This window comes from Peromyscus eremicus, chromosome 23 (assembly GCF_949786415.1).
Source record: "Peromyscus eremicus chromosome 23, PerEre_H2_v1, whole genome shotgun sequence".
In the NCBI taxonomy this organism is placed as follows: Eukaryota; Metazoa; Chordata; class Mammalia; order Rodentia; family Cricetidae; genus Peromyscus; species Peromyscus eremicus.
In genome coordinates, this window is record NC_081438.1 from 8,150,593 (window position 1) to 8,282,322 (window position 131,730).

Below are 131,730 nucleotides of genomic sequence, written 5' to 3' on the forward strand. Positions count from 1 at the left end.
GTTCTCATGATGGCACAGGTATTCTTAACCATCTCTCTAGCCCCCCCACCCATGTATACATTTTAAGCTGTTATTATTACTAGTGTGAGTGATGTGTGAGCATGGGTGTGCACATGCTACGGTGCATGTGTGGAGGTTGGAGGACAACTTTTGGGAGTTGTTCTTGCCTCCCACCAGGTTGAGGCAGGGGCTCTCCCAATCTATCTGCTGTGTACTCCAGTCCGGCTGGGCTCACAGGTTTCAAATGTTCCGTCTCTGCCTCCAATTTCACATGAGCTCTGGGATCACAGCTGTGGGCCACCACATTCAGTTTATTATTTTTTGAAGTGTATATGCCCATGTGAGTTTGTACACACGAGTGTGGGTGCTCCAAGCCATAGAGCGCATCAGACAGACCCCTGGAGCTGGAGTTATAGGTAGTTGTGAGCTGCCCGATGTGGGTGTTGGGAACTACACTGTCTTTTCAGCCCCGCACCCAGCTTTACTTTTTTACATGGGTCTGGGGACCGAACTCAAGCCATCAGGCTCTTGCAGCAAATGCCTTGACCTCCCGTGCCATCCTGCTGGCCTGGTACGTGCATTTTGGTTCTGTTGGTTTGGTAAAATCATGCCTGCTGTTACTAGTACAACTATCCTGCTGTTGCCGCCCAGGGGACAGTGACTCATGCCTGAACGAACCCCAGCAGCCTCCTCTCTGCCTGTGGGTGCTTGTCATGGCTGATGGCAGCCTGGTGTCTCCATGGTGATGTGCCAGATTCGCCTGGGTCCTTTCACGCTGCTGTCCCCAAGCAAGCTGTCTGAGGAGGTTCTAAGTGGCGGGCTGGGCTTCTCAACAGGTGATTTCTGTTTAACACACACGAAGGGGGGAAGGTAACTCGGTGACATGTAAGGGAGTCCCAGGCTACTGCTGAGGATGAAGTTCAAATTAGTCTAATTAGTATTTCATGTTTAAAAGCAAAACATGCTGTGTGACCAATTATAGGGGCACGCAGAGACTACACTCAGGGGAATGTGTTGGGACCACCATGGTGTGTGTGTGTGTGTGTATGTCGGGGGGGCTACTTCGGTTACTCCACTGTACCCCAGAGGCAAGTGAGGAGCTGAGGGGCCTGCAGGTGCTCTGAGCAAGTACTTGGCAGGCAGGGCTGAACTGACTGTATTGGGCCTGTGACCGATGCTGGATCACAGTCACCCATTACCACCGGCTCCTCTGGACTGGTGAGGACAGAGGACCGATGGCACTGCCAGGCTGTGCTTCTGAACGCAGGCCTTGGTCTGGCAAAGGCCTGTCAAAACAGCAGGCAGGAACAGATGGAGGGGCTCCCGCCTCCCTGCTCAGAGCCAAGCAGACCCTGTCAGCTTCAGGGGGAACCCTACAGAGGTGCCCCACCCCATCCCCCAAGTCAGGGGCCTCCTGGCTTCCAGGTTGCTAGCTCTAGGGTTCTAGGAAACCAGCAGTTCGGCCTGGGGACCTCACGCATGAAGCATCTGAGACTGGGCTCTCTGGGATCGCCGGCACTCCCTGCCATGGTAAGTAGGCCCGCAGGCTCTGCGGGCAGCCATCACCTTGGCATCTCACGGGCCTGGGTTTCCTGAGACGCTCCCAATTTGTTTCAGTTGTGTCCTTCTCAACAAAGGCAGTTCATGAATGTAGAATGTTTTCATAAATAATGGATCGCCTTCCCTCAGCCCACGCCTGGAGTTCTCGTCGGGAACCGCTGCGCTGATGGATGCGCATCAAACGTGCTTGCTTGCGCTGCCCACTGAGGGCCTGCTAATGTCTTTGAAGCCCTGGGCACGGCTAATCCAAACAGCTAATTAAAATGAGATTGACTCACTGGGAGCACAGTCCTCCAGGCACAGAAGCAAGCTCATTTATTCACAATTGCTAGGAGGGCCAGGCTAGGCTGGGACCCCATCCCCACTGCAGAACTCACCTGGAGTACTACTGCTCGGCTCCCAGCATGCTCTGTGACAGGCAGGATAAAGACTGTGAAGTGGCGCAAACCTGCTCCCAGAGAGTGCAGATTAATTCCTTAGTATCTCATGGGGCTTCTGGCCTTAGAGCAACAAGGGCTGAGGGCCACTGCCCGCTGTGGGCTGTAGGTCAGGGAGGAAGCGAGTGGATTGTTACCTGCAGGACTGCTGGGGTACCTGGCTCCAGTGCAGCCAGGCCTCCCATCCCTGTTGAGGTGCCTCAACCAGCACCATGAAGCAGGGTATATATGCTGAGATTTATTTTGGGACAGGTGAGTGTGTGCAGTCCATCACACACACTGGTTAGCGATCTTCATCAGAAATGGCGGTGACCATCCAGATGGAACCTGAAGCCAGATGTTTGACGGGGCTGATGAGCAGGGGCTGTGAGGTCCAAGGACTGTGGGTGGAGGTCTGGTGCATTCTCTATATTCTTTTTTTTTTTTTTTTTTAAATATTTATTTATTTATTATGTGTACAACATTCTGCCTGCATGTATGCCTGCAGGCCAGAAGAGGGCACCAGATCTCGTTACAGCTCTGGTTCACACGCCTGTGCTGATGGGAGCAGGCAGAGCGGTGGGTCTGACCCTGGATCCTACCCTGGATCCTGGCCCCACCTGCCTGCAGTGGACCAGCTAAGTTCTGCTGTGCTGGAAGTGGCCCAAGTGGGCGGATGGAGAGGCAGAAATGCAGGTCACCTTGAGGGGTTTGGCAAACACCTGCCATAGAGGCTGCCCTTGCATGCCATGACCATGAGGAGCCAGTGCCGGAACCAGGCCGCTCTCCATGGCATCAGCAGCACCTTTGTCTGTCTCTGCCCCGGGCTGCATGAATGCCAACAGGGCTCTGTGCAGGAACACAGCCACAGGAGAGCACGGGACTCTGGCTAGGACAGGGCGTCAACACAGTGACAAGCAGCCAGCAAGGGGCAGGCTCATCTTCACAGGGAAGTGGTGGCTGAGGGGTGTGTGTGCTGGGATGGGCAGCTATGACAGCAAGGCTCAGCTGGGCATGGGCCGGAGTCCTTTCCCTTTCCAGGGTGAAGTTCCCAGGCGCAAAGCAGGAGGCAGCATCAGAGGCCGAGCGCAGGCTGCTGCCCGGGAGGGACTCTGCCGCGGCCACACACAGGCAGCGCTGGCCAAGTCGCCGCAGGCCTGCCACAGCAGCCAGGTAACCATCTGGTCTGGATGTGTGGCCACAATGCCACGGCCCGTGCCATCTGCTGCTTCAAGCGAGAACTTGGGAGGAGCAGGGTCCCTGTCTGAGCCTCTACCTCGGGGCAGTTACCACCTGAAAGCCCCTCACCAGGGGAAGCAGTTCTCAACTCCAAGCAAACGGCTTGTGGTGCTGCCATGTGCCATTTAACAAGTGGACTGGGGGGTGCCACCCCTCATGGAGGGGCTGCGAGCCTAGGGTGGAGACTAAGCGCTTCGTCCTGGGTTGCTGGCTTTCCAGTTCAGGAAGGACGGAAACCACACTGCTGCGGAAGGCTGGTAATTCTGTTGCTCAGCTGAAGGCGACACAGTCCCTCGTTTCATGGGCACTGCTGCCGGGCTCCAGTCGAAGCAAGGCTGCTCACGGCCTGCACAGGCAGCCAGCCCGGTCACAACGGTGAGACAGCAAGCCCGGCCAAAGATGACCGCACGCTCCCAGACCCTGCTCTGAGCTGTCATGCTGCCCACCCCGCCCCTGCCCCCGCGGGTGACAAACCAGGGCTACAAACGGTGGAGGGAGACTTCAAGTGTGCAGGGATCCGCACTGTGCACCTCGCAGGAGCAGCAAACAAGGCCACGAGTGAGTCAGAACTTTTAATAGTAGAGCAGAGGTGGCCGCGTAAGGCAAAAGGCAAGCTGCAGGTGTGCGGCCACCTCCGGTTCCCAGGGGCGTGTCCTGGTGGCTCCTGGCTTTCAGGGCAGCTGAGGGAGACCACCTGTCCCCACCCTGCTAGCAGGTGCAGCGGCAGCAGCCCCAACCGGTAGGGACAGACTCTGGGTAGGTCTGCTGCTCTGGGGGTGGGGTGGGGGGTTCCCAGGAGGCTGAGCTGACAGCAGAGAACACCCACAGAGCTGCTGTGTAAGGAACCGTGTCCCTAAGCACCCCGTCATGAAGCCCGGGGGCGGGGTATGCTGGAAACTACCCTAGCTGCTGGCGGGCATGCTATTTCCACTCCAGTCACCTCTGCATCCGCTCTTCCAGCTCTTGGATGGCCCTTTGTGGTGCGGACCAAGGAGTTTCCTCAGTGGCACTGACACAGGCCTGGCAAAGCCTGAGAGAAGACCTAGCAAGACCAGGCCAGCAGGGGGCGCCAGACCAGCAAGACGGAGGTGAGCTGCCACCTGCCGGCACTTGTGCAGTGTTGTTCAAAGTCCTCCCTGGGAGGGAGGGGCCTACCAGGAGGCCATGCCAAGCTTCAGCTGGCTCTGTGGCCTGTCCAGCTAGACAGTGGGGGGGTCTGAGGTCTCCTGAATGTCTAAGCTGAGAAACCTTCAAGCCACGTATTGGTTGGAGGTGTGTCTTAGTGGCAGAGCACTTGCCTAGCATGCACACGAGGCCCCAAGTTCCACTGGGAAGGTGAGTATTTCCCAGGGCTGCACTCAGTACTACTCTGGCTTACACGTGGGTTAGCCCCACTCCCTTTGAACATGCATGCCCTCTCGCTCCTTTTTTTTTTTTTTTTAAAAAAAAAAAAACCACCTTAGTCTCCAGGGCATGAAGCCTTCCCACTCTGTGCGTTTTCGCCCTCTGCAGAGCCAATGTGGAGCGTCCTGGTACACTTGTTTATTATACTGCTTTTTGAGCTGGTGTTCGCGGGGACAGGGACCCTGCCTGAGTGGGGTGGGTCTCTGTACAGGCGGGTTAGGTGCCTGGTCAACGGGAATTAGAGTCTGCGCACAAATGTTTTCACTGGCGGGGTCTCCTGGCCATGGTGTGGAGATCTGCCTGTGACATTCTGCAGGCAGAGTGGGTGAGCTGTGGTTGTCTAGAGCACTGGGCTACTCTTGGGGTGCTGAGGGAAGAGATACCAGCAGCCAGGCTCAGGAACTGAGCCCCAAACCCATCCCCATGGAGTGCCTTTTCCTCCCCAGGGAAGGATGGCTGTTTCCTCCGCAGCCCGCGGAAGGGAGGCTGACCTCACCCAGGTAAGGGTCTATCTGAACTGTGGGAGAACACGGAGGGGCTGGACCAGGGTAGGGTCAGCACCACACACAGGAGACCCCAGAGTGTGGAACGAGGGAGAGCTGTTGCTCCTGTCACAGGCTGAGGTGCAGGAGCCGCTTCTGGAAAGGCTAGCTCTTGAGTCGTCAGTGTGTGCTACCAAAGCCCTAGGTGGGAGACTCTGTTCAGGTGGCTCCCGAGGCTGTGTGGCCACAGGCCACCCGGGAGAGGTACTGTCCCCAAACTTCCAGTCCGCTGCAGAGCTGCCCTACAGTTCTGATGTTTGGAAACTGGCCCTTCCCCCTTCTCCATGAGGGGACGCCCTAAACAGTGTCGTAGGGGAAAGACAGTGCCAGGTCATAGCTGTACCCAGCCATGGTGTCACAGGGGGAGCGGCAGACGGGAAGAGGGCTCTGAAAGGCCAGCTGGTCCACAGCAAACTCATAGGCATGGATCAGACCACGATGTCTAGAGGAAGCAGAGATAAGCATCAGTCAGCAAGGGGCATGCCATCTAGGCTAGCCCTCCACTGTGACAGTATGTGCTCTGAGCCCACAATGTCAGCTATGCAGACACCATGACAGAGGTGAGCAGGGGGCCCAGCAGACCTTGTTTAGGAAGAAGCACCTGATGGGATCTTTGAGCGCAGAGGGCTTGCCTCACTGTCACACTGACACTGTGGCCCTGCTCTGCCCAGATGTCAGGAGCAGCTGTGGAATGCTCCAGACAGACACTTAGTACGTGCTTCTGTTCTACTGCAACCACTGTGTGCCCAATTTCTACAGAAAACAGGGCCCATGGTTGATGCCCCGAGAGGAGCATGTGACTAAAAATGTGGCGCGTGGGGCAGGCGGCTACTGATGAAACCACGCTAAGCCATTTCTCAGGATGTGCCCAACCCCTCACTGACCTCCTGTGACAGGCAAAGTTGTCCAGGTCGGAGTTCCGCACCACCTTCTCGTAGGGCACGTTGGCAGTGATCAGGCTGTGGCTATTGAAGGAGACGTGGCGCACAGGGTGCCTGGAGCAGAGGGGGGAGCAGTGTGAGGCTGGAGTGCAGCCTGCCCCGGCTGGGAACCGTGGACCCTCTAGGCACACTTCACACTATGGAGGAGGACCTGGGGCCAGCCTCAGCTCCAAAGCAGGCATGAGCAAAGCCTTCTCTAGTTCCATTTGCACACACCCGCATGCACCCTTCACATACTCCAGCCAACTGCTTCAACAAGTTGGTGTGTTCGGGATATAAGGATGTTCAATTTGAGACAAGCCTGCAACATGGCATAGAGATCCAAAAGCCATGTGCGTAAGGCCCCGGTACCACAGTGATGGCTACAACTGGCAGCCATGCTGTGAGCCAGGGGACAAGAGAGTGAGGCTCCTGGAAATGGGAGCTTGCCCTCAGAGGCTCCAAACCGGGAAGGGGAGGCTGCAGGAAGGAGTTCCATGCCACTCCAGCTGGGGCTGACTGAGGTCAGCAGGGAGGAAGCCTGTGGTAGGAACAGGCCTTCTGGCTCGAGGATAACGGGAAAGTGCATAGGGAGGGGGACCTGGTGAGTGAAGGCAGGCTGGGGACAGGTGGTCAGACCAGCCGCCGGACTACAGCTTGGGAAAGGACCAGGACCCTTACAAGAGAAGACCTCACTTCCCTGGGCCTCCCTCAAGTGGTGAAAAGATCTGCTGGGTGTTGGGCAGCCTGCCTGAGCCACTGCAGAAGCCCAGAACGGACGGAGCTGTCCTGGAGGCACAGAGAACCAGCTCTCTACTGGCTTGCCTGAAATTTGGGCAAATGCTGGAGTCTAGTGTGGGAGTTTGAGCTGTCCTTTGGCGCCACCTGGTGGCACCATTGTGCATCACCATCTAAGTTAGGGACAGAGGGCAGTGTGGCACCACTGGGGTTCTGGTCTCATAAAAGCTGTTGGCCAGAGTATTCACCACCCTTGAGGCCAAGGAACAAATTTCACTTTGCTACCTTTGGGGATGTTTACAAAGCCTTCGACCCTGCACTTAAACGAAGGCAGGGCTGTCTTGACTTTGCATCGGGGTGGGAGAGTTGCGTCTGTGATGATTTTACCCTGGCACTTCCACAGCACCACACCCTTTTACAGTGGAGTCAAAGCTCAGCTAGACAGAAATTGGGGCCACGCTCCCCTACTGAAGGCACATGAGCCGGTGGGAGTTCCAGGCTGCTTCTAAATTCAAAACTGAGGCAGGCTCACATGAACAATGTTACCAGTGGGCACCATTCACAGAATCTCTCCTGTTCAAGGCCAGATGAGCTCTCCTTAGCTGGCGTTCACTTAACTTGCACACTATGTGCCCTTTATAGTGAAGGAAGGCTCAAGCCACACACCTGAACACACCTGTGCCAACCCATCCACCTGCACCCTGGAAATGAGTCTCGCCAAGCTGGCTCCCTTGTTTCCTGGTAATTAAGATGAAGGAACCTACAGTGACCAACACAGTTATGAAAAGTTCACTCCACCCTAAGGAACTAGGATGCTCAGTGAGGCTGCATGTTACTCTGGGCAATATTAATGGGGGAAAAGAGAGGAGCTGAAGTCTCAGGATCGGTCTCTCCAAGCCTAGGTCTCCTTCCTGCAAAGCTGCTTTCAGGAAGGTGGCTGCGTGGGCACAGGCGGCCCGGAACCACTTCAGCAACCACGGTCCACACACAGCAGGAGCCAGCTTACCTGGAGTGCACCTCCCACAGCTTCTGGTTCATGCGGTAATCCCACACAGACACCAGCCCCTCCTCGCCCCCACTGACGATCTTCCAGTCATCCATCTGGACTGCGGACACTCCCAGCTGATGGGCGGACAGTGACAGGGCGATTTTATCACTGCGGAGGTCATGGAGTCTCACTCTGGAAGATGCGAGGAGAGGGGTTAGTGAGGAAGCCTGCAGCCCCAGCATGGCTTCAGCTATGTGGTTCCTGCAGCATCCCATGGGACTCAACATCTGCAGTAGGACAGACAAACCCCATGAAAGCCCTGGCAAGGCAAAGGTAAAGCTCGTGCTGTCCCAAACTATCTACAATGTATACACACTCGCTGCTTCCAGGGTCCTGTGCAGTATTTTAACACCACGACCATGCCTCACTCACTCCCCAGGCCTGAAGGCTCAACGGAGCAGCTGCCTGCTCATGTGTGGTCTCAAGTGCACACGGGACAATTACAGATCAAACCTGCTGCACGCACAGAGGACGAAGATGGATATTGCAGTTCTGTGCCAGAGAAGTTGGACTTCAGAGCTAATTTTACTATTTTGTAAACCTGCCCAGGAGAACCAAAGCCACGAGGCCCTAACTTCCTTTTTACAGATGGTGTTTCATGGACTTTAGAATTCTTCTTCTCTGCTCTCTATTACCTCCCCAGCTTTTCTGTTTGAGTCCATTTTTTAAGCTACGGAATTGAAAATTTAGATGAGTGAGTGGCTTTCTAGGAAAGAGGAGAAAAACCAGATCGAAGCCGTGATAGAGAGCAACAGGCAGGGCTGGCCGGGCGAGCGAGGGGCCGCTGCCTACGGGCTCTGAATACAGAAGCCAGGAAGGGATGTTGTTAGCACAGCTGACATCAGGCAGACAACCTCGAGCCCCACAGGAAGCCCCTGGAGACTAGCGGAGCTACCATGTCCTGCACACAGAAGAAAACCCAGTCAGCTCTATGAGGGCTGAACCTCCCCCCTCCCAAACAGGAGGTCTCCGAACAGCCAGGCACGATCACACCGCTTCTGCCTGCCCAGTGTTAGAAACGATAAATGCCATGAAGATCAGGAATGACACAGAGAGACAGCAATTTATCCATGTGAATATGCCCAACTCTATAACTACATTAAACAGTGTTTGTGTGTACCCTGTGTGTAGTGCCTGCAGCTGGCAGAGGAGGCCATCAGATCCTCTGGAGTTACAGCTGCTAGTTACCATGTGGGTGCTGGGAATTGAACCCGGGTCCTCTGGGACAACAGCCTATGCTCTTAACTGTTGAGCCATCTCTCCAGCCCAAACAGCTACATTTTGTATACCACCCACTAATTGTAAGAAACAGTCAAGGGGCTGGAGATATGGCTCCACAGTTAAAAGCATGGCTTGCTCTTGGAGAGTTTGTGGTCCACCAGATGTGGGTGCTAGGAACCAAACAGCTGTAACTCCAGCTCCTGGACCTCAGTGTCCTCTTCTGGACTCTGTGGGCACCATATGCTCTTACACGGATTTCAGTTTTATGATAGCAGTTAATATCAGTATACTGTGTTTTCTCAACTCAGAGCTGAGTTACATATAATACCAGCTACCCGAGAAGCTGAGGCAGGAGGATTGCAAGTTCCAGGCCACCCGGAACAGCTTAGTGATATTCTGTGTTGACTAAAAACGTGGACTGTAGCTTGGTGGCAGAGCTCTTGTCTAACCTGGGGAAATTTCAGGGTTTACTCAGGCAGCTGAGGCAGGGCTCCTGAGTTTGAGTCTGGCCTGGGCTATGTAGCAAGAACTTGTTTCAAATAAAGAAGCGGGGGGGGGGGGGGGGGGGGGGGGGGGGGGGGCGGGCGGCGGCTTCTTAACCACAAAACCCACAAGCCACCCTGAAAAGATTATACAAGTATTTCAGATGATGGATGAGAGTCGACAGCAGGGGCCCCCTCATAACTGGTTCCTCCAAGTTAAACAGTAAAGACCCTCTACTCACAGCACGGAGTGCCTCTTGAGCACACCACATCCAAGTCTACCGGTCGTAAGAAATAAAAACAGATGCTGCTCCTTTATCACGTTCTTTCAGCAGAGACGGAACCTGTAACACTGCTCAGGCCCTGGGCCTGGCGGTGAGACTCAGGACAGGTGCACACACAAACCCCGCTGCAGGGACTGAGCTCGAGTACCGCGGTTTCGGGTAGGCTGGAGTGGCTTAGAAGGCACTCCCGCTGGGGGGTTCGCAGAGAGTGGACACATCCAGGCCACCATGACTCTCCACCTTGATGGACCACACCCTCAAACCCTGAACCCCGATAAACTCTGAGTTCTTTTTGTCACAGAAATGAGAAAGCATGACTAATACAGTCAGGAGAACTCAGGCTGTTGTCACAGTGCTCATCAGCGGCACAGGGACAGGCCAGCCTCTCATCACATACGGTGGTAAAAACAAAACCAATACCCTTTACCTGCTCTGCCAGGCTCAGGGGAGCCGCCTCTCCACTGCCCTGCAGAATCAGAGCAGCTGTGGGAGGGAGGGGTGAGGCTGCTGCCCTCAGTCCACACGGCAGCAGTGAGGAGCCACGGAACACCTTGACTCCTGCTTCACACAGCCATTCATTCTCCAGAATGAAGACACACACCCTCAACATGAACTTCATGAGAAGATCCGACAGGAGCAGAGCATGGCCGGCAGAGACGTGAAGGGCAGGGGCATCACACCTAGAGAAGGTCCTGGGGAAGGACGGGCTGGTAACGCTCTGGGGCTAGTGCTAGTGAGCACTAATCACAATACAAACTATGTACTGGAAACCGTCATTTTAAAATGGGCGCGCACAGTCTTCAGCAGCCTGAGGTAGAAGGAATTACCTGCTAGGAATGATCAATAGACTCACAGGGACATTTGGGGCAACATTAGAGACGCCGTGAATTTGAATGACTGACGCAGTTACTTACACCATCCCCATCCACTCGGCAGCCCCAGCACAAGCCGACAGTGGAGCACTGGGCAGACATTCAGAGCTCTAGCTGCTCACAGAAGCCTGAACTGTGAGCAGGTGACATGTCCACACCGTTTGCAAAGAGGCCAGGGGGCCAGGAACTGCTCAGCTGAGACAGGGGTCACAGGCCAGTCCTCCTCAAGTGTGAGCAGGTGTGTGTACGGGGGGTGCATTGAGGCCCCTAGTGCACTTGCTTTCGGGTGCAGAGCATGCTTCCCACAGCACGGTTCAGAAGTCAAATGCTAATAGCAGCTGCTCGGGAGGAGAGGTGGAGATGCCCCAGACCCTCGAGGGAGGTGTCTGCTTTGTTCCAGACACGACTATATAATATACCATTTAAAACTCAGGCCTCAGAGGGTGTCGGCTACACCCGGTGCATGCACCTGTGCACGTACACACACCTGATTTGTCTCAGAGGGTGACCTGTTCTCAGCTAGTGTTACGCAGGTATAATGTGGAACACCACAAGTTGGGCATTGTGGAACCGTCTGGAATCCCAGCACCAGGGAGGTAAAGGCAGAAGGGACCACGGTCATTGTTGACTACAGGCTACAACAAAGCCAGTTTAAGATCAGCCTGGGGTACAGGAAAACCTGTAAAACCACACCACCACCATCGACAAAACATCAAACCACACACCACACAATCCCAGTCTTGGGATGCAGAATCAAGGCCACACGGCAAGAAGGCAGTGCAGGCCTATGGCTACGAGCACCACTCCCCCCCAGGCTCCAGCAGGGAGGCCTGTCCTCCACGTAGGCACAGCTGCCCGTCTTCAGGCCTCTGTAGACCAGGAGACCCAAGGCTGTTGGGCACTCAGGAGGGAGGGATCCTCAGGCTGGAGCCCAGCTGGGCACTTGAAACAGATGGGGGAGTGCATGCTGGCTGGTTGGGTCTATCCAGAGCCCTCTGTGAGTGTTTACAGTGTAGCTGTAACACGCGGACACGGGCAGACACGTTTGGTCCAGTAGTTCAGTCTGCCGTCTGTTTCTCTACTGTGTGTAGACAGCGGCACCAGAGATACAGCAGCCCAGGCTCACTAAGGAAACAAACCTGCCCGTGGGGAAGAACAGTTTCTGACATCTTAAAGAGACGTCTGGCTTCTCCTCGCAGACAGAACTGCACTACTGCAGGGTCCTGTCCACTCAGGCCATCAATTCAGATGAGGAGGCAGGTACCAGCCCGGAAGAGCTGACAGGGTGCAGCACCCACCCCACAGGCGGCAGCCTGGCAGAGTCTGCAGCCTCAGCACTCAAACTGCACACCCCACGCTGGAAACAGGTAGCCCAGCAATTGGGCACAGACGTGCCAGGGTGACCGATTCCAGGGACAAAAAGGGGCCAATGGTAGAAACTGCGAATCCTCATCTAGTGAGTATCACCAACTTTGCCTGCTGAAAGAAAAATAATTGGTCTGAAAGCTATAATTGTCGTATGTTTAATATTCATGGATGGGCTTGGAGGACAGCCCCAACACCCCCTCTCTGCAGCCTTCACTAATGAAAACCGCACCATAGGAGGCAGCTTTAGCCCGCCAATTAAAACAAAAGACACCAGAACCTTCCAAAGACTCCAGCAGAGGAGCATCCATCTGATGGGCAGGAAAACGCGCTGGAACGGAGAGGGAGGCACGCTCTGGTTGGTCCTGTGTGAAGAGCTCTGAATAACTCATTATAACACTTGCAGATGGAGTGAGCGTAATGTTCGCGCCCTGCACGCGCCCTGGCAGCAGGCACCACACACGAGCGCACCACAACTTTCTATGTGCTGGGCAGGAAGGAAGCGAGAAGACTCTTTAATTGGGGGGTCACACCTCGGGGCGTGCTTCCTATTGGTTTGGACTCCACAGTCCCGTACGGTAACAAGGCAGACTGGGGTGGTAAAGCTGGCGACGTTCAGCTCTGGGTTGGCTGTTCTTCAGGAAGAACGCAATGTTGGCTACAGTTCTATCCAGAAAATAAAGGTAAATGTACGGAAACCATTGACACACAAGCCTTTTTAAACTGTGACTAAATGAATGGGGAAAACTGGTAGTTTTAAAACGTTAGTGCACACCTCCATCTGACCTCACTGTACCTGAGCTGTGGAGGAAGGCCGCACATAAGTGTGTATGCAGAATCCATGCCTCACCCACACAGCACCGAAGCCAGCCTTCTGAGAATGTTCACCTCAATAGCAATTGGAAACACTTATATTTTCAGATGCACAACATATCCAGCTTTGTCCAGTTGGGCTAAGCTTAGCATGCTCTGTGCCAAATGGTATCACCACAGTGGAGGTTTCTACATGAAATACAAGCAGCAATCCCTTTGGGGTGATCCTGAAGCTCTTGGCACCCGATTCCTCAAAGAATCTTCTAAACCCTGAGCTCTGCAGCTCACAAAAAGCCAACCTGGGACAGCATTGATGGCCAAAGCAGTAAAGCTGTTAGTACCAAGGTTTTAGATGACACTTTCCATCTCAAGTCTGAGTGAGAACCAGCACGCTGGCTCAGCAGTGAATACTCACGACAAGCCTGGTGTTTCCTCCTCAGAGCCTTGGATGGAGAGAAGCCGCTCTACAGCTGTCCTCAGACCTCCAAATACACGCACGGCACAGGTACCCCTCATCATGCACACACTCGTTAATAACTTTAAAAACAGTACCAATAGTTCACATGCCTATGTTGCACATTTTATCCCTGTTCTTTTTAAGTTTTTTTTTTCTTTTCTTTTTTTTTTTTTTTTTTTTTCCCCTTGAGACAGGGTTTCTCTGTGTAGCCCTGGCTGTCCTGGAACTCACTCTGTAGACCAGGCTGGCCTTGAACTCAGAGATCCGCCTGCTTCTGCCTCCCGAGTGCTAGGATTAAAGGTGTGCACCACAACCGCCCGGCTCTAAGATTGTATTTTTAATTATATGTATGTGTGTCTGTGTGTATGTATGTGCACATGTGTGTGCAGGAGCCTCCAGAGTCCAGGAGAGGGCATCTGGTCCCCTCAGCTGGAGTTACAGGCAGTTGTGAGGCCCCTGACGTGGCTGCTGAGAATCACACTCAGATCTCTGCATGGGCAGCACATGCTCCTTATAGTTGAGCCATCTTCTGGGCCCATTTTGTTTTTACGGAGCCGCCGTATAAAGTCCAGGCTGTCCTGAGAGTTGGGCCTCCACCTCCCAGGTGGCACAGCACCACACCCGACTCCAACACAGACGTCCTCCCTCCACCTACGGCGACTGTTAGCAAGCCTGACATCTGGGGGGGGGGGGGGGCTTCCTCTGTCTAGTACATCCTAACCAAAAGCTGCAGGGCAGTCCAGTCAGGCACTGGGGAAACAGATCAACAGGGTAGAGCTGGAACTGGGAACACACTCATCTCTGTGATCAATTAATTTTCCAGAATGGAAAGAACAATCTCGACAATGAACGGTGCTGAGACGACTGAGCACAAGCCGCACCCACCTCACACTGTACCCCAGACTACCTCACAGGCCATGCACTGTACCCCAGACTACCTCACAGGCCATGCACTGTACCCCAGACCACCTAACAGGCCATGCACTGTATTCCAGACCACCTAACAGCCATGCACTGTACCCCAGACTACCTCACAGGTCATGCATTTCAAATGTAGACACTAAATTATAAAACTCAAAAAATCAAACTAGTACCCTTGGAGTAGGAATTTTTTTTATGAATAAGTGGTAACACAAGCAGTAAAAACTAGACAAATCACACTCCATCACTATTTAAAGCCCACACTTTGAGGGCCACTGTCAACAAGTGAATATAACCTACACAAGAGGAGGATACTTGACAGATCTGACCAGCGACTTACACCCAGAAAAAATCAAAACCCATCACAACTCCACAATAAAAACCTCAGTTAAAAACAGGATTTGAGTCTGAGTGTGCTAGTTCACGCCTGTAAGCCCAGAACTCAGCAGAAGACACAGGACCGTCCTAACTGTACCCAGCAAATGCTAGGCCAGTGTGCTACAGTGAGACCACGTCTTAACCTGCACCCCACTCAAACAGTCATCTCTCCACGGAAGATGTGCCCATGACACAGGAAATGGGTCCTTAGGCACCAGCATGGTGCACAAGCAGGTGCCTTATAGACTGAGGACATGGAGGAGCTGGGAGATTCCCCAGGGCCAGGGCAGGCAGGATAAGCAGCTGCTTGAGAAGAGTGTGGCAATTACCACTGAACCCAGCAACTCAATTCCTAGGTGTCTACACCCAAGAGAATTGAAGAAACATAAAAAATTACATGGGAATTATGACAATGGTCAAAACTATTAAGAGATTGAATTAATTAAACCACCCAGATGTCCATTGGCTTACCGAGATGGACAGAATGTTGTCCGTCCAATGATGGACATTACTTGGCCATTAAAAAGGAGTGAGTGATGTTCTGGTACAAGTTACCACGTGGGCTTACCTTGAAAACGTCAGACTAGGAATAAGTCATAAAAGGCCACATGTCAACCATTTTCCCGAACATCACAGGTAAATGCATGCCAGAATGGAGGGCTTGGGGGAGACAGCAGTGACTGATCACAGTGCGGGCTTCCATCCGGGGCACCGTCCTGAAATCCACTGTGCGGTTAAGTTGATGGATCACATGACACATGAGCTCTACGTCAAGGAAGCGATTCTGAAAATGACCTTGTGCTGGGGAGATGGCTTTGTGGGTAAAACACTTGGCAGACAAGAATAAGGACCCAAGTTTGGCCCCCAAGACTCAGGTAAAGCCGGACGCAGCAGCACACGCCTGTACTCCAGCTCTCCTATGGTAAGATGAGAGGAGGGTGGCAGAGTCACCAGGAGCTCCTGGGCCAGCTAATCTGAACACACAGCCAACATGCAGGAAGCAAGGGCTGAAGACAGTGTTGTCTCTGATCTTCACACGTGCTGTAGCGTACACACACCCACGATAGACGTAGATACACACATATGGATATAACACACACACACACACACACACACACACACACACACACACACACTCACTCACTAAAAAAAAAGGCTGTACCTGGGGATGGTGACAGAGTTGTTGGTCCAAGGACTGTTGCCTAGCAACCTGACAGTGGCAGTCTCACCCCAGCACTGACTCTGGCCCTGGCTCTCCCTGGCAGAGCCTGAGGATGCTCCACTCTAACCCTGGGTTTCACTGTCGAGGCACACAGGGAGGGACCTCAGCGAGCACAGCCCTCGACCACCAGCCATGAGTCCTCCATGCACTGACAGGAAGGTGGAGGTTCTGGTTCCGGAGCTCTCAGTCCGACACCGGTAAACCACAGATGAATAGAAAAGGCAGGCACCTAGGCACTGCACAAGCCAGTCAGGATGATGGACTGCAGCCGAGCACCCTGGGAAGTGGCTGTGCCTGGAGGCTTCCCTGTCCCTAGTGTTTTCCTGCGGTCCTGCCCTCAACAGGGGTTCCCACCAACAGAACTGTAAGGAGGCAGGATGCTGTGACCACCTTCCTGGAACTGAATGAGCTTAAAACCCTCCGTCTCCCAGGGAGAAAAGAGCAGACTACTGACTTAGGTTTGGGGACAGTGTGTCCATGCAGCCACTCCTAGCCATTGGGCACGGCTGCTCTAGCAAAGTTGTCCATAGGAGCTTTAAATGTTTCAATTCTTCCCTATAGTTTACTTGCCTGGACTCTTAGATGAGGCAGGGAGTCTTGGCTTTTCCTCCGAAGGCTAACTGTAGCCCTCACTACAGACACAAGCTCGGGCCTGTAGCTCGGGTTTATTCTAACACTGAGGAGCCCTGTTCGTGCCCATCATCTAGTGATGGATGCTGTGCTGAGAATCCTGGGACCTCCCTGCTCTATTTTAAAAACTTAACTCTGCTACATTCTAATAAAACGATTTCTCAGAATCAAACTTGGGCTTCATGCTGACCAGAGGGCCTTCTGAACTGGGCATGTGGCTCCTCATCTAGTCACGACACATGATGAGGTGGGTACACTCCAGAGGAAAAGGTCAGCTTTCCTGAGAATTCCCTGCGTGTCCTGGAGGACAGCTAGGGTGAGAGACGGCTAACAGTGGCTGTGATGGTCTGGAGCTGTCTGGGCTAAGGTCTTCCCACATGAGGCTCCTCTGCTCTCTGGGTTCCTGCCAGCACCAAGAAGCTCACACATTGCACACACACACTCTGGGCAGAGTCCCCTGCCCAGGCCTGATATGTGGAGGTCCCCAAGAGCCCCTGACATTTGCTCCACTCAAAGACAGTGGAGACCGTCAGCTGAACTCACAGGAACTGGTTTGTTTCCCTGGCCACACACTGGGGCTACTTGCAAAGCCTAGGCCATGGTTGTTGTTGGGGTGTGTGTGCAAGGGCATGTATGTGTGCAGTGTATGCATGTATGCAACTGTAAGCAAGGGCTTGCATGTGTGCAGTGTATGCATGTATGTACCTGTGTAGTGTATGCATGTATGCACCTGTGAACAAGGGCATGTGGAAGTCAGAGTCAATGCCAGCCATCCTCAATTACCCTCTGCCTTATCTCTTGAGACAGGCTGGACCCAGAGCTCTCTGACTTGCTGGCCATTGAACTCTAAGGACAGTCATGCCTGTGCCCTTCCCCCTAGGGTTACAGACTAGTGTGACTATGCTTTTTTTGGCTGTTGTTGTTAAGACAGGGTCTCAGTATGTAGCTTTTGCTGACTTGGACCTTACTACATGGAGCAGGCTGGCTTGAACTCACAAAGATCCCCCAGCCTCTGCTTCCCAAATGCTGAGATTAAAGCATGCCTTGTTTTTTTTACATGGGTTCTGGGTTCCAAATTCAGGTCATGTTTGCCTAGCAGTCAGTTACTGACTGAACCACCTCTCCAGCCCCCCAAGCCTTAGCACACTGAACTTAGAGCTCCATTTGCAAGCCCCACATTCTGAGTCATCTCAGGAGACCATGAGACAGGGACTGAGTGCCTTCTCCCCACAAAGCATGCTCCGGCTCTCTTTGCTCTAGGTGGGGGTGGAGCAAGTGGGTGAGGTTCAGGATGGAAACACGATGTGATCCAATAGTGATTTCTGTAAGCTGCTACTCTGCTGGGACAGAGCTCTGGGATTTGGCACAAAGAAACACCCAGAGCCGAGCAGCCGCGCACCTGCAGCCCGGGGCTGGGCCCAGGGGAGGGGTGCCAACAGCCTTGGCTTCCGGCCAGTCTACCTCTCTCTGGGGCACTGGATCAGACACAGCAGGTAACTAGCCAAAAAGCAAAGGAGGAGACAAGACAAGGGGGAGGAAACTGAATTTGGACTGGAAGGGTCTTTTCAAACACTTTAATCCTGCAGTGCGAAAGGCTGGCACTGGCCCCTGTACCAGGAAAACCGACTCCCTCAGCCAATGTGTTAAAGAGAAGGCCGCTAATCAGCTAAATAGAAACTGGAATCTGTTCCCATCAAGTCTCTCTTCCGTCACCAGAGGGACACACAGTGCTCTGAAACACACTCTTGGCATCACCTGGCAGGCAGCCCTATTGTGCTGAACACGGCCTGTCCCTTAGGTTATTGTTTTTAATATCAGAAAGCGAGCTTTTCAGTGCCAAACAAATTCTGCAGCAGGGGGACAAAAGATATTCCAAGTGGTCTCGCCGGACCATCCACCAACTGCCTGAGAAGAGAACCAGCCGTCCTGTGTGCCTCAGAAGCGAAGCAGAGGCACAGCAGGTCCAACTATTACCTAATGCGAGACTTCGCTCCAAGTCCAGAGGATGGGGAGGGGCAGGGGCTGCAGGCGAGGCTGAAGCATGGGGCACTCACAGCTCAGGACCACAGATGACGGTCACTTCAGCCCAGACCTACCTCCTGTCCATGTTGCCGCTGACCATGAGGTTGGGAGGACTGTCCCGGAGGTTGACACAGGTGAAGTCACCGAGCGCGTTGCCAAGCTTTGAGAGGCAGCGTTCTGCTTCCAGGCTATAGACCAGGATCTGAGAGGGGAAGAGAGCACAGGGTGTCAGACCCAGAAGTCAGGGCGGCGGGGCCTCATACACTTCCCACTGTGATGCTGTTGAGGACTGTCCCCAGAAGACGCTGGGCTACTCAATGGCTTGGACACTTCCAGGCCACTGAGAGTAGAGGGGCACAGCTACTCAAGTGACAAAAGACCAAGAGAGGGAAACCAAAGAGTTCCTTGGCCAAAGTACAGCAAAAACATGAGACAGAGATGCATGAATGGGGTCAGGCAGCCTGCCTTCCCCACACAGGTGAACTGAACCCTAGCCCAGGTAATTGGTCCTGTTTGTTTGAAAGGAATAAAGGCTACAGGTCACAGGCTTCTGTTTTGTTTTTTTGTTTTTTTGTTTTTCGAGACAGGGTTTCTCTGTGTAGCTTTGTGCCTTTTCCTGGAACTCGCTTGGTAGCCCAGGCTGGCCTCGAACTCACAGAGATCCGCCTGGCTCTGCCTCCCGAGTGCTGGGATTAAAGGCGTGCGCCACCACCGCCCGGCTGTCACAGGCTTCTGATCTTGGGGTTAACTGAAGAGCTTACAGGGGCTGAGGGAAGCTGCACAGACACCACACTGAGCTACAGTCCAACAGTGTCTTCTTCCCCCTTCTGCCCTGCTCTCCCCTCGGCTCCGGTCTCACAGCCGGGGAGAAGATGCCTGTGGGTTCCAGACAGTGCAATCCTCCTGGAAGGTGCCTGTGCTGCTTCTTCAGCAAAGGGGAACAAAGGATGGATCACACAGATGCCCCGAGAGTCAGTTTTGGAATGAAAGAATACTATTAGCTCAATTGGAGGTATTCAGTGAACAGTACAGTCCTGGCCCCAAATTCACAGTGCACAGGCCTCCTCACTACACCTCTGCTGACTTTACTGCGCGTGTGGTGAGCATGCTGAGCTGGGTTTGCAGAGCAACTCCGTAGAATTCCCACAGAGACCATAATCTCTCCTGGTTAATCCACACTTACCACTTCTGAGTGGAGAGTCTTACGTCGGTCCTGAGAAATTCCTAACAAGAAATTCCTAACATCTCCACTGTGGGAACCGTCACTCTCACGACGGTTCACATTTCTAATGCATGAACCTTCGAGAATCTATGGAAGTCTAACTCCACGGTAACAGTCGTTAACTACTGCTAACACAGGAAGGAAAGACAGCGGAAGTCATAAAACTGTCTCAACGACTAATGCACAAGCTAAGATACAGCTAAAATGAAAAGTTCCTAAAAAATGGTCTTGCTATGCAGCGCTGGCTGTCCTGGAACCTAGTATGTAGACCAGGCTGGCCTTGAACTCACAGAGATCCCCCTGCCTCTGCTTCTTGAGTGCTGGGATGAAAGACGTGCGCCATTCCCAGCTCCTGACAGAAAGTTTTAAGCAATTTAAAAACAACTAAAATGGTGCTGTTGCTAATACAGACATGAGCAAATCCATCTTCAGCAAATGAGCTGGACATTATCGTAGATGGCTCCTGAGGGAGGGCAAGTGAAATCCAGCAACCTGCTGGTGTGTCTTGAGAACGTCCTCAGCACTAAGCGGGTCTGTGGTAAGACTCCAGGTGCCCTGCTCTGTGCATGCAGAGATGCCAAAACACCCTTCGACAGGTCCAACACTTTCACAATTTAAAAAGAGCTATTTTTTTTTTTAAAGCAACCATTTTGGACTTAATTGTCATCATAGAGATTGCAGTATTTTGGACTGACCTTTTTGTTTTTAAAGTACCCCAGTGTACAAGCAGGAAGGCGGGCCTACAGGAGCAGCGGAGGTACAGGTACAAGCACCGAGGCTCACACAAGCCAGCGCAGGCTCCACTTTTTCCTAGCTCTTTTTGGACAAGTGGATCAATCATCTCTGAGTGATACAGGGAGATGATCCCCGCCAACAAGACTCTGCAAACTCACCATAAAGACATCCAAGTCAGCAGTCAAGTATTTCTAAAACGTTCAATAATTCAACAGATCAGAACTATCCAAAGAGAACCTTTACTATTGCGTTTAGTTAAAGACCACAGAGATTGGAAAACACATTACCATCTCGAAGGCAGGTCTTCCACGCTACAAGTCCCTTAACGACCTTTACCATGGCTCCCTCCCTCCCACACTCTCTCTCTTTTAATAAGGTTGAGCAAATGGGACTTCATTTTATCTGATTGCCACAGACTAGTGATATCAATTATTCATGCTCACACTCCCTCTTGTTAAGACCATGCATTAGACAATTTTTCTCTTTATTACCCTGGTTGGGCGAGTCTTAACCCACGACCACTTGAGTTGTTCTCAGAGGTGTTCAGAGATGCTGGAGAGAAGGGAAACTCCCCCCGCTGCACTCTGGGAGCAGATGCTCTGCACTAATGTGGCCAGCGAGTCGATCGAGAGGCCAAGCAGCAAATGCAGGTTCAGCAGCATTAGCAGCAAGCCCGGTAGAAGCAGGCGCTGCCGTCCGCTGTGCTCTGGAGTTCTAAAGCTAAGTGACCTGCAGACGGCCGTGTGTCCTGCAGACGGCTGCCAGAGATGCGCTGTGAGACCAAGCCCCTGTGTGTTTCCACTCTGTCTTCTAGGTGGATGGATCTACGTGACCCCAAGTGAAAGAAAGGATCCTCCTCAGAAGGGGCTGGGCAGGAAGTTTTCTATTTCTGTTTATTTCCCCCTCCGAGAGCTAAAGTTTCTGATAAAATACAGCTTTCAAGTCCTGGCTTTCAACTATTCTGACTGATTTCAGTTCTACTTTTAAAGATACACTTTGTTCCAAATATAATGTATCTTATAGTAAGTTATAAGAATACATTACATAACAGAAGAATGTGGTAGTCCATTGCCACCCATCTCCAGGAACCAGCCACCCAGAACTAAGTAGATTTTGAGTGTGAGGGTCTGTCTCTCTTGCTCTGTACACGCCCGTCATTTGTGTGTGAGGCTGGTCTTTCACAGTGCTTCTCCGCTACAAGTAGGTCTGGTTCTTCGGAATGGAGAACTTCTCTGCACACATAATTCACACTGTCTCGATTTGGTTTTTGATAAAGCACTCAAACAAACATTACAGTGACAAACATTGACGAGTCCTCCTCTGTGCAGCAGGACTGGCGTGAACGGGTGTGGCAGCCAACGCGCTGACAGCTGAAAGAGCCGTGTCTGGCCCAGCCCTTCCACTCTCCACACATGGGACCTGCCTCTTCTGGGACCACAGAGCCATCATACTGCTATGTCCCAGCAGCTGGTGTCTCAAGCAGGAGGAGGGCTGCTGTACTGCCATACAGGCAGGAAGGAAACGGCCACAGGTCCAACGTCTGAAAGCATCAGCCTGAGCAGGGAGGCCAGCACTTCCCATGTGACTGAGTCTGTGTCGGGTGTCTAGAGGCTGCGGCTTTCCAGCCAAATCCTGACGGAAGGGCCAGAAGACGGCTACTACCCTCTCAGTGGGGTTAGTTCAAAGCCTGCCACCCCCTCCTCCACCTTTTGAAACCAGGATTCAGCACAGCAAGTTCTTCCTAAACACGGGACTGACATCACCCATCTGTGAGCATGAGCCACCAACAGAGAGATGTCTTCAAAGAGCTTTGGAGTCTTGCCGACAGAGAACTGTGGCCATGTTCTGATGAACAAGGAAAGTAACTTTACCAAAACTGCAGAAGTGGCTGGTTCACCTCCTTAGAACCCTAGCTGCCTTGGCAACATGGTCAGCAGTGGGCAGAGGCCTCTTCCCACAACAACTGTACTTTAAGAACCTTTGGAAACCAAGAGTGTTTGCCCACTTCCCTTTAAACAAGGGGCGTGCTGAATGGGGATGGAGTGAATTCCAAAGACTCAGAGCGAAGGCCTGACCCAAAGTCCTGGAGACTTCAGTCACAGCCGACCCTCTCCTCCCTCCCCGATACCTGGCCTCCCCCATCACTACCACATACACTGCTCTTTGGGAGAAAAGTCATGGTCAGAAGCCAGTTGTGAACAGAGCGAGCCGGCCTCACACTCTCCATCTGCACCCATGCAAGGGTCCTCTGCTTTCTTCACCCCAACTCAGCAGAGCAGGAGGTGCATCACCGTGCTGCATCTGGTGTTTCCAAGTGCCACCCTGAACTGTGCCATCCGCTTGCTGCTCTCAAACACAAGGGGAAACAGCAGTCCTGAAGAGTGTGGTCCTGAAGGTCAGGTGCAGCCTGGTTACCAAGCACTTACACAGGGTGGAGAGTGCATCCTTGACCGGGCTGTAAGCTCCCTGGAGCAGAAATGCTGCCACCCACTGCCTTTCACTCAGACCAGCAGGGGCCAGAGGCCACGGTAGTTATGTGGGCCTGCATCTGGCTAGGTGTGCGCATTTGTGTTTGGAGATAGCTGGCTGGGACTGAGCCAAGCAAACCGAGAAGTCCCTCCAGTTTGGGCCTTTCCTCTACTGCTTAACTCTTTCCTCCACTCCTGGGTGACCTGGAGGCTCCACACGGACATGCTTCATCCTGCCCCAACCCCGGGGGGGGGGGGCTCCCTTGCTGTCTGACAAGTTTGCAGACCAGGGAGCCTGGCAGACAGCTTCTCCAAGTTCAGCTCAAGTCTGTTCCCAAACAGCCCTTTGCCCGTTCCCTTCACTCAAGGGAAGCAGAACAACTCACGCAAGCCCAAAGAGACGGGAGCACTGAGAGCAGAAAGGAGCGAGGGGCCTGGTCAGGGGCTGCTCTGGGGACACCCGACAATGTCAGGTGGGGACCCAGCATCTGAGGTCTCTGTATAAAGCTGAGCCTGTGGGGTGAAGGTGGGGCCCGGTCTGGTGCAGCGCAGCTCAGCTCAGCTCAGCTCAGCTCAGTTCAGGGGAGCACAATGCTCCCATGACCAGAGCCACCAGACCTTTGTGGTGCCTACCCATCAACACCAGCCATGCATCTGCTCAAAATAAGTCCTACAGTTGAGACAGAGAAAAGCAGGGACAGGCTAACAAGGCACTGGTAGTTTCAGGTAAAGGACACAGAGTCAGCATGTGGACAGTCCCCTACCTCATGAGAGGGACAGAGCTGATGTCCAGACAGCTGCCTGCCATGTGAAAGGCACAGCAAACGGAGTGCATTTGAGAAACTGAACCCAGAATTTCTAGAAATCACAGTAGATGGACGGGCTAAGCAAAGACTGAGGTGACGGAGCAGGAAGCGAGCTGTGAACAGGTCCTCAGAACACAGTGCCGAGACGCAGATGGGAGAGACTGGGAATCAGTATGTTGGTCCAACATACATCTAACCTGCGCTCCACCGAGCGAACAGAGAAGCTTTCAACAGGTACAGCCTGAGTGTTTCCTATGGCTGACAGGAAACACTAGAAATCTCCAACAGGAGAAATTAAAGTAAATCCATACGGAGATGCTGGAGTGAGGCCACAAGTGAGGAAGATCTGTGCTGTGGTTCTGTTGTTTCTGAGACAGGGCTGTGCTGGGTTCCCAGGCTGGCTCAGGACAAAGGGAGAGAAGTCCTCAGAGGGGTGAGCAGTCCCATCCACAGCCACCTTCTCACTAGTGTCCAGGATGTCAACCCCAGCAGGTGTCTGCAAGGGACTGAGCAAACGCCTATCCACCTACAACAGTGCAGTCTGGCCACACTGGCCTTGCAGAGGGACGGGGAAATGACATTTTAGGTAGAACACAGCCCTGAGCTTCACCAGAAAAGCCAATAAACAGGATCACTCCAGAAAAAGGTCTGAGAGGTTGGGAGGAAGAGTGACTCAAGGAACTGTGTGGAGACGTAACACACACTGACCACATGACGAAGTGACGGCACTGGTGTGGGCAGTAAACAGCAGAACCAACTCTACTCCATCCAGGCAAATGCCAGAAGTGAGGGGAATGTCCCATAGCCACAGATGCCAGCCGCACAGGCTGTGTTCAGGCCCACTTCTCTGGATTCCGGAGCAGTGTCTGGCCCACTGCAGGCTGAATGTGCACCAGACGAGGGAGATGAAGCGTGTGACCGCACATGCTGTCTGCCCATGGCCAGAATAGCACCGTCTTAGAAAAGACACGCTTCGAGAGTGTGAACACAGCGGCCAGTGTGCTGTCCACCCAGCATGGGCAGCACTGCGGCTCCCTAGGTGCAGCCTGCAAGGACGGGGCCACTGGGGCGCATTCTGTAAATACAGAAGACGGGAAAGGCTACATTATACATCCCGGTAATGACAAGTGAGGTATTTCAACACAAACAAGGTGTGCACACTGCTTCACGCACACAGCAAGGTGTGCACACTGCTTCACACATACAGCAGGTGTGCACACTGCTTCACACACACAGCAAGGTGTGCACACTGCTTCACACACACAGGTGTGCACACTGCTTCACACACACAGCAAGGTGTGCACACTGCTTCACACACACAGCAGGTGTGCACACTGCTTGACACACACAGCAAGCTGTGCACACTGCTTGACACACACAGCAAGCTGTGCACACTGCTTGACACACACAGCAAGGTGTGCACACTGCTTCACACACACAGCAAGGTGTGCACACTGCTTGACACACACAGCAGGTGTGCACACTGCTTCACACACACAGCAAGGTGTGCACACCACTTCACACACACAGCAGGTGTGCACACCGCTTCACACACACAGCAAGGTGTGCACACCACTTCACACACACAGCAAGCTGTGCACACTGCTTCACACACACAGCAGGTATGCACACTGCTTCACACACACAGCTAAGTGGACAACGCGGGGAATTCACAGGTGAGCTAAGATTTTAAAAAAGGATGAGAAAGATGGACACTGGGCAGGGCAAGGAGGCTGGGGAAAAAGTAAATCACACACAAAACAGCCAATAAAAAAATAAAAAAGCAGTTAATATACATGAATAATGGATGCCTGATTTAAAAGCAGTTTACTCTGATATGATGTAATTTTTGACAAGCAGCCAGAGAGACGATTTCAAGTCCTTGCCAGAGATAAGTCATCGCGTGAGGCCTGGCGCGGCCGTGTCTGTGACCATGTGGAGAGTGACTTTCACCACCGCCTCAGAGGTGACTTCACTGTTGGCAAACAGAAACCTGCCTCTCAGGTGCCCTGAGCAGCACCCAGCAAGACGCAGCACTTGGAGAGATGGCTCCCCAACAAGAGCACAGCTCCCTGAAAACAGCCCCCAACAGTTTCCGTGACACGCTCTGGCACTGTCTTGAGCTCACTCACACAAAGGGAAGAAGCCTGGCTGCTTTTGTGTTTAAGTTTTAATTGGAGTGACAAGCCCAAAGGCCAAGATATTGCGGGGATGGGACGGCGTTGCCGAGCGTCGCCAGGCACTGGGTAGGGAAGGCCTGCGCACGCTCCCCACCACGTGCCAATGCACCTGCAACCCTGGCTGTTCCAGGACTGGGCTCTTCCTGGGAAGGCAGTGCCAATCACACAGGCTTGCCAGGCTTGGGGCTTTGTGATGTGGGCAGATGTCTACAAAGGACCAGACCGAGGCCAAACCAACACCTACTGTGACCTAAGGCTGAAAGGAACCAGGGTGAGTGTATCCCTGTGGAGTCCAGGACGCTGGTCCCCATGTCTCTCTCCTGGCACATGCCCAGGGCGGTGCAGGACAACAGGTCTCCTTAGAGTGGTCAGCAGATGCAATCCTGCCTGCTTCAGATGCTTCCTTACATAACCATCACCACAGGGAAGAGGGAAGAAGTGACCACCACGAACACGGTGAGGGCCACACCAAGTGAACAGGGGACCTTGCTGTCACCAGCACAGATGAGAGAGTTACTATGCAAACATGCTGATGACGGACACCTGTGTGGGGTGCCGCATCAGAGCAGCAGTTTCTAAACACTCCACAGGCATTAGGCACACGTGCAGCAGGGGCATGTGAACCGGGGTCAGCATGCGCTTTAGAGGGAGAAACCAAAGCTGCATCCGGGAACATTAATCCTTCAAGTAAAAATGCTACGTCCTCTTACATGGGAAGGTGCAGGGGAAGGGCTGTGGTCAGCTCTCTGTGGCCGACAGACTGATGGCACTGTTAGCAAACTTAGGCGCTTACCTGATTACCCTTTCTTCTGACCAGCCTGACTTCTGTTTCAGCCCCAAGTTAGACCAGACAGAGGCTCAGAGGGGAGACAAGCAGCAGGCCTCTAAACTAGATCATGGAAACAAATGGCCGCTGAGGGGGCTGGATGAGCAGAACAGCCAGAGCCTTTGGTGTGGGTGCACAGTCCACACAGGGTGCCTTTATTGACTATATACATCCCCAAGCCATAGAAACCTCTGCTCACTGCAGGGTCCACGATACTGTCCCTGGGGTGCAGAACAGTGCGGCACCCGCCTCACCCACAAGCCCTTCTGAACACACTGCAGTCTCAACTACCCAGAAGAGACACACTAATCCCTGCACTTAGCCATCAGAAAACTGAGTTGAAAGCCATTTGAAATAGCTTGCCCCACACTGTACAAGGAATAGCTGAGAAGCAGGCAGGAAGAAGCCAGCCAGCCACCACACTGGCGTGCCTCTTCCCGATCCCTGCTCAGAATGGTGTTCCCAGGAGCCAGCACGGCTCTGTGCAGCACTTTGTGTCTGCAGCTGCAGCTGACCCTCACGGTGCTGTAAGGTGGGCCCACTACTCCCCCACTGTTCTATGAAGAAATGGAGCTGACAGAGGGCACATCCCTTGCCCAGCTTGGACATTCTGGAAGTAGGCGTCGAGCCTGGGGACTGGCCTTCAAAGTTCCTGCTCTCTGAAGCTCCACCCAAGGGCACACAAAGTGCAGTCCTAACACAGTGTCCATGGCAGCTCAGAACGCCGCACACTGCAGCCTACCTGTCGAGGACACACTCATCACCAGCTCTGTTCCTGCGGGTGCTGACTCCAAACACATCAGGACCTCTGCATTCCACTTAACTGTATTGTTTCCCATCGTTGAAGAGCTCAGTGTCCCTCAGCTGTGACCATTTGCCTCTGGTCTCCTGGCCACTGGTTTATGGTAGGCTACAGTGCAGCAACACGGTTAAATGTGAGCTTCTGGCTCATGCGTGCTGAGGTCAGGAGAGGAAATGCAGGACCAAAGCTGAGGCCTGTTCTTTTGAAAGGCCACAGGGAGAGGGAAGTGGGGACAACTGCCAATCCTGGACGGGAAGGAACACCACATTCAAGGGGGCGACACCTCTGGGCTGTGTAGAGAGACTCGTCTTGTAGGTGTGGGTGGAGAGCTGGAAGCCAAGGTCTGACTTCTGAGGGTTTTTAAAGGGAGGCTACAGGCAGGCAGCAGGGCCTCACCCACAGTGCTTGGCATGGGCCATTTTTCTGACAAAACTGGAAATACACTTGGTGTATGTGTGTGTACCAGGGAGTGTGTGTGTGTGGGGGGCAGGGGTGTGTGAGTGCATGTGCATGCACACCAAGGAGAACAGGGATGGGTGTGTGCCATGGAATACAGGGGTATATATGTGTGCCAGTGAGTGCAGGAGTATGGGTAAGGGTAGGAGGTACAGGTATGTATGTGTGGTTATGCCAGAGACTGCAGGGGTGTGGGAGTGGGGGTGTCAGGGACTGCAGAGGTACGGGAGTGGGGGTGTCAGGGACTGCAGGGGTGTGGGAGTGGGGTGTCAGGGACTGCAGGGGTGTGGGAGTGGGGGGTGTCAGGGACTGCAGGGGAACGGGAGTGGGGGTGCCAGGGACTGCAGGAGAGTGGGAGTGGGGGTGTCAGGGACTACACAGGAGTGAGGGTGTCAGGGACTGCAGGGGTGTGGGAGTGGGGGTGTCAGGGACTGCAGGGGTGTGGGAGTGGGGGTGTCAGGGACTTCAGGGGTGTGGGAGTGGGGGTGTCAGGGACTGCAGGGGTGTGGGAGTAGGGGTGCAAGGATCTAGCTCTGGAGGCATTTGAATGTGCATTTCACAACCTCCCATGAACAAGGCACATGCATTCCCACCCCAGGGAAACAGGGAGATGGAGCCCCAGCCTACTGTACGAACAGGAGGAGCTCAGGCCAGGGCCCTAGCCTAGACGCTGACAGGGACCTGAAGAAACCTGGATATGGAACTGGGTTTAGGGATGGTAAGTTGACTTCATCAGTGCACTATCCTTGCACCGGAGGGAAGTGTGTCTAGAGGGCAGGTCATGGCAGGACTGCCTCTGTACAGATGGCCTTCAGAGGACCTGAGCCTCATCTTAGCACTGTGCAAACCTCATCACTTTGCCTGAGTCCCTAAATTTGGCCAGTGACTGCTCCAGTATGAGCTGAGCTAGAATTTTCCTCTGCCTAGCTGCAAGAGAATCCATCCTGCAACTAATTGCTGAGGGAATGCTGTGAGGAGTAGCTTGGCATCCATTAGAAGTACTTGTGAACTCAGTACCCGATGTCAGTGCTAACCCCACTCTCTAATGCAGGGCCTTACACAAGACAGAAGTGTAGGCTACGTTAATATAGTCTTCTAGGTGCTGGGTAAAAAGCCCAGGTTCTCTACTATAATTGCTGTGTGTTATCTGAATACAGCAAACATTTGAATAGTTGGTAGGCTGAGCCCACATAGGCCATGTGCTGTGTCCTTGCTTTCCCAGCCAAGTCCATCAGTCTCAACTGTCTGGACTATGCAGGAGCATGCAGCTCACAGTTACTGTTTTCACTCCTGGAAAGAGGCAAACATTTCCACCAGGCCCCCTCAGATCCTGACTAGCTGAAAAACATGCTGATTTTTAACACTAACAAACCTAGCTGCTGTCTGGGCAATATTTACCCCGAGACTCATCTGGCACAAAGAAATCAAAGCCGGATATCCCCATCTGTGCTGGGGAAATCATTGCAACAGTCAACTCCAAGTTCATGGCCTCCCATGTGTGTGGGATGGTGAACCAGGACAGGAATTCTACATACAATCAGGGAAGCCACTGGAAAAATTAGACCCTAAATAAAAATCTAATCTTAATTCAAAAGCCTAATAAGAAGGGGCAGCAGACACCATATACTTCAATATAATGCTTTATAAATTGGCTCAATGCCTTCAGAATACTGATGAATTTCTTTAAAAATCAGGAAATATTACAAATGTCAGTGACATCCAAAACTATGCAAGAGTGTGTACAGACAGAAGCTATCTGAGGTGTGGTCCAGCCCTGCCAGCAAGGCTGCAGAGTGACTCAGCACCCATATCAGCTCATTACATTAGCTCCACATGGCCCTTTCTACTCACAGGCTTCTTTCAAAACCAGTCTCGGGAAAAGAAACTAAGCTGGGCTCCCACACCTCCCAGGGATCACTGGGGCTCCAACCGGCCTGGGCCACCCTTCCACAGGCCTGTTGTCTCGCCCGGCACAACTCCAATTTCACTCCAATGCTAGTGAGTACAGGAGCACCAGTCCTATGCTAAATGTCACCCCAATTTCTCAATCTGAAAATCAAGGCAAGTAACTTGCCTGAAGAGTATCTGATTGTAAAAGCCCTGATCAGCCCCTGGTGAAAGTCACTGTTCCCTGTACAAACCTTCTCCACGTCATTTCACCAGGGATCCTGAACCACACTCAGCTGCCCCCCAAAGTAACAAGAAACGTCTTCCACAGAAACCTTCACGCTGTACGGTATAACAGAGTTCTAAAGCCTCTGAGTTGAGTGAGGCTGACGGTCCACAGCAAGCCTGGGGCTCTGTGGCAATACTTCAAGGTTCTCACTAAAAGTTGGAGAGTCTCTTTATCTTTCATCATTAATAATGCCAACAGATCAGTTATTGGCATTATTTTAATACTAAAACCTGCACAAAGCAACCTTGAGTGTTCATTTCTCATCCATTCATCTTTGAGATTGTCAGCACTCTGGAATTTCCTGAGCTCACCATGTCCACCTCCACCAGGGAAAACCCCTCTGCATTGCTGGTCACTATTAAGGAGCACAGGTTGAGAGCCGAGAGTTAGAAGCAGGCTTGATTCATCTCTTCCCAGGACCCTCAGATCCCGAAGAGCTGGCCCCACGTGGCTGGCTCACTGACGTGACCGTATGTAACAACGCTGGACCTTCTTCCTTCCAGAAAACTGGTCTCCAGGAGTTAGTTAGCCATCAACTCCCCAACAAAGAAGCAAATACGAAAAAAAAAAAAAAATCAGAAAGTTTTGGGTAGAATGTGAAAGCATTTGATAAACTTTGAATTTTTACTTATTTGTCCTGCATGTGAAGTACCAGTCCTGATTCTCAGAAACAGAAACCTCAACAAAGGGAAGCTGGCTCTTCGACTCTGGCAAGACATGGCAGAGTGTGGCCCATCTGCAGCCACACTCTGACCCCTGAGGCTCCAGACAGACAGCTCACCTTGTGGCCAGTGCAGACAACTAATCCCAAGTCTCTCCCTGGCTGCACGTGGGAAGTCATTAGCTCAGGGACTCGAGCAATTATTTTCTAGCATGATATAAGCTGCCGCAGCCCAAGCCAGCCTCCTTGCCCAGCACATTCCAGCCTGCGATGACTTCACCCCTCGCCCTGATTAGAATGCACGCCGTGTGCTGCTTAATACAATCTGCCATCAAATGCCAAGTGCTTCAGAACTAAATTGGGAAATATGTCCAGATACATAGACTGATGCTAAGAGCACTAAGTGGGGCTCCAGCTCCCTTTATGAGGCAGGAGACTCATCGACAGCATCGTGTTCCACCCAGGGCAGCTCCGCCTCTGGCTGTCCACCCTGAGAGCACAATTTAATTGAGGCAGCGAAGGGATTAATAAAGGTAGCGAGCTATTGTAGTCTGTGCTGTGTAAATGGTACAGAAAGGAAAAGCTGCTGCTGAACTCCAAATGCACACACACACCAACAAAACTGACCAGGCTGCCTGAGCATCAAGGGCCATGAGAAGAGCCGCGCTGACTCTGCAGCGGGAGGGGTGTGGTCAAGACACTTCTCTTTTGTCTCTTCTCCTGTCCCCTGGCACTCAGCAGCGGCTACCTCTAGGAAATTGACCACTGGAGTCTGAGAACCCACGAATGGACAGCAAGAACTCAGAATCCATCTCTACTGCAAGTTAAAAGACCTCCGAGCAGCCCCTCTTACTGTGGGAACACCATTCCTGCCCCATCATTCCTGCCAGCAGCAAAGAGCACGGCCCCCAGAGAGAACACACAAGCCCTGGCTACCCAGCACCCCTCACCTAACCCAGGAGTCCCGTGGCCATCCCTCATTGACGAAGAAGAAAACTATTCAACAGAACCGTGGACCCGCAAAGGAGTATCCAACAAGCAGTGTATGTCACCATTCTTTCCACCATGACACTGGCCCAGGAGGGCTGCTAGCCACATGATGCTAGTGAAGCTATGTGGCCCGGTCATTCACGTTCCAAGCAGACAGATGTGAAAATATGAACTCAACAGCCAAGTCAGCTGAAGCTCCACACTTCTCTCCCAGCCACAGAGGAAGGACAGCCAGGTACTCTGGGGTGCAATGCTGGTACCCCTCAAGCGCACCCTCAGTACAGAGCAGTGCTGTCAATGTCATGAAGGAGCACTCTGCTTTGACCCAGCAAGTCCTCAAGGAGGAACTCACCTACAGGCACTGATGCTGGCCACACACTCAAGAGGAGCGGCTGCAGGGGTGAGGCCACCCATCAGCTGCAACGCTACAAAGTTCCAAAGCGACAATACCAGGGAGCTCCATAATGCCTTTCAAAATTACCTCAAACAGGCTTCCCTGCAGGCAAAAACAAGGTGCAAAACAGTAACACAGAGTTCTGCCATTTACACTTGTTTCCTGAGACAGGGTCCTTCTATGGAGCCCTGACTGGACCGACTCCCTGATCAGGCTGGCCCTGAACTCAAGAGTCCTCCTGCCTCTGCATCCAGAGTGCTGGGACTAAAGATGTGCACCAACACGTCATGCTCCATCCACACTTTAAAGAGGGAGGGACCGCACTCTGCTTGGAAACACATGGCCCATCTCAGAAGGATACACAAGAAGCGGGCACCGCCAACTTGGCTCCAAAACCAAATGATGGGCAGGGGTTGAGGATCTGGGGGAATCTCCGGCTGGTGCTCCCCTCATCTGCATGTCTGAGTGAGGAGAATGCTTTACCTAATCAGAATAGGAGCTGGAGCAGTGGCACAGAGGTGCAAAGCTCTGGCTGCTCTTGCCAAGGACCTGGGTTCAGCTCCCAGCACCCACATGGTGGTTCTCAGCCATCTGTAACTCTGGTTCCAGAGATCCAGTGCCCTCTTCTGGCCTCTGCAGGCCCTGCACACTCATAGAGCACAGTATACATGCAGGAAAACACTCACACATATAAAAAGGTTAAAGATCTGACTTCTACAGTAAAAGCTAAAATATACACTAGACATGTTTTCTCTGACTTTATATAGCCAAAGAAAATGCTGGCAAATCCTTTGTGGCCGCTAACCCTGACCTCCAAATCAACCTGGGCATAACTGTCCCATGGGAGTCCGATGTGCAGAGCACTAACTCTCTAAGGCCTTCCACCATGCACCACAGAGGACAGCCCTGCTCCCACGCTCAGGCAGATAATCTTTGTAAATGGCTTATTAACAGAGTTCAGTCACTTGACAGCCCAGTGTGGAGGAATGCCAGAGACACACTGATGTGGTGAGTATCCGTGACGACCACAGGACAGGCTGGCTGGCTGAGTGGACGGAGGATGGACGCTGAAATACTATTACTCAATGCTCATGAGTTGTGGTGCCTCTAAAACACCAGCGTGGTCAGCATATGGTACAAGGACACTGTCCAGTGACCAGCAACAGCATCCCTGGACACACCTACAGGTGATGGAGTGGTACACTCCCTACTAAAATCCATCTCAGCATTTAGACTTTAGTGTGCTCTCATCATGGTTGATAACAGTGAACTGTAGTTAAGGCCCAGTCCTGCATCAGGTACAAACAAAGACAACTCAAACTCTCTGTTCTTACAAGGCCTTTATCTGAGTCCCAGTTATAGAGGCCAGAGGCACAGATGCACCCTCACCCCCCACATATGTGCACAGCTCCAGGCAAGCCTGCTGCTAGGCAGCTCACAGCAACCTAATAGACGCCACAGTGGCTTGCATCGCCAAGCTGAATGCACATGGCCAAATCACAGTGTTCCCAAGCAAACAGTCACTGAACCTCCATGACATGGCTTAACCGGCATATACCAGCAACTGTGATTAACACCCGGTTGTTCCGAGGAAGCAGAAGACACAGTAAAGATGAGGAGATGCTCTGTGAAACTAAAGAACAAGGCCGGCAGGTCATTTGGTCCTCGTCTCCCTCCCCAAGTGGGTGGCATTCATGTTGGAGAAACATCTCCATGCTAAGGTATGGGCATCTGGAGGATTGGTGAGACACTCACAGAACATCTGCATGACTGACTGCTCCTAACAACACTCTTAGCAACACTCTTGTGGTCAACACACCTCCATGCATCACCTTAAAAGAGCAACAAAAACTAATTAATGAGTAATTTGCAGGGCAGGGCATGAAAATACATGATTTTCAAAAATAAAAAAAAATGAATGTCTTTCTCAGCTGATTGTTACAATCAAAGCTTTTCACTGGGTTGAAAATTTGAGAGGCATTAAAAACAAATTCTGTGACTAGAGGGAATCAACACATCATCCGTGTTAGTTAAGGAGCAGGGCCTTCGAGAGTAACCCAGCACAGCAGAGGAGCACAGAGCCGAGGGCACAGCTCAGTGGCAGGGCCCATGCTTATCAGAGAGAGAACCATTAAACCACCAAGACTTCAAACAGACGAGTGTTGATGTGCCGTCCCCGACTTCACCGAGAACGCTAACAACACACGCGGCACAGAACTGAAGGTGAGACACAGAATGCACCTGCGTCCTTCCTCCGGGAACAGAGTCTTCCCAGGGTGGAGGAAGGGAACACCGACCCAGAGACCGGGACCTCCTCCTCGCCCCTTCCCGGGAAGTCACTCTGGCGTCCTCCCCACAGGCTTCCCTGCTAGGAATGAGGGTCTGCTCCAGCATATGGGCTGACCCAGCACAAAGAGCTGCCTTCCAGAGAGGCCTCTGCTGCCACTGACTGGTCTTCCTGATGTGTAAGTAGAAGCCAGGATGCTTCCATTTTTGAGCACTGCCCCAACAGTGACACCCATACATCGGTATTTGACTGCACAGCTCAAATATATTGGGAAAATGAAACGCAGAAACACCTTTGGAGCCCAGGATCCGAGTGTGAACAGCAGAGAGAGGAAATGTACCAGGCTAGCAGAGCAGCACTGATGTGAACCAAATACACTCTTCCATGGAGCCGAGGGCACAGTGCAGCGGTGGAGCCCACGCTTATCAGCAGGTACTGTTGGGCACAGTTTTGCAAAAGAGGAAACAGGCAGGGGCTGGGGAGATGCTTAGCAGCTAGGAGCACTGGCTGCTCTTGCAGAGGACCCAGGTTCAGTTTCCAGCTCCAATGACAGCTCAAACCACCTGTATGTAACTCCAGGTCCAGGGGATCCAGAGCCCACTCTGACCTCTAAGAGCACCTGGCATGCATGTGGTGCATAGAAATACTTGTAGATAAATGACTCACACACATAAAATATAAATTAATCTAAAATTTTTTTAAGAGAGAGAGGCAGAAGGAGGTCTAGGCAACCTGCTTGAGGTCACAGTGGGTCACAAGGGACAGGGCCGGGCAGAGCCTGCCACTCCAATTCACACCACTGCTGGGAGGAAAGGGAACTCCTTCACTGGCTCAGGTGCTCCTTCCCAGGAAGACCCTGACTGCCAGTGGGGTCAAGAGCAGGCCAGCCAGAGGGAACTACAGCCAAATGAAACTTCACCCAACTCTTTGATCCCACCTGAAAGGGGGGGTCTATAAAGCAGCTCTAATACGGAGGCCTTGGCCTACATCAGGACAGGACAATCTGCAGTGATAAACAGTCATCACCCAAGAGTTAACACAGACAGTCTTCCTGTCCGGCTCCACATGGGTGGAGGTCGGAGGATAATTTTGTGGAGTTGGCTCTTCTCCTCTCAGGGATGGGACTGGGGTCAGAACGCTTGTGTGGCCAACGTCTTTCCCTGCTGAGCCCTTAGAGTGTGGTTAGCAGTGGCCACCCCACTGTGATGCACATCCTAAAGACAGACTGCACGAGGATCTCTGCAAGCTGCAGTGTGCGGTGTGCGTTCCCTGAGGCAGCCCAGACAGTGAGGGGGTCTACATACATGCACACCTGTATGCAAACAGAGCCTTTCAGAAGTCCAACTTGAGCAATGCAGCTGTGGAGAGAAAAGAACCCTGGAAGGAGCCAAGGGTACACCACTGCAATAGGCTAACCTCAGGACAACAAACAGTCATATGGAAATCCACAAACCCATGCACTTCAGTAAGCATAAGCACTGGAGCTTTCTGGTCCAAGTCCAACCTGAATGTTTATTTAAAACGTGGAAAAATACTGCATTCCACTGTTGTTAAGTTTCTGTCTACAGGGCAGAGTGAGCTCTGAGCACACGCTGGAACCCTAGGACAGAGAACTGGGACATGAGCTATGAACCACTGCCTGAGGCACGCTGCTGAGTAAATGCTAGGCACAGAACAGGGAGGGCGCATACCAGGACCCCACGTCTGTAAAGACCTGCCCCCTGTCGACAGATGTCTATTTCTACAGACACCAGGAAATCACTAATAATCTACTGTGTGCCGTGGAGGAGAAACTCTTCAGCTCGGGTTCTATCTACTTGCTTGGACTTTTCTGCCATGCTCATACGCTAACGTAGCTGAAAACAAGAACATCGAGAGTGTTAACACCCTGCCAAGTGTGGCGGTGCACACCGCTACTCCAAGAATTCGGAGCAAGATGGGGCAGGGGCCTACACAGTGAGTTCAAGGCCAGCCTGATCCGGATATGAGAGACCCTATTTCAAGTAACTAAACCAAACCAGGACAGGAAGAGCTTAATGTTTCAGCTGCATCTAAAAGAGTTAAGTTCCAGGGCTGGAGAGAAGGCTCAGCGGTTAAGAGCACTGACTGCTCTTCCAGAGGTCCTGAGTTCAATTCCCAGGAACCATGTGGCAGCTCACCGCTGTCTGTGACTCCAGTTCCAGGGGACCCGACACTCATGGCAAAACACCAATGCATATAAAATAAAATAAAAGAATTAGAAAAATACAAGCTTACTTATTTAAAAAAAGAAAAAGAAAAAGAACTCAACCCACGCTTGTTCAAGCCACTGTTTCGGTACCTTGTTTCCTTCGTACACCCATCCCAGACTCTTCACCCCAAAGGCGACCTGGCTGGCTGAGACATCCAGACATGTGGCAGGCTGGCCATAGACATAATGGAGGGTTCTGGCTGAGTCCTCGGCCTTCAGCAGGTACACCAGGTCCCCAGCTGTGGCTATTGCCACGGGGTACCTCCCAGTATTCGGAACTATTTCCAGGTAGTCGACCTGCAAAGAGAGGGCTTGTTTAGTCATCCACAGACATCTAGACTTAGTCAAGAAAGGAACTTTCCCTGTACATCAAGAGGGCAGAGGCCCAGAAACAGTTGGGCACAGGGACCATTTACTGGGGATGAACATGGCTCCTGCCCAGATGAAAAGATGCTTGTAACAGCAGAAACACAATGCACTCCGAGAAGGAAAGCCACAAAGGAAAATCCATGGAGACACCATTTTCCACCTGTCACAGCATGAGGACGAGGAAGTCAGAGGACACAGAGCTGGAGGTGAACAGGGGACATAACCCTGTCCAAGTCTTACTCAGGAAAGACTGGCAGTGCTTACCACCGTGCCAAGCTCGCTCTGACCCAGGAGGTCCCTCTAGCAGCTTCCAGACACCCGCAGAGCAAAGGATTGTGGATGGTGTTCACTGTGGGGCCACACCTGTCACTGTGCAGACATGATACAGCCACACAGCAAATGCCACACAACCTCAGGAGGAAACCTGAAGGCTTCCTTAGGATCCATAGGATCACTGTGGAGATGAACTGGGTCTGGGGGAGCAAGGGAACAGGATTCCCAGGGGGCTACCCCCAAAAGTCCAGCAGATGGGTAGAGTCACAATGCGCTTGTCTCAGGCATGGGTATGTCTTTTAACAATGCCTGTCTTCAAGGGTGGAAACAGGCTGAGAAAGGCAATTTCCGGCTGTTAGTTTTACTGGGTCTTTGAAATCCTGAACATGGCAGTGTTTAGAGCTATCTTTCTTTGTTTTGTTGTTTTACCAGAAAAAGTAAAACTGTCCCAGTTCCAAATGAACAAAACCATTCTGAAATATGTGTATGTACCACCAATGCATCACCAGAAGATCCCAACTGTATTCTCAGCCCTCTCCTACCTGCCTGTCAGGCACTGGTCATCCTGTGCCATGTGGCCGTCTGAGGATAGAGACCAGTACAGATAACACACTTCTGTCAGTGTCTTCTCTGACTGCACAGGGGGACGAATCCCCTTTAGGATGATCCGCTTCTCCCCAGAGCAGTCTGCGTCAGACCCACCTACTTAGTAATCACAGAGCGTGGATGCTGAGGGTGAGTCCACTGTGGAATTATGAAATGCTGTGGTGTAAAGGACAGCATCGCCCTGACAATATGCCAGAGGCACTCAAAAGCCCGAGTTCTGTAGGCTGCCCTGGGGAGCTGAGCACAAGCAAACATCCGGTGCCTCTGCTAATCCTGGGTCCAAACTGTGCCGAGGCAGCCCAACATCTTGGGCTGTAGGTCCGTCACAGAGGCCAGCTGCTCCAAGCTAACACTGCAGACCTGGGAACGTTGCCACTGTTATTCAGGAGGCACAGCTAGGAAACAAAGATGGTCGGGCTCCATGGGCAGGGGTGCCTGATCCAGGGATGCCCAGTGCATATTGTGGCAACTTGGCACCCAGACTGGAGAATAATGCTGGGAGGTGACACATCCTCAGCAGGGCTGCCCACTTCCTCTCTCTGAAGAAAACTCATCTCTTAGTTTCTTAAAACAGACATCTTTCGGTAGCCATTTAACTTCATCTTCCGGTTGGATTTCTAGCACGCCAAGAGGCTCAGACTGGCAGTGGCCGCCATTCGCTGGGAGGTGTAAACGACCTCAAAAGCTTCCAGTCAGCCCCAGGATGGCACCTGACTGCCAAGGCAGGATTTACTTCACGAGGGGTACTCAGCTTGCACAATTGTGGCCGGTGCACATCGTTCGTTAGCCCTGCACTCCGCATCTCTCTCAGGCCTCAGGACGGGCTGACAGCGGCAGGTCACGTTAGAAGAACACTGTGAGAGCCGCAGAGCTGATCCGCGGTAGCAAGCAGCTCAGGGAGGTGAAGCAGTGACGCCAGGTGCTTGCTATTCAAATCTAAGATTCCCACAGGGAAAGGGAGAGAGGAGCTGGTTCCAAGTCGCCATCAATCCTTGATCAAGGCTGGCTCTTCTGCTCCTCTGGCTAATGCCAAAATGAAGTGTGCTCAAATTAAATCCAAACTCAGCACAGACAGTTGAACACTGTCTTTATCACCAAACCCCTCTGCCTGGTGGACAAGATTTGTGTACAACTGAACTTGTCAGAGCCCTGTGCGAAGTTCCCGGAGCTGGCTCAGATTCATGCACATCCCTGAGCCCGGCTCCCGATCCACACTGACTTCCCTCAAAAGCTGTTCTTAGTTCTAGGTGAGATAACAGTGTGGGATGAATGCTTCCTTCCACACAGACTACAATGTACCTACCACTGCTGTTCTCTTAGGCCTTAGGCCAGAAATGAAGCTAGGCCCCCAGGGGGAGCGGGCTGTGCTAGCGGGAAGAAGGCTGGGACCAAGGTCAGAGCAGACTCTGGCCCTGACCAGCTCCATGTTTGCATGTACTGCTGTGTTGTTTGGTTTTGGAAGCAGGGCTGGGGTGGAGAGATGGCTCAGCAGTTGAGAGCATGTATTGCTCCTTGCAAGGGCCTGAATTAGATTCCTAGCTCACAACCCTTTACAAGTCTAGCTCCAGGGGATCCGACACCTCTGACCTCCTCGTGAGCACACACCCACATAGTTAAAGAGGAAGAAGAGGGGCTGGAACCTGGGCCTCATGCACACTAAGTAAATGTTCTACCATTAAGCTATAGCCTCAGCCCCACACTTGGATTTGAGTCACAACTTCTCAGCTCAGAAACCAGGGGCAGGTCAATACGCCACTCTGAGCCATTCCTGACATCTTGGGAATGAAGGAAATTCTATCACCCACTTCAGTGGGAGTTTCACGGACAGAAGGCTCGGGCATCATTGCTATCTGTCTGATTAGACCCAGGGATTCTCAGTTAACGAACAGACTAAGAGCTCACCAGTTTCTGAACTTCAAATTCCGCAGCTACATGCCAGTACCCCTCCTCGTTAGGGTACAACATCACAACGTCAAAAGCAGAAGCTGTGGCAACCGTGGCCTCTTCCCGGCTGAGCGCAAGGGCTTGTATTCTTGCATCGTGCTCAAAGCGATGGATAGGGAACTTCCCAGTCCTCAGGTCCCAGATGTTAAGAATCCCTGGGGGAGCAAGGCAGAGAGCAGCTATAAACCCAGTTCACACAGGCACAGAACAAGCATGCAGTCAGTTTCCAAGTTCACTCCACGAAGACGACATACACGCACATTTGTTTGGATCTGTTCCACTGCTTCCGAGCTGCAGGACTTGGGACATGTCACTCCTCCTCACCAGTCTCTTAACTCTGAAGACAGCAGTACCCACCACACAGGACTACTGGGCAGACCAGGGGAGACCCTCCACAAACAATGCTCAGCCGTAAAGCCAGCCCGAGCTCCCGTCCTCCTACAGGGGCAGTGACACTGTTCACTCTCCATCTCTGTGCAGTCCACTGTCTTCCTTCTTCCTGCACCGTCCCTCATCTCTACACTGAAGGTCCAAGACTTCCAAATGGCCTGCAGCTGGTAGTCACCAAGAGCAACAGGGCTCTCCTCCAGGAGAAGGCTTAAACGTGAAACGCATGCACTTTTCTAAGAACTATGATCAAATGGACAGGCAGGTCATAAAAGGCTCCCTGACATGGTCCCTGGCATATACTTTGGTAAACTCTCTCTTCTGCCGCAGGAGATGTGCTACAGAAAATGCCCATCTTGGGGTCCACTCATTAAATAGGCACTAGCGTCCCCACCCCCAAGGAGGCCTCATCTTAATATGGCCTCTTCCAAACGCAGCTCTGAGTCTGTTCTGAGGCATCACACAGTGAGAACTGCCGTGCAGAGCCTCTGGGCAGTCCACATCACATGCCTCCTCTCACTGTGTGCTCTCCGTTGTGGCAAAAGCAGTTCCCCCATTCCACGGAGCAGAACAGTGGAAGCTCTAAGTGGCTGGACCACTGTGCTGAGCTGTGGGGAGAGAACTGGAGCTGGCTGAGGACGCACACACCACCAAACTCGGCCCACGTTCTGCTGGCTGTTCAACATAGCACACTCGAGTCTATCTACAGACATGGGTTTCATTACTAGGCAAGGGCTGGTTTGGCGGGCATCTTTTTCTCAACAGAACTGGATGCGACAAACATGTAAACACACAGTAAACAGCTCAGCACGGAGCCCAGCTCCAAGCTGCCTCACTCAGGGCTCCTCTATCACGAGGACACTCTCTCTGAGCACCTCCATACTCGCACCATTGACAGCTCCTCCTCTTCAGTTACATCTGTGTGGCCTCCCCGTCAATGGCACCGGTGTCACTGCGCTCCCCTAGCACCAAGTCTGGTGTGCAAGCATTGAGTGCGCTAATGCTTTCTTGAATTAACTGTCCCTTTCTCACAGTAATGTCCCTCTCTGTCCCTGGCTAGAGTCTCTGCTCTGAAGTTCACTCTGCCGCTCACCCCGCACTCTGGCTTTCCCCATCTGTTTCCTTTGCTGTCTGTCTTTATTTTTAAAGTGGGATTGATTCTTGGAGCCAGGCACAGCGACACACACCTGTAGCCTCAGCGGCAGGAAGGATGAGGCAGCAGAATCACAGTCTGAGGTTAGCCTGAGCAACACACCAAGTCCAGGATGAACTTGTCTCTAAAGACATACACAGGTAAGGTGGAGTTCTTATAGATGGTATATATTTGGTCTTGTTTCTTAAATACAAGTTAAGACTACTGACAGTTTTAGATCTATTTTATTTTTAATTATGTAAGTGTAGGTGTGTCTGTGTGTATGCATATCATATGAGTGCAGGTGCCCACGAGACCAGAGGCCTCAGATTCCTTGGAGTTGGAGCTATAGGTGGTTGTGAGCTTCCAATGGGTGTTTGGGAGACTCCGCAAGAGCAGCAAGTGGTCTTAACCACGGAGCCACCTCTCTAGCCCCACTACTTACTTACACCGTTTTTCTTTTCCACGGTCCTAGTTTTTGACTATGTGTTTATTCCATCATGCTTCCTCTGCTGACCTATTGGCTGAAATTCCCCCTGGAGTCATTGAGCAGCTGCTTTAGGACTTAAGACACATGCTTAGCTCACCACAGCCTACCTTCAAGTGACAATACTCATCCACACCAAGTCCAAGGACTTCACAGTCTCACGGCCGTTTTCCCTTCCCAAGCTCTGTATACGGCCCTCACACACTTCGGTTTTGCAGGAGCAGGTGGGCCAGTATCTTTTAGAGTGATGTAAGTAAGAGAGCGAGCTACTTATTTCCCCATGTAATCCTCTCCTCTGTTCACCAACGTCACCTTCACCATTTGAGACCCAGAAGCTTTGCTACAGCACAGGGCAGTCGCTGGGCAGCTGTGACAGACCTGCTCAGTGTGCACAAGGTCCTCTTACTCCCCGCACCACTAGAGGAGGGGAGAGCTTAGGGCAGGGACAGACAGACACCAGACTAACCCAGTTCCATCCCAGTCCTTTTCAACCTGAGAACTGCAGACTTGAAAAGCGAATCCCTCTGCTGTGAGAACGTCCCACAGCACAGCTGGAGGTCAGGAGAAAGGAGGAGGAGCCAACAAGGTCACACAGGGGGCAATGATGGCTGTGTCCTGTGCAGCATCAAGGTGTTAGGACGATGGGAAACAGAAAGCTCCTTCCTGCATGCAGCCCAGTTCTGGTGGCATCTACACAGCCTCTCACTTGTAGGCCTCTGAAGATCTAACTGTCAACCTGATACAGCCTGGAGTCCCCTGAGAAGTGAGTCTCCATCCAGGAACTGCACAGGGCTTGAGAAGGGGGTGGGGGTGGGGCTGTTTTGATTGTTAATTGACAAAGGAAGGCCCAGCCTGCTGTGGGTAGCACCATTCCCTGGCAGGTGGGTCTGGGATACCTATGAGTGAGCTAGCAGCATCCTCCAGTCTCTGCTTCAGCTCCTGCCCCGCCCTTCTTCAGTGATGGCCTGGCACTGGGAAGTGTAACCAAATAAACCTTTCCTCTTCTCTCAGTTGCTTCAGGTCAGTGTTCTATCCCAGCAACAGGAAGAAAGCAATAAACTTTGTTCAGATCACCCCCCAACACACACACACCTGCCCTCACCCTGACAAGCAGCAGCTGACCTTTCTGGACACTGAGTTGAGCTGGTCCATGTTCACCACATGACTGATAAGGGAGATGTTGGCAGTGATGGTCAGACCAAAGCAGTTCAGTTCTCAAACAGGTACAGTATTTAAAACTCTGACCTGGATTCGTCTGAATGACCGTATTATAGGCCTAGCAACAGGGTGAACTTGGCTTCTGGCACTGGATGGCAGATAAAGAGGCAGGCTGTGTGCTGGGCTTCTGCACTCCCCAGGGTGGGTTCAAAGGGAGTGGTGTGCCATTAGCAGAACCTGCCAACGTTCACCTCTGTTTCAACTAGAAATGTTCAGTTGTAAGAAACAGATCCCAGGCTGGGCGGTGGTGGCGCAAGCCTTTAATCCCAGCACTTGGGAGGCAGAGGCAGGTGGATCTCTGTGAGTTCGAGGCCAGCCTGGTCTACAGATTGAGTTCCAGGATAGGCTCCAAAGCTACACAGAGAAACCCTGTCTTGAAAAACCAAAAAACAGACCCCAGTGGAGCTGCACAGGACAGGACAGAACAGGACAGGCTGACAAGGGATCAGAACCAGCGACCCAGACAACACTAGGACCAAGGCCACTTGTACATGCCAGAGATCTCACCTCTAATTTCTACAACTGTTTCCTCCTGTCCGTCTCCACAATCCAGCTTTCTCTAAAAGAGCCAGCTCCATCCCACAAAGGCTTCTACTCCAAGCATGGAACAAAATGTGAACCCTGGTCCATGAACAGGTCCCCAGGCCTGGTCTGATCAGCCTATGCCAAAAGATGACTCAAGTCCTCCACGCCTGCCCACCACCTGCTGGCTTGGAATAGAGTTTAGAGTGCAGAGGCACTGAGCTGTCCTCCACCTCCCTGCACCTCAGGCCAAGGTGAAACAGGACAATTGCTCAGTAAAGGCAAAGGGAGGTCCCCGGCAGCTACCTGGTGACTTATGAACATGCCACCATTTCCTGCAGCAGCCCCAGGCTCTGAGAGCTGGAGTCCAGGCCCCACGGTGTAAACAGAGGCAGGAAGCATCCATCCTGAGCATCTTCCACACCTGCAGAGAAGATTCTGAGCTCCAGGGAGCGCTGGGGCTACAAGAGAGCCCGTTCACTCAGCAGAAATTTGCAAAGGGCGCAGACAAAGGAGGACACTGGACCTTTCACAGCCCATCTGACAGAAGACAGTGAACGAAGGCCAAAGCCCCCCAAGTAGGCAGGGGCGGGACCTGGCAGCGCTCCTGGCTCCCCGCTCAGTACCCTCCACCTTGACGAGCAGCCGGGCTAGAGGCACTCAGCACTTGCCCTAGACCAGGAAGTCATTAGCAGTGACATGAGTGACGAGGGCCAGGCTTTGGAGGAGACATAAAGGCTGCTGAGCAGCTGTGGATGGGCACCCATGCCAGTCTGCAGCACGTCCCTCCACCTCCCAAAGGAGGCCAGGCAGAGTGTGGTAATGAAACTGCACATAGTAGAAATGGGATCTAAATGAGTTTAAGCTGATTTATGTTAGCTTTTGTAAAGATTACTGGGATCGGGAAAGTGCTACCACTGTGCAAGAGCGACGACAGTCCTTAAGAACTCCGCCTAATGGTGCCTGCGCACAATATTTATATTCCTCGGCATGGGAACAAGGACCATAATGGATACCATTTTTGTTTTATTAGGGATGCATATTTAAATTAATCTGCTATTTGCCTAAACAATTAGCTGCTTCTGTTTGTGTGCACAAAGCCAAAACTGCAATTAGACTTCCATCAAAAAAATAAGTCCCAACTAAAACTGTCCCGGTGGGGCCGTAAGAGCTCAGGGCAGAACTTCCCCAATTACTTCTTAGCACAATGGTAATTACGTTAATTGCTTGAAAGGTAAATAACCACTGAACTGGTTTTGGAAACACACAGGCACTCCCCTCCCCTCTGATCTGCTCCACGTACCCACGGTTTAAAAGAGGTTACAGTTTAGACAGCCACACGGCAGACCCTCCAACTACCATGTCTGCTCATGGGCTCTGGAGCCTTCCCTTTGAACAGCCGGCCACGGTGAGCTCAAGCCTGCCTCTTGAGCTCACACGATTAACACCTGCAGCTCAGTCTCAGCCCCATGACAGCTAACCAGACAGGATCAATTAGCTGTGTTCAGAGACACGGAATGAGCCAGCTACTTCTACAGACAGCTGGCATGCTCCATTCCCACTATGGAAATAAGTGCTTTTCTACACTCAGTTAAGAAGGATGCAGAAGGGATTCTCTGACGAGGGAAAAGCAGTTTTAACAGAAATTTAAAATGTACCCACAGCACTCACTAGCCATAAACATGTACCTCTTCATTAACTGCACACATCACACTGAATTCAGGCTGCAGACATGCATCAAGTCTGAGAGCAGCAGTTTGCTCTCTGGCTGGCTGGCTGGCTGGTGCGCGTGCGCTCTCTCTCCTTGTGTGAAGAGGTCTCTCACTGAATTGGAGCTCACTGTTTAGGCTTGTCTGGCTGACCAGTGAGCCCCAGGAGTCCACCTGTGTCCAATTCCCCAGTGCTGGGGTCACGCAGGGCATGAGGGAGCACTACTACACCCGGCTTTTTTGTGAGAGCTACACAGTGAGCAGCTTACGCACTGAATCATCTCCCCAGAACAGGAGGTTAACTCAGTACAAGCAAGGGTCCAGAGGGCTGAGTCAGGTATGCCCTGAAGGAGAAAAGGGCGGAGTGAAGGGACTCCTTCCCAAGGCTGCATGCCGTTGCCTCCGGAGGAAAAGCAATAAAGAGAAAGTATTCTGGAAGGTGCATTTTAGATTGGATTCTGAATGGGCTTGAGGACCAAGGTTAGGGAAAGAGCAGAGGCCAAAAGCTGGGGTGACCAGGGCGGCAGAGGCTCAAGAAGGGAGGCAGGGAGGGTGGGTTCCCAGGAACTCTGAAGTCCACAGCAATCAGGAGCACATCTGAACAAGGCGGAGTGGGCTGAGGGGGAGGTGAACAGCACATTGCTGACAGCCCAGCATCTCCGTGCAACTCAGGGCACAGAGTCCAAGGAAGAAGAGATGGACTGAGAAGCCAGCCAACATCACTGAGACAGTATCACTGTGGCATCACTTTGGAAAAGCCTGACACTAGCCACCACTTTGCTGTCATGTCACCAAGGGAAACAGACTCGGCATCCAGGAGAGCATCAGATGCTAGTTGGGAAGGCTGACTGGGGTGCTGGGGGATGGTCACAGCTTAACAATGACACCGGAAACAACCAGCACTTCCTTGCTGTCGTACACGTTCACAATGCTTGAATTCTTTCCACATGTAATGCTACGTAAAAAGTACATACACAAACCTGTTACACACCTTGATGACGATATGACTAGTGTGAGGTTTTTTTTTTCCAAGCACAATCTGCATCATTTTATAGAGGATATTTAATTCTGGTGGGCAAAATTAAACTACAAACTCAAATTCTAAAAGGTCTGTTGAGGAGTTCAGGTGAATTAAACTCTGACAGAGTCCAAAACTATTGTTGCCACAACCTCCCTGGATCAGCTGGAGCTGGCCATCCCAGCACAGGCCAGGCGCCTCCAGTAAAGGCTGCTGTGCATGCTTGTTCTCCCCTCTTTACAGAGACTGCTCCTCAGCCGGGCGGTGGTGGTGGCGGCGCACACCTTTAATCATAGCACTCTGGAGGCAGAACCAGGCGGATCTCTGTGAGTTCAAAGCCAGCCTGGTCTACAGAGTGAGATCCAGTACAGGCAGGATTACACAGAGAACCCCTGTTTCAAAAAACCAAAAAAAAAGACTGCTAACAGGTTGCTTAGCAGGCAACTCGGCACAGCCGATGGCCACCAGAGAAGGGAGTCTCCAGGCTGGAGAGCTGGTTCAGTGATTCGGAGCATTTGCTGCTCCTGTAGAGGACCCAGTTCAATTCCCAGAACTCACATGGCAATCACAAGTGTCTGCAACTCCAATCTGAGGGCTCCAACTCTCTCTTCTGATCTTCTTGGGCACCAGGCACACATGGTACACATACACACATGCAATCAAAACTCTCATACACATAAGATAAATCTAATAAAAAATCTTTTTTAAAGACAGGAGTCTCAACTGAAGGGCTGCCACACCAGACTGGCCTCTGGGCATGTATGCCTTTGGGGAATTAATGAAAGCCATTGGGGTCCAGCCCCTTGACAGCTTTCTCCCAGATTTCCAGAAGAGACACTACCAGCGGCAAATTAATCTGAGGGACACTCTAATAAATCTATGTAAACATTCACTTATTCTTCTGAGTCAGTTCTCTCTCTACACGGCTTCTATTCTGCTCTCATGCCTAGCTCCTTTCTTGCCTGATTTCTCTCTACATTTATCTGCTGTCCCCTCTAAGTTCTATCTTAATTCTGCCCCATCTAGGTTCTCATCCATCTAGTTCTTTCCCATCTCACCTCCGCTCCCATCTCCTTCTCTCTCATCCTGTTTTTCCTCATCATCTTGTTCTTCCCTACCTGGCTCTTCCTCACCTTCCATCTCATTTTTCTAGTCTCTCTAGTCCTCCAATCTAGTTCCCCAAGTGTCTGAGGTTTACAGTTGTATACCCATGCAGTCAGCAATACTCTGGCCAAGGCAAGGTCACCAGGCTTGAATTCCCTCAGGATCAAAAGGTGGGTGATCAGATCCACACAAAGAGCAGTAACTGTCAGCTGTCATTAGCAACCCCAAAGGGAAGTGACTGATGGGATGAATCAACTGAGGGCTAAATTCGGCTAATACCTAAGAAGAGGGGATGTAGGGGTGGTTGTCTGTGCTTCACCCCTGAAGCATCAGCCTAGTAGACTGCACATAACCGCTAGGTACCTGACTCCGCCCGGGGCGTGGCCCAGACAGATGGGGACCCCTTAAGAACTGAAATTCATACATGTTCACTCTCTTGGCTACCTCATTATCCTGGAAGCTGGACTGCAGACCAAATCGGAGTGCTCCAGAGAGTTGGACTGCGCTTCACCTCTCCTGGATCCTGTAACCGACCCTTTTGCTTGCTGTAAACTGACTCAAAATAAACCCCTTTGACTATCAGATAAACTATGTGGAATTGCCTCATTAATTGTCACTACAAGGGAATTTATATGCTCAAATTATATTCTTGGAAGTGTTTAGTAAAAATGTTAAGAACCTATAAGTCACTAGGTCATGGGTGAAAATAAAATTGCCTTCTTTCTTCCTGTGGCTTCTTATCTGTCCAAGCTATTGCCATTTTCTGGCAGGGCGGGGGAAGTGTGCTTGGTCGCTAGGCAACTTCCATCATAGCTAGATGCACCTGGTACTTGTTAAAAGGAGATCTAAAACTAGAGATAAGATGTGGAAAAGGAGAAAGTTAAGCTTAATTAACACATCCGCCAGGCCTTTTCAAACAGATAGTCTGGGTGCTTAAGTCTATTCTTGGAGAGTCTGTGAAGTATCTCAGATGAGACACTTTCATCCTTCTGGGGATGGTCCTGACTGGATACCGCCAATGACAATAACTATAGAAAGGCCTGAAATTAGGGGTTTTGACTGTGTCTGGTGTAGCGCAGTGGGAGAAAGTTATACAAATACTTTAATTGTATAGGGGGCATTGTGCCCAAAGAATGGTGGAAAAGCTACAACAGCACACGAGAAATTCATGGCAGGAAAGAGCTAATATTCAAAAGCCAATTTCACCAAGACTCCTTGAGCCTTGGGCTCATCCTCTGGAAGAGTGCTTAACTCCTCCAGGTACAGCTTTGTTATAATCAGCTGAATTCCTACTTCATATATGTTTTGCAGCCCGCAGCAGGGAATGGTCTTGATCTTTAGTGTATAGAGGAGGGGCCAGGCCACTGTGGGCGGCACCATTCCCTGGGCAGGTAGTTAGTCCTGGGCTGTATCAGGAAGCTGGCTGGGAAGGGCCTGTGTGTGAGCCAGCAAGCAGCATCCTGAGTTGCCCGGCTGGAGGTAATGCTGTGCGGAACAGCAAGCCGACCTGGCTTCCAGGTGCTTGAGTTCCTGCCCCGATTCCCTCCATAATGGACTGTGACTGGAAGTGTAAGCCCAACCAACACCTTCTTCCCCTTCTGGTCATGACAGAGCAACACAGAACTCAGGACCCCGTGCTTTAGGGCTGTTGCTGGCAGCTGCTGAAGCAGAAGACAGGGGTGGGGCTTTGTGACACCAGTCACTTCAAGTCTGGGTTCAATTTTCTTAAGAGGACTTCACAACTTCATGTGTACGGGTGTTCTGTGTGGTGTGTGTCTATGTACCACTTGCATGCTTAGCGCCTGCAGTATCAGATCCCCTGGGACTGGAGTTACAGGTGGGTGTGAGCTGCCACGTGGGTGCTGGGAACTGAACCCGAGTCCTTTGAAAGAGCAGCCAGTGCTCTTCACCACTGCACCATCTCTCCAGCCCCTCATACAAGGATTTTAAAATAGAACTTTAAGGACTATTTCTAATAAAGTAAAGCTCTAAGCACTATGGAGGCCGAGGTGGGAGTTCGTGGACTGATAGAGCTAAACAGTGAGTATGGAGCCAGTGCAAGCATATTAACCTCTGTGTCTGTTGTTGTCTGAAGACACTGGTCTTGCTTGGTATCCAGACTGGTCTCTAACTCACAGGCACACGCCATCCTCCTGCCTTGGCCTTCCAGGTAGCTGGGACTACAGGCACACACCACTGTATGGACTTTACAAATCTTCCTACAGTCTCTGGCCAGCAAAGCACAAAATGATGATGTGATGGATTATAATCCAGCAGGTCCACCCCAGACCAGCAAGCTCTCTACTTACTGGAGATATTCGTCATTCACTCTGAATGGCTATGGTGTCAGGTGACCTGCGGGTTCAGTTTTTTCACTCCATTTGGCCTTGGGTAACTAAAACACAACTGTGCTTTGCCATAATCTTGCCTTTCTGTATTCCCTCCTGATTCCGTGGGAGTTCTTTGGCCCTTCTGGGGACTTGGAGTTGGACTCTAAGGCTGTGGGTGCCACCCTGGGATTGTCTCTGAGACAATCAGATTCCCACTTCAGCCACTGGGGACACTAATTTAGCTTGACGTCTCTATCTCCAATCTTGTTTACCCAAAGATGTTTCAGACTCACTCTGTGCACAGGTGTCCTAGCCAGTCACTTCCAGTATTAATACTTAAACCCAAAATCTGGGTGGAGGCTCGCTTCAGTATCGTACAAGGATAGCACAATATATATTTTTACCAACCCTCGCCCCGTGTGTGTGTGTGTGTGTGTGTGTGTGTGTGTGTGTGTGTGTTATGTATCAGTACAGTGCCTGAGGAGGCAACAAGAGGGCGCTGGAGCCCTGGAACTAGAGTTACAGGAGGCTGTGAGACACCCAACCCCGGTGCTGGGAACCAAACTTGGGTCTTCTGCCAGTGCAAGCGCTCTGACCCTGAGCCATCTCCACAGCTCAGGTTCTACAACAACACACTCCTGCAACCTTCAGAATGAGAATCAGGACATGACCCTCAGCTGAAAGTGAGTCGCACTCAGAGCTACTGCCTTCACACTGACCAAAACAACTATCACTGCAAGAACGAGATGATGTGGCAAATGTAATTAAAATGGTACTGCTTTTTTTTTTTTTTTAAGAGCTGAGGATCGAACCCAGGGCTTTGCGCCTTCTAGGCAAATGCTCTACCACTGAACTAAATCCCCAACCCAAATTATCAACTTCAAATGTACAATTTGGCCAGAACAGAAAACATACTGGTCCTGTAGCCTTCACTACAACCACCATACAGAACTACCCCAGACCAAAAAGTCCCCTTACACCCTTCAATAGCCAAGTCTCTTCCCATAGTTCCAGCTACTGCTGACCACTCACCTGTTGGTTACTGTCACGGCTCTACCTGTCCTAGGATTCCCTGGCAGTGGAATTTTTATGCAGGACGCACTTTTGACAATCTGGCTGATGTCACGCATGTGAATACTGCAGAGGTCCAGCTCACTGTTGCTATGTGGCTGACACCCCACCTAACTCTACTGATGTGCAGCATTCCACGACATGGATACACAGGCATGGATACACAAGGCACACTCGCCAGCTCATACGCTCTGGGTCGCTTCCAGTGTAGAGCTACAATGGACAAAACCCCAGAAGCAACCAAGTACAAGTCTGTGTGTTCATGTGCAGTCACCCTCCAGGCTAAGATTATCCAGTGGGAATGCTGCATCCTAAGACAGCCCACACTCCATTTGTACAAGTGCTGTTCCCATTGCGAAGGCACAGGAACACGGACTGCTTGGGGCTCACCAGCACTTAGTATGTCTAAGCACTGTAGGTAAGGAACAGTGTGATTCAGTAGCTAATGTAGATCATCTTTTCAAAGCAGGCGGGCCATGCAAGCACCTTGCTGAAGCAACAGGTACAGTGTTGCTGTGCTTAACTGTTTGCTGTTTGTGTCTCTATAAAGTTCTTTCTACATCCAGCTGCATGCAACCGCAGCAGACTGGGATGCTCAATCTTGGCTGTCAACCTGATGGGCTCTGGAATCCACGGAGCCAGCCCTGTCTGCTGAGTCTCTGAGAGCCCTTTCAGGGAGGAGTGCTGTAGGGAGCACACCCTGCCCACAGTGGTCCCTTCTGTCAGGTGGTCCAGATTGAGCAACAAGCAGCCCTGCCTGCCTGCCTCCTCCTCTTCCTCACTTATCTCCCTCTCTGTTGCTGCAACTATCACCACCCTTGGCTGACACCAGACTCCAGCTTCTTGGGCCTTCCAATGGGAATAGAGGGCAGTGGCTCTCCGGGGATCTTCAGGACTTCAGGTGCCAGGCTGGAACTGCTGAGGCCCCAGGTTCTTCTCAGCACTGCTGGACCACCAGGCCCCCCGACTTTTCAGCCAGGCTAGCAAGTCCTTCATAACATGCATGAATGAATGCATGCATGTACACATGCACACTATTAGAACACAGTCCAAGAATGGAGTCATGTGAGAATTCTGAGTGCTTGTGAGAAAACTCCAAGAAAGTGACAAGAGTCTTGTGAGCTCAGTTTCTTCAAAACACAGGGCTGTCCTTGGAATGTGTTTGCATGCTCCTCCCAAGGTAGCAGGCAGGAGCTTACTTCAGCTGTTGTTATTCATATGCCTCTATGGAAAAATATGTTTTTGCACAGATAGCTTATCCTTATGACTGTACACCTTTCTCATGTGATCCTTAACTCTCAGAGTATAAATTGTCCGACGCTCTGAATAAAGTTGGTAAAAAGTCATGAGACGTTAGTCCGCCTTGTTTTTAGGCCCTGTTCTCCCAAGTTCATTCATGTTTTCACATCTTAGTGGCGTCTCTAAGAAATGAGGGTTTGGATTCTGATGATGTTACTTTTTTCCTTTTATAATTTGTGTTTTTGTGTCTAAGGAATCTCTACCTGGATCAAAGTCAGGAAGACTTTCTACAGTTCTCGGAGAAGTTTTACACTTAGCACTATAATCCACTCTGAGCAACTTGTCTGCAGCATCAAGTGGGGGTGGTGGGTCGTCTTGGGGAGGGATGTATGGGTCAGTGCACACTTCAACACCCTCCTGGAAAGGCAAGCACTTCACTGGGGCAAGGAGCAGGGTGGATGGACACCAGTGAAGCAGCTTAATGCTGGAGCAGATTCATGATTCAACCACCACCTGGAGGTGGAAGTTTCTGTGTCCAGCCAGCAACTCCCAAATACCCAGCAGCCAAATAATCACTCAGAGGCTTATATTAATCATAAATGTTTAGGCCATGGTGCAGGCTTATTACTAACTAGCTCTTATGGTGATATTTTATTTGTACTGAAATGTGATTTTATTTGTATGTTAATAATTAAAGTTGCCTGGGGGTCAGAGCTAATAGCAAGCCATAGCAGAGCTGGGCGGTGGTAGTACATGCCTTTAATCCCAGCACTTGGTAGGCAGAACTAGGTAGATCTCTGTATGTTCAAGGATACAGCCAGCATTGGAGGCACACGCCTTTAATCTCAATACCAACCATAGAAGACCTGGAGGTCTATATAGACAGGCAGTGACGAGGCAGTCATGTGGTTGGTTTTACAACCAATGAGAAGGCAGAATAGAAAGTCTATATAAAGACAAACAGACAGGAAGTAGGTCTCTTTTGGAGAGTTATCTTGGCTGAAGAGGCTAGCTGCAGCAGGCAGGTAAGGCTCTTAGCTCTGATCTCTTGGCTTTGCATTGGTTCTGTGTTTCTTATTTAATAAGACGGTTGGTTACATCTACAAGCTCTTACATATAAGTTAACTCATTTCTATTAACCTTTGTATAACCATGTAGCTCATGGCTTACCAGTGCTCTGGCATCTTGCTCCTTTGGTGGCTGCTGGTAGCTGCCCCGACTCCACCCTTCTTCCTCTCTGTCTTCAGTTTGATAGTATCACCTAACCTTATTTGGGCCTCACCATTGGCCAAACTGCTTTATTTATCAATCAATGAGAGCATCACATATTCACAGAGTACAGAAAGACCAACCCACAGCAACCACCCTTGGAAAGAATTTAGAGATGTGGATTGTTAGTAAAGTTAGTGAAAAGATGTTTTTGTTTTGTTTGGCTTTGATGTAGAAAATCTTGAGGAACAATTTGAAGTCTAGAAAGGCACACTTTTAATAGTTGAGCAAGGGACTCACTGAGATCAGAGAACAAGAACAATGGCAGCCTGGTTATTACTAGCTGATGTGCCTTTCTTGCTAAAGATGGGTTGGTGACCAAAGATGATAATATTTCTTGTATCCATTTTTGCCCTTGGTTTCCTGGGATGACTTAATAAAAAATTGTTGATGTGCTGGTGTGCACTCTGAGGGCTTCAAGTAGAAATGACTGGTTTTTATAAGTAAAAGTTTAGATTTGTGATTCTTTTGAGATCTTTTGTAAGATTACCTATTGAGATAAATAATAAAATGATTGGTCCTTTCTTTGTAACCGCAGACAGCTGCCTGCCAGTACACAGGGACTGGCTGAAACAGACTTGGCTTGCTTACAAATCTGTTCATCAATTATAAAGAATCGTTGCTTTGGGGTGAAGATGGTACGGTGGGAAAATTAATATAAAGAAAAAGGTTTAATTACTTGTGGGCTTCTAAGAAAAACATGTAACTTGTGATCATAATGTGATTTCTTCCTGTGTAAGGATTTTAATTTGTTCTGGAAAATATGTAGCTTCTTGCGTAGAAACTTTTGTCTCAGGAGGTATGAAAGGGGTAAGAGAAAAGGAAGGGAAGCAGAAGGAGAACATGAGGGAAGGAGGAGGAACATGTCGGGTAGAACAGAACGGAAAAGAACAGAGGAGGAACAGCAGAGAGGAAAACAAAATGAAGAATTGGGCAGGCTTTGCCTTGTAGCTAAAGTTCCAGTGTGTGTCTGTGCATCTGTCCAGCAGTTTGCTGACTCCATGCCTCCTCTTCAGTACCTGACCTGCTGAGGGCTGGCCCTTCAGCAAAATCTATAGATGTTTTTACCTCTTTTCCTTCTGTTTCTAATTCTCATCTTCGCAGCCTCTAGAAGCCCTGTGCACACCGAGCCAGCCTGACCTGGTTTCTAGGAAGCCACTGCCGGGCGTGATTAGTGATGGCTGGGCACAGGGTTCCCACAGATGCTCTTAAGCAAACAGAAAATTGTCTCTTCTAAGGTGTTTTGTAACAACCACAATAACAACAAAGCTTCTACACATGTTCTACCCCTGCCCCCATGCACTATCACTGTGTGTGAGGAAAACTGCTCACTCTTAAAGAGACTGTTAAAAGAATAAAGGTGTCCTTGTCACTGGCCTGGGCAGGTCACCGTGCATCCTGGAGCTCTTGCTGCTCTCTCCTAAACTCCGCACCCCACATGTCCACTTCCCTTGCCGTGTTCTTTGCCGCCTCCTGCTCGTACGCTAAGGTCACTTTCGGCCTCGGCTTTATTCTTCTTTAAGGGAAGGCAATGTTGGAAACTTAACATACTTTATCCAGTTCTCAAGTTCCTTGTAAAAGAAGAGCTGGAGATGGTTCAGTGTGTAAAGTACTTGCCACATAAGCAGGAAGACCTTAGCTCAGACACTGTGTACATTCCTGCACACACACACACACACACACATACATACACATACACACACACACACACACACACACACACACACACACACACACACACTTTAAGAAAAACCCGGAAAGATAAATCCAATTCCAAATGCACAATCTTGAGCAGAGACTAAAGTTTTACGTTTGTCATTCGGAAACAATGTCAAAGTCACAGAGGCTCTCCAGAAGCCCTGTACCGCTGTCCTCAGGCCTCTGCCACTGTCTAACCACAGCTTTATGAGACCCAAGCCAGGACACCTCAGTACTTGGCTGTCCTCTCCTCAAGCCTGGAGGACAGGATGCAGCCCAGCGAAGTGCAGCTCAGCACCACAAGACCCCGGGCTTGATCTCTGGTACAGAAGAAAAGGAAACACCCAGTGGACTGCTGATTGTCCTGTAGTCTAGAACAGCCCTGAGAGACCGTCCGAGCTCTCCACCACGGACAGCCTTGAGAAGGGCAGCCATTTCACCGAGTGACCCTCCATTTGGGTTTGTCCTTTAGTGCTTCACGACTTTGTGGGGCCGGTAGGTCACACATGTGGTGACTACGTCAGTCTGAGCCTTACGTGACGATTCTCAACACGGCCCCTCACTGAGACAGACTCTGCCAGGCTGCCCCTGCACATCGCCCCTCTCTCTTTTAACGAATGTCCTCAGGACACTCTCTGGGGCTACAGAACACTCTGAGCTTGTCTCACTCTTATCTATTGGCTTCAACATAAACTATTTTTTCTCCTCATCTAGTTATTAGTCACCATTAGTGACTTCCTCCTCCCACCGTCCTTTCTATATTTATAGCTGACGTTCTAGCTGAGCGGATTTCTCCCTTTTTATTCCTCTGCTCTTGTCACGGCTTGGAGATTCCTGCTTTATTCAGTAGGTCATAATCTGTCACTGTCCTCGTTCATGTTTGATACTCAAACTGGCCAGATCTGACTAATGGGACACCATCAAGCTAGCGCTTATGTTCTCTGTATGTGACGCATTCACATACTTCCCGACTTTGTCCTTTCTGCCCAAGTTCGTGGGTCAGCCATTTCTCCCTGCAGCTGGTTCCTGCTGGTGGAGAGCGGTACCCTCAAGAGCAGGGCTCAGGCCAGGGTCACTGCTGAGCCTTCTCCAGCCATGACCACACAACACTGCCCTAGCTCCGCCTTTGCTGCTGTGACCAAAAGCAACCTAGGAAGGCTTGACCACAGCCTCCGCTACAGTCCACCATTAAGGCACCTGGAGCAGGAACCACTGAGGACCCTGCTTACTGCTTCGATCACAGGCTGGTGCTCAGCTAGCTTCTTTCATTCAGCCCAGAATCACCCGCCCAAGGAATGGTGCTGCCCTCAGTGAGCTGGGCGCTCCTGTGCCAATTAACTATCAAGACAAACCACACACACAACACATGCCCAAGGCCTCTAGAGAGTTCAGCTCAGGTTTTCCTCTCAGCTGACTCCAGACCCCATCAAGTTAGCAACTAGAGCTAACCAGGACACATGTACACACACCTCTCCAGTTACCCAACTCCCCTTGTTCTGCACTACAGACCACATACCCCACACCGATCCCTCCTGCTCCACTCCGGCCCTCGGGGCCTCTGCCGGCTGTCATCTTCTCTGCAGCAGGGAGTAAGCCAGTCCCCTCGTCCACAGCATGCTCACCAGCTCAGCTCTCGGTGCTTCCATCCATGCAAAGCCCCAAGTGCTGCTCCACTCCCTTCCTCCAGGGCTGAAAGGCCACCTGCGCGCACACGCGGGGGCCACTGTCTGGCTTTCTGAGTGAAAACGTAGGCTGTCGTACACACGCTGCTCCTTCTACAGACACACAGGGTTTGGACCAGAATCACAACTAAAATTGTAAGTACCAAAAGGGAAGTTCAATTCTCTCCTGTAAAATTTATCTTCCCTGGAAATAAAATCATGCTCCATTGCCACAGGTCCATTTGGGAAGACAGCTCATTCCCCTGGTCTAGTCCCCTTCCCCATGCTCCCTGGCCTGCTTCTCAACTCCAACAGACTGGACAGCTACTCTGAGATCGTGCCTCACACTGGAAACTGCATTAACAGTACTACAGCCAGCCCCAGTAGGCAGTGGCCAGCACTCGACCCTGAACCAGCACATTCAACAGCCTCCTCTGTTCAAGAGGAGATCATTTCACTCTTTTCTAGAAACTTCAGCGTTTCTCAGCCGCCTTGGGAGGGTGAGCATCTGAAATACAGAAGCCAAGACTCCAGGTTTACACCCAGAGCTTCTGGATCCCTGAGAACCATCCACGGCCCTCGGCATGGACAAGAGTGCAAGACCAGGTCAACATAAGAGCCTGCGGAGTCAATGGAAGCTCCCCAGATGGAGACCCACAGTTCTATGCAGCCTTGGGGTCAAAAGGTGGAGATTTTCCCGAGACTCCCGTAAATATAAACGCACATTTTAAGGCTCTCTGATCAGAGTCCTGCCATGGCCGCTGCCCTGGCCCCATGAGGCCCTGAGCCGGTGTGAGGGATTCCTTAAACACAGAATGTCTGCTTTCTGGGCTCCAGGAGATACCCATGGTGAAAGATGCTAACTACTCTAGAGACTGGAACAGTGCCTTTTTCAAATCCCCAAAAAAGCCCCAGTGAACACACTCATCTCCATGAACAAACTGTTGCCCGTCTTTCTGGTTTTGAATCCACAAAACTACCAACTCCAGCAGAATTTAGGTGGACTATCCATCAACTGGCTGCATTAATCCTGAAACAGACCCCGGAGAGTCCATGTCACAGTCCCCAGTCCGTCAGTCACTCCCAGGCGGATGCCAAGGGGCAAGATAAAGACAATGGAAGTTCTGCACTAAAGATGTCACGGTTCCTCTCCTTGTTAGCTGTGGCAGAGACAGCCTTGGAGCACCATCCCAACCACCAGTGTCTCTCCTACGGTCAGGGAAAAGCTGATGTTCATGCTGAGGGAGCCCTGTCCTATGGGTCCCCTCCTGTGGGCTTTAACTCAGAGGTCTATTAGGCGACTGACTACCTTACAGCTAGGAATTTGCAGATTGAGTCTCTGGAAGGTCTAGCTCGTGGTCTCTCACAAGACTAACCTTCAGTTTCTTCCCAAAGGCTCCTAGCACTGCTGGCATCCCTGAAGGGCTGCATCTCACCCTTCTCAGGCAGCAGGGAGGACAGGAGTGGAACTCTCACCGGATGGAGGGGAGGGCGTTTACACTCAACAAACTCACACAGAGCCGCAATCCGAGCACTGGAAGTGCTTATACAGATGGATGCTCACCATTTCTACACTGGTCTCCATGGAGACTCAGACACCGTGGTCCCCAGAATCAGACTTCACCCGTTCACGACTCTGTGCTCCTGGGACTAACAGTACAGATGAGAACGTTCTCTCCACCAGTCGGTGACGCTGCGGGATAAACAGTGACACTAGGTGCACAAGCCTTAAGGCTTCACTGCCACATCAAGTGAACAGTCAGTCTAAGTGTATAACGAAAGGGAGGAGGAGGACACTGTCTCACAAAAAAAAAAAGGTTTGCCGGGCGGTGGTGGCGCACGCCTTTAATCCCAGCACTCGGGAGGCAGAGCCAGGAGGATCTCTGTGAGTTCGAGGCCAGCCTGGTCTACAGAGTGAGTTCCAGGACAGGCTCCAAAGCTACACAGAGAAACCCTGTCTCGAAAAACCGGAAAAAAAAAAAAAAAAAGAGTTCAATGTCTCCAATATTTCTAAAGCATCTCAGCTCTGAACTCTGCACTTAAAAATCTGTAACACTTAGAGTGTGCTTGTGTGTGTGTGTGTGTGTGTGTGCGTGCGTGTGCACACTTGGCTCTCTTTCAACCACATGGTTCTGGGAAGAACTCAGGGCCTCAGATGTGGCAGCAAACACCTTCACCTCCTGAGCCACCCCACTGGTCACGATGTACTTGTCTGTTAACTCTCCCCGAATATCAGAAAACCACGAGCATTCCCACTGTTATGGAAATGCCGTGAACGTCTGGGGGTCTGAAAGGGGCTTCAACTCTGCTGTTTGTTCCTGAGCCTCGGGGCAGTGGGATAGCAGGCAGACCCTCTCCCCCCCACCGCTGATGCACTGGTAAGTGAGAAATGGTCACCAGAGTCCGGCTGACAATAAGGCCTGTGGGTGTGCCAACTACCTGAGGTCCTGTGGGAGTGAATGAGCCGCTCACCCTACCTGGTGGCACCAGAGAGCTGCCCTGACCCATCAAGGTCTCGAGCGCTGCTACCCCCAGGGCTCGCCTCTTCTTTCCCCCTCAGGTAGACAGACAGAAACCTTTCCTCACAGAACAATGTCTAATCTCACTTCTCACCGAAGAGCGGGTTTTGAGGGGAAACTCCTGGGTCCCAGCGCACTGCCATCCCCTAATGTCGTGGCTTGAGGCCAAAGGCAGGCAGGCAAGCACGGTGCAGATGGCGTCCTGGCAAGGTCTCCACTGTCCCTGCATTAGCAGCGTCTGCTCATTACTCAGAACCTTCGCTCGCTTTATCTAATGCTCCAGGAAAAGCGTTTTGATTTGATTCATTTCGGGATGGTAACGTGCCGCACAATTAGTGGTCAAATCAAACTGGAGGGTGGCCAGTGCTGACAACTGGAAACGAGGCACAAGAAATATGAGGCCAGTGGGTCGGAATTCAAAAAATCACAACTGTGGATCGCCTTGCCAGCTCCCAGTTCCCCAGGTGCGTGTGCAGGGTTCCTCGGGGCGCTCAGGAAAGGGGGCTGCAGGGTTGTCTCCCACTGAGTGCCCTGCAGGAAGGCTCCTGCTACAGAGAACGTGGCAGCTCCACCATCGGGCCTGGGTCTCAATGGCTTCACAGCGAGAGGGCTGGAGGTCATTACCTCCCCAAACTGCACACTGCAGACCCCACAAGGTCCTTCTCTAGTGTTTTTGCCCCAGAAGCACCAGCCACTGCTCTTGGAGGGTACAAGGAGAATGTCATTTGATACCTACACCTATGAGCTCCGAGTCAGCTCTTTGGGACTACCTCAATCTGCCAGCCAAGTGAGACTGAGGACAAGGCGACCTGGGATCTGGAAAAGGGCCAGAAGCTGCCCTCTCCCACGGAAATCCCGACAACCTGATCTGACTGAGTCTGCTGGTGTGAGAGGTGAGCTCCTGGAGGAGGAATGGCCTTCACATTCGACAAAGCCACAGCTTTGAGGCAAATCCTGAATCCTAGAAGGACTGCAGTTGACCTGCTGGAAGAGCAGAAGACACTGTGCTCACCCTCCTACCTGGAAACCCTTCCTACAGGAAACGACTTCCCTGCACACACGTGGAGGGACACGTGTACTGAGCTTTTCACTACAACACTGCTGGTGAGAGCAGACGCACACACATCTGCTCTCAGTGAGCACAGGCTTACACAGAAAGGAGGACCACACGGGTGTGAAAACGAGGCTTCGGACACGGGACTACATCAAAAGGCCAAGGGGTGGAGCTGGAGAGACAGCTCATGGCTACAGCACTGGCTGCTTTTCCACAGACCCTGATTCAATTCCCAGCACCCACATGGTGGCTCGCAACTGTATGTCACTCCAGTTCCAGGGGATCCAGTGCCCTCTTCTGGCTTCCACGGGCACTACATGCACGTGGTGCACAGGCACACGCATATAGACAAACACCCACACGCATAAAATTTAGACGACAACGGAACACTTCTAGGGGACAATTCAGTAGTTATTTACCCAAACACCAAACACCAGAGCCTTCAGCCCAGCAATGGCCAGGGCTGTACCCTGGGTTTACGTCCACACAAATTCAAGGTCACTGCCTTCAACAAGAACAAGGAGCTCAGATGTGCAGCAATAAGGGCTCAACAGATGTGGCACCGCACTGAGGAGAGGAAGGAGTAACACAGAAGGTCACTAAGGTGTGTCATTAGGTTAAAAACAACAAGACACACTGAAGTGTGCACAGGAGGGCCTACAAGCTGAAGAATACTTTTTTTTTTTTTTCTTCCAAGATAGGGTTTCCTTGTGTAGCTTTGCGCCTTTCCTGGAACTTACTCTGTAGCCCAGGCTGGCCTCGAACTCAGAGATTTGCCTGTCTCTGCCTCCTGAGTGCTGGGATTAAGGGTGTGCACAACTACCGCCCGGCTCTTCTTTTGCCTTCTTTTTTTTTTTTTTTTTTGGTTTTTCGAGACAGGGTTTCTCTGTGTAGTTTTGCGCCTTTCCTGGAACTCACTTGGTAGTCCAGGCTGGCCTCGAACTCACAGAGATCTGCCTGGCTCTGCCTCCCGAGTGCTGGGATTAAAGGCGTGCGCCACCACCGCCCGGCCTTTCTTTTGCCTTCTTAATAGCTCTTTTTTTTTTTTTTTTTTGAGATAGGTCCTCAACATGTAGCCCCAGATGGTCTGGAGCTCACTAAGTAGACCAGGCTGGCTTCTTACTCGTAACTCCACCTACCTTTGCCTCCCAAATACAGGTAGTAAAGACGTCCACTACTTCTGGATGAATTAAGGTTTTTAAGCAAAATCTGTGACATACGTTTTGAGATCCCCTGTTCAAACATTTACCATAAAGGAGGTTCTCTACCATGCCTAGGGTGCTCCTCTACTTCTACACAATGACCAAAGACGCTCTTGTCAACACCAAGTGCACTCAGTAGAGGAGCAGTGATTAGCATGCACCAGGCTCCCTGTGTCTGCATGCATGCGCATCTGTGTGCAGTCACTGTGCGTCTGTACGTCTGTCTGCACACCTAACTTGCACCACAGTTTACTGTCCCTTCAAGCTCTATGTGCAAGCTCATCAGGTATGCTGAGCCCAGTGCTCCCTTCACGAGTCTCCGTGTTTGCTGTCAGGAACACCACTCCCGCCAATGGTGAAGCTGCGAGAGGACAGCAGCTGTGGTTCGACGACTTCACCCTCTGGCCTTCAGTTTCCCCAATGGTACAAGTCTGTACGCCATTCAAGAGTGCAGGACAAGTGCTGTCAGAGTTCCAAAGCTGCAAGTCCTGCTGCAGACTAAGCAGCAAGCATGCTCACTGCGGCTACCCTGCTCGCTGCGGCTACCCTGCTCGCTGCGGCTACCCTGCTCACTGCGGCTACACTGCCCACCTGGGATCTGCTCACCTGTGGCTACACTGCTCACCTGGGCTCGACTCACCTGTGGCTACACTGCTCACCTGTGGCTACACTGCTCACCTGGGACCGACTCACCTGGGGCTACACTGCTCACCTGTGGCTACACTGCTCACCTGGGACCGACTCACCTGGGGCTACACTGCTCACCTGGGATCGGCTCACCTGGGGCTACACTGCTCACCTGGGACCGGCTCACCTGGGGCTACACTGCTCACCTGGGACCGGCTCACCTGGGGCTACACTGCTCACCTGGGACCGGCTCACCTGGGGCTACACTGCTCACCTGGGATGGCACCACACAGAGAAAAGCCTAACTAGGCCACAGAAGCAGCGTGCTGTTGCTCTTGCTGTTGCCGCTGTTTTGAGGAAGCTGGAGTTGAACCAGGGCCTCATGATGGCAGGTAAGCACAAGGCTGAGCCACACCCCCAGCCTCTACTTAGCTAATGTCCATTTGTGGTGTCTACTCACATGAAACCAGAAGAATAAGTACAAAGTTCTGCTCAATTTTTAAAATTCCTATATTAACTCTTTTAGCTCTGAATTTTTATTGTTAAATATTAGACGTTTACAAAACTCTCTAATAGCGACTGCGGCCCCACCCCTCTGTGCCAAATGATTCCATGCTGCCTGAATTTCTGCATGGCCCTGGTATGAACAGAGTCCCTGAAATGTGCTGGGGTGCAAATTCCAGGCCCAGGGTGGTAGTGGGAGGCTCTGGGAGCTACAGGCTTTCCAACACAATGGACATCAGGACTGTGAGCGCAGGTGGGCAGGGAGGCTGCTGTGGCCAGTGACGTGATCACTTCCATCAGCTAAAAGTGTCACGTGTCCCATCATCCCCGTAACAGTTCTGGAAACCCACAGTCGCTCTCACACACTCCGGATTCTCTCCAGGCCAGAGAGAGCACACCAAGGACTGTGCTTGGTGGGTGAGTGCCAGGTGAAGGCAGGCGCTGACTGTCAGTTTTCTGCCCATCCATGTCAGACCACCTCTCCATCCTTGTCTCCAGTCTTTTTAGCCTGAGCCAAGGATACAGGGAAAAGGAGGCCAAGTATATTTAATATTTTAAACTAAACACACCATTTGCTTAAGATGGTCTGGCCAGCCTCATGATGCCTGGCAATGATATCCAGCTCCATGGTTCCAGGATGAATTAAACACCAGTTTTAATGGGTACCATGTTCCAATGCCTACTAATGGACCAGGGTTATTGGCTAGCTTCTTCACATAAAGGCAGAAGGCAGTGCATGAATGTGTATGTGCTTGTGTTCCCAGGGAAGAGGCTGGGGTGTGTGTGAATGCGTGTGCATGGAGGAGGTGGGAGCATGTGAATGTATGTGCATGGAGGAGGTGAGAACATGTGAATATGTGTGCATGGAGGAGGTGGGAGCATGTGAATGCGTGTGTAGGGAAGAGGTAGGGGGGGCATATGAATGGGTGTGCATGGAGGAGGTAGGAGCATGTGAATGGGTGTGCATTGAGGAGGCAGGAGCATGTGAATGTGTGTGTAGGGAAGAGGTGGGGGGCATATGAATGGGTGTGCATGGAGGAGGTGGGAGCAGCTGCAGCTGCTGCAGTTGATGAGGCTTTATCCTGCACAGGGAGAGGAAGGGCTGAGGTACTGGGGTACTCACCATCCTCGTAAGCCGCCACTGCCAGTGAGCTGTTGATCCTCACAAAGGAGACATATGGCTGCATTCCAGGCTCCTCCTCCTCAGACTCAGATTCCAGGAAGGGGGCCACATAGTCCCAGGTGCGGGTGTCCCACACTCGCACATCCCCTGACGTGTATCTGGAAGAGAAGAACACTCTTGGTTCCCAGAGAAATCTGGAGCCACACACAGCAGCATGCAGGCTGGTTGGGAGGTGCTGCTCCTGTGGCCATTTGGATGAGTGACTAGGAGAAGGTGTCAACTGAGCCACGAAAGGCTGCGGACACAGCACAACAGTGACTACTACGTTTAATCCCAGCACTTGAGAGGCAGAGGCAGGTAGGTCTCTGAGTTTGAAGCCATCCTGCTCTAAACAGTGAGTTCTAGGACAGCCAGAGCTACATAGTGAGACCCTGTTCCAAAAAAAGGGGGGGGGGAATGGAAGGAAGAGGAAAGGGGAGCTGTGTGATGGTGTACTTCCTTCCCACCCTCATAACCAAGCTGTCACCCCTCCCACTCTAGGATCACAGGCAGAAACATGGACAAGTGCTGTTGTTCCCACCAAGCATACGTGCAGAGACACAGATGCAGCCGGGACGCTGAGAACTAACAGCCCTGAAGTCGGAGCCCCTCACACCTCCTCCAGGAGCAGAGCTAACTGATCCGGGCTCCTGAGGACAAGGATCTGCTGCTCAGCACCGCCACCCGCCTGGGAGCGGCGCCTGTCCTGCCCACTAAGAAAGCAGGGGCACCAGCTCTGGCCTGTGGCTTTGGACACTTCCTAGATGATGGGGTGGCCAAATGAAGCTGTGCACTGCCTGCTACTGGGGGGGGTCTACATTCCTCCCACTGAATCCCTCAGTTGAGGAGGGCTGGGTTGAGGAGAAGCACCTGTGGGGGCCTCATGAGGAGCACAGGGAGGCAGAGACTCTAACGAACAGTCTTCTTGAGGCTCCAACCACACACACTCAGAGGCTCAGTGTAGAGGCAAAAAATCTAGTTCATCCCTGAAACCTAGGTCACAAGCGTGTCTGAGGCAGCTACAGAAGGCCAATCTCAGGTGAGAGGCCCATGTTTATACATTACTGTGTGTATGTGTGCTGGAGGACGGGCACATGTGTACTGGAGGAGGGGCACATGTGTGCTGGAGGAGGGGCACATGTGTGCTGGAGGAGGGCACATGTGTGCTGGAGGAGGGGCACATGTGTGCTGGAGGAGGGGCACATGTGTGCTGGAGGAGGGGCACATGTGTGCTGGAGAAGGGGCACATGTGTGCTGGAGGAGGGCACATGTGTGCTGGAGGAGGGCACATGTGTGCTGGAGGACGGGCACATGTGTGCTGGAGGAGGGCACATGTGTGCTGGAGGACGGGCACATGTGTGCTGGAGGAGGGGCACATGTGTGCTGGAGGAGGGGCACATGTGTGCTGGAGGAGGGCACATGTGTGCTGGAGGAGGGCACATGTGTGCTGGAGGACGGGCACATGTGTGCTGGAGGAGGGCACATGTGTGCTGGAGGACGGGCACATGTGTACTGGAGGAGGGGCACATGTGTGCTGGAGGAGGGCACATGTGTACTGGAAGAGGGCACATGTGTGCTGGAGGACGGGCACATGTGTGCTGGAGGAGGGCACATGTGTGCTGGAGGAGGGCACAAGTGTGCTGGAGGAGGGGCACATGTGTGCTGGAGGAGGGCACATGTGTGCTGGAGGAGGGCACATGTGTGCTGGAGGACGGGCACATGTGTGCTGGAGGAGGGCACATGTGTGCTGGAGAAGGGGCACAAGTGTGCTGGAGGAGGGCACATGTGTGCTGGAGGAGGGCACATGTGTGCTGGAGGAGGGGCACATGTGTGACATGTGTGCTGGAGGAGGGGCACATGTGTGACATGTGTGCTGGAGGAGGAGCCCATGTGTGACATGTGTGCTGGAGGAGGGGCACATGTGTGACATGTGTGCTGGAGGAGGGCACATGTGTGCTGGAGGACGGGCACAAGTGTGCTGGAGGAGGGCACATGTGTGCTGGAGGAGGGCACATGTGTGCTGGAGGAGGGGCACATGTGTGACATGTGTGCTGGAGGAGGGCACATGTGTGCTGGAGGAGGGGCACATGTGTGCTGGAGGAGGGGCACATGTGTGACATGTGTGCTGGAGGAGGGGCACAAGTGTGCTGGAGGAGGGGCACATGCTTGCTGGAGCAGGGGCACATGTGTGCTGGAGGAGGGCACATGTGTGCTGGAGGAGGGCACATGTGTGCTGGAGGAGGGGCACATGTGTGACATGTGTGCTGGAGGAGGGCACATGTGTGCTGGAGGAGGGCACATGTGTGCTGGAGCAGGGGCACATGTGTGACAGCCCGAGGACAACTTTGCTGCCTGCCCTCTGTGTGGCTCAAAGGTGAAGCATGTTTTCCTTGTGGTATTTTGTTGCTGATGCCTCAGAACTCTCTAGAGAGGGCAGTGAGCTGGAGCCCTGGTCCCTCAGAGCCTGCTCCCTGATCCCTGCTCCTCCCACTGTAGCCCCAAAGGGGCCTCAGCGTGGGTTCCTACCCTCTTGTGGGTTCCTCAGATGGACCAGGAGGCCAGGCTCTTCAGGACAAGTGCTTAACCATCTCAGCCACCTGAGGGGAGATTTAATGAGATGACTCTGCGTGTGCCCTGACTCAGGGGAACTGCTTTAGAGCACACTGCAGCACTCCCCCAACTGTCCATCTCCAGTCATGTGGTCATGGGCTCACTCTGCAGGACAGAGTCCAGACAGCACCCTGTCAAGAGTAGGAGGCTTCCCAACACTGGACTGCTGCCGCCCCAACGACCACTAACCCTCCTCTCTGTCCTCAACAGTGACAATGCATAACCGAAGCTGCACACTGATGTGGCCCTGAAAAACTACAGCCATAGGCCCCAGGCTCCTCAGGAAGTGATCTGGATGACCACTGTTGATGGAGAACCCCCTACAGTAACTGCCCCCCTCAACTGCACCAGGCTCAGCACCCTCAGTCTGACTCGGGTCGTTCACTGGAATCCAACCACTGTTTCAGCTACAGAGACAACAGGAAGGCTAGCGTGAGTCTAGACCTTGAGTCCACTCTTGAGGTTCAACCTAATGAAAGGAACCACAACTCAGTCACGAACAGTCTTGCTCCCGGCAGCCCTGGCTGGACTGCTTCAGCACAGCCATGGTCTTCATGCAGTGTTCCCCCAGGAGTTCCCACAGTCCCTCGGACCTCATCGGTGCTGTCGTTGGTGACAATACCTGTCAGCAGCCAACTTCACGCTGAGGCCCCTTTGGGGCTACAGTGGGAGGAGCAGGGATCAGAGAGCAGGGCTCTGAGGGACCAGGGCTCCAGCTCACTGCCCTCTCTAGAGAGTTCTGAGGCATCAGCAACAAAATACCACAAGGAAAACATGCTTCACCTTTGAGCCACACAGAAGTGAGCTGTGTAAGATGACGACGACTGCAATGTCCTCATCTGGGGGATGACAGGGGAGAAGGGCTGGACACCGGAGGGCACAGCTGACAGGAGCACTCCAGCCACCCCTGCACACCAGCACAAACGTGTGCTCCTCCTGAGGCTCTGGCTCGCAGGCCCCCAGCTTCTTCACACATGCTTCCTTCCATCAGTGCTAGCTCCAATCCCTCCACCACTTCACACCATGGCCCTCCCACCCACTCCAGGGACCATCCCAGACTCCCTGCCGGTCCACCTGCAGTCAGCCCACCTTGCTGACTCAGCATCTGTGTGCCACCACCAGCTGGCCTCACCTCCTCACCCGGCCTGCATCTCTCACACACACAGCTAATGCCACAGAGAAGTGGTGTCTGGAAAGGGCAGGTCACCGGCAGTGTGCTCACATGTGGCAGCAGCTGTCCTTGTTCCTAACCAGCAGCCCCAGTACTAATACCCAGAACACAGGCGATTCTCCTCAGACTTCTGCATCTCCTTCCAAGCACACTAACCTGCAGCTCTAGGAGACACAGGCAAACCCAGTTGTTTTCATAAACAGGGAACTTTCCAGACAGCCACTTGAATTAATTATGTTCTTCAAAGCCAAAGAAGCGTGCAAATCACAAGCATTTGCCCCTTTCACTGAGGAAGCAGATTTCTGCCTTGAGCGAGCAGGAGCTGTAGGACCCATGCACAGGCTCCACAGCTAAGGGGACAGCAACACAGCAGCGGACGTGGTCCTACTGAAGCACGCTGCGGACAGGCATTTTTACCAGGGACAGTGCTGGTTAGGGCAGAGGGAGCTGCATGAACTCCTAAGTGTGATCTAAGCGTGCTTACTCACAACAGCCAGGAGGAGCCAGAGAAGACAGGGGGATGGAGGTGGAAAAGGAAGGCTCCAGATGCTCCACCGCTGCCTAACGACAATTACACTCCACCAGTTAAGACACCAGTCACACTGTCAGGAGGCCGCTGGACCCCGGGGTTGATGGCTGTAATTAGTGAGCATGGAACAACTACAGCCACATTAGCTGAGGTATGAGCACAGAAGAACGGAGGCAACCTCATCACAGCGAGTGATGACACACCCAAGCTGCACACGGGCCAGGGACACCAAGAGCCACCTGCTTTCCCAGTCAGGCCACGCCTGGCAAGGTGCTACACCTCTAAATATGGGGGTCAGAGGCAGCAGCTGACTCCCAAGCCAGGCTCCTCGGTACACCAGGGCAACTGCCAATTTAAAATGATCACCACTGAAGAGCTCTCACTAATGTGTGCTTCTGCCAGCAGACGATTTAGTCAGAGCAAAAGGCCACAAGGAGCTCCACTTCGCATGACCTTTCACATCCTTCCCGCGTGGCACCCTGCAGGGGAGGCTCTTAGTCACTAACACAAACGTGTTCTCGGCTCTTCCAGCAACATGGACAAGTGGAGCAGGGTCTGATGGAAGAGCGCTGAGGCAGAGTGAAGTGCCCGGTCCCCTTGGCCTGCTGCTTAGCCACGGGCACTCCACACCCAGAAACAACAACAGCTTTCAACAGCCACTGCTCACAAGAACAGCCCCATTTCAGGGCAACACAAGGAATCTGAGGTTTGCATACTGTGCTTAGCTGGGCAGGACACAGCCCCCCCCCCCCCCAGCTCTCTCCATCAGTCCCACCACCCTATTTCATGGGAAGTCAGATACCAGCAAACATGGAACTGGAGCAAGGGGCTGGGCTGACTCAAGACCACCTTCCACACCCAATTTCATACCCTTGGTGAGTACAAAGATATCGAAACTTCTTCCTCCACAGGACCCTGTTTCTGCCACTCCCAAATAAGTCCCAACTCTAATCTGATCAGGCCTCAGCAGCACATGGTTCTGAGCACTTGGAGCCCTGTGCCAAGGACTCCACTGTGTCTCCCTCCAGCCAGGGAGACACACAGATGCTATAGTGGATCACTGATGACCACTGTAGCCTAGGAGTGCAGAGGGACACCCCTGCCCACAACTGCGTCCTCCTAAGTGCTGACAATCCTCTGGACCAGCTGCAGTGGGCTCCCCAGGAGGAACCTGGCCTGGTCCCGGTCCTGTCTGGGTGCTCTCCTTGGGGACATGTCCCCTGCTTCCTACCCCCACTCCTCAGCATCGCCCATGTTGCTCAGTAGCCACCCGCAGTTGTAGCCTTGGTTGGCCTGAGAACTGCTCCAGTGCTGACTGCGACCTGAATGAGAGGTCTCCCGGCTTCAACCTGCAAGTGGAAGTGACGGAAGCTGCTGAGGTGCAGCACCCACATGCCAGGGGGTACTTACACCCTCGGCACACAGAGGCAGCACCCACATGCCAGGGGGTACTTACACCCTCGGCACACAGAGGCAGCACCCACATGCCAGGGGGTACTTACACCCTCGGCACACAGAGGCAGCACCCACATGCCAGGGGGTACTTACACCCTCGGCACACAGAGGCAGCACCCACATGCCAGAAGGTACTTACACCCTCGGCACACAGAGGCAGCACCCACATGCCAGGGGGTATTTACACCCTCGGCACACAGAGGCAGCACCCACATGCCAGGGGGTATTTACACCCTCGGCACACAGGTTTTTGAGAACTCTTCACTTGCTCTGTGCTTTCTGTACTGATCAATAAAATCCAGAGTATTTACTGTTTTCTACAGAACATGACTACCGTACTGCACAATTAACAGAATGAACTCGGCCCCACAGTACAGCCACTCTGTGGAAATGCACTACAGCAAACATCGAGGGGAGTGTAAGACGTAGCAATTGAGAAGTAATGACCATCTTAATGGCCCTTGTGTGGTGCATGCACTGCACACTTAGAACTGCTTTCCATACATCTTGGTTAATGACAATCAATAGAGTCAGAGTCGATGATGATTATGCAGAGTTATTGGAGCTGTGGCCCTTCCCATAATTCCCTGGAGAAGCAGAGATGGATAAATGCAGCCATGAGTTCATCAGTATTTATTAAGGACGTTCTGGAGCGCCTTCATTAAAGATGTAATAAATGCAAAGCTCTCCTTTAGTCGAGTATCAGCAGCTTACCTCAGACTTATTTACTAGAAGAGCACACATGCCTCACAGCAGAAAATAAATAAATTTCAAAGTATTTTAAAAAAGCGGTCCCTAGTGGGTCATGACGGAGCCCCTTATGGGAAGCAGCCCAGAGCCAGAAGCAGCCGCACAAAATCCATACGAGGCGAGGCTGAAAGGAAACTGCCAGGAAAAGGAGGCTGGAGAGGAGAAAGCTGGAAAGCATGCCCAGGTAAGTGTAAGCATGGTGACAAGAACGTAAGAGGACTCTGTCACCAGTCTGCACTTACAAAGCCCTGCTGTCCCAGCAGCCTCCGAGGAACGTGTAGGGATCTCCACGCTGTACACCTTCTCACGAACCCACAGAGCACTACCACACCTGAGAACTCAGTTCCTGAACAGAAAAGACTTTAAAACTCAGGGCAAACACACAGCGCGCCATAGCACAGCCTCTACCAGAGCTGGCACACAGCACGGGAAGATCCGGCTACTGAGAAAGGGAGGAAAGAGGCTGGTCGGTAAGTTACCTTCCCTTGGACAACTGTGTTTAAACGTGCAGTGCTACGTGTCTCAGTGTAAATGACCAAGGCCTGAGACAGACGACACCAAGTGGTGATTCAGACCTTAGGAACTTAGGGGCCTAAAGAAGCTCCGACTCCAAAGAACAAACACTGAGATCCCAAACCCTGTGGACAGATGACAGATAAACCTGCAGCAGGCCTGCGGTGGACAGACAGATAAACCTGCAGCAGGCCTGCGGTGGACAGACAGATAAACCTGCAGCAGGCCTGCGGTGGACAGACAGATAAACCTGCAGCAGGCCTGCGGTGGACAGACAGATAAACCTGCAGCAGGCCTGCGGTGGACAGATGACAGATAAACCTGCAGCAGGCCTGCGGTGGACAGACAGATAAACCTGCAGCAGGCCTGCGGTGGACAGACAGATAAACCTGCAGCAGGCCTGCGGTGGACAGACAGATAAACCTGCAGCAGGCCTGCGGTGGACAGACAGATAAACCTGCAGCAGGCCTGCGGTGGACAGACAGATAAACCTGCAGCAGGCCTGCGGTGGACAGACAGATAAACCTGCAGCAGGCCTGTGGTGGAGACACAGCCAGCTCACCTGCCAGCCAGAAAGCTGCATTGTTCCTCAGGCCTCCGCTCCAGTGACCTTGCCTCTACGGAATGAGATAGAACAAGGCAGCCAAGCACTTTCAGGTAAAGAAGAGTTAACTTTTGCAGCACTGACTGACACAGTTTTCCCTCCAACCCCATCTGCAGAGGGAAACATGGATACACAGCTGCGGCTTCCCCCAGGAAAGGCAGCAACTGTGCATGGTGACCATGGAAACCAGGGAGAAGCACCTAGGTAGACTGAAACGTCCCTTAGCATATAAAGGGCTGAATACTTTGAAACATCTGGGAGATGCAGTCCTCTGGAATGAGGAGAAAGTGAACTAACTGAGGGGAAGGGGACGCTTCAGACACGTGATACCGAGCGAGGGGAGCGAACTGCACACCACACACACTCCTGGGCATGGATAAAAGCTTTTGGTGAGCTAATAACTTAATGGCGGCAGGGCTGGCACAGGGCCTCAGAGGAGCCCAGGCTTGGCTCCTGGACCTCCAGGCTCGCCCTGGGTCGCCCTTCACTAAGTGGCTCTCTTGCAGGACTCACAGCAAACCCAACTTGGCCCCACACCTTGGGTCTGGTGCTGGGACCTTTCTGAGCCCATGATGTCATCTGTTTGCAAGTCTTAACTTCCACAGGGCCACTAGGGAGAGAAGGGCCCAAGCCCACAGAACAGGGATGCTGTCACAGCTCTTTGCTCCCAGTAATTCTCCTCCAGGAATACAGCCAATCTACTGATGGTCTTTCTCTTTGTGCCAGGGACTGGGCCTAACACCTCAGGTTCTCTGGGCTTCTCCTGAGCTACACTTCCAATTCCAATATATAATTTTAAGAACATGTGAAAATTTTAAGAGTTGTCACCTACAAAATTCAAAATTAAAAAGGAGGCAAACGGGACATTTCCTGATGCACTGCCAAGCAGCTCTGCAGATAGAAGTGGAACACAGAAGGCGGGCTGGGCCACCTGGCCAGCTCAGCAAGGGCCAGAGCACGGAGCACACAGCTGGACACTCAGCCTGGCAGGACAGGAAGGGACTGTATCTCCAGTGACCTTGAATACAATTGTGTCCTAACAAGTGGGAAATTTTAGCTGGAACAGAGTTGTCTCAAGTGCTAGTCCTAGCGGAAGGAGCCTCGGCTAGCCCTCACATTTCTTGGGATGCTGGTCCCATGGCTGAGCGAACCATGGAGACTCAATAGGACAGGAGGAAAGGCCCGAGGGAAGCTTCATTTGGGACTCTGGGACTCGCCCTCTGTGTCTCCTGGGAGCTAGGCTCAAGCAGGTGCTGTGGGGCTGAAGATGCCTCCCACATGACCCCTGCCATCTCACGGAGGGTGCAGTCAACAGGATCAAACCACAAGAGGCTCACAAGGAAACGGCTGGTAGACTACGAACCAGAAAGCCACCAGAGGCCTGAGGGCAGCGGCCTTTCTGGCAGCATCAAGAAGTAGAGGAGTGTGTGTAGGAGCCAGCTTGAGGGACGCTTTGGGAACTTCAAATCACAAAGTCACACTGGAAAAACCGAGGGCTAGGAAAGAACTTTTAGAGTTTCTGAATCTGGAAGATACAAAATTCCTCTGAGTCCAGTAGATCCACAGGAAGGATTCCAGCTAGAGAAATATTAACACAGTAACAGCACAGAACTTTAATGGACACACATTTTATAAGGAACATGAAGTTCAGCAGCAGCCTCCGCTTTATAATTTTAAAGACTATCTGTGGCGCCAAAACAGAAACAGAACCATTTGCAGACCCATCCACATGAAGTGATCTTAATGCTACCACAATCATGTGCCCCACAACTGTGGACTATGTAGCCTAGTGACAGCATAGCCTTCTAATTTGTGTATGTACGTTCTATGATGTCATCCTCCAACACACTTCTCAGAACATCTAGGAAACAGGAAACGACTTATTTACTGTCCGCCATTGGGTGAATGAAGGGGGAAACTAGGAATGAGTGGAGGAATTCTGCAGTAAGTCTAAGAAAGTAATGAAAAGTAACATGGAAAAACTCGCAAAAAAAAGTATAATATGCAATATAAGCTTTGATTGTATTGTGTGAAAATAAGTAGAAAATCAGCCTGGAAATCAACACACACGGTCCAGCGAGTCACAGGTGTAGACTGTAGGGTCAGGGCACTCGGGGACTTCGGGCACTCGAACACCTTTGCAAAACTAACATGATCTCACTAGCATCTTAAAAGAACAAAAGTGAGGCTGTGACAGGCTTCGGAGGAGACGGGAGGGGGGCGTGTGTGCACAGTGCATGTGTCCATCCAGAAGGCTCGGAGTCTGCCTCCGCTTACACCTGAGAGCTCTGGAACAAGATCAGCTAAAGCTGCTTCCATGCTTAAAACTGCATAGTTTGAAGTTATGACAACTAAAATCAAACACACAAACAAAACAATCCCACACATTTCTCTGCCTTCCCAGGGAAAATAGAGTACAATGGGAGTGGAGAGAGGCTATGCATGAATGTTGGTGCTTATTCCATACAAAATCTTATACAGCACTGCACACCACCCCAGGGTAACAGAGGACTGTACACCACCCCAGGGTAACAGAGGACTGCACACCACCCCAGAATAACAGAGCACTGTACACCACCCCAGGGTAACAGAGGACTGCACACCACCCCAGGATAACAGAGGACTGCACACCACCCCAGGATAACAGAGCACTGCACACCACCCCAGGGTAACAGAGGACTGCACACCACCCCAGGGTAACAGAGGACCACACAGCACCTGTTTTAAAAGATAATTACAAATAGTTGAAAAGAGCAGTTATGCTTGAAAGGTTAAAGTTCCTTCTATGTAAAATAATACAAACAAGTACCTCGTGAGACAGAACAGCCATAAGATCACTTTCCCCGTATACTCTATCACTCACCAGCATTATGAGAAGAGTGGGCACTGAGAGGGAGCCAGTTCTTAGCCAAGAGTACTTAGGAACTCCTGGAGGGAGGCAGAACTGAAATGCCCATCAAGAATGGGGTCTGGGGTTGTTGGGTGGGGTGGCGCAAGCCTTTTAGTTCCAGCACTCAGGAGGCAGAAGCAGGCGCGGATCTCTGAGTTCAAGGCCAGGCTGGTCTACAGAGCTGAGTTCCAGAACAGCCAGGGCTACCCAGAGAAACAAAACAAAGAATGGGAAGTGTTTTTTTTTTTTTTTTTTTTTTTTTTTTTTGTAGGGTGTCGAGAATGCTCTGGAATTAGTGGTAGCAGTTGCAGAGTCTTGCAAATGACTATAATTCACTGGACTTGAGACTAAAAGAGTGAATGTCATGGTCTATTTACTGTATCTCAGATTTCAAACAGACGGTGGCCAGGTTATTCAACAGACAGTGCGGCAAACGCACGGTGCACTTGAGTTAGGAGTCAGCCGCAGACCACACAGGAGTCTGCTGTCAGGAAGGTGACGATCAAGAATGCCTGCGACAGGGAAGGAGGCAAGACAGTGGACAGCTTTGGGGACACACGTGGCCCAGCTCAGCCTCAGCCAGGAAGAACTAGACCAGGTCAGTCCATAACCTGCCAGCCCGGGTCTACGCAGCCTGAGCCAAAGCAAGACCACTACACAGAGAGCGCCAAGATGGGGAGAAGCCAGCCTGCACTCCAATCGTGTGGAGTAGACCTCATAGGCTGAGATGCGAAAAGCAGCCTTCGGTCAGGTTCTCCTTCCCTCAAACAAAGAGAAACAAGAAGAGTGAGGAAATGAGCATGAGGGAAAGCCAGGACAGGCGGTGCTGTCTCTTTAAGAGGCTCCTTGGAGATGCTTAGCTGTAGAAAGCCTAGAGAATACAACATTGATTGGGAATGAGGTAACCACAAACACCACTGTCTCAAATGAAAAGGACTCAAGAGCTGACCCAGAAAACAAGCATCATAACCGCCAGATCAAATTTTAATGATAAACACAAGACGCGCTGCATACAAGCAAGATCGCAGGGCCTCGGACGGAGGTCTCAACTGTAGCTTCTATCAGAGAGGAGGAGCCCAGAAGCCTCTCTGACAGTGGCTCAAGTTTCACACAATCGATCCCCAGAACACTGGTATGGCTGGGCCTTTGGTGGCCTATCTAGTGCTGGGCAGATCCCCAGGGAGAGGGAGGGGCGAGGAGGGCAGCAGCCGCCTTCAGAGCCGTGGTCTCCTTTTGGGGCTCCATGTTCAGAGAAGCTCCGAACTAGACTTGGGGAAGGAGAGTCGCCGACTTCTCCAGTCTGCCAGGACTCTCAGTCCAGCCTGAGCAGCGCAACCTTCCTATGCGCTTAGGCAGAGCTCTGAAGTCAGAATAATGTAACCCCACCTGGCTACCACCCGTCCTCAGACATGAGGGGAAGCTCTCTGCCATCGGGAGCTCAGAGAACCACACCTCACAATGGAGCTGCAGGTCTGACTGCAGGCAGGCAGGCAGGCAGGCGGGAAGCAGGTTACCCACTCGGCTGTAAGAGCTGAGGGGTCTCTCTGAAGGGTGTGAGGCCAGTGAACAGAAGCTAAGAAAAACTGGCCTTCCTGGCCAAATCCTCTTTAAAACAGAAGGGCCAGCGAGATGGCTCAGCGGGTAAGGGTGTCTGCCACCAAACCTGACAACCCGAGTTCAATCCCTGGGACCCACACAGTAGCAGGAGAAACCAATCCTGCAAGTTTCTCTGAACTGCACACATATGCTGTGGCACATGTGCACCCCCTACACACACACACACACACACACACACACACACACACACACACACACACACACCACACAAACAAGTAAATAAAGTGTAATGAAAAAGAAACAATTTTTTATGGCAGGGCCTGCCATAAAATATTTCAATAACCTATTTGGAATTCAAGTAGTGCTTTTAATTTTTTTTTTTAACATTTCATATTTGGGAGGCTGGCGCATGTGCCACGGCACATATGGAGGTCAGAGAACAACTTGCAGAAATCGGTTCTCTCCTTCCACCAACATAAAAAAGTGTGGGTTCCAGGGTCAAACTCTGGGATAGTGAGGTTTGGGGGCAGCACTTGGACCCTCTGAGCCATCTTGCTGGTCTCACCGAGGAATGCTACTTCAGGAGAGAAAGGGCCGAAGAAGTCGGCTCTGGTTTCCTCTCTCCTCCAGGCAGGAGCCCTGCAGCGGCTCCCACAAAGCCGACTGACTCAAACTCAGGGGCTCCGTTTCTGGCACACAGCCTGAGACGACAAAAGTGTATAAAGTTTACATTCTGACACCCTAGCTCAAGAGACACCCTAACCCTAAGATACAGTTGATCTGACTGTACAATCAACAACCGCATGGCCAGATCTTGTGGTGACAACCACAAAGAACTCCTCACGGTGGGTTCCGGAAGAGCAGCCAAAGGAACCCACAGCAGCTCATGTTAAACTTCTCAGTCAGGAGACAGCAAACAGTGACTGCAGCGATGAGATGAAGCTGCACCGTGTGGGGAAGGAAGAGCACGTGGCCACAGCCTTGCTTCACAATGGGGAGCCAAGTGGAGTCTCCACAGACACTGGGACAAACAGGTACAGACCTGCTCCACACACCCACCCCTGCTGTGCAGCTCCCAGGCCCTAGGACAGAACCCTAAGAGCAGCTGGAACTGGGGTGCTGGGGCAGAGGGTGAAGATACAGACTGAGCTGATGCGAAGGCACATGGCTTTGCTTACCCTGCGATGACAACGCCATCATGGGAGCGCACATCACACAGAACGGCATCGGGAACGTGCTCCAGCTCGCTCACAGCGCCTTTGCGATTCTGTGTGAGGAAAAGGGGGATGTGGTTTATACTAGTCTTGGGGTAGCCCCTTGATAACGTGCTCTGCCCTCACCTGTACATCGTAGCCATCTTCAATATCATGGACAACACTGGGCATTCAGAAGGATAACATGGCAACACCATGCTGGTGAGCCTATACCAGAGGCACTCATGGAGCAGTGAATGTGAGGTGCTGGCCTCTCCCCAGAATGTCACCAGATAGGAAGAAGTATATGCACACAGGCAAGTGTCCTGTGCATGGCAGGGCCTGAAGCAGCGCATCGAGTACTTAAGCAGTTCAGCTCCCAGGAGCAAGCACCCAATGGACATGTAAAAGAATTGCTAGAATAAATGAAAAGCTCAGAGGAGACACAGACCAGGGAGAGCAGAAAAGACGCCATTCTGCCTACGTGTCAGACTTTTCAGGAAAAGGGTCTTCAGAGAAAAGCCTAACCCTGAAATTGGGTTGCTCCTTGGGAACACTAGGTCAGTGTTGAGAGAGGCAGGAGGAGGCAAGTTCCAGCTGTGGCCCTGTGGGACTTCTGTGGGACTTCTGTGGGACTTCCCATGATCTCTGGTGGTCTTTCCATCAGTAAACTGTCGGGTGCTATTTGAGCTCACTGAGAAGCTGGCTGCCTCCCTACTTTAGACCCAAGCATGACCCTGGCTCTCTATCAGTGAGAGGGAAAAACAGCAAGCAACCAGGGCATTAAAAATCCCATCCTTCCCCGGCACTTGGGAGGCAGAGGCAGGCGGATCTCTCAGTTTGAGGCTAGCCTGGTCTATAGATGGAGGTCCAGGACAGCTAGGACTACATAATAAACCTTGCTCCAAAAACCAAAGCAAACCAACCAACCAAACCCCTCATCTCTGAGTACCAAGGAGTCGCCAAGCCAACTGCTAGACAGTAAAGTATGTCCACAAAGGTGGCACAGCTGGTTTCCTGCAGCATAAAAACCCATGGAAGAGCGGCTGGAAGCTCGGCCTGGGGCAGCGCTGTGACGGGAAGCTCCCCCACGCAGACGCTCCATCGGGCTACTCTAGTCACCTCTGCTGGATGCTGGGGGCATCCAGCCGGGTGTGGACGTACTTGCTGCTTTTCTCCACCCACTCGTTACTCCTTTACTTCCACCTGCTATATATTAATAATTTCATGCATTCAACATCAGAAGCATAGCTATCATGTGTCACTCTCCAGACTGTACAGGTGATTTGCTGTTAAATTCAGAAAACATACCAACTACTTTTAAAGTAAGAATGCAGGGAATCTGAAGATATTAGTATCAGTGTAGGAAGCAGAACACAGTTAAGACAGGTGAGTCCCAAAGTAAGCACAACCAGTGTTCAAAATTACTCCGTTATCTGAACTGTCAGCTCTGCTGGCCTGGCCAAGGATTAACACTAGATGCGTGAGTACCACACCCAGCGTTAGCCGCTGTGATGACTATGCCATTAGGAAAGAGATGATGGCATCCACTTCATTAAAATCAACAGTCATTACGTAGCTATGGCACTGAAATTGAGCAAGAGAATTTGTATAATGACCCTAACTTAATCCTCAGGCCCAGTCTACAGCCTAGGGGCAGAAGACCTTCAGGGCTGTCCGATGGAACTGAGCTGAAGGGAGCCTGGACACATCTGGGGAAAGGGACTGAAGAAAAGCAGAGGGCCTGAATGAAAGCTGTACCCCCGGCACTCACTGAGCTCAGTAAAACAGCAGCCCTCTACCCCAAGCTCCCAATCCCACTGGCTATTCTCATTCTAGACAGATCTCAGAATGCCAGGGTGGCAAACACCAGAAGAAAAGCTTCATGGCAACCTTACCCACCTACCAACCCATTTCCAGTTAGCTCTGAAGTGCAGGTTCAGGCAGACATGCATTCACAGCTCATGCCCTGAGAGCCTCAGAACTCCAGGGTCCTTTCTGGGGTTTCCAGACATTGACCTGGGAGTTACCACACCAACTGCCTGCCCAACCTGTCCTGAAATGGATCTCAGTTAGGTCTGAATCAGTGCACTTGGCTGGAGCCCTGAACACAGGCAGGCTCCACAGGGGACACATCAGGTCATCCCTAGGGCCACCTTCTGCACATGCCTGGGAGCAGTGTCACTCTGAGCCACCCAGATGACAATGGAGACTTGCAGAGGTGGTACACCTGCCACAGTACCCTTTGCACGTGCTGATGAAGGTTCTTTCCAAAACTGCACTTCGATTTCCACCCCGACATTCGGTGAGTCATCCATCACTTAAACTTCACCCAAGTGCTCCTCTCGGCTCACAGTTCTGGGAGGTGACCGAGGATGCCAGAAGGCCTCACATGCTGCTGCCCATCTAACCAGATCCCTCGACAGACAACTGCATACTGAGCGCATCTGACGGTTTTACACTTACCAGAGAAAATCAGAGAACAGACACTGGGTGACATCACATCTTCCTTGTGATACTCTTTACTTCTACCATCCCTGGCCCAGACGAGGACACCCTGCCCTCCTCCCCTCGCCCCCATCCCACCCCACAGCCCCAAAGCAGCAACATAAGCAGAGCTATTGTTTTCCCTTGACTCTGACATCTCCAAACGCAACGCCAGGGACAAGCTCACTCTCTGGTTCCCGCCTCTCTACACAGAAACGCGGGAAAGCCCAGCTCTAAGTTTTCCTTCCCTCTGCCTGCAGGTGGACTGCGGATGCTGCATCCAGCCCCTGCTTCATCTGAGCAGCTTTCCTCCACAGATCATTCTGCCCGTCCATCAGAAGACCTAATCAGGTGGGCAGGCTCCAAACAAGCCTACTCCATTACCTTCTGTGGATGCAGACACCATGGGGCCAGCGAGATCCTACTGAGTTGGTAGTGTCTTCTCAGGATAAGAAGACTGGCTTGGCCAGTTCTCCAGGGATGACTAGTTCTTCACCAGGAGCAATTTGCCATCTGGGGATACCTGGCAATGCCTGGAGATACCTTGTGTGCCACAACAGGGGCAGAGTGCTTTTGGCATCTAGTGGGGACCCTGGGGGTGCTGCTTGGCGTCCTGCAAAGAGCTGGCCCAACATCACCAGTGCTAAAGCTGGCCATCCCATAGGGTAAGCACTGCTCACTGATGTTACGGAACCAGTGCACTGGTCATTAATCTGGTTACGAGGTGCCTAGGGACAGACATGCACATAGGCAATATGCTGCCACCAATCATGGCAGGGCTTTCTTGCCTCAAAGTCTATTGGATTGACCTTTAAGTGAGAGAAGGGCCCAGCTCTACCCCATCTCCAATGGGCGAATTCCCAGCTGCCTAGGTGGGAAAGCAGCTTGGCCATGCACCACCTTGCTGCGCCTCACACAGCCCTGGAACACGCTTCCTGACAGCTTGCTCTCCCTGAAATGCTTCTCTGCAAATGCTTAGCTGTGATCTAATATTTCTGTAGAGACTTGAAGTGATAAATGCCAGGGCGGCAAGCCAAGGGTTACGTGAGGAAAGAGCAGACAGCACTCAGCACTGTGCCACCTCTCCAGCAGCAGCTCCTCCGCAGGGGCCTCCAAGCACCTGCCTATCGCCTGTGCCTGTGTGCATGGTGCTGCTGCATGTCAGCCCTCCGGAGGCCGGGAAAGAGAAAGGGGGAGGGGACTGACAGAGCAAGACTCCAGTGACCCTAACCAGCCAGGAAAGGCAGTACCAGAGAGCCCACCTCAGACTCCTTCCTGCACAGCAGGGGGAAGCTCTGGGCCCACGGCTGAAGAAGCAAGTATAAGGAACATGCTGAACTCAGCAGCGTGTGTGGGGAGGCTGCGCAACACACCCCGCTCCCTCCACAACTGCAGGCCCGTGTCCGTCCAGTGTCCCTCAGGGACGCCACTGGCCACTGCCTACCTTCCAGTTAGCTCTGAGCATGTGCTCCTTGGCGCGGCACTCTTGCAAGATGAGCTTCCAGCAGGTGTAATCGGAGATGCTGCTCCGGGTAAGGTGCCCCTCCTGCTGGCACAGCCGGTACCACAGCACCTCGTCTTCAGAAATCACCTTCCATGTCTTGCTCACCTAGGACAGCACCGGTGACGCAAATGTCAAGAACTGCAATTAGAGAGGCCTTCCCATCCAAAATCAATCAACACCTATAGTATAGCCCCAGGCGTATGGCAGCATACAACGTCTCATTAACAAAACACTCGGAGGTGGAAAAACTACAAGCAAATGTTTCCAGTTTTATCTTTCCAGATTTCAAAACTGTTATACCACCATGTAACGTCACATTTTAGATGGCATGATAAGTTATCATCTAACAAATGAAAGAGAAAAAAATGCACCACTACACAACATGCTAAAAGAACAAACTAGAACACAGGAAAAGACCACACCAGCACACAGAGCTTTCCAGGAGAGAGGCTGCAGACAGATTGACGACTATCTTACAAATCCGGAGTCTGATGGTCTGTGATGTAGAAGGCTTTCATCAACTCAATTTCTGGTGGCATAAAATTCAAACTTTTGTTGCATGGAGAACTCTTATATGTACAGATTAAAGCATAGTGATAGCATTAATACAACACTCGAGCTGTTGAGTGGGACCATGACATATGATGGAGAAGTGCCTCCTACATCTGGCACAAATCTCCAGTCCCCACAGTATCAGGGGGACTGTTTTAACTCTCAGTATGTTGATTTCTAGCCCTTGTTAGGGCGCAGCAAGCTTACTTCCTCACAGGACAATGTACAAAGCATAAACTCTCATGTCCAAATGAGAGACTGACCCCACAGATAACAAAACCAACCTACAGCATGCCCTGAGATGCAGGATGAAGGCCATGTTTGCTGCCGTCCAGAGACTGGAGCTTACTCCTCCTGGTAAACAGAGAGGGGTCAGCTGCTTACAAGAACCTACACTTGCTACCACTTCTTGGGACCACGTCAGACCTTGGAGGAAGAGGGAAGAGAACATGACTAAGGGGGCCAGCTGGGATTGGGGTATGAAGATGTCTCAAAGTCTGCTCCTCCACGGTGGCAATTAGAACCGGACCAAAAATGAAGGTGGGGCTGGAGCTACAGCTCAGAGGTAGAGCTTAGCTAGCATGTGTGAGGCTCTAGGTCTGACTAGGACAAGGGGGAGGAAGGAAGGAAAACAGCTGAGGAGATGGGTGGTGGGTCGGGGTTTACTGCCGTGTATGAACTGAGTTTGGGTGCTCAGAGCCCAGGTAAAGCTGGACGCGGCAGCCTGTCTCCTATGGACCAGTGGGCGGTAAAGAAAGACAGAGAGCACCTGGAATCCAAGGGCTAGCTAGTACACAGACACAGTGGTGAACGAGAGACCCAGTGAGATGGCTCAGTAGTTACACAGAACCCAGAACCCACAGAAAGGTGATAGAGAACTGACTCCACAAAGTCATCCTCTGACCTCCATACACACATGCACACCATACACACATGCACACCATACACACATGCACACCATACACACATGCGCACCATACACACATGCGCACCATACACACATGCACACCATACACACATGCGCACCATACACACATGCACACCATACACACATGCACACCATACACACATGCGCACCATACACACATGCACACCATACAAACATGCATATCATATAAACATGTGCACCATGAGAACATGCACCCCCCCACACACACCACACACACACACACACACACACACACACACACACACACACAGTAATTAAGTTTTGTAAAAAGAGAACACCCCATCTCCAGGTGGAAGTTGAGGACCACCACCTTGGGTTTTCCTCCGACCTCCGTGTGTAAACTGTGGCTTGCATGTACCCACACTTAAGCATCAACAGGTTTTTTATTGACTTTCTCAGGACCATAGGAAGTAATAAAAAGCTTGAACCTTCGAAGGACCAAGTACCCAAAGAAAGACAGACAGAAATGAATAAAAATGAAAAAGGATGAAGGCAGGGTGTGGTGGCGCATGCCTTTAATCCCAGCACTCACGAGAGGCAGGCAGTTATATGTGAGTTCAAAGCCAGCCTGGTCTACATAGTGAGTTCCAGGCTAGTAAGAACTAGAGACTCTGTCTTTAAAAACTAACAGGGAAGAAAGAAAGGCTGAACTCAGTAAGGACTGTGAGGCATTAGCCCACAACTTGTGCCTCCTCTTCCTTCAGCCCCCTGAAAACCAACAGCCTCACATTCATAACGGCCACACAAGCAGCAGTATTGGGGGTGGGGGCACGGGACAGGACAGGCAGGCTTTGAGCTTACAAAAACCTAACTCCTGAAGAGCCGGCAGCGGCCGACCTGCCTGGCAGACTGCTGGAGAGCACTACCGAGGCTTTATCTGATCGGTCTGATCGGTCTGATCGGTCTGACCGGCCTGACCTGCAGGGCGGCTGTTCCAAACACTGAGCGCGAAAGGAGCTCAACACTGCTGGCCCCGCACACGGCTCACACCCGGACTCCAGTGCTCAGAAGGCTAAGGCACAAGGACTTCTGTGAGCTCAAGGCTAGCCTGGGCTAGCGAGCCCTGGGCCTGCCCGAAGCACACAGCAGGCGCTCTCTTGAATGAGGAGGGGTTGTCTCAGCACTGCAGCATTGAGAAGGCTCTGCCGTTGGGACTGGCAGAGGCTGACCAGACAGCGGAAGAGAAAACAGGGAAGGAGTGCCCACGAGATCTTTGAAAACCCTGTATTTCTGGGAGTCTAGCATGCCACACACAGGGCTTGTGCTGGGCACTTGGGGTGGGGGTGGGGGCTAAAAAAGCTCTGACTTCTAGACTCCAGCTGGCCTTGAACCTCTGCACAAGCATCAAGGCAGGGCTGAAGCAGAGCTGTGACCTGCTGGGACAGGAAGGTGTGTCCCAGCACACAACGGGTCCTCAGCAGAGGCCGGAGGACCACTGCATCTCCTGAGTCACTAGCTAACCCAGTGGGGACTTGAGTGGCCACACAACCCCTTGACAAAGTAGCCCGGCCCTTCCACGGAGCCAGGAGCAGCTGTCTCAAATGCCGGCGGTTAGGCTCAGGCTTGCCAGGGCCACAGCCCCCACCCTAGATGCCCGTTGGAAAGAAAACATACGGCAAACATGAAAGGAGACCCCAGCAGAGGGTCAAACAGCGCTGGAAGACCCAACGAGGGCCTGCTCAGGAAGAAGATTCCCAGTCAGGGGCGCACAGGAACAGCAACATAAAGCGACTGAAGAGAAGCCAGGAGGGAGACGTTCCCAGTCGACAGCAGCAGAGTTAACTGCAGCAGTCACTAGAGGGCTCACTGGCCAATCAGAGCTGGCAGAGAATCCGCTGCTCAGTTGAGATCATCCACTCTAAAGAACAAAGCCTCGGAGTTGGGGATTTAGCTCAGCCGTAGAGCGCCTGCCTAGCAAGCACAAGGCCCTGGGTTCGGTCCTCAGCTAAAAAAAAAAACAAACAAAGCCTCAGCAACCTGTGGGGCCAACAACCCCATGCACAAAGCCTGCACGGCAAAGGCTGGAGCAGAGATCTGAGGGGCTTCTCAACTGTCTCTAACTCCAGTTCCAGGGGGAACTGACTGACACCCTCCTCTGGCCTCCACAGGCACTGCACAAACTTGGTGCACATACATACAGACAGACAGACAGACAGGCAAACACATCTACACATAGAATAAATATTCTTTCAAGTTCCAAATGGGGCTGGGGAGATGGCCCAGTAAAGGACTTGCCATGCAAACACGGCTCCCTGAGCTCATCCCCCGAACCACCTAAAGCCCTGGCTATGGTAGCACGCATTGGCAATCCCAGTGTGGGAGGGGCAGAGAGGCAGGAGAGTCCCTGGTGCTTGCTGAGCAAAGCAGCCAGCCAGCCAGCAATGGCAGCTCTAGGCCCAGGAGACCAGTCAGGGGGAAAGATAAATAAAGTAGACAGCACCAAGGAATGACCCCAAGGTTGGCCTCTGGCCTCCAATGGATTCATGTACACATGTGCACTTCATCCCTCACTTCCGGTATATCGTCTTTCCATATCTAAATCCCAAGTTTCTAAACACACTACCCATGGTAAACATCACCCCAGCGCCTACTGAGCCACACTCCTCGGGTAACACGAACTCCAGCCCTGCCTTCCACTGCAATAGCTGCTTTTCACACCCACCAGTCATTGAGAAAACATCATCTGTGGGTCTCTGTGTCTTATTTTTAAGAGGGAAGAATGAAAAGGAGGGGAGCTAACCAAGACAGGGCTGAAGGCAAACCACGGATCCTAGCCCACGCTGACACAGCCACACCATCAGTCACAAATCCACTTAACCACACTCCTCTACCTCAGCCATAGCGTCCAGATAAGGCCTCATCTGAGCACACATGCTCAGGCCATAAAGACCAGGAAAATGGCTCAGTAAAGTGGAGGCCCCAGTTTTGAACTAGACAGAACACTGGGGTTTTATTTTTGGCATGTCTGGTCCACAGCTGAGCCTACCCATGACACCCAGTAGTGTCTATTCATCCGTCTATGCCAGGATGGGGGTGAGCACAAGGCATGAGGGAGAGAGTAACACAGAGTCAGCCATGGCAGAGCAGCCAGTCAACTCCAGAGTGGAAGGTGCTTCCTCCCAGGCCACTAGAACCCAGGATCTAATGCGGCTACAACAAGAAGTAATGGACGCTTGGGCTCTCCAGGGACAGAGTACTAGCTTGGCACAGGGTACGAAATTTGACCATTTGAATTCATAATCCTTTTTGACAAAAAAAGCTCTAAGATCAGCCAAAGATACACAGAGAAACCCTGTCTCAAAAAACCAATAAAATAAAAATTAAAAAAAGAAAGAAAAAACAAAGAAAAAAAAGGAGCACTAAGACAAGACTCTAATGAAAACCCTGCGACACAACTTCTGGTTCTGCGAACAAGACTTACAATGGCTCAGAGACCCCCGGGCTCAGGCGGCGGGGCAAAGCAGAATTAGTGGACGCAGGCTTCCTGGAGTGCTATCCAGTTTCTGAGGAGGGTCCCACATGAAATGAGTTAAAGAGAACTCTGGTTTGAGCAACAGAATCCTTTGCTGAGATTCCTTGGAGCCTCTAGTCTGGCATGTTCATCTCTAAGAGGGAGGGCACACGAGGCGGTGTTTCCCATACCCACCTGCTTCTGCATCTTCATGCCAGGCCTGTCTCAGCCCCAGCTCCCAAGGTCACCCTGCAGCAGCCATCTTCCCCCACCTCCTACCTCCAGCTGCCCAAACCGGGCCTTGGGCCTTCTGCCTGCCCAGGGAGGAAGGGCCTTTGAGAATCAGCAGGTCACATGGCTCCTCCTCAAGGCCCAGGGTCTCCGGAGCATCTCAACTGGGCGCACAGAGACCACAGAGGGACAATTGGTTACACTAAACAGTCTAAAGCGGTCCTGAGGACCCGAAGGACTCTGGAAGCCACAAGACTTTTATAACCATCTCCCAGAAAAACACCAAGCTGTTAGGGAACACTCTGAAGTCTATACGGCTCGTGACGGGCAGAAACTGAGAACACAGGATGTTTTGTTGCTGTGTTCTGCAAAGATGAGTACTCAGGATAAAGTTTAAGTTCTAGACGACACACACACACACACACACACACACACACACACACACACACACACACACATCTCTGGGAGGGTTTGTGAGTGGCGGGTTAAGAATGATCTCCACAGGATCACAACTGCACCTCCAACCAGGTGTTACACAGAGACGGGAACCAACAGAGTCATCAGCAAACTGAAAAAGGGGGGCCTTCCTTTTAAAGGAGAAGACAGCAGTCAGCCTTTAAGAATTTCACTTGGGGAAACAGAAGGACTCAGTTAAACTTTCACAGCAAATCTGAAAGGGTCCCACCAAAGGAAAGCCTTTCTAACGATTTTGATCTCTTAACTCATATTACAATCCAGCAAGTTTACAAGCCTGAATTTTCCAAAGGTCTAACGGTCTTTAATACCCCAGAACTGGAACGACCCAGCTCAAAGCCCCACTGCAAGACCTCGCTAATAAAAGTGGCTCCAGCATTCTGCTTTATAGCGCCACTGTGAATTGCCACATTGAGAAAAAAAAAAAAAAGCCCTTGGCTCAAAAAACTGGCTTTATTAGCTCTGCCTGGATTAGGCTTACCAGTAGCCGGGGAGCACGGCTCTCTCCGCAGGTCCACACTCCAGGTCCACCTGAGGAGGGCACGCCATGGAGCAGGATAGCATTCTATGCACGCCTTGTCCCAGCTACTTCCCGGGTGCTCTTGAACCCAGGAGGTTACCCCTCAAGGGGGCCAATGCCTGTGGTCATTTTGGAGTCGTGCCCCACAGGACAAGCAGCAGCACTTAGACCCTTAGTCTCTGCTGCTGCCCTGAGAGCCTTCGTGGTTTTGTGCCAGGCTTACGTGTTAGGACGTGCAGCCCAGCTGGCCGGCAGCAGCTGTTGGGGAAGTGAAGAACCTTTAGGAGGTGGGGGTACAGCTCGAAGTGGGAGGAGTCTTGGGGTTCACAGCCCAGCCCTCTTCATGCCCTCTCTGCAAAGAGGGTCTGTACCCTCATGCTCTGAGCCGGAGTCCATCTCTTCTCCCTAAGCTGCTGTCAGGTTGACAGTAACGAGGAAAGCAGCCGGCTCTGTCTCCCCCCCACCCCACGTCATCCCAAGCACCCTCCTGACACTCCTTCCCATGTCCTTCTCTCTGGGTTCCTGGCTTAACCATCACCGATGCACTGACAGCAGGGCTCACCTGCGGACTCAACTCCAGCCTCACGCCCTGCACTAGCTCCTCGGAAACGGTGCTCTCTCACTCGCAGCCATCCTCACTGACCATGCCTTCTCCCCACATCCAGCCCACAGGCAATCCCGACCCCACCCATCTGTACTGTACAACCCTCACCAAATCACCGTGTCCTCTCCTCTGGAAGATTCCACAGCCTTAACCAGTTTCCCTGCCATCCTTCTTTCCCTAAGCAGGCAAAGCAAAGCCTTCAACACACAGAGACAGCCTCTGCAATCGCTGTTGGCAACTGTGCAAGGCCTTCCCACCTCGTCAGAGTGACCTTTAGTCTGTCTCTCCTGTGCTCACTCCTCCTGCTCAGTCCTCACCAGTTCCCATGGCTGTTCTGGGGACCACGGGCTCAGCACTCCACACACACTCACCCACACACACTCCCGAAGGCACGAGTGGAAGCCAGTGCTTGCCAAGACAGCTCCTTTCAGGAGGCTTCAGTTATCTTCTGGAAGCCATCTACAGTCCCTTCCTCCACCTTCCAAGCCAGAACGTCTACAGTACCTGCTTTAGACTGTCTGAGTACCCCACAGCCACCTTCTGTCATCGGGACCCTTGTTGAGCCCCATCTGCAAAGGTCTCTTACCATGAACACAGGCACAAGGGCCCAGCAATGCATGTGGAACAGGAACACATTAGGTTGGTCACTGTGTGTGTACCACAGCCCAGTCATTTTGACCTTCCTGCCAGTCCTCACGCACGGGCGATGCTCTACAGGACAGCCTCAGCTGCACCTAGCTCAGGACTTCTTCACGGCCTCCTCCTTCCCTCCCTCCCTCCCTCCCTCCCTCCCTCCCTCCCTCCCTCCATCCCTCCCTCCCTCTCTCCTTCAGTCTTCACTGCACAGGACCGACACCCTCGACAAAGCATGCTCCTCACTAGGCACTGCTCACTGAGGCACTTGCTGTCTGTCAGGAGCAGCACCTGGCCTCAGCAAACCTTCTGAAAGCGGGTAAGTTCAACTTCTTAAAAACGAAAAGAACAGAACTGCTTTTGTCTTCATGATCCCTGCGGCCCCTGAGGTGCGCTGCACCCAAGAGGCTTCGACTCTCTTATCTATCACCTTCTATGTGCTCTTTCTAATCTTCCAACCATGAAAGATTTCCTGCATGGTGGTACAGCCAACAGTATCCCGCCAGTACCTGCCACTCAGTCCACTGACCGTCCTGCAGCTCGGGACCTTCCCAGAGTGGCTCTGCCTTTCTCTACGCTCCTGTGTAAGAAGACAGTCACACAAGTCAGGGGACCAGAAGTGGCTCCTGGGGGTGCACAAAGACCCTTCCACAGACTTTGACAGTCACCCGGACAGTCAGACTCCAGAGCTGCTGGGAACTAAAGCCCACAGAGTCATGGAGTGAGAGTCTGCTCAGACCTACCTGGTGACAGATCTGTGACTTGCAGAGACCTCAGGATCAGAGCTGTCCTGTAAACACGCAAACATCAGCATCCCGAGGTGGACGTCTGGCCGGCTCACGCCATCACACGTCCCTTGAAAGCTGATGGCCTGACTGACACGCTGGCCTTCCGCCCCAGAACTACTACCTTGTTCTGGTCCTGCCTGCCTCTTGCTCACTGGTTGTACCACAATCGTCAGGGGTTCACCTCGGCCTTTTCCCTTTTCTTTATGGCTTTAAGACTGAGTCTTACTATGCAGTCGACTGGTCTTGAACCTACACAGTCTTCCTGCCTATTGCAGATCTGCACCACCATGCCTTGGATCTCTATGTACAACTTCCTGCCCTTTACTTGAAAACTGTGACATTACTGCCTAAGCAGCTCAACTACTAAAACTACACGTTAAGAAATATCCACAGGGGGGCTACAGAGATGGCTTAGTGGTTAAGAGCATTGATGCTCTTCCAGAGGACCTGGGCTCAATTCCTAGCACCTACATGGTGGCTCACAACTGTCTGTAACTCCAGTTCCAGAGGATCTGACACCCTCACATAAGTGCATAAGTGCAGGGCAAACACCAATGCACATGAAATTAAAAATAAATTTAAAAAAAGGAAAAAAATACCCATGCTATAACATATATTTCTCTGACCAAAGGCTGCCTGACGCTGCTGGGGTTGGAGGTGGAGAAGGGGCAGGGGGGAGGTTGGTGTGACCATGAAGGGTACACGAGATCCTGACGTGAGCAGGCTGTGTGTTGACAGTGGCAGGGGGCACACAGATCTACCCCTACAATAAGACGGAACAGAACTGAAAACACAGCTGGGAGGAGCATGGAAAACCAGTGCCCCCAAGCAGGTGCCACAGAGTGGACCGACATCAATGTGCTTGATGCTGTTTCCACTGGGCACATGAGGTATCAGCATAGGAGAAGCCGGCAGGAAGACACACAGCACCTGCCTGCCTGCATGCATGCCTGTCTGCAGCTTCCTGTGGAGTCAGTCACTTTCAAATGTTTAAAAAGAATGTTGAAAGGGGCTGGAAAGGTGACTCAGCAGTTGGGAGCACTTGTGGATCTTGCAGAGGACCTGGTCTCAGTTCCCAGTGCCCACAGGGTGGCTCACAGCCATCTGTGGCTCCAATTCTAGGGGGCCTGATGCCCTCTGACCTCTGCAGGTGCCAGGGGCAAGTGGTACATGTGAAAGCATGCAGTCAGGACACTCACACACACAATACGTCAATCTAGGAAACTGAAGAGAATGCTGGAATTGGACCTGGTGGCCCATGCCTATAATACCAGAACCGAGGAGGCTGAAACAAGACTGGAGGCCTGAGACAGACTAGACTACACAGCAAGGGCCTATCAAAAACAACAACAGAAAGTTGGTAAATACCAAGAACCAACCCTCTTCAGAATTATTCATGTTGCTATACAACAGCACTTAATTTTCTCACAGAAACCAAACAATTTTGTAATTCTGAAATTGGCAATCTTCTCAACATGCATGGTAAAATATTACCCTTTAAGATGCTAGCAGTCCCATGGGCATGGAAAAGATGGACACAAAATCGTAAACAGCAAAATGCTAGTGTTGCAGAATGAAAACGTGCTTCCTAAAAGTCCTGTCATTTTCATGACATTCTGAATGAAGAAGCCGTCCCAGCAGAGACACACGATCTGCACAGTGCCCAGAGGTAAGCTGCTGGCAAGGGTGGAGGGCACACCAGTACACAGGGTACCAGCTGAGGGGAAGCACTTTGGGGCTGAAGGCTGGGGGCCTCAGCAGAGTGGTGGCAAATGACATCTGAGGTGTCCTTCGTCAGGCTCCCTTGCTGCCAGTCAGAGAGCAGCTTGGCATAAAGACCTAAGCAACAGGTTTCTCCAAGAGCACAAAACTAGCTCAGGATGCCGATTCCACACAACTGGCCCCACTTCACCAAAGTCCCAACATGCCTAGATTATAAGAGAGAAAGAGCGGGAGCGAGAGACAGAACAGAGGGAGCCCATAAAGCGGTAGGACCCCATTCAATAGGAGGACTTTCTCTCTGCAAAAACAAACACACCACAGAGCAAATGAAAACCCTGTTTATATTTATTACTTTGTAGTTTATTTTAACGATGACAGAAATCAAGCCAATCCTACTGACTACTGGCCATCCATTGCTGTCTGCATGTAAAGACTCTGAAAGCCCAGCTTCTCCATCACAGCCAACTCCATCACTGTGCACTGAAGGGGTCTGCTTAAAAAAAGCTTCCATACTTACACGTGTTCTCAAAAATAGGTTGCACGCGTGCACACACACACGCACACACGCACACACACGCGCACGCGCACACACACACACACACACACACACACACACACGCCAACTGAATACACACGGAAGAGTTCCAGTGAGAACTAGTGTGCTGCAAATTAAATGTTCACACCTGCAAAATAATCGCCCAGCAGAGCCAATCTCTCCCGAGTGCAGCTCCACTGTACCAAAGGGGTCTGCTTCTGCCTAACCCTATCATGCCCGGCCTGGTGGGCAGCATACTTGAAGGCCACATGGCTCTCCACAAAATGGCAGAGCAGTGTTCCTTCCACAGCAGTCCACTCCCAAGAAAGTAGCTGAGAGCACAGTGCCGACTGTGCAGGGCAGAGCTGGCTAAAGAGGTTCCAAGACTCCGCCCTGGCATCAGGCTGATAGAACTCTGCCCTCAGCCTCCATTCCTGGGAGCAGAGCCAAGGCGTGAGCTAGAAAACAATAAACCAAATTTCCTGGGGTCGGGTGTGTGGGGGTGACAACATAGGTACTCGTCATGCAGCTGACGCCGAGCACTGTTTACACTGGGCAGGTGTTTCGCTCATCTCATCGTTTGCTATGGACACCAGCATCAGGAACACGGGCTGGAGTCTCCACCTAGGCGACGCTGCTGCGATCCCATACCAAAGGCGCTCAGCAGCTCCGAGTCACTGACGAAGCAGATACTTCAGAAAACGGCCCAGCACCAGGGCTGCCCCAGCTGATCTGTGCAGTTCTTACTGTGAACACGGACGGTGGATGCTCAACTGTGCCAAGTGCTTTTCTGTATCCACTGAGACGATGGCATGACTTCTCACTTTCAGACTGGTCATGCTGACCACAGTTACAGATTTCCATTGAATTGCTTTTTATTCTTACAGGGATGGGTTTAAATCCAGGCCTCACATGCTAATCAAGCACTCTACCACAGAGTTATTACATCATTAGCCAAACTCAGGTTTGGTATGGTTTGTTTTTCTGGTGGTGGCACTAGGGGTCAAACTCATGGCCACGAGTACTCACTCAGTTTTAATAGACATACAATTTTTGACAACTGAAAAAAATAAAGCTAAAAGGAAAAAATGTAACTTAATCGCATGTTTTTCCCAAAAGGATGAGAACGATTTGAAGGCATAAACCCTGGCCTCCCTAGAGCACACCTGGTCAGAAATACAGATCACAGGCCCACCCCATACCTCCACGGTGTCTTGTGGAGAAGAGCTATCCCCAAGCTGACACCCATCACCATCACCAGGGCAGCTGCGAGCCTGTGCGGGAGCCTGACTCAGCCTGCTGACCTCCCTCAGAGACAGTGGGGTGGAGATGGTCACTGGACTCACCGGGGTCCACTGCTCCCGCGCACCTCCGGCCCATGCAGATGCAATTCTGCCCTAACTGGGAGTCTCCAGGGTGCTAGACTATTAACTGTGGGAGGTTAACTGAAGAGGGGACTCCACCTGTGCAGCTGGGGTGAGGCTGTCTGGGTGAGGCTGCTGTGTGGTCATCTACATTCCTGTAGGTTTACCTTCACCTGTGCTCTGTAAGGATGCCCAACGGACTTTTTGGTTCCCCAGGTAACACTCGGATGAACTGTTTGTCATTAGTGCCCTATATAAGGGGGAGATACTTGTTTATGTTTCCCCAGGGAAAGCATTCCCACAACACCCCTGCATGCATCCACAGGCAGCTACTCCCGAGTCGGCATGACTGGGCAATGCTCCTGTGTAATCCCTCAAAGCTTCTCCCTTCTCACTCGCTTCAGGAGCGCGAGTCTCTATTTAAGGGTAATTTAGACTATTCGTCTAGAACATGACTTCACCGATCTGTCCCTGGGCTGACCCTTAGCTGCCATCCTATGACTAGTCTGATTTCAGGGCTCCGTCTTTGTACTAACACGTGTGATGTATTGACACAGGCTCGCTCGCCGCAGGCAGGACCGAGGATTTCAGTCATAACTCAGACTGCGACTGTGCAGCAGACAGTCACAGAGGATGTGCATCGAGAGGGAATGTGGAGAAAGACCCTCAAGTTCAAGGCGGCCTTCCTTTGAGAAGGCTGCTATGCAACTCATCCCTTCTGTCAACTGTGGAATTCTACAGAGCCAACTGTTCCAGGGGCTCCCCACCCTTGCTCAGAGCTGGGGACCCTTGGACAGGTGTGAGCAAATGCTTACCTGAGCACAGCGACCCAGTTCTCTTCTGTTCAGATACTGAAATATATTGATGGCCAGTTCATAAGGCAGCTGGACGTCAAAGAAGGGCACCTCCTCCATCTCATTCTGTGGAGAGAAGGAAGAAGCTGAGGGTGAGGCCGAGAGCAGCTTGCACTGCCAGGCTTTCCAACACTGGACACTCTCGCAGGCGACCAGAGCGGGGCTCCTTCAGGGAGAACGTGAAACAGTGGGGTCTCTCCACACCTACCCTCCTTTCAGTCACTATGAACGCATTGTGACTATTTCCCATGATGCTCCAGAAGGAGAAGCACAGGTGCTACAGGAAGGGGTGCACAGGTGTGTCAGAAACCTTCTGACAGAATTCTAAGAGAAGCTGAGGCGGCCGGTGCCCAAGAAAGCCTGCCTGGGCCGGGGAGGCCACCATTCCCCAAGGCCAAGCAAGCCTCCCCATCGCATGGGCGCGGTGGCCCCAGCTGGAGAAGTGCTGACCAGGTCACTAACATGTTTTCGTGGGCAAAGAGCAGGGAGGGGGCTGCTCTGGGAGCCAGGCCCACCTCTCTTCGGGTTTTCCTAAAGCTCTGGGGGCTCGTGCTGGTTAACCTGAGTGAGCCAGTACAAACACAGCGTTCTCAGTGTTGTTTATTAATGCGCAGCAACAAGAGCTAGCCCGCCCTGGGGCAAGCAATCGGAGATGAGGTAACGGGCTTAGGCTGAAAGATAAGGTCATGCGGATCCCAGCGCACAAAGGAATCCAAGGGAGACCGGGGAAGGCCAAGTGTGAAATGGACGCCCCAGGTCCACCGGCCCACCTGCCAGCCATGGCTATGGCCGAGCTTCTCAGAGTGTGCCCTTGTTCCCAACAGACTAAGCTTTGGAAATTCATGTTTAATAAGCTCTGGCTGACATACTGACATACTGGCTGAAAGCAAGTTGCTAATTCACCGCTCACTGCGAGTTTCCACACTACGAGGTGGCCACTTGAGAAAACAGCCTCCAGTGTACTAAGGAGGGGGAGCACCAATCAGACCCTTCCAAGACTGAGGCTGAACAACTGTCAAGAATCACGTTACTATTCATCTCGGAGTCTCAGGACTGAGGGAGAATCTGGAGCCTCGGAGGAAACACAGGGTTGGACTGCAAAAACAGAGCGAGGCTAAGCACACAAGCCAAAAAGGCTCTCTGGGGAAAGGGCACTGACCGGTCTCTGTGGGCAAAGGAGGGACAGAATGTTCAGTCAGTGGAAGGATGCTGGCCACGCAGAAAAACAGGAAAACATCTGCAAGGGTAATTGGAAGGCGCTGGTCCCTGCCTAAGAAAACAAAGGAAAGGCATGGGGACTCAAGTCAGGCAAGGTCCTTGCCTACAATGACACCTTCACTCATCACTGAAGAGCACTACTGCCAACCAGACTCAACCAGAGACACCCCAAGCCCCTGCAGGTCACTGCTGCTCCGGGACCTGGCAGGCACACACAAGGTGAGGGGCTATCACTCACAATGCCACCCCCCACCACCATGCCCTCCGCCTTTTCTTCTACATTATTTTGTCTGCAGGAGCAGTGAGGACTAACTTTGCCCACATGAGAAAAAGGTCCCTTTATGCTCACACAACCAGAGCTATGGCACGGTGAGGCTGGGCAAGACAGAGCGAGCCAGGCTGAGGCACTCTTCGAGCCATGGGCTCCTTTACGGTAGGCCGCACTATAAACTAGTCTTGAGATGAACATGAGATGCCATCTTTGCTTTTATTCTGGGCAGAAGCCATAGCCTCCCATGCTCAACAAGGAACACAGTCCCTCTGTGAAAGCATGAACCCACCTCCCTCCACCCTCCCTGATCCGAGTTTGGGAAGAACACTGCCTGGAAGCACGAGGATTCCAAACGATCAGGCAAAAGGCACCTAAGCTTCCTGTCTAACACACTCACGGTGACTGCCCAAGGAACACATGAAGACATTTCCCATAGAGGCCAATGCAAGCCCTGCTGCTAGGCATGCAGAGGCTGGGTGCCACTTTCCTGGAGGACATGCCAGCTCTCTTTCATTTTCTCAAGTCACTCTTGCTTCCTGTTGGTGACTCGTTGCCTTGTAACGTGTCTCACTATAAACAGAGACATCACCAGCAGTAACGAGAGGACTACAGAGTGAGGCTACATCCCAACAGGAGGATCCAAACACACAACACACAGAACAGCAGCACCAGCTCGAGAGGGCACCTAACAACTCAGGAAGGCTTTGTCGTGGTGCCTGGGGAGCAAAGACGAAGCCCAGCAGGCTGCAGGACCAGCAGTGCCGAGCAGGCCGCTGCACCAACAGTCAGTCAGACACTGCTGGGCTGTCTGGAAGATCTGGAGGATGACCACTGTTTCAAAGACAAACCGCAAGAACAGAAACAACACCGCAGAGCCAACCTTCTCTTTTTTTTTTTTTTTTTTTTTGGTTCTTTGAGACAGGGTTTCTCTGTGTAGTTTTGCACCTTTCCTGGAACTCATTTGGTAGTCCAGGCTGGCCTCGAACTCACAGAGATCCACCTGGCTCTGCCTCCCGAGTGCTGGGATTAAAGGCGTGCGCCACCACCGCCCGGCTAACCTTCTCTTTTAAATCACCATTCTTAGGAGTACTTTAAACTCCGAAATGTCACTCAACAATGTCAACTCCAAACAGTCTGAGTCCCCTCCCCCACTTCCATGTGGCTGGGCTTCCTGTTCCCATCACTAACAGTTAAAGAATGGTAGGAGGGACAAGGAGGTCAGTTACCAAAGGAGTACCAGTAGCTATGGCACAGGCACGGCCACGGTCAGGAGACCACACCTAAACGTTCCTGCTGTGGTCTGTAGTGATGGGGCAGTGGGTCACTCAGATCCCCCAGACGAAAGAGGGCTGCCTGCCACTGGTTCACAGCTGAGCACCCTCCTAGATGCTGCCTTTGGCCAGAGGGGCTGCCTCACCAAAGCGCCATCCCCCTAGAGAGGAGTCTGCATTGAGCATGGGCATCTGGCCTCAGTTCTCACCTCTGAATGGCCAGCCCACTAAACCCACATGTGAATCTACACCTTAGAGTTGGATCCATTAAGTCCAGCCTTCTCCCAAACAACCACTGAGGCCATGTGCACAAGGGTTCTAAGTGCACAGGTGCAGAGGGGCTGGTGTAGAAACCTCCTTCCGACATCCACTGAGGTGGTGCAGAGCACGCAGGAGAAGAGGGAGTGTTATTCTACCAGCCAATCAGAGGAAACAGTGTTCCAAGTGTCTGGCCCATAAACGTCAGCTTGTCGTGTTAGTAGCTTACCACTTGGGAAACACCTCACCAGAGACTACTTCATGAGCTTGGTCAACCCTGTGATGGACCTAAGCCAGACCTGACCACACTCTGACCCATGCTGCAGCCCAGCAAGCACTCCTAGCTCACGGCTGCTGCAGAGGTCTCCTGTGACAACATGCAGCCATCCCTTCCATGGTGAACAGTGAGTGTACAAATGCTACTTGTGCTCGTGTGCAGAGAAAGCCCTCGATCCTATCAAGATGCGTCGGGCTGCCACCTAGACACCTGGAGCACACAGCCAGCCCAACAGTTGTGAGCCACACCAGGATGACCCCATGACAAAAGAGACACCATGGATGCTCTGAGGAAGCAGCAGCAGCACAGGAATGTTCAAGTGACACTGCAAGAGCATCAGTTGACCGACGGTGACATCACAGCTCGCCAGGCTCAGACTCTAGACTCCTCCTCCCAGTCAAGGGAGGAATCACACAAAGGGGTTGTGTTACGCTAAGGTCAGTGAATACTGGATTTTCCCAAAGTCTATTGGACTCACTCCAAAAACACCGAAAGAATCTGTGAAGGGCTCTGTCCCCAGAGAGGCTGATTGTCCCCAATGGGCTACTATAAGCCTGACTCCATAAACGGACGCTCTTTATGTCGTCATGTGAGAAACTTAATCTGCCTACCCTTGTTTAGCAGAAGGGGTAATCACTACGAGCCAAACCAGTGCAGAGGGGAGAAACCAACTCTGGGATGCACTCCCAACTGTTATCTCTGAGGCGACCGCCACTCAGACGCTCTCAAGATGGTGTTTATACACATCTTCTACTGACCCTGGGATGGAGAAGCCTGCTGCTGTCTGCTGGGCTTATCTCAGCCCACATACCACCCAGTCCCACACAAGACCTGGTGGCATCCAGTTTCACTTGGGGCTTGAGAAAATTAGCTGGTAGATGAGGAAAGTCTCAAACACTCTCAAAACAGGCACCAATTCTGTCTTGAAATACCTTCCTGGCACAAACAGGAATGTGAATGCACACCACGGATTTCTTCTCAAGTTCCTAGATATCTGTACAGGAGGCACACCATCCAGCTTCAAAATAATTGATGTGCAAAACACTGTCTGAATTCAGGGCCAGGCCCAGTGCTGGGGGAGGGGAGGTGCTATTAGCAAATGTATGAGAAATGGCCTCTACATTGAAGGAGCTGAATCTTTTATGGAGCTAAGTCATCGCATATAAGACAGAATAAATACAGGAGATAGTCCCCCAAGGTATGCCCAGGCTCATTAGTAAGTCAGCTATTTAGAACTTAGGAATCCTTTCTCTTAAAAAACAACAATGCAATAAAGAGAGGTTAAGTTCCCAGGCAGTCCACAGAAAGCCAATTTATCTTTTCATAGCGACCCTAAGCCGGAGGCCAGCAGGACTCAGTAAAGATGTGCACTGCCTGCACAGACAGCTGCCACCTACAGAAGCTACCCTGCCTGCTGGCCACCTCACACGTGAGGCGGGTGAGGACCTGGTAAAGACAATGAGATTTAGTTATTTAGGACTGTTTTCAAAACTGTGAGGTACACTCCCATTCATCACCTCCTGGCCATTTCCCTGGGGGCTCCAGCAAAGAAGGGAGGTAGAAAAGGCAGCTATGGATCGGAGACTCCCCGGAGGGAGGCTTCATGTGGCAGTGAAGGAAGGCTGTGCAGCAAAAGGCCAGCCTCTGCTTCCAAAACCTGGGTGAGTCCAAGTGGGACTGGAGATGCGGGGGCCAGGCAGGACAGAGTGCAGAAGATGTGCTCTTAGGAAGGGCTGGACGGAGCATGTGAATTTGTTTGGTCAAAAGGTCCAGCACAGTCTGAGTATCAGGATCCACCACAGAATTTGTGGAGCTTGGTGTGAAAACAAGTATGTTAAAGTTCCTAAGTCAAAAAGATTCTAAGAACTACAGGGCAGCCAGGGCTGCAGAAAGAGACCTGGTCTGTTGGGGAATATTTGTTTAACTATGCAAAGATGTGTTCCTGTTTCACCCTGCCCGCCTAAGGAACCTGACTGGTCTAATAAAAAGCTAAACGGCCAATCGCAAGGGAGGAGGTATAAGTGGGACTTCTAGGTGGGGAGAGTAGTTAGGAGGAGGAATTTTGGTTGGGGGGCGGGGGATACCAGGGAGATGCCAAGGGCCAGACAGCCAGACATGGAAAAAGCAGGAAAGTAGGACATATGGAATGAAAGGTAAAAAGCCTCAAGACAAATGTAGATGGTTGAATTAAGTTAAAAGAGCTAGTGGGACAAGCCTAAGCTAAGGGCAAGCATTCATAATTAATAGTAAGTCTCCGTGTCTTTATTTGGGAGCTGGTTGGTAGCCCAAAGAAAATTCCAACTACACCTGTTTCAAAAAACAAAACAAAAGAAACAAACAAACAAACAGTGAATGAATGAATTGCAGGGGCTGGAGAGATGGCTCAGTGGTTAAGAGCAGTTACTGCTCTTGCAGAAGACCTGAGTTCAATTCCCAGTACCCATGTCAGATAGCTCACAACCTCCTATAACTCCAGATCCAGGGAATCCGACGCCTCTGCTGGCACCATGCACAAACTGACATACATATACACACACATCATTTAAAACAAAAGAAAAGAAAAGAAAGAAAGAATTGCAAGCATTAAACCAAGTGCAAGGTATGACCCATTTGACCACTCGGCCAGGAAGCCGCTGGCACCAGGGACTCTCTAGCCCCTCTGTCGTGTTCACTGCTACTGTCCCCACTCAGAAAAGTGTGTGGTGCTACCATGCCCCTTAATGAACAATGTGGACTGAGGAGTGGATACATGGATAGATACACAGATGGATGGATGAATGGATGGATGGATGGATGAATGGACGGACGGACGGACGGACAAAGCCCACACAGTTTCAAGGAACAGAACCTCCTAGTAAAGACATTCAAACTTGTTTTAGTGAATACACACACAGATCATGGGAAAGGCACCCACACAGAAGTCTGCTACTTCACGAATAACATTTTTAAATGAATGGTACTGATAAGAACATTTTAGTTAGAAGAAAAAAGAAATTGGGGCTGGAGGGAGCAGAGAGAGTTAGTATAGCAAAGGGAACTCAACTGAGCCTTAACAGGAAGGCAGAGGACAGCAGAGGCAGGGGAGTCACTCCAGCTCAGCTAATGATGAGCTCAGCACACAGGAGGGCAGCACTAGCCAGCAGCAGGGTCTGCATCTGAGTTCGGGTGGATCCAGAGCCCCACAGGGCTGGCCTGCCTGACCTCACATCATCCTACCGATCATGAAGCCGGCGAGGCCGAGGCAGAGTCCACTCTGGACACAGCCAACTCCCCTGCCCCAGCTCCACAATGAGTACAGACCTGTCAGCTGGACAGGAGTGGGCACTGGACACAAATCTGGGCCACCTCAATCAGTAACAGATGACCCAGTCTGGACCAGTAAGACCACAGCCTCAGCTGCGCACGACACAACACACGCTGTGCTTCCCCAGCACTGCTACACTGCAGAGCATGCAGCTGCAGCTGCTGCAGCCCTCCTCAAGAAGGGACAGCCTACTGTGGAGAGAGCCGGCAGACGAGCAGCACCGATGAGAGGAGAGGTCCCAGCCAGGTCCCACCACTGCCCAGAATGAGCAGCACCTCCTGGAACTGGTACACAGATCCAAAGACCCCAGGGGGTGTTTTTAAACCAGTTTGTGTTGGGCGTCTGTGTCTTTGTTAATCAGCTGTGATACACAGTTACCTAAATAAAATGCGACCAAGCAGCTGGCTGTCACAACCCAGAGGCTTACATAAGCATAACTGAAATGCCACCACTGTCCCCAAGGAGAAGGCATGAAAGACAGTATCTATGCCCTGGAATCCTGACCAGGCTATGCCATCCTTTGCACTGGCCCACCCAAAACTGCCAGTGTAGGTATTCACACGCCACTCCCATAAGCAAGACGGCCAAGTGCTGCTATTAAAAGCCTCACCTAAGAAGGCAGGACGTCACAGTGTCACTGCAGCTGTGCTTGTCCATCAAAGGTCCTGGCCTACGTCCAGCCAAAGAAGACACTGGGACGCCGCTGTGCCAGCAGAAGGCCACACTTCTCTTTGCTGCCCTCACAACAGTGAGAGTGCAGAGGGCACCAAAATCGTGCCAGTGGGCTGGGAACGCAGCTCAGAACAGTGCTTGCCTAAAGAGCCTGGAGCTGAACCCACAGTACCAAAAAACTGTAATCCCAGCGCTGGGGGAAGTAGAGCCTGGAGAATCAGAAGTCCAAGGTCGTCCTCAGCTGCAGCATGTTCAAGGCCAGCCTACCCGACAAAACACAAGAGTTGCTAGTGTAACACAGCTGCTGAAGGTGTAGGCAGGAGCAGGAGACAGAACCAGCTCCAGGTTGCACACTCTGCCTCAGCTGCATCAGCCTGTTGGTTCAGGGAGTCCCGGGGGAACTCCACCTTCCTTTCTAGGAGTTACTCCCGAGTTAAAAACTCCAGGAGAGGCACACAATAAAGCAGATCCTGCCAGGCAGAGATTACCTTGTAGAGCTGGTACTAAGAACATTATTGCTTTTACTATATTTGTTAGCAACAAGTAGAAATGGCAAGTTTGTGGGTAGATTGCTGTAACTATGACCTGCATGCCCACAACCCTGTAATCCTACTCCTGAGCAAATAACCAAGAAAAATATGGATGTATCCCAAAAGGTTCCCGGCAGCACTACTCTCCCAAACTCCAAAACAGCTAAACCAACTACGCATAGTTATCACGGTGTTGGATGACAGCAACATCAGGTCCATGCCTCAGGACCCACTTGTCCACAACGTTCTGCACAAGAACCTGAACTAGAGTAAAACTGCCTGATGCCACTGTGGAGACATCAGAGTGGAGTGAGTGGGTGAGAACACAGCGAGAAACATGGTGCTGACGGGCTAGCAACCCAGTCCTGAGATCAGGGGTTTCGGGTGTGTGTGTGTGTGTGTGTGTGTGTGTGTGTGTGTGTGTGTGTGCATGTGCACGCACGCACGCACATTCTAGAGAAGGCAATGAACTCTGCAACTAGCATCTGTATATTTCAAAGCATGCCTAACAAAAAATGTCAAAAGACAATTTTCACAACAGACAATTCCACTGACAAAAGCACAATCCTAACATGTATCAGACAAAAAACAATCAAAATATTTCTTCCCACATCTATGGTCCCAGAACAAGAAGGAGGACTTGAGTTAGAAGCTGGCCTGGTCTTCACAGCGACACCCTGTGTGGCAGTTTGAATGAGAATGTCCCCCATAGGCTCATACATTTGAATACTTGGTCCCCAGTGGGTGGAACTGTTTGGGAAGGATTAATGGGTGTGGCTTTGCAGGAGGAGAGGATAGGCATTGAGGTTTCCAAAGCCACAGTCTCTCTCTCCCTCTCTGCCTACTGCCTGCAAATCATGATGTAAAGCTCTTAGTCACTGTTCCAGCACCAGGCCTATCTGCTTCCTGTCATGATGATCACAGACTAACCTTCTAAAACTATAAGCAAGCCCCAATTAAATGCTTTCTTTTTTAAGAGTTGCCTTGTTCACAGTGTCTTTTCACAGCAATGTGTAACAGTAACTAAAACACGCTTTTTTTTTAAAAAAAAAAAAAGCTCCTTGATGCATTATGTACTTTGACCAGCAAGCATGCTGGAACATAGAACAATTTTATTCGGATCATGTATAAACTTTGCCTAAATAAAGAAAACTGAACAATTGGAAAAACATCCTACACTACCCACCATGTTTAGTATCTAATTCTGGTTGCCATCATTAAACAAACCATCACAAAACCATGAACTGCAGTAGAGGACAGAACACCTGCTCAGTTGCCCATGTGACTCCGTGAGCTGTGGGACTCATACTCACTGCCACAGGCACCTGAGGCTTTTAAATAAACATTACCGTCATTTGTTAGACTGAAGATACAGCATGAGTTTACTATCCCTTCAAAGCCAAGCTACCCTCTGTCTGCTCAGCTCCCAGGACAGGGTGAAACGGTCGTGGAAGGGTTGTTAGGAACAGTGAAGATACTGTCTCTGACCACCGGATGGCAAGCACCAAGCTCAGGCTTCAGTTACAGCACTCAGGAGGTGGAAGGGGGGGTGGGTGGGAGACCAAGAGCTCAAGGCCAGGGATGGGGCATCGGCTCAGTCAGTAAAGACAGCATTGGCCTTGCAAGTGGGAGGACATATGCCTGTGATCCCAGAGAAGGTGAGAAGAGAGAAGAAACAGACAGATCTCTGCAAGGTCAGCTAGCTTGGCTTACTTGACAAAGTTCCAGGCCAACAAGATCCTATCCTCAGTCTCAAATAAAATGTGGAGGTGCCTGAGGGTCAACATCTGAAGCTGTCCTCTGATCTCCACATTCAGGCTGAGCATACAGACATCTGCAGGGGGTCTCTCTCTCTCTCAAAACACACACACACACACACACACACACACACACACACACACACACACACACCCGGGGGGGGGGGGGGCCCGGGCAGCGTGTCTGAGTGCACAGTAACACCCTGATGGCTAAGAGCAGAGTCTGAGACTGGAGAGAGTGCTCAGCCAGCGGTTAAGAGCAACTGGCTGCTCTTCCAGAGGTCCTAAGTTCAATTCCCAGCAACCACATGGTGGCTCACAACCATCTATAGTGAGATCTTGTGCCCTCTTCTGGTGTGCAAACATAGATGCAGACAGAACACTTGACATAATTTTTTTTTTTTTTTTAAGAGCAAAGTCTGCTCTTCTAGAAGACCCAAGTTCGATGCCTAGCAACCATGCCAGGTGGCTCAACCTCCTGTAACTCCAGTTACCTAAGCACGTGACTTACTGCCTCTTTACTGTACAGGTGTCACCGACTGGAGAGTTGGCTGCTGCTCAAGAGACCTTAACAGTACCTAATGAGGTGCTTCTGAAGGGCAGAGGAGCCCAGAGACAGGACACAGGTCAGGTTTTTGCCAACTCTATATGAAGCATAAGACTCTGCTATGCCCCGGATCTTCTCCCTGGGTAGATCCCTTCCATTTTAGGACACTTATATTCTGTCTGGGGGTGCTTTATGTGAGGCCTAAAAAGTCTTGTGTATGGGACTTAGGGTCCATCTTAGTCAGGGTTTCTATTGTGTGATAAACATCACGACTCAAAGCAAGTTGGGAATGAAAGGGTTTATCTGGCTTATACTTCCACACTGTAGTCCATCACTGCAGGAAGTCAGGACAGGAACCTGGGGACAGGAGCTGATGCAGAAGCCATGGAGAAGTGCTGCTTACTGGCTTGCTCAGCCTGCTTTCTTATGGAAGCCAGGACCACCAGCCCAAGAGTGTTCCCACTTACCCCCATCAATCACTAATTAAGAAAATGCCCTACAGGCTCACCCACAGCTGGATCCTATGGAGGCATTTTCTCAACTGAGGCGGCTCCTCTCCAGTAACTCTAGCTCGTGTCAAGTTGACATAAAACTAGCCAGAACAGGGTCCAGCACTGGCTACACAGCTGAGACTACCTCAACCTCCACAGATTCTCAAACCTCCATCAGATGTGGACCTCCTTCCCTGGGCTGCTGATTTAACAGGTCTGAGAGGACCTGGGAACTTACACATCACCAAGGCCTCTAAGGCAGCCAACTCAAACTTCACCTAGTAAAGTCAAAACTCAGGAATCCAAATTCAATCCCCAGAATCTATTAGTTGGGTAATCCTGGGCAAATGGCAGAAAACACTACCTTTGAGTCCCTTCCTTTGTAAAAGGAGTTAGTATCTACCTCGTATTACGGCCATTTTAGAATCAAGGCAGAGCACAAGACAAGACACTGGTTTAAAGGGGAATGGACTTGAAACTCAAAATAGAAGCTATTAGTGTCATTTAAATAAAGCTGTCCATTGCATAAAATTACCCATTTTTAAAAATATGTGTATATGTGGGGGGGGGGGTGTACTCGTGTGCAAGTGCCCCTGGAAGCCAGAGACAGTAGATCTCCTGGAACTGGAGTTTCAGGAGGTTGAGAGCCACCTGAACGGGGACTAGGAACCCAACTCTTGAAGAGTAACCTGAGCTCTTAACTAATGAGTCATCTCTCCAGCTCTATCCCATTATTTCTCTAAATAACCGTCACTTACAGAAAAATATTCCCTACTGGAATGCTACAGAAATTTTAACCTGGTTTGAATGAAGCCATTAAACCTTCTCTTCTGGACTGGGAGCCATGGATCCCTGTGCGTGTGTGTGTGTGTCTTGATTTGATTCTCCCGACTTGGTAAAGGATGCTGGAGTAAAAGCTTCCAGATTCTCCGAGAGACCCATGCCCTCCAAAGGCTAAGAACCTCCTAAGGATATTAACCAAAAGATTCTTCTTGGTCGGAGTCCTTTCGTGTCTTCTAATTTAAGTTTTGCTTTTTTGGTTTTGTTGTTTTGTTTTAGTACCACGTTAAGTTAGGAAAGTCAAATAATACAGAGAAAAGTGAACAGTAATTCCGTCCTATACTTTTTCTGGACCTTCCTCCAAAGTCAACCTTTCTTACAATTTTAAGGATGTTTCTAGTGCAGGATGTCTCAAACTCACACGTAGTCACTTTATGAAAGGGGACTCTCTTTTGGGGACTCTGGTCTCAGTAAGCATTGGTGTTCGGGAACAATCCTCTACCCCCTTGCAAGCCCCAGAGCACGCACACACCTACTGTCAACACCCCCAAAATGTTTGCAGGCCAAACTCCCAGCAGAGAACCAATGCTTCCCGGGACGCCCTGGGTGTGCAGCGTCCCGGCTGTGGGGTGAGCCACAGGGAAAGTCCTCTTGCCCGGGCCACTCACCAAGTCGCGGATGAGCTGGTCCACCAGCGGCTCGGGCTCCACGGCGTCGCGATCCGGGGGTGAGCGCGAGCGGCTGGTCGCATCCCTCCTGTCGGACCGGCCGGGCCTGGGCGCCGGGGGTCGGCCCGCGCCCTCCAGCAGACCCTGCGCCAGCGCCAGGTACCCCGAGGCCTGCTCACCGCGCGCCCCCGCCTCGGGCCTCCGCGGCCGCCGCTCCCCGGCTTCGGGCCGCCGCCGCCGCCTCAGCGCCTGCGACTGCGCCAATTCCTCCTGCCAGCGCCGGCGGAACTCCTCCAGGCTGTGGTCGTCCATGCTCGACGCTCCCGGGCCTACGCGTCACCCAGGGGCCGCCAGCTGTTGACGGACCGTCCAGCCGCAGGAAGTGTCCGCCGTTGGCCAGAAACTTCCGGGAGCGCGGCTCTTAGGTTCCGGGAGGCCACGCCCCTCCACTCTGGCATGCCTGGTTTTTACAATCTTAGCACCAAAGAAGAGCTTTCCCTTCGCCAAGCAAACCCACTTTAAATGGCTGCTACATACATATTGCAAAGGAGCATTTTTTTTTTATGTAGTGGGTTTTTTTTTTATTGTATTTATGTATGTACTTTGTGTGTGTGTGTGTGTGTGTGTGTGTGTGTGTGTGTGTGTGTGTGTGTGTAGGTCAGAAAACGACTCGGAGGAGTCGGTTCTTGCCTTCCACCATGTGGATCTCAGGGATGGGACTCAAGTCGTCAGTCTTGGTAGCAAGCACTTTTTCCTACTGAGCCAGCTCAAATTTACACACACCACACCCAAATTCAAATTAAACGGCGGTAAATAGATGTTTTAATGTGAATGTCTGAATCCATGGGAGAGGCTATGTAGAAAAATAAGAAATGAGGTCAAATAACAAAGTGGTTGACACAGGGAGGGGCCAATTAGTGATTCAGGATGGTCATGAAGTCCTGACCTCTCTAAGGAGATGTCATTTAAGCTAATAGCTAATAAAGAGAAAAACCAGCCACAGAAAATCATGAGATTTCCAGAACCACGGTCCAAAGGCAGTGAAGTGGGGAAGTTTCTGTGAAGGAACGTTCTGGGGGGAAAAAAACAAACAAACAAACAAACAAAAAAAACCTTTCCACTGAATCTTCCACTGAAGGCTGATGAACTGGTCAGAACTTCAGTGAGTGTGAGGAGGCTGGAATGTTGCAGGTCCAGAGCCTAATTACCGTTTGTTTGTCTTGGGCTATCATTAGCCCTCTTCTTAGCCATTCCTGTCTCACCTCTGGGTCTAACCTAGCATCCTTGTGATTGTCCCATGAAACCTTTTGATATATTAGCTTAGCTCCAATCTTCCCCCAACCCCAAAGCTCAGAATATCACCAGAAGGCATCTGAGGCCTACAACAGAGGTGTCCCCACCCTGCTGTAACTGCCTACAGATATTTCCACCAATGTATTTTAAACGTGTCTTGATTTTTTTTTAAATATTCTTTTTTTCTTTTCATGAAATCTCTACCACATTGGACCATGGGATTCGGATGACGTAAAGGGCCAGTTTATATTTTGACAACATGGTGCTGATGTGGACCAATATGGCAAATGCTAGACATGAGGGTGGGGTTTTCGGGGAGGGCACATGGAGCCAGCACAAAATGGCTGACACTAGATGTCCTTGGAACTCAAAAGTAAACGATGATGTCATCTGTTATACAACCATTTATGGCTGAGTGCCACTGTTGTATGGGTTCTATATTAATACAGCCTGAGGGCAGAGGCCCGAGCCTTCACAAGTTGGCCTGTGTGTCTGTCTGTAGGCCTGTGAGTCCATGTGTAGGTCTGTGTGCCAATCTGTGTGTGGCCTGTGGACCTCAGTGTAAGCCTGGGTACCTGCCGACAGCTGACCGCTTGCTCATCTGCCACTTATTTTGTAGGATATTTTGATTGCACTCCTGAGACTGTCAGTAAAGTTTACCTTGAATCAGAGAATGGAGCTAGCTACTAGCTGACTAGAATTAGCCATAGAGGTTTTGGGGGGCCCAGGGCATATAGAGAGAGACAGGAAGTAGTAGGGATGGGCTTATATTCTCAGACCCTTTTGGAGGAAGGAGAGAGAGAGGAGGTCACTGGTCACTTCTCTGCCGCTTCTCTGATCAATCAGGTTTTGACCCCGATATCTGATTCATGAGTTTTATTTAATAATAGAACAATGTAAGTTGTTATGCCTGTGTCATGAGCCCCCCAGAGATCACCAGGAGTCTGAGTTTGTATGTAAAAGCAAAGAGCCTTTATTGCAAGCTCAAGCTTGGGCTCTCTGTCTCTTCCGACACAGTGGTTGGATCAGGAAGAGCCCTGAGCTCAGTTGAGGCAGGGTTTTTAAGGAGTAAAGGATGGGGGTGGGGGTAGGGGAATTCCGGATTCAGATGGGAGTTGTTGAACTCCTGATTGGGCAGGAGTGAGGTAACAGAAGTTTTGTCAAACAGGGATTGGTACTGGCCTTGCTGCAAGGAAATTGGCAACCTATATACAAGTGATGTAAGTTCTCCTTATTGTTCTAGAGCATCTAGTACTTGTAAATACTCAATTGTCTCAATTCTGATTGGTTCCCCGCAAGGTACAGTTTGTGGCTTTTCCTGGTTATTGTAATGGTGAGGCCTAGTCCCAGTATTGTTAGTCTGCAGCCTGTTGTGGCTGCACTAATGTGAAGTTAGGCCTCTTCATAAGTGACTGCTCCACACCTGTGTGCTGACAAATAAAGTGTCCCATCTGCCCTCCACTCTCCACAGCCTCTCTGACCTCCCAGCCTCCCGCCAACCCTCATCCTTTCCTGGCATCAGAGGATGGCTCGCACACCGCAGTCACTCCTATTTGTCACCCTTGGAGGTGAAAATTGTTTTTGTGTTGACGTGGCATAGGGTGGCATCCCCCACTTCCATAACTGTGAGGAACAGTGACCCTCACTTCATAATAAGAGCACTGGAGACTTGGCGCGGCAGCTTACTGCTCTGCAAGGCCGGGTGTGCTCACTGAATACAGAGGTTTGAAACCCAAATGCAAGCAAGCTCCTTCCCCCCTTTCCTCATCCTATATCATCTGGGTGTTGCCTTTCCATCTGTTAACTTCCATCATCTTTTTCTAAACAAAAGCTGGGGGGGTGGCATCTCTACATTTTACATCCTGTTCATTTTAAACCTCATCGGGCATGTGGCCTTGCAGGCAAGCTTGGCTGTGAGCAATTTTCTGTTCTAAACTTCTAGTTTGTGGGGGTGGGTGGGTAGCAGGCATGGGCAGGGCTCTGGTCACTAGAATCTAATGTGTCTGCTCACTTGTAGTGAGACCAATGCTGTCTTGAGGCCCCTTTGAAAATGAAACCAGTAGAAGGGTTTTTGTTTGTTTGGTTGGTTGGTTGTTTTTTTGGGTTTTGTTTGTTTGTTTGTTTTGTTTTGGGTTTTTTTTTTTTTTTTGGTTTTTCGAGACAGGGTTTCTCTGTGTAGTTTTGTGCTTTTCCTAGAACTCACTCTGTAGCCCAGGCTGGCCTCGAACTCACAGAGATCCTCCTGCCTCTGCCTCCCGAGTGCTGGGATTAAAGGCGTGTGCCACCACCACCCCGCTAGTTGTTTCTTACAGTAATGCCTGACCTCTGTCCCGAGTGCCTCAGTGACATCTCACCTTGGCCTGGTGAGACCCCACTAGACACTTTCCATATCTCAACTCACAGCTCACTTACTCTTATCCCGGTTCTGAATCCATCCTGTCTCCCTGCTGTTCATCCCCCGGCATCCTGTACCACAACACGTAACACAGTTGGCGACTTGCTATTGGCACAATTAGCCTGTGCTGCCTCCCTTCCCTTGGAGATGATTGGCTCTTAGATTGGAAGCTAGTGATGAGCAGGCACCGGAAGAGCCAGTTACCAGATGCATAGTGACTCTTTGGAGATGAGAAAACCCAAGAAGAAAGGCTTGGAAAACATGTCCCAAAACACATGACTGGTGATTTGCAAACCCAGGGTTCTGCTGGCGTTTTTTGTTTGTTCGTTTGTTTTTGGACTCTAAAGGATAGTGACTCAGTTAACCATTAAGTCACGCAGCCCACATCTAAGTCAGGTAGGAAACTGGATGGCTTTCTCTACCATGTCTGTTGTTTGTTTGTTTTTTGCTGTAGTGAAAATAACAACAGGGTCGGGGAGCTGGAGAGGTAGCTCAGTGAGTTAAAAATACTTATGGCTCCTTCTGAGGACTCAGGTTCATTCCCAGGACCCATGTCCGGCTGCTCACACCTGCCTGTAACTCCAGCTCCAGGGGATCTGATGCCCTCTGGCCTCCAGGGGCACCTACATGCACTCAGCGCACATAAATGCACAGACATGTATAGAGACACATTAAAAACAACAACAACAGTAAGTTCCAACAAACTGATTGAAGATAGACAGGCTGACAGAAATGGACATTCCACACCCTCATTTACACACATCCACTTCTCTCAGCAATTCTACTCCCAAGACTTTATTCTAAGAAAATCGCATAAATGAACAGAAAGAACATTGAGGGGCATCAATATTAAAGAACATTAGCACCGGGTGGTGGTGGCACACGCCTTTAATCCCAGCACTCGGGAGGCAGAGGCAGGTGGATCTCTGTGAGTTTGAGGCCAGCCTGGTCTGCAGAGCGAGATCCAGGACAGGCACCAAAACTACACAGAGAAACCCTGTCTCAAAAAACTTAAAACAAACAAACAAACAAACACACACACACACACACACACACACACACACAAACAAACAAACAAACAAAAAACTAAGAACATTAGCAGTAATCCTCACAGAAGCACTACTGAGGGACTGAGTACTGGAATCACGTGATGTAATGTCACAACTGGGACATTTGTTAAATAAATCATGCCTGCTTCAAACAGAAGAGAGATCTAGAATGTCAGTTCTATGAGAACAGAGGCCGGATCTTGTTCATTCATTTTCAGCACTGGAAACTGGGACATGGCAGCTGTGCAGTGTTTAAGAATGCTGTGAGCGAAACAATAGGAACTGCCTGAATATCCCCTTAAGAGAAGAAGATGTAATTCTGAGTCTGGAGAGATGGCTCCCTGTTTAAAAAGCACTGGCTGCTCTCCCAAAGGACCTGAGTTCGATTCCTGGCACCCACAGCCTTGGGAATCCCAATGACATCCTGTGACATGATGGAGATGGAGCACGTGAGTCTCTGGGCATCTCTTTGGTTTTCCTTATTCAACCACCAGGATTTAATCGTGGGGGCCCCACCTTAATGATCTTCATTGTCACCTCCTCCCCAAAGCCCACCTCAAAATAGCATAGAACGTTCCACACACATAATACCTCACATAGGGATTAAACGTCAGCACAGGAAACCTTTGGGGTCGGGGGACACTCAAACCATATCACAGACCATAGTAACACACTGTGGTCTCCATTGTGAAAAAAAATAATTAATCTTTTTCCAGAGAACTTGAGTTTTTTAAATTGATTTTAAAATGTTTTCATATAATATGTTTTGGTCATACTCTCTCCCCCAACTTCTCCCAGATCCTCAGTCGCTACCCATTCCACTTCATATTCTCTCTCTCTCTCTTTTAAATTAAATTAAATTTTTTTTATATTCTCTCTTTAAAAAACAAACAAAAAAACAAACAAACAAAAACTGCTGGGCGGTGGTGGCAGCGCACGCCTTTGATCCCGACACCTGGGAGGCAGAGCCAGGTGGATCTCTGTGAGTTCAAGGCCAGCCTGGTCTACAGAGAGAGTTCGAGGACAGGCACCAAAACTACACGGAGAAACCCTGTCTCGAAAAAAATGTTTTTAAAAAGCCAAAACTAACACAAAAGGCACAACATACACAGAAACTAAAACAAAATGGGGAGTGGGGTCCAATTTGTGTTGGTTCACTATTCCTGAGTGTGTGGTGCCTTCCCTGGGGTGTGGTTGGTACACCCAGAGTCACTCCATTGAAGAAAACTGATTTTTCCCTCTCCCAGAAGCTATCAATTGCAAACAGTTTCTTGATTAGGGGTGGGACTTTGTGTCCACTTCCCCTCATCAGTGCTGGGACATTATATTGTTGTTTGGTGCGTGTGTGCGTGCGTGCATGCATGCATGCGGTTTAGAAGAAAGAATATGCACCCAAATCCTAACAGAAGAACTCTCCAGCCAGGACAGAATTAGGACTTTGTGACTGTTGTCATTTTTGAGACAAAGGCTCACTCTGTAACCCGGGTGGTATGGCACTTACTATATAGCCCAAGTTAGCCTTGAACTCACGGAGATCCTCCTGCCTCAGACTCCCAAAAACTGGGATTACAGTTCCAAGCCTGAATTCTTTATCATCTGTACCTTGTGGGACACATCCTGATGCTTCCAGAAGGCAGAGCCTGCCCCCCCCCCCCCCCCGCTTTCGAGAAGCTAGCCCGTTTTACGAAGTGGCTGCTGGAAGTGGGGTTGGCTGGTCCAAGGAGCATTCTTGAGTTGGTCCTACTGTGAGTGAGTTGGGCTCCACCCCACTAGGGCCTTTAAAGATGCTTGAAGAACACAGCTCGGAAGTGTCCTCTGTGAGATAAGAGCTGGCCGCAGTTATCCAGTGATTCTTCCCCCTCATCAGAGGTCAAACCAAGAGTTTAAACAACCTCCCACTCCAGGCCTGGGTAGCAGTAAATGGGTCGCCATCGACACCCATACCAAGGCAGTAAAGATGTTCTGGAGCAAACAGTAAGTGATACTACATGCCGCTAACCGTAAAGACTGCCAGATTGCCCATGCTCCAAGCTGGTTGCTACAGCAGTATCTACAATGAGTAATGTTTTCCTGTGAAGGTTTTATTCTTCAAAGTAGGAGAAGGGACTCAATCCTGGGCAACTGATTATCTTCTGGGGGTCAGGACCTTTGTGGTTTGGCTCTTGTTTCTCCTTGGTGCACAGGTATGCCCCACCCTTTCCTGATGAACTTGAAAACCCACTTGTCCTTGGAGAGCCTGAGCAGCACCAAGGTGTGCTACCTGTAAAAAGCCAAGCCACACCCTCTCCAAGGACATCCCAAGTGTCCAACTCAGCAACTGTCACAGAGGCTATACCTTGGCTTGCTCACTTCCCTGGTCACTTAGTGGACCTTGTTGGATACCATAGTCACCTCAAGGCGTAGAACTGTGGCTGCTGGTATGCAGTCAGTGATGTAATAGGAATAAGATGAAGCCAGGTGTGAGGGCTCACCTGTCAGCCCAGCGTTCAGGAGTCTGAGGCGGGAGAATTGCAAGCTTGAACCCAGCCTGGTATATATACAGAGAAGAGTGGAGGGAGAAGAACAGGAGAAAGGAGGAGGAGGGGATGGGGAGGGGAGGAGGGAGGGAGGGAGAGAGGGCTGGCTGTGATCCATAAGTCTTGACAGATGGAGACATGGTCAACTATGGGCTCTGTGAATGCTCAGCTATGTGGACCACCTTCTGCTAGGCTGCACATGCTCCTTGGAAGCCCAGTCCTTCATTTACAAGCACCAGACCCCCACGTCTCGCTGACTTAAAGAAGAGCCGAAGTTGAAGGATGGCTGAGAAAGTCAAGCGTAGAGAGATCCCTCCAAACATCAAGCCCCAGGTCTGTCTGGCCCATGGCTGTCATCGCAGAACCCAGGAGCCATCTCTACGGAATGCACTCACAACCTGGAGTCCATCTCCTGGTCCAGGCCCTGAACCAGCCCATGCAGGAAGTCACTGGGAGCTAGCCCTCTGTGCAGTCTCCTCAGACTGGAGACTCTTCTGCAACCCCAGTGGTCCCCAGATGGTCCTGGTGTTCAGTCTGGGCTGGGAGCCTAATGAGACACATGGCCAGCTCTTGATTGGATAAAGACTGGGGTAGCAGGGAAGGGGAGAGCAATCAACTGGATTTCCAGATGTGCTTAAAATAGAGGAGATAGAGCAGCCCCCACGGGCAGGGTGACGGTAGGTCTTGGTTGTCATCTAGGCTGGTGAAACACATCTCTGTGTCTGGGGGGCTGTTTCCAAATAAGACTGACATGGGAGACAGTGACTGGGGTAGAGGGGACCTGCCATAAGTGGGGGCGCACCCTTTCAACGGGCCGGACACTAAAGGAAGGGAGCGTGCAAACCCTCTGTTCTGAGCCAATGTGGCTGCTGTTGTTGCCTGCTTGAAGCAGACCCCAGCTTCCTCAGCCTTCCACATCGGACTCAACACCAGCGACCCTCCGGGGAACTTCAGCCCTCAGCACCGGGTTGGGACTGCTAGGGCATCCGGCATCTCGGACTGAACTGTTTGTCATTGTTTAAATTCCCCAGCCCTATCCCACCAGCCAATTCAATCGCCCTTCTTTAGAACACACACGTACACTCTATGGGTTCGGTGCCTCCAGAGAATGCGGACACAGAGGGCACTCTCGGAATACATGTCAGCAGGCTCTTCTGTGCCCGCTTGTTGATATTGATGTGTTTCCCTGGGAACCACAGCTCAGTCTCTGCTGCTGCCCCAGTATGATGACTTACAGATGGCCATCATCCTCCCCCCAACTTCCTCTGTCTCTCCATCCTCAGGCCTGTCAGACAGTGGACTGGAGAGGAGCAAGCAACACTCAAAAGCTAGTCTTAGTGCCCCTGCCCGTGCTCCCACCAAGCACTGGACTTACAGGTGTGTACAGCCACACCTCCAGGCTCATAAAGTTGTTGTTTTAAAATTTTATCTTTACTTCCAGATATGTACGTGTGTGTGTGTGTGTGTGTGTGTGTGTGTGTGTGTGTGTGTGTACATATTCACATGTATATGCAGGTGCCCACGGGGGCCAGGAGAGAGGGTGTTGGATCCCTTGGAGCTTCGGTTACTAAATGCAGTTGTGAACTTCTCGACAAGGACACTGGGAGTTGAAGTCTGGTCCCCTGCAAGCACTCATAACTGCTGAGGCGTCTCTCCAGTCTCAACACCCAGCTTTGTTTGGTTTTGCTTTTGTTTTTTTGAGACAGGGTTTCTCTATGTAGCCCTGGCTGTCCTGGAACTCACTCTGTAGACCAGGCTGGCCTCAAACTCACAGAGATCCACCTGCCTCTGCCTCCCAAGTGCTGGGATTAAAGGTGTGCACCACCACTGCCTGGCAACACCCAGCTTTTTAAGTGGGTGCTAGGGACTGGAACTGGGGTTCTCACGCTTACGCAGTAAGCACACTTACTATGAGCCGTTTTCCAGCCTGAAGACACGCTTATTACCATGATGTTGACTCGGACTCCTCTGAAACAGGAGCCCCAACATGATTTCTTTTTTGGTTTTTTTTTTTTTTTTAATACCAAGTCATCCCAACTTTTTGCTGTCCCACACAAACCCTCCTTACCAACAGAGTTTTCTGGAACCTCATCCAACATTTTCCTGTCTCCGCAAGCAATATCACCAGCCAGATGTTTTCCAGCAGGAACCTGAGTCCTTCCTCTCCATCACCTGTCACACCTGAGAGTCCTAACAGTCAGCTTTGATGTGGATCCTGAATCTGCCACATCTCTCCCTCTCTCTCCTGCCATCGTAGTCCACATGGGGTCCTCAGGGTCAAAACAGACGTGCAAAGGATGCCCAAGTGGCAGCATCAGTCTGACCTGACCCCGTGATGAAATCTTAGCACACAAACTCAGCCCTTCCTTTGATCCAGGAGTTGACACATTTTTTTTTTTTTTCTGGAAAGAGCCAGATAACAAACAGCTTCGTGGTCTGACAAATGATTAAATGTTGTTGGTTTGTTGTGTTTTTTGTTGTTGTTGTTGTTTTTGTTTTCTCTTTTGAGGGCCTGCCACCCAGCTCCCAAATAAATCACACATGGAGGGTTAGTCTTCATTATGAATGCCCGGCTTTAGCTTGACTTGTTACTAACATTACTTAGATTATCCCATCTACCTTTTGCCTCTGGGCTTTTCCCATTCTCTTACTTCTGTAAATCTTACTCTTATTCCGTGGCTTGCTGTGTAGCTGGGTGGCTGGCCCCCGGTGTCCTCCTCCTTTTCCTGCTTCTTCTCTTTTCTCCTTCCAGATTTCTCCTTCTATTAATTCTCTCTGCCTGTCATCCCCACCTATCCTTTCTCCAGCCTTGCTATTGGTTGTTCAGTTTTTTTATTAGACCATCAGGTGTTTTATATAGGCACAGTAACACAGCTTCACAGAGTTAAACAAATGCAACATAAACAAAAGTAACACACCTTAAAATAATATTCCTCAACAGTTCAACTCTGGCTGCAGGTACCGAGAGACTGAGATACTATGCAGAGCTGAATGAGGGTGACCTAAGGCAGTCAAACTTTAGAAGAGTGGGCAAAGGCCAGGTGGGCACACAGGCTGTAAACTGGCAACCCGTCCTCTGGAGTTGTCAAGTGAATAATAAAATGCTGCCTAATTGGAGTTGGATGGTTCTTGCTTCTTGAACCAAATACATGCTAAGGCAGCCTGTCTGGTGGGAGGCTCTTGAATGCAGTGTATTGACATTTGGGGTCAGAAAGTTTGTGCTCTGTGCACAGTAGGGTGTTCAGCAGTTCTCTGAATTCTGTCTACTAGATGCCAATAAGCCCTTCCATTCTGAGGATGGAACGTTGTCCAGGGAACACCTGCCTGCACTGGGCTAGAGTGAAGATCTAGAAATGGGGTCTTGAGGTCAGAGAGGACCATGTTCAGTCCCTGGACTCTCTGGGTCACTCCATGGCCGTCACCTTCATCCTCACCTCCATCCTTATCAGTTCTGATCTATCCCACCTCAGGGAGGTGATTATTGCCTGAATGGGGGGCAATAAGGCATAATTTTCACAGCAGGGACAGCAGTTGAATCAGCCCCCTGTCTCCTGACTCCTAATCAAGGAATTAGGCTTTATGCACAAGCGAGTTTATGCTTGAGACTATAATTACTGGATGGTTATTTTTTTTTCTCCCCTGCTGTGGCCATTCACCTGCTCTTTACTTTCAACAAAAAGGCCCTTAGGGAAGGCACCAGAGGGTTCATCAGGAAGCCCCTGGAGAAGGGGTTACCCTATCTTCTCAGGATACCCAGGAAGGACAAGAGCCATCTGGGTCTGTCACATGGAGGGGACTAGCCTGGGAGTAACTGTGAGACACAGGTTCCAGGCGCCCTGAGAACTGACTCTCCTTGTTTCCTCGGTGGGGTTGGGTCACCATCCCCATTTTGTTTCCCAAGTGGATATTTACTAAGCCCAAGACATCCACAAAGATCACGGGTCATTTTTAGTGTCCATCACGTCTATTGACTCTCCACATGAATTCTCTGCTTCAGTGCTCACAGCCATTCCAAGGCTAGGGTTTTCATTCCCAGTCTACAGATGGGAAAGCCAAGGCCCAGAGAGGAGAGACTGCAGAGGCCTCTTGCTGTCATTTAGTATGGCCACCATGACCTAGGTCCCTCTGGCTCCTAAATTTAAATCTATCACCCCCACTGTCCCCGGGTTCGAGTTAGAGAACGCATGTGCCATGAGCTGACTCCTGGCATCAGATCTGGACTTGGCGTTGACAGCTATCTCCCGGAAACACAGCTGTTTCGGGGGAGGCAACAGCTTTCCCTTCATCTGCCACTGTATGCAGCCACGTGCATCAAAACACCTAAGGAAAGGCTCCTTGGCTCTCAAACACCAGACTGAGTAAATAATGTTTTAATCAAGTTAAAAGAACTTACAACCTCTTCCAGCCAAAACAGTGTTGGTTTCTGTGGGAGGTAAGAGAATGCTCTAAGCCAGGCACACATACATGCATACACATGTGTACATACATACACACATACATATCTGTATGCCATCGTTTATAACATCCCCATGTGCATCATTGAATTTTTTAGACTGTGTGTGTGTATGTGTGTGTGTGTGTGTGTGTGTGTGTGTGTGTGTGTAAGTATATGCTGCATTTGTGCAGGTGTCCACAGAAGCCAGAAGGCATTGGAGTCCCTGGACCTGGAGTCACAGGTGGTGATAAGCTGCCAGAGACAGGTGCTGGGAACCGAATGTGGATCCTCTGGAAGAGCAGCAGCAAATGTGCTTAACCCTTAACACTGAGTCCTCTCTCCAGCCCACCCTGCTTTGAACATTAAAGAGGAAAAGACCAATTAAAATGTTTTCATTCATTCAAATTAGTCAGAGATTCAGGCCGTCAGCCATTTATCCATCCACCCACCCGCTCAGTCATTATCAGTTAGCAGTCAGATGGTCACTCTTTCAACTGGTCAGTCTTCGTGTCAACAAGTGTTTGTCAGCTACACACCCAACATGACAGGGTCCCACCAAGTTGCCCAGGTTAGCTTTGAATTCACTCTGTCTTCCCCAAAGGTCCTAGCAATGCTCCTGCCTCAGCCTCCTGAGTAGCAGGGATTTACAGGCCTATGCTGTATGCTAGGCTCCATGCTAGTGGGGGTGGAGGTGGTTTACAAGCTCCCCAAGCCTGTGAGGTCCATGCTGATATCATCTCTACTTCCAAGTTAAAGAAAGAGATGCTTCAAAAGGGCCCATCTTGGGGCTCCGTGGACAGGGGTGCTTGCCACCAAGTCTGATAACTGGAGTTCAATCTCCGAGCCCCATAGAGTAGAAGGAAAGAATTGACTCTTGCAAATTGTCCTGTGACCTCCACATGTACTCCATGTCACATGTACACACACACACACACACACACACACACACACACACACACGAACATAAAGGGGGGGGGATAAATTTTTTAAAGGCCACATTTCAAGGCCAACCTCCCAGTGACCCAGTGTAAAGAGAGCAGGGTAACTGGTGTGAGCCAACTTTAGAGACTAATTCAGCGATGGGGAGACAGAGGCCTTCCCTTGACCCCCTTTCCCCATAACCCCCTTCTCCTCTCCTCTCAGCCCCACGGCCAAAGCTGCACTCCCTCTGCTTTAAAAAAAAAAAAAAGCCATCCTCACTGCTGGGAGCCAACCCAGTGCCACCTTGTGAGCCCAGCATTTCGAGGGGCAGGCTTCCAAACAGGGCAATAATCGTCCCATTAAAATTAATGTCCATGAAGTGAGCCGTTAAAAGCGCGGAGATTAAAAGAGAGGGGTGGGGACCGTTCAAATCCAAAGGGCTTTTTAAATAGACACTGTATCTTCAATCTTGGACCACTACACTCGGGCAGTGGTTCAGCTGCCCTCCGTAAGGATGGCTGGGATTAGGGAGCTGGAGTCCCAGGAGATGGAGAAGTGGTTCTGGCCAGAAGCAGAGGGGACCAAGGTTTATTTGGGCCCGCTGTATGCCAGGCGCTTGGCACGCAGTTCTTTCATTTAGTCTGGGCCCTGGTCCTGGGAGGGAGGTATTATCAGTCTAACCATGGCTAGGGCTTGGTGCCTGCGACGGGGTGCCCTAGTTCAGGGCCAGGCTTTGCACTAACCCCGTTCTTGGGCAAGAGGCCTCATGGACCGGGGCCTTGGCTTCCTCATCTTAGAAACAGGGCAGCAACAGATTCTTGGTAGGAGCACAAGCCAGGCCCTTGGTGGGCCTGCTGACATGGAAGGTACTGGGCAGTGTGGGCAGTTGTTAGGGATGATGAACTGAGACTGGGGGAAGGTGAGGGCCACCAGAAGCACACACAGCGTGGCTATGCTGATCTCCGAGTGTCACCTCACCAAGTCGCTAAGGGAGATACCATGATGCAGATGAAAATAAGCCAAGCTGAGCATGTTACTGCATATCCGTGGTGATACATTGTGTACCCTAATAAAATTTGCCTGGAGATCAGAGAACAGAACAAGCCACTAGATTAAACATAGAGGTCAGGCAGTGGTGGCACACACCTTTAATCCTAACACTCGGGAGTCAGAGATCCATTTGGATCTCTGTGAGTTCAAAGCCACCCTGGACAACATGAGATTGACTCAATCTAGGGGAGAAAACAGAGCCAGGCAGTGGTGGCACACACTTTTAATCCCAGTACTGGGAAGCGCACACGCCTTTAATCCCAGGAAGCGATGCCTGGGCGGAGAAAGGTCTATAAGGCCTGAGGAGACAGGAACTAAAAGTTCTTTCCGCTGAGGACGCAGAAGCAAACAGTCAGAGAGGATTTGTGGAGTTGGCAAGGTGAGATGTGGCTGTGGCTTGTTCCGTTGTCTCTCTGATCTTTCAGCATTCATCCCAATTTCAGGCTCCAGGTTTTTATTATTATTATTATTATTATTATTATTATTATTATTATAAGACTGTTTAGCAATTTGTGTTACACACACCTGTCGTCCCAACACTCAGGGGGATGAGGCAAGGGAGTTTCAAGTTAAATGGGAGTCTGGACTACATAGCAGGCCTGTGCGAAACAAAACAAAAACAACAGTCACAATAACAACAACAAAAATCACAAAAAGGTGAGTTCATAGTCTTATGTCTTTTGGTTTGGGTTTTTTTTTTTCTTTTTAACACTTACATTTATTTATTTGCCTATCTATTATTTATTTATTTATTGTGTGTGCATATACATAAAAGCATAGTAAGCATATGGAGATCAGAGGACATACTGTGGGTATCCGCTTTCTCTTTGGATCACACGGATTCACAGGACTGAACGGCCACGGAGTCATCCCTGACTCTTTGGGTTTTTTAAAATATAACGTTCTCCCTCTGTAGCCCTGGCTGGCCTGGAACCCCTATGTGGACCTGGTTGGCTTTGAACTCGTGATCCCCCTGCCTCTGCTTCTGTAGTGCTGAGACTGGAGGATTACAGTCAGGTGCTACTCCACCAAGTTCATGGTCATGAAAAATCTTTTCCAAGGCTCCAAAGGCCTCGTCAGGCCTTGACAATACTCTGCAGGTCTGAAGGGGCGACCCTGAAGGGTCTTGAAGGTTCTGAAGTCACTGGCTTGGAGGCACCTCCCTGCTCCTCCAGGTCCAAATCCCAGTGGATGTGACAATGGCGCGCGGGGGTGGGGGGGGTGTCACTCTGACACCCTCCAGAGTCCCAAGAACTCCCTAGCTAGTTGGCACCCTCCCCAACCTACTTTCCAGGCTGGAGAGGAACTGGATTGGTCTTCAGGTTAGGTCATCTCACCAGGCGCCAAGCTAGTGGCTTACAGAGTCCGCTGCAAACCATAACCCCATTAGGAAAGATAATGTTCACAAAGCAAGCAGGCAATAAGAACTTCTCTCTAGAAAGGTCCCGGGGCAGGGGCAGGGTGGGGTGGGGGACTCGAGTGCGAGGGCAACTCGCTGGAGTTGGAGTCCAACCCCTCCAGCTCCAGTCCCCCCCTCACCTCCATTCCAGGTTTCAGGCTCTCACCCCGGGATGTGCTTAGGTCAGGTCACCAGAAGGGGGTGTGAACGCATGTCAGGAGTGTGTGCACCCACCCAAAATCTGACAGGTGCCGAGTTAGCCCCGAAACCCGGCAAGTCGACTAGAATCCCCCTGCCTCCCGCCACCCAAGCCACACAACAGCCCGGGGATCTTTTCGAATAACCACCGAACTCGCTGGAGCGTCATCCCCACTGTGCACCGAGCTGGCTTCGCAGGCTGCGTCCGAGCTGGAGCTCCCGCAGCCCGAGAATCGAGACAGTGGACGCCTTGGGCCAGCGTCCCCGAAGCCCCGCGTCCCTGCCTGTCCCCGCCTTGCCGGCGTCGCTAGGGTTAAAAGTTACCTCTCCGGCTTCTTCTCCTGCACACACACACACACACACACACACACACACACACACACAACCCCCCCCCCCCCGGGCCGGATGATGTAACCCCCTCCCCGCGCCCTCCCCGCCCCCTCCACCATGTGACACTTTAATTAATAATAGCGCCGTCAGCACAACAAACGCGCGGCGCAGGGCGAAACTTGGGGTCCGGGGAGGCTCCTCCGCGCACGCCATGTGCCCGTGTCCCCGGCATCGCGGCCGCGGGCCTCCGGCCGTGTGCGGTTGCGGCGACGCTCGGCCCGGGCTGCGCTGGGCGGCGGCGCAGGTGACCGCGCTGCGGCTGCAGGCGCTGGGCGACGAGCTGCACCGACGCGCCATGCGGCGCCGCGCGCGGCCCCGGGACCCGCTGCCTGCGCTGCTGCCCGCGCTCCGCGCCCGCTGGCCCTGGCTGTGCGCGGCCGCGCAGGTGGCGGCGCTGGCGGCCTGGCTGCTCGGCAGGCGGAGCGCGTAGGCGGCGCGCGCGGGGCCTTCTTGGTAGGGGGGACCGGAGCCGAGACCCAGCCCGGACCGAGCAACAGGTACGCGGGCCGGCGAGAAGGCGAGCGGGCGAGCCGGGGAGCTGGAGGGAGAGCGAGCGCGGCGGCGGGAGCCAGGGCGCCACCGCGGGGAGCAGCTCGCTCCTCTTCACTTGCCCTGTCCCCTCTCAGCCCAGACCCGGAGCTACTCTCTCTCTCTCTCTCTCTCTCTCTCTCTCTCTCTCTCTCTCTCTCTCTCTCTCTCCTTTCTTTCTCTCCTCTCTTCTTCGTTTTCTCTCTCCCTCCCTCCTTTCCCCCGCTTGTCTCTCTCGGTTCTGTCTTCACTCTTCACTCCTCACTCTCCCCCCCCCAACATTCCCTCTCTCCTCCCCTCTCCGATCTTCACTCTCCTCTCGCTCTGATTTTCTCCCTCTCCTTTCCCACTTCTCTCCCTTGCCTATCGCTCTCTTCTCTTTCCACCCTGTCCTGTCCTCTCTTTCTTCAATGTTTTCTCTCTCTCTTCCTCTCCTCGGTTGTGTCTTCTGTCTCTCTGTGTCTCTGTCTCTGTCTCTCTCTCTGTGTCTCCTCTCTCTTCCTCTCTCTTCCCCTCTCGCTCTCCCCTTTCCTCTCTCTCTCTCTCTCTCTCTCTCTCTCTCTCTCTCTCTCTCTCCCTCCCTCTCTCTCTCCCTCTCTCTCCTCTTTCTTCTCTCTCTTCTCTCCTCTCTCTCCCCCTCTCCCGTCTTCACACACTCTTTCCCTCCCTCTCTCTCCCCTCTCCCCCCTCTGTTGTGTCTCCACTCTCTCCTCCTTCTCTATTCTCTCCCCCCCCTCTCTCGCACGGTGGCTTTAGAAGGACTTAAGCCATCACCATCGTCACCAGCCCCAGTAAACACACCGAGTAGAACCACACTGGACGGAGCTAAAAAGCCTCCCCCTCCCCAGTCCCATCCACGCCAACGGTCACTCCAGGCTTGCCCAGGTCTCCATCTCTCCGCTCTTAACTCCCTGCTCCCCCGAGTGTCACGCCTGCAGTTTGTGAATCCTCATTCTCTGTGACGACCCCCCCCCCCAATCCCCTCCCATGGAAGTTTCTCACTGGCTGGGTGCTAGTCCTCGATCCCGGATCCCCGAGGCAGGCGCACTTCAGCGTCCCATCTCCCGGGTAACTTCGTGGCTCCTTTCACCGCGAGGTGTCGCGGTTTAGAGCTTGGCCTCCTGTCACCCCCAGTGGATGCGGTGTGAGGTGTGGGAGCCTGCCGTGTGCTCCGGGTGGTCACAGGGTGCTGAGTGGGTGCTGAGCGTCTCACGTTTGATGTCGAGTGGCTGTAGGTGGGTCCTTGATAGGGGGACTCGCCGTGTGCCAGGAGCTGTGCTAGGCTAGTTTGGGGGGTGGGGGGAGGTAGAAGTATCAGGGTCACCTTCCTAGGTTCTTGAGTAGAGAGGATTCAGAGTACGGGAATGGGGGGGCACTAGGATGACCTCCCAGAGTGGGGATGAAGATCACAGGTGAGGTAACCAGAAACCTGGAGACGTCGCGCGCGCGCCGATCCCAGCCTAGCCCCGCGGGCAGGCGCACAGACACCTTGGAAAGCTGGCGCGGCGCCGCAGGGAGAGGCGGCAGCCGGAGCGTGGGGGGTGGCAGCGCCCGGGGAGCTGCGGGGGTGAGCAGGGTGTGAGCCGGGAGCGCGGGCGACAGATGTCGCGTGGGCTTGCGCAGCCCCGGGCGCTGGCGAAGAGAAGTGTCGCTTCGGGGCGCCCTGAGCCCGATTTCCAGGCTCTGGAGGTCCCATGCGCTGCTCCCCTTCTGTCCCTCCTTCCAAAAGTGCTGCTGCCGCCGCGGAATCCCGTGGGGGGGGATCAATATTTTTGAGGGTGCCACAGATTTGTGGCAGAAAGAAGGAAAGAGAGAAAAGGAAAAACAGGTGATGAATTGGGGAGAGACAAGCAGGTTGTGGAGTTGGGGCGTGCCGGGTGGGGAGCGGAGAGGGGGGCTATAGAGAAGAAGAAATGGCAGGTGCGAAAGTCTATGGGAAGAGAAGGAAGGTTAATAGAAAGGGGCCCGGGATGTGGACTCTGGCGTCTTGGGGTACAGGCAGGATGGCAGAAACGCTCTGTTAGCGCCGCCGTTCCACCCAGGAGGCCAAAGACTCGGGACCAGGGCTGGAGCGAGTGTGTGCCTGTACAGGTGTGCATGCATGTCAGAAGTTGGGGTGCTCAGGGACCCCGAAAAAGAGGCTGCGGTCTAGGCGGACCCAGTACTCCAGTCTGCGCCCTGACCAGGGTGAGAAGTTGAGAAACTGGAGCCCGGATGGGAGGGGTGGTGGTGGTGGTGGTGGTGGTGGTGGTGGTGGTGAGGATTTTCTTGGTGCCGTGTGGATGCGGGTGCAGGAGACAGAAGATAACTGTCACCTCAGAACTGGCTTTCTTCCTACCCCAGCTCTGTTTCTGTCCCAGAGGAAGCTCCATGCTGCGCCCTGACACAGGCACCCCCAAACACACTCCAGTTCTTGGCTTCTGGCTTCTCCTGCCTGCTGCACCCCCCCCACCCACCCACACACCAGCCACACCCATCAGGGGGTCTCACCTCTCTGGTGCTCCTGACCCGTGAAGGTGCCAGTACTTTTCTCCAGCTGGTCCCTTGCGCTTCCTGAAGCCCATGTTGGGGTTCCCCGCCTTGGGCTCCATACCTCCTCCCGTGACAAGAGGACCAAGCCCCATTTCCTAGTCTGCCCAAGTTTGCTAGAGCACAGAAAGCCAGCTGAGAGGGCACTCGGCTGAGTTTTGTGTACCGGACGTGGGGTGTTTTCCACTTTACCCAGAGTGGGGGATGGGGAATGCTCGTGCCTCCTTCGGTGTCTGGGCGAGGGTGTTGGACTGGGGGACACCACTCCAAATCTCTTAGGGGCTTAGCTTTAAGCAGAGTCTGTGGTCCCAACCATCTAGTTCCGAGACCCAGCTGTGAGCCAGTAACACTTGTTTCCTCAAAGTTACCAATAAAAGCAAGCAAGCAAGCAAGCTCCGAGACTCAGTTTTTCTGTATGTAAAATGGAGACAATCATAGCCCTGAGCTTCCTGCACAGGTAAAAGTTAGGTGGGTTGCATGTGCAGTGCTGACTGATCCCAGGTGGTGGTAAGGGCTAGGGGCTGCTGGGTAGCTCGGTGATGGATCACAGAGCTGTGTGCTTAACATGGATTCAAACCATGATAGCAAAGTAGCACAACAAAATAGTTACCGATGTGTGCTACCGTGACTATTACTGAGTATTTATCAGCTGGCCCTCTTTCCAACATAGGCCACATTCTACCATGCTCATTGCTGGCGGATCGCATCTTTTTTGGAAAAATTCAACTTTTATCCTATTTATTCATTGCTCGTGGGCACACAAGTGCAGAGATCAGAGGACAACGGGCAGGTGTTGGTTCCCTTCTTCTGTGTGTGTGAGAGAGCACACTCACGTCATCAGGCTGGGCTGGTGATGCCTGTACCCACTGAGCCGTCCGCCCACCCCTAGCCATTCTTACTGGCCCTCTTGGGAAGTCAGTTCATGACAGAGTATGGTGATATAACGGACCAGGCAGTGGAGGCTGGAGGATGGCTCCGTAGGTCAAGTAGGTCAAGTGCTTGCTGTACAAGCATAGGGACCTGAGTTGGGATACCCTGGGTCTGTGTACAAGCCCTGTGAGGTAGCATGAAGCTCCAGAGGGCGGGAGGGCTGGAGTGAAGGCAGAGACAGGGAGGGCTGGAGTGAAGGCAGAGACAGGGAGGGCTGGAGTGAAGGCAGAGACAGGTGATCCTGGCCAGCCAGCCTAGCTAAAATTGTGTGTGTGTGTGTGTGTGTGTGTGTGTGTGTGTGTGTGTGTGTGTGTGTAGGGGAAGACTCTGGGGGGAAAAAGATGGAGCAATAAAGACATCTAACCTCCACCTCTGGCCTCTGCATGTGCATACATGGGTAAAGTTATCTGAGTTTGCATATATAGGAGGTAGGTTTAGGGACCAGAAGGGCTGGGAATGTGGCTCGGTGCTCAAGGGTTTGCTCAGCATGCAGGAGCAAACTCCTGGCTTCCACCCCTGGCATGGCAGTGTGACCTCAGGTAAGAGCCACAGCTGCCTGTAAAGGGTAGCCGCCCTCTTTCAGGGAAGATGGAGGTGCTCCAACAGTAGCTTTTTAGAAGTGGCCAGGGCCAGGCCTGGCTCTTAATTCACTCGACTTGAACCGGTCAGGGCCATTCTTCTCTCTTTCAAAATGGGGAAGAGGCTCTCAGGCAGAGGGCTTTTATTTACCTGAGTCTTTGCAAAGTGTGAAGGCAAGCTGGAGTTTCCAGTTTGAGGGGCTGGCCACCTCTTCCCCTGGCCCGGGGGCTGCAGGGGAGGAGGGGACCTGGTAAGGTAATGGGGTAAGGGTAGGAGAATGCATCTAGGGGGCTGGTGAGGCCAGGAGGAGGAAGGGGTGAGGTAACCCAGTCACGGCCCAAAGATACCGGAGAGAAACAAAAGAGGCTGTGTGGTGAGTGGGGGGGGAGGGAGCTGGGAGCTGCGCGCCTCAAGAGGGGGAGGGGAGGGAGGAAGAGAGGGAATGGGGCCCTGGAATCTGTCTCTGAAAGGGGAGCCAGGGGAGGGCAGCAGGACTCCTGCTTTGGGACCCGAAGAAGAGGAGAAAGGAGGAGCCTGTGGGCCCCAGAAGCAAAGTGGTCAGCTACAGGGAAGCTAAGGGGAAGGCCTTAATGAATTAATGCCGGGCTGGCTGGCCAACTAGACAGGGCACTTTTGGGGGATTAAGTGGTTAAATCTGGAGGCGCCTCCCAGCAGGTTCCATCCTGCTTGGCAGGGGAGGGAGTTGGTCACTGCAGGCCGACAGCTGCTGAGGATGAACTCTGGGGAAGGGGCCAGATGTTCAGGACAGCAGCGGCCTTCTAGAAGGCCAAGCTGGTCCCTGTCTAGAGTTATTCGCTTGCCTAGTGAGAGGACCACCAGCGCCAGAATTAGCCGTGGCCGTAGAAACAGCTTCACTGGGTAATTAAATATGCTCCCGATGCAGCCAGGTGGATCCAGCCATCCCGCCACCAGGTTTTGAAAAGCCAACCTACCTGGGAAGAGGAAGGGACCCAGCTTCGGTTCCCCTCTGCTCATCTCTAATGTTTGTGTGACCCAGCGCTGTTCAGCGCCCCCCCCCCCCCACGCATACCCCTGGGACTTGCTGATCCCTGCTGCACAGCTATGCACAGCTATGCACTGGGAAAACAAATCCACCCGGAATGAAGCAAGCTTAGTTGCCCCACACACACACACACAGCCACTTTCTCTTATTTTCGACCGCTGTTCACATCTTCATGGGTAGAATTTTATGCTGCTGGTGATGGAATCCAGAGCCTTGGCTGTGCCAGGCACCTGCTCTACCCATTCCTGAACTGGTGATTGCTTCATGCCCACTGTTTCCTAGGCACTGTGAGCACAGAGAGGGCCGAGAACCAGAAGTCCCTGAGGTCATGGAAGCCGTATCTTATGTATTAAAAAAGTTTGGGTGTGCGCACATGGTGTATTTGTGCGTTCATGTGTATGTGCACATGTGTGTGTGTCTGTGTGTCCACAGCCTAGGTGTGGAGGTCAGACACCAACTTTCCGGAGTCAGTTCTCTCCTGGGGATCAAACTCAGGTCCTCAGGCTTGGTGGCAAGCACCTTTACCCACGAAACCATTTCGCTGCCCCGCCCTTTGTGATACTCCAGGGTTAGCTGGTCTTGCATCCTTTGGCTTTTTTTTTTTTTTTTTTTTAATCATTTGTGCTCCCTATCCACTGCTGTTGGCTGTCCAGCTGTTTGTGGTGTGGTAAGGAATGCCCTGTGGCTCTGCTCTGTACAGAGCGAGCTTAAAAAATGGCCAAATTTTCAAGAGTGGAACTCTGGTACAGAAGTGCTTGTCAGCATTTGTGTGTTACAGAGACTGTCTAGAAAATGCGAACTCATGGTAAAGACTCAAAGGAACCTTCTAGACTCTCGTTCTAGAAGACGTGAGTATATGCCTAGAATCTAGACACACGCTGCCATCCACTCCTGTCCCCCACCACGGTCATCCCTGTCACTAGTTTGAATACATCATGTGCCTGACAGCTTGACTCCAGAGCTGGTGGCTCCCATCCCTAGCTGAATCTTTCTGTTTATCTGTCTTTCTTTTCTTTTGAGTCAGGGTCTCGTGGTGTAGCCCTGGCTAGCATGCAACTCTCTATGTAGACCAGGCTGGCCTCAAACTCCTAGCGATCTGCCTGTCTCTGCCTCCCAGTGCTCACCTTGCTCTGGAATGTTCTTCATGGTCTATACCTCTAGCCAATGGGGGAATGCAGATAGCTCCAAGTCTTGGCCATGTCCCCAAAGCCTTGGGGCATTTCCCAGCCTACCTGATCCCCAGGCCAGGCATCATATCTATCATACAATCTTGGCTGTAGTGCTTTGGACTTGACGAACCATTCAGGATGCTCTCATGCTAGCAATGGGGAGATGGCTTTCAGTGCGGTGACTTCTGATCTTTAGTGGGGATAGGCCGAGCCCAATGAAATGGATTCCGGAAGAACTGCCGTTTTGAAAGCCAGCCCTGATTTAAAATACAGCCTATAGGGGCTGGGACTACAGCTCAGGGAATGAAGTGTTTGCCACCCAAGCATGAGGACCTGAGTTTGGATCCCACATAAAAGCCAGGCTTTGCACAAATGCCTGGAATCCCAGAGCTGGGGAGGCAGAGACAGGCAGATCCCCGGAGCTCACTGACCACCTAGCCAAACTGGCAGTTCAGTCAGGTTCAGTGAGACCCTGCCCCCCAAAACTAAGGTGAAGAGGAAGTGAAGACATCTGACACTGACCCCTGTGGCCCCACAAATACACAATACCCACACAGACAGACAAACAGACAGACAGACAGACAGACACACACACACACACACCAAAACAAACAAACAAAAAAAAACAAAAACAAAAGAAACCCCACCTGTTGGCAGACCATGGGACTTACTTATCAATTCTGACTTCACCATTAAGAATATTCACCCATACTTCATGCCTGAGGGGGAGCAGCTGGGGGACACGAATCCTGGAGTCAGGCTGGCTTCGAATAAAGCCTCTACCTGCCATTTACCAGTTGAGTGACCGTAAGCACATCCGTTTACCTTCCAGACCCTGGGTGCTCCTCTATGAACTGGAATCACAATGACGGGCCCTGTCTATCGAGGACCTGGCCCCACATCACCCAAACTGTGAGACACCGCCCCCCTTGTATCTGGTGTCAGGAGACAGGCTGATCCAACCTGTTGTGTGTGGCCTGGCATGGGTGCACCTTGGAGATGGACAGTTTGGGTTTCTGCTGCTTTTCTTTGGGGTGGAGGTCAGCCTGTGTGCCCGCATTCATGGTGCGGGAAGGAACCCTAAGGACTTTTATGATCCTCAGTTTAAAGCAGCTGCTAGTGCTCTCTTCTCCCTCTGTGACTCAGCAGCCTGCTGAAGTCACCAGGTCTAAGCTGAGAGAGTGACTTCATGGTCAGCACCGTGGGTCATACTCCCAGGCTGGCTTAGGCTGCCTTTGAACTCCTCAGAATGGAGCAAGCAGCCATGTGCTTTTATCACTCACCATATCCCAGCACTAGCACTGTGTAGAACAGAGAATGGTTGTGGGGACTCAGCAAGTCCCTGGTAATGACCCAGTAAACCTGACTGACGTCATACTCATGTACTGCAGTCTGTCTGGGAGAGGAGCCATTGTCTTGACCAGTTCTCAAAAGATCTGTGACAACACCCCCTTCCCATACCAACTTTCTAGAACACATCCAGACCCAAACAGGATATTAGATACCATCCCATCCAACCCCTGTACCTTGCAGATGGGAAAACTGAGGCCCAGAGGGAACCCCTGGTGGTAAAATGGGGGTACGCTTAAAAGCCAGCTAGTTGATCCTCAGAGCGCGGGTTGAGTATGACAACCTCCATGTGGAACAAGGCCTCAGCTGCGCTTGATTCAGGATTTTCCTGCAACACTTAAAAAGCAGATGTGCTCCTACAGAAGCCCGCGTTTCCAGTTTTTCTTGAAAACATGCAAAGTTTTAGTGACATTCTCTATGCCCACACAGCAGTAAGACCCCTACATACAAGGGTATGTGGGTTACAAACCCATCAACACCACAGTTCATCCTGGCTCACTCTAGGGGGCTCAGTGAGTTTCAGTGCACACCTGTGGTGGTGGTGGGGGCTCCCTGGCAGCCCTCCCTCCACCTGGAAGTTCCCCCTCCCTCCACCTGGAAGCTCCCCCTCCCTGGCAGCCCTCCCTCCCGGCCCACGCACACCTGTGCGGATCCCACTTTAAGCGCCTGAGCTCATCATCCATTGAGATCTTCCCCCGTGCACACACTGGAAGGTGGGCATCAGCCTTTCTAATGCATGAATCACCGCTTCTCTATCTAGCTCCCTCCCCCGTGGACTTCCACCCTTCCCCACTTTGTAACCCTAGAAACCAGCTCACAGTGAACATTTTTGTTTGGACATCTTCCAAAACATGTATTATAACATGTAGCACAGACAGGTACAACCGCCCTGATATTGGTCAGTCCATGTCTGTCCGGCTTGGGCTTGGGCTATGCTCAGGAGTGTGAGGCAGGAGGATTGCTTGAGACAGCTCAGACACTAAAGAAGTCAGTCACCTCATAGGCTATGTTGACACCTAATGATTGATAGCAGGGGCCAGGCTTAAGGGGAGCAGACACTTTCCCCAGAGGGTTCTCAGTCCCATTAGCTCCCCTCAGCCTCCAGCATGAAAACTCAGATCGAGACTGAAGTAAGAACTCACTAGAGCGATCTTTCATCATCAAGGATGCTGCCCCAAAGAGCTTTCCTCCAAATCCCCACACTAGGAGAGCTTTCACCACCTGACTCGGTCCACACCAAGCCGCTGGGAGCTGGTGTGCTCCTGTTTGCCAGAGTTCGGCAGAAGTAGAATTTAGCATCATGCCAGGCTTTGGAGACTGAATGGTAGATAAGAAAGAAAAGGTTTGGCAGTGGTGGTGCACGCCTTTAATCCCAGCACTTGGGAGGCAGAGGCAGGTTCAGGGCCAGCCTGGTCTACAGAGCGAGTTCCAGGACAGCCAGGGCTACACAGAGAAGCCCTGTCTTGAAAAAACAAACAAACAAAAAAATAGAAAGAAAGAAAAAGGAAGAGAAAGAAAGGAAAGATAGACTGTTGGTAAATACATGTTAAACATCCCAGGCAGAAGTAACGTTAATCCCCTTCTAGGCAGGGGAAATTTTAAACATATCATCTTGTCCTTCTGCCAAATTATACACATGTGTATTAGATCATACTTGTCACCTAGCTGCCTGTGTCTCCAAAGTCTAGCTGGACGATTTGAGCATCCCTAATCTGAAAATATGAACTCTAAAACACTATGTGTGGGCATGTGTGTGTGTGTGTGTGTGTGTGTGTGTGTGTGTGTGTGTGTGTGTGTAAGTTCGCCTGTGTGCATGTGATGGCTCAAGGTTAATGTTGGATGTCTTCCTCCATCTCTCCACCTCAAGCTGGGTGCACTTGAAGCACGTGAACCCAGAGCTCACCAGTTCCAGCTAGTCTGCCTGGCCAGCTTGCTCTGGGGACACCCTGTCTCTGCCTTCTAAACACAGGAATTACAGTTAGGTTTCCACACACCCCTTGGCTTTTTAATTAAAAAAATATTTTTTGAATATTTTTCATTATTTTTATGTGTATGGGTGTTTTGCCTGCATGTATGCAGTACCCACAGAAGCCAGAAGAGGGCGATGGATTTCCCCCTG

General features: G+C 51.6%; 2 protein-coding genes across 2 annotated transcripts; one reads left to right on the forward strand and one right to left on the reverse strand.

Annotated features, from left to right (window-relative positions):
- Positions 1 to 4,666: 4,666 nt before the first annotated feature.
- Fbxw8 (F-box and WD repeat domain containing 8) lies at positions 4,667 to 106,233 on the reverse strand. Its single transcript, XM_059249060.1, has 11 exons — positions 105,857 to 106,233; positions 93,774 to 93,878; positions 81,076 to 81,240; positions 77,130 to 77,218; positions 63,834 to 63,991; positions 39,918 to 40,114; positions 36,858 to 37,064; positions 18,609 to 18,736; positions 7,826 to 7,999; positions 6,046 to 6,156; positions 4,667 to 5,603 (listed from the first exon to the last, which is right to left on the reverse strand). Exons 1-11 carry the CDS (start codon positions 106,166 to 106,168, stop codon positions 5,459 to 5,461), a joined length of 1,791 nt encoding a protein of 596 aa, XP_059105043.1. The 5' UTR covers positions 106,169 to 106,233; the 3' UTR covers positions 4,667 to 5,458.
- A 15,420-nt stretch (positions 106,234 to 121,653) lies between these two features.
- Positions 121,654 to 121,932, forward strand: Hrk (harakiri, BCL2 interacting protein). The gene has a single exon (XM_059249377.1). It carries the CDS (start codon positions 121,654 to 121,656, stop codon positions 121,930 to 121,932), a length of 279 nt encoding a protein of 92 aa, XP_059105360.1.
- The last annotated feature ends 9,798 nt before the right edge of the window (positions 121,933 to 131,730 follow it).

What these genes read in the sequence shown, in the direction of transcription:
- Hrk (XM_059249377.1), top strand. Translation starts at nt 121,654, where the DNA reads ATGTGCCCGTGTCCCCGGCATCGCGGCCGCGGGCCTCCGGCCGTGTGC.
- Fbxw8 (XM_059249060.1), bottom strand. Translation starts at nt 106,168, where the DNA reads ATGGACGACCACAGCCTGGAGGAGTTCCGCCGGCGCTGGCAGGAGGAA. An exon ending in AACTGGGTCGCTGTGCTCAG is followed by an intron (nt 81,241 to 93,773) that starts GTAAGCATTTGC and finishes GTGCTGTCCTAG; the next exon opens with GTGAGCAAGACATGGAAGGT. An exon ending in GATGGCGTTGTCATCGCAGG is followed by an intron (nt 63,992 to 77,129) that starts GTAAGCAAAGCC and finishes CTTCTCTTCCAG; the next exon opens with ATACACGTCAGGGGATGTGC.